Genomic DNA, 144,179 nt, shown 5'->3' on the forward strand with positions numbered 1-144,179 from the left:
GCAGAGAAACTGGGCCTCAGATGGATACTTATCAATAAACATATTTATCTATCCCTAAACAGGTGAAAACTAGGCATGTTATGCATTAGGTATCAAAATAAATTATACACATTGAGGAAAACATTTTAGGACATACTGGGGTAGATGTATTATAGCGGCACTTACCGTGCCGCTATAACGCTTTCCGCTTCGCCTCTTTACCGAGGCGAAGCAGGAAGCACTACCGATGAGATGTATAAACATCTCATCGGCCGGAGAGGCGGCCTCCGGCGCTACCCACTAGTGACTACAGCTCATCAGCCTAGTGCTGATGCCCTGTGTCTCTTCCCGGCTGGCTCCACTGAGCATGCGCGGGATCTCGCAAGTATCGCGAGATCCCCGCGTGCAGCCTGGAGCCGGCAGCCGCCACAACAGGGACAGCACTGTCCCTGCTGTGGGGATAGGGCAGCGCCAGGCTGTAGCTGTCGATAACGACAGCTACAGCCGGCCGAACGGTCATACGTTATGACCGTTCATACATAGCCCTGCCGTCGGCGCTGCTATCTTGTAGATAGCAGCGCCGATAATGACGGGCGCATAGCGCCCCTGTCATTTACCGCCCAGACCCCCGATCATACATCGGGGAGAAGCGGTATCAGCGCACATAACGTGCGCTGATGCCGCTTCTTGGCTTCGTACATCTACCCCACTGTGTTTTGGAGGTTTTTTTTTTTACTATTGTCTAGTTAGTCTACATCAATGGTTCTCAAACTCGGTCCTCAGGACCCCAAACAGTTCATGTTTTCCAGGTCACCTAGCTGGTGCCCAGTTGTATTCATTACTCACTGACATGTTTTAAAAGATCCATCGGTGGAGCTAATTATTCCAGTTGTGATTCTGTGAGGAGAACAGGATACAAGCATCTTCAATTTTACTGCAGACCTCAGGTTGCTTTAAAAAATGGCCGTATAAGGCTGACTGTTGTGTGACTAATGTAGATAGCTGGAAGATTATGGCATCCTATTTGCATGGGCAGAGATTATTCCAACAAGCCTGATAGTGATATATAGCTGTGAGTTCATTGTGCTACTTGTAGGGGTGTGCACCGGCCACTTTTCGTGTTTTGGATCTGGATCTTTCTTCGTGTTTTGGATCTGGATTGGTTTTGCCAAAACCACCCTTCCGTGTTTTGGGTTCTGGGTTTTGTGTTTTGGATCTGTATTTTTTTTTAAAAAAAGCATAAAAACAGCTAAAATCACAGAATTTGTGTGTTTTTCTGCTCCTATGCTATTATTAACCTCAATAACACCTCACACCTCACAATAGTGTTTTTATATCCAAAATGTTGCACCGAGGTAGCTGGATGACTATGCTAAGAGATACGAGTGGGCGGCACAAACACGTGGTCCATCTAGGAGTGACACTGCAGTGGCAGACAGGATGGCAGTTTGAAAAACTAGGCCCCAAACAGTACATAATTCAAAGAAAAAAAAGAGGTGCAAGATGGAATTGTCCTTGGGCCCTCCCACCCACCCTTATGTTGTATAAACAGGACATGCACACTTTAACAAACCAAACATTTCAGCGCCAGGGTCTGCCACACGACTGTGGCTGAAATGATTGGTTCGTTTGGGCCCCCACAAAACAAGCTGGCAATTAATCTGTCCCTGCACAAACTGGCTCTACGGAGGCAAGATGTCGTCCTCATCCTCCTCATCCACCGATTCCTCACCCTCTTCAGTGTTGTGTACATCCTCATCCTCACAGAGTATTAATTCGTCCCCGCTGGAATCCACAACCACAGGTCCCTCTGTACGTTCAGGAGGCTGGTCTCCCTGGAAGAGTTGATAATTCATTTTATGAACATCATCTTCTCCACATTTTGTGGAAGCAACCTCCTACGCCTTTCGCTGACAGGGTTCCCGGCTGCACTAAACACTCTTTCGGAGTACACACTGGAGGGGGCGCAACTCAGGTAAAATAGAGCCAGTTTATACAGGGACCTCCAAATTGCTTCTTTTTCCTGCCAGTACAGGTACGGACTGTCTGACATGCCTACTTGGATGTTGTCACCGATGTAATCCTTTAACAGACAGACGCACGCTTGTCGCTGCTGCTTTAAGGATGCAGGTGCGGCTACAGCCCACACATTTCACAAAGACAGAAAAAAAAGAAGAATATTTTTATTGTTTGTGGAGCGCACTTTGAGGGTTACACCACCCTCTAACAGACAGACGCATGCTTGTCGCTGCTGCTTTGAGGATGCAGGTGGAATCTAGACATGATTTGGAACCGGGGACACACTACCTCCATCAATTGTCTAAATCCCACTGCACTAATGGCGGCTACCGGACGCACGTCTAACACCAACATAGCAGTCAAGGCCTCAGTTATACGTTTTGCTTCAGGATGACTGCTGTCGTACTTCATCCTCATCGCTAGGGACTGTTGGAGGGTCAATTGTTTAGTAAAAGTAGTGGTGTTCCTACTTCCTCTCTGGGATGATGAACAACTCCCAGCAGCAGCAACAGCACTAGGAGGAAGTGGTTCTTGATCTTTCCCTATTTTATTTTTATTTGAGAAAGTTTGGTCCTCCATTTATGTTATATTGATATATACGTGCGGCTAAGGCGCACACAAACACAAAAAATATTTTTTTATTTTTGCTGGAGAGTAGTGCACTTTGTGGGTTACACCACCCTTTAAGAAATGAGCCAGCCGGCTCTTTACTTATGGGACACAGGCGCACGCTTGGCGCTGCTGCTTTGTTGATGCACGTGCAGCCACAGTGCAGACAATTCACAAACACAGAAAATATTTTTTTATTTGGTTTGGAGTGTACTTTGGGGGTTACAGCACCCTTTAATGGTCAAGGCAGCCGGCCCTTTACTTATGACACAGGCGCACGCTTGGCACTACTTTGTTGATGCATGTGCGGCTACTGCGCACACAATTCACAAACACAGAAAATATTTTTTTATTTGGTTTGGAGTGTACTTTGGGGGTTACAGCACCCTTTAACGGTCAAGCCAGCCGGCCCTTTTCTTATGACACAGGAGCACGCTTGGCACTACTTTGTTGATGCATGTGCGGCTACTGCGCACACAATTCACAAACACAGAAAATATTTTTTTTTTGGTTTGGACTGGAGTGTACTTTGGGGGTTACAGCACCCTTTAAAGGTCAAGCCAGCCGGCCCTTTACTTATGACACAGGCGCACGCTTGGCACTACTTTGTTGATGCACGTGCGGCTACTGCGCACACAATTCACAAACACAGAATATATTTTTTTATTTGGTTTAGAGTGTTCTATGGGGGTTACAGCACCCTTTAACGGTCAAGCCAGCCGGCCCTTTACTTATGACACAGGCGCACGCTTGGCACTACTTTGTTGATGCACGTTCAGCTACTGCGCACACAATTCACAAACACAGAAAAAATATATTTTTTTTTAGCACTTGGGGGGAGCACCCCTGACGGACAGAGCACCCCCTGGACAACACTACAGCACCCCTTTAGGACTGGGACACTGCACAGGACTTTGGAGTGGACACAGCCCCTATGGACAACTGACTGCACAACACAGTCCAGCCAGCCCCTATGGACTTTGAAGTAGTGGACACAGCCCCTATTAACAACAGCAGCACAGCACAACACAGCCAGCCCCTATGGACTTTGAAGTAGTGGACACAGCCCCTATGGACAACAGCAGCACAGCGCAGCACAGCACAGCACAACACTACTCTGCACTACACTACACTACACAGCCCAGCCAGCCCTAACTCCCACCCTCCCTCTTCACTGTCCACAGCCGCGTGAGAAAATGGCGCCAACGCGGGTACCTTATAGAGGATCCAAAACCCGCGAGACCCGGAAGGTGGGATGATGACGTTTTGCCTCGATTTCAGATCCGAGTCAGGCGGGAAAAGTCGAGCCTGACTCGGATCGGCCTCGGATCGGGGGGCCTCGGGGGGGTTCGGATTTCAGAAATCCGACGACGAGGAAGAGCATCGGTGCTGCTGCATTTGCACTACTATGGAACTAGCCAGCATTCCTTCCCTGCCCACCCCCCCCAGTCCAGCAAGCCTTCCCTGCACTACCTCCCCCTTCTAGTCCAGCCAACCAGCCTGTCTTCCCTGACCTAGTCCAGCCAGTCTTCCCTGCGGCAACCCTATGTCTAGCCAGCCTGCCAGCCTTCTCTGCCCTGCCTCTCCCCTAGACCAGCCGGCCTTCCCTGCCCTTTCCCCCACCAGACCAAATGATCCTTTCATGCCCTTTGCCAACCCAATCCACTTCCCTGCCCTGTGCCCCCCCATTAATATCCAGTCTTCTGTGCCCCCCCTCCACCATGTCTAGCCATCCCTGATTTAGACACCAATTGAGGCACCATCCCCGAAGTAGCTCCACCCACATTATCCACCCAAGTCTGCCCACCCCCCCAGTGCAGCCAGCCTTCCTTTCCTGCCCACCCCCCAGTGCAGCCAGCCTTTCTTTCCCTGCCCCACCCCAGTGCATCCAGCATTCCCTGCCCACCCCCCCAGTGCAGCCAGCCTTCCTTCCCTGCCCACCCCCCCGTGCAGCCAGCTTTCCTTCCCTGCCCACCCCCCCAGTGCAGCCATCCTTCCTTCCATGCCCCCCCACAGTCCAGCCAGCCATCCTTCCCTGCCTGCCCACCCAGTCCAGCCAGCCTTCCCTTCCTGCCCCCCCCCAGTCCAGCCAGCCATCCTTCCCTGCCTACCCCCCAGTCCAGCCAGCCGTCCTTCCCCGCCTACCCCCCAGTCCAGCCAGCCATCCTTCCCTGCCTACCCCCGCAGTGCAGCCAGCCATCCTTCCCTGCCTAACCTCCCCAGTCCAGCCAGCCATCCTTCCCTGCCTAACCTCCCCAGTCCAGCCAGCCATCCTTCCCTGCCTAACCTCCCCAATCCAGCCAGCCATCCTTCCCTGCCTACCCCCCCAGTCCAGCCAGCCATCCTTCCCTGCTTACCCCCCAGTCCAGCCAGCCATCCTTCCCCGCCTACCCCCCAAGTCCAGCCTTCCTTCCCTTCCCACTCCCCCAGTGCAGCCAGCCTTCCTTTCCTGCCCACCCCCCCAGTCCAGCCAGCATTCCTTCCCTGCCCACCACCCCAGTCCAGCAAGTCTTCCCTGCACTACCTCCCCCTTCTAGTCCAGCCAACCAGCCGTCTTCCCTGACCTAGTCCAGCCAGTCTTCCCTGTGGCAACCCTATGTCTAGCCAGCCTGCCAGCCTTCTCTGCCCTGCCTCTCCCCTAGTCCAGCCGGCCTTCCCTGCCCTTTCCCCCCCCACACCAAACCATCCTTTCATGCCCTTTGCCAACCCAATCCACTTCCCTGCCCTGTGCCCCCCCATTAATATCCAGTCTTCTCTACCCTGTGCCCCCCCTCCACCATGTCTAGCCATCCCTGATTTACACACCAATTGAGGCACCATCCCCGAAGTAGCTCCACCCACATTATCCACCCAAGTCTGCCCTATAACCCGGGGGGCCCTGCCTATTTTGTCAGTACCGGGCCCCAAAATTTCTGATAGCAGCCCTGCCTGTATTATACCCCTTTCAGACATCTCGAGAATCCCGGGAATTTGGCCGAGGCTGTCTGAAAGGTGCCTACCCGGGAACATGTTCCCGGGTAGCCGCCCCTGCAATCGACCAGGGTTTTTCCCGGGACTTAAGTCCCGGGAAATTACCCTGCTTCTGTCTGAATGGTGCTACCCGGGAATTTACTACTCCCGGGCAGCACCAAGCAGCTTTTGCATGTAGCTGACAGCGCAGAGCGTCCTATAGGACGCTCAGCGCTGCTGCTTTGAGCTGACAGCTCAGGGTGTCCTATAGGACGCTCAGCGCTGCTGCTTTGAGCTGACAGCGCAGGGCGTCCTATAGGACGCTCAGCGCTGCTGCTTTGAGCTGACAGCGCAGGGCGTCCTATAGGACGCTTAGCGCTGCTGCTTTGAGCTGACAGCACAGGGCGTCCTATAGGACGCTCAGCGCTGCTGCTTTGAGCTGACAGCGCAGGGCGTCCTATAGGACGCTCAGCGCTGCTGCTCACCACCCCAAGCACCGGCCGGCTGTGCCACAGCGGGCCGCACGCACTCCCGCTGGACCACCAGGGAATTAAAATATTTTTTTTTTAAATTATAATTAAAAAAAAAACTGCATTACGATTGGCTGGCTTTTGGCTGGGAGGAGCAGACGGCAGAGAAGAGGCAGGTAAGCAGGAAAACCCTGCTCTTGTCTGAAAGGGGTCTACCTGGGAATTTCCTGGGTAGACACTGTAGTGTGAAAGGGGGGTCTCGACCAAATACCCGGGAATTTGCACAGGAGAAATTCCCCGGTCTGAGCAGGAAATTTCCGGGTTGTATGTCTGAAAGGGGTATTAGTGATCTGGCAGCTCATTTGCAATCTGCAGGAAGGGGGTGTGAGTGGGGACGGCTTTACAGTCTTTGGCCGTCACAGATTCTAAATTGTTGAAATGTAAAAGTAAATCTTGAATCTCCAACAAGTTATATATACGAGATCATAAAATATGCAGACATCTGTGACAACCTTTGTTTTAAAAGGACAAATTTGTCATTTATTTAGAAATAGTCATCCACCACCATGTAATAACAAATATATAACATATATAATACAATCTGCCAAAAATATACCAAAACATACAATACATTCTTTTTAAAATATACATTTTACAGTGATTTATTTAAGATCATACTCTTAAATATTAGCAGCTGATCAGTTGCACATTGTTTTTACTGATCTTAATTAACAGTATATGACTTCTATAATTACTTTCCAAAAAAATACTATTACTCTTTATGACTATGAAGTGACTATTATATCTGAGTTTTTTTTATGTCATACAATATTATATTTGTTCTAAATATCCATCTTTTGTACTGAAGAGTATATAGGAATAAAAAAACCTCTGAAACATCAACTGCCTGCGAGGGGCGTTGCTAGCACCTAAACAGAAGTGCACCGTTTTATTTTTAAAGTAGATTTTTTAATTGTTATTTTTAAAAAATTTTTTTTTTAGAGATTTATAGAAAATTAAGGCCCTCATTCAGAGCCACTCGCTAGCGGCAGTACGCTCGTTCCGAGCGATGTTCGCACATCTGCGCATGCGTACGGTTTTTAGTACGCATGCGCGAACCAGTCAGTGCGGCTGAAAATCGTTGGTACGCAATATAGCGAGGGCCTGCTATTTTGAGTGACAGAATGAGGCGTATGTGGGTGGTAACAGGGGAAGGTGCTTGAAAACGGGGAGTGGAGATCCGAACGCAGGCGTGCTTAAAGGTCAAAACGGGCGTTTTAAGGGAGTGCATAATTAATACAGCAGCGTCATTGACCACGGTTTTTTTTTACTCAGAACTGCTCGCAAAATAGCGGTTGAAAAAACCAACCACAAGAATAGCGAGCAGTGCATACGCTGTACGATGTACTCGATTAATCTAATAAATAGCGGACATGACGTATGGTGCGTGCGGCCAGGGGGCGTTTTTATCAAATAAACGAGCGTATGTTTTGCTCGCTCGTTCAGACTTAGAGGTGTGAACAGACTGCAATTTGCGAACGGATCATTTGAATAGCCACCCCTTGTTTTTGAACGAACGACCGCAAATAGCGAACGGCTCTGAATCAGGCCCTAAATGTACTGAATCTAACACCAGTAAAACTATAACAGAATACTCACTTTTTATTGCGTCACTGGTAACATTCTAACATGGAAAAAAGCAACAACTATTTGCTGGCAGGTACTTTGAAGACTTAGGGGTCTATTTACTAAGCAGTGTTAGGAGACAGTGTGAAAAGTGATAAGGTGCCAGCCAATCAGCTCCCAACTGTCATCTCACAGGCTGTGTTTGAAAAATGACAGTTGGGAGCTGATTGGCTGGCACTTTATCACTTTTCACTCCTAACACTGCTTAGTAAATAGACCCCATAAAACCACCATAGCATCTGTTTGCACTTGCTGGCATTCCTATGTACTGTCTTCTATTTGGATACCTTCTAGCGATAGAAGTAAACAGTTTATGTAATTCAGCAGTTTATGCTAATGTGAAAATCCCCCTACTGTATGTATACAAAAGATCTCTGCCACTTCATGTGGAAGCCTATCCTGCCCACTGTTCTTACATCCGTATCAGAGCGTATTTATAATGGGTGCAGGTTGTACAATGCACACGGGTCCCTGGGTCCAGGAGGGCACCGCACTGCACACCCTGCACCCAATTTATACTCTCCTTATGCTGGCAACCGGGGCCCTCCTCCGCGGTGCCATCTTCCCGGAGACATTTGTGAGAAGATGGCGCCAGACAGTGGAAGCATAGACTGCGGCACTGTGCAAGAGCCTTTGCTCTCTTGTACGCATGCGCCATCTTCAAGAACGGGGTAGATGGCTCCACACAAACGATCTCCATTCATGCGGGGATTCTGATCCGGCACATGTGCAGAAGACCATTCCTTTCTTAGGTGGATGTGCAGTATGCTGAAATCCATCAGATCCGTGCCATTCACAATCAGCTTAATTGTCTATTCTTTCTACAATATTTCATTTACTTCTGTTAAGACACCGTCACTTTACCTCACGGTTCTGGTGAGCAGTGGTGCAGCATGCCACATGAAGTGTGTGAGCTTAGTCATATTCTATGGCAGTGTTGGCTAACCTTGACACTCCAGCTGTTGTGGAACTATATATCCCAGCATGCCCTGCCACAGTTTTAGCATGCCCTAATAGCAAAACTGTAACAGTGCATGCTGGGTTATGTAGTTCCATAACAGCTGGAGTGTCAAGGTTAGCCAACACTGTTCTACGGAATGCAAACCGCACTGAAAGGACCAAAGGCACGATGTATCAAGCTGCAGTTTCTCTTTTAAATGCAATGTTAAAGTCGGCATCATTCGGCATCAGCCCAAACTTAGGTATTTATTATTTTTTTTGCATAAAATGCAATCAATGTGTGGAGAATACCTGGGGTTTTCAACATGCTGCATGCGATTTGCAGCAAGCCCCCGGTTTGCAAACCAAAGATAATGCAACACCATTTTAACCCTTTGCAATGTGTACAGTTTTGACTAGCATGTATCTATAAGGATTCTTGGACGCTTAGGTCTGCTGCAAGTGACGAGCGCTGTCACATCTGTTCTGATTGTACCTGGTTGCTGTAAATTTATCATATGATTTGTGATAAACTTTTCTTGAAGCTAGTGCCAGTATTTGGGACATGAAGTGTCAATTGGGCACCTGCGTATAGGCATCCTGCTGAAACGGCATGCGATTTAACCAATCAGCGCCATGCTCAGTGCACAGATATATACTCAGCGCCAGCATATTCCTTTGCCAATACACGGAAGCTAGTGTCATTGCAATCCCAAGTTATGTGCCTGTCTATGTTCATGTTTCTCCCATAATGTCTATTTCTGATGGTCACATTTGTCGTTTTCTGATGCCTTATGCTGCGTACGCACGGTACGATTAAAATGCACGATATCGATCATATCGTTATCGTTCATATTGTGCATTTTTCGGTGCCTCCAACCCACCAAAGACCGGCGATGCGCGCGCACGTATGGACGATAACGATATCGTCCATCACCCGTGCAGGCCAACCTGGACGATATCGACCAGGTTACTATAGGGACTCGTGATCATTGATGGCGGGTCGTGGGCCATCGTTGGTGGGTTGGTGGTGTGCTGGATGACCGATATCGATCATCCAGTACACCCGGGAGATCGATCAACAATATCGTTACTGTTGACGATCGTCCCGTGTGTATGCACCATTAGAAAGTAAACTCTGCCCCTTTTATAAGTGATCTATTTTATACTCTTAAATAGTTGATTAAACATATTAAACAGAAAGCATTTGCATAATCTCAGTAACATTGTTTAAAACCGGTATCTATTATCCCTTTAAATAGCTTTTCAACTAGTGTAGAAATAGTTGTTCCCTTAATTTATAATGTTAGTCACATATAACATTATGGGGTCTAGTTACTAAGCAGTGTTAGGAGACAGAGTGAAAAGTGATAAGGTGCCAGCCAATCAGCTCCCAACTGTCACTTTTCAAACACTTTTCAGTTGGGAGCTGATTGGCTGGCACCTTATCACTGTCTTATCATTTTTGACTCTCGGCCTGATTCAAACCCGGTCGCAAGCGCTGAGCATTAGCAAACAGGTCGATGGTGGCCCAGAGTGCATGCGCACGACGGAGCCGGCTCCGTCGTGCGTATGCGTGAGACCCGGATAGCGACAGGCACTCCGTGTCTCGCAACAAAGGGGGCGAGCTGTCGATGTTGAGTGACAGCTCGCCCCCTTTGGTGGGCGGGTCAGGGGGTGGCTGCCCAAATGGAGGCGTTGCCATGAGAACGTCTGCCATTTGGGGGTGGCCCCACTGACATCACAAGTGATGTCCGTGGAGAGATTCTGGCTCTGTTAGAGACAGAAGCTCTCTGGGACTTAAGGCCACGAGACCCTATCACAAGGGATCAAGTGGATCGATGTTGGCCCAGTGCGCATAAGCACGACGGAGCCGGCTCCGTCGTGCGCATGCGCGAGACCCGGATAGCGACAGGCAAACCGTCGCTCCGGGTCTTGCACCAAAGGGGGCGTGCTGTCGATGTTGAGCTGCCCAGAGGCGGGAACGCCTACCGTCTGGGGCCGGCCCCACTGACATCACAAGTGATGTCAGTGGGAGTGCTTTCGGCTCTGTTTGAGCCGGAAGCACTCCAGGGCTTGCGGCAACGAGACCCTACCACAAGGGTCTCGTCGCAAGCCCGATGGTCGCGATGGTCTTGACCATCGCGACCATCTTCCTGGCCGCTCGCTATAGCTGTGGGTGGTCACCCACAGCTATACGAGCGGCCAGGAGGCCGCTCTAAATATCAGGAAGGACGGCCCTGATTCAGAGCGAGCGCTCTGTCAGAGCTTCCGGCTCTGAATCAGGACCTCTGTCTCTTAACACTGCTTAGCAAATAGACCCCTTAATCTCACTGTTTAATCGGAAGTATGCATACAGTATAGCAGTGTTGCTATTTAGAAGCTAAACATGCTTTTCCCTGAAGCACAGCAGCCCCTCTATCTGCGGTCAGTAAATATGGCTTCCTGCCGCCATTGTCCGCTCAGTGACTTTGTCAACCAGCTTCTTGCAAGTAAAAAAATTTATTGAGAGGCTACAAAATTATTTAAAAGTATTTGTGCAAATTTGTTTCCCAGTAGCCATAACCCAATATGCTGTTATACAGCTTGCGGAAGCCCAGCTATAAATTACTTACAAGTATTTGTGGATTGCTCTCATCTATGCCAGCGTCTTCCTCCATGTTGTACCACATCTTATACCAACATTATTTAACTCTAGAATATTGTAGCATGTTATTGGGTATGTGGAGGCTGGATTGAACCTATTTGTTCCAGTGACTCCATATCCCCCTGTGCCTGCAGTCAGGAGTGCGGCAGTCTATTGCATACTCCCTGCTGTAATTACCTGCGCTGGGGTCAGTGGAGCGCCCTCTACTGTCTCCCACCACTCAGACCGGAGCATTGTCGTTGGCCGTGAATAAGCCTAAAACTCCATGTGGCATGTCATGCTTTGCACAATTAAAATTAAAGTAGTTTTTAGTACTTTTGACTAAATTCTATCTGTTCCCCCAATTTGTCAATTTCCTCAATAATGTGTTACTGTAGATCATTTTCACAGTTTAATATAATGATGTGCGTGGACCCATGTGTTTTGGTTTTGGCAAAATCACTCTCAAAGTTTTGGTTTGATTTCGATTTTGGATCTTTAAAATTGATAAAAACAGCTAAAATCATGTAATTTGGAGCTGTATACATGCATTCAAAGCCTGATATCCAGTTTTTAGATCCGAGATCCAATCTTACAGGTAGACCTGAGCCGGGAGTCGGTTCTAACCCAGAACCCCAAAAGTGATTACAGCCAGGACTCGGTTTGACTGGGAACCCCAAAATTCGTGTGTTTTAATTTTTCAGCAAAACCGACCTCTCAACTCTAGTTTAATGCAAGTTACAACCTATACACACGGGGCTATTTTTCAGGCGGATCAGTCCGAAACGCCATTCATGAAGCTCTTTAGCAAAATCACGTCATCGGGAATGGTGTTACTGCACCCACCTGCATTGGGAATTGAGTGGCACTTGCAGCCACAAAGTGGGTGATTGGCGCCGGACTAGGGGGAAGGATTGGCACCGGATCGGCAGTCATCCAACAATGGCAATCATCAAACTTGAAGGGACAGCGGCGGCATTTCAAATAGTCCAGCCCTCCCTGCCCTGTGCCCCTTTGGTCCAGCCCTCCCTGCCCTGTGCCCCCTTGGTCCAGCCCTCCCTGCCCTGCATACCCACTTGGTTTAGTCCTTCCTGCCCTGCTTCCCCCAGGTCCAGTCTTCCCTGTACTGTGACCCTCAAGTTGCAGCCCTACCCTATCCAGACATCACTGGTCTCCCATATATTGCACCCACCTTTCCCCTGTGCTCCCAGCACCCACCTTTCCCCTGTACCCCCACCACCCACCTTTCCCCTGTGCCCATCTCAAAACACTTTTTCCCTTCCCGCCAACCCCTTTCATCTTCCACTTCTCCCTTCCTCATCCCTTACCATCCTCCTCTTCTGCTGAAGGCGATGGAGCCCTACTGGACGACCATCAGAAGCGACGTGGAGAAACCTGAGCATGGCAGGTAAGCACAATCTTCTGATATAAAATTCTCTCCCCTCTAACGCTGCCATAGCTGATGAAAATCCCGACAGCAGTAAAAATTTCCCAGTTTTTCGCCAGTGAAGGCTTCCCAACATGAACTGCACAAGTGTTATGGTGATAGTTTTATCGCCATTCGCCATAATACCTATTTTATGTGGAGCTGGCTTTTTCAAAGTATTTTGGGTGGATCTGGCTTTTTCAAAGTTATTTATGTGGATCTGACATTTTTCAATATTAATATGGATTCTGCTTTTTTTGTATACGTATTGTTGTGGCTTGATGTGGCTTTTCTTACATATTTAGTATGGATTCTGGTTTTCTGTGGTTGTACGTATGAATTTACACCAGTTTTCTTTCCTATATTTCTGTCTTTGTATAGTCATATGTACTTATATGACAGATTGACATGTTATAGTAACATCCATCCCCACAGCCCAAACTTTCACATTTTAAAAAAAAAATGGTTTTGCACTAATTGATGCATTGTAGCTCTGCCCACATTGCCCACAGCTCCGCCCACCTCTGCTCCCCCCCCAAGAGATCCTGAACCTGTTTTTCTGCAAATATAGCACTCTATACACATAAACATGAATTATTATTTAGAAATATTTACACCTACCCTTACTGTACAAAACATACTTGAATGCTTTTCTATTTTACCCCTTTGTTCCAATTCCTAAATGTGAATAAATCATTTCTGTTTTATATAGAATTTTGCTAATTTTTTTTTTATGCACCAGTAATCATGAATAACAGTTGACCACAGTTTGCTCTGTAGTAAGTGCTGAGATTTGTTCAATGCGTATATAAAAGTGGTTCTTCATTTACCAGAAAAAAAAACTCCAACAGATCACTTTTATGGGCGATCAAATATAACTCATTACAGTGTATCAGGGATTTCCTATGGATATTCCAGTCTACGGATAACATAAATTTGCTACCCAGAGATATGACACAGTACACAGTTTGATCGGCGCTGGATGATTGGCTTAGTACCATATGAGTTATTATGAGCGGCTCATTAGTGGTATGCGAGGAAGGAATGTACAATATTATTTTTAACTGGAGAACCACTGTTAGTGGCTATGCCAAAGTGTCCTCGAACACAGTAACGAAACCCTTAGAACCGTAAAAAGGATTCAGGTGCAAAATAAATGATATAGTCTTGCAGCTAGACACCAATACGGGGCCAAAGCTATATGTGCAGATTATTCATAAACAGTCATAACCATTTCCCAAAGTCATTTCAAACGGGAACATAGTTAACGGTATAATACACTGTCTGTAGTCATGGTCAAACATTGCTTTGCCTTAACGTGGCTGATTGATTTCTTCTCTCTTTTAGCTCTTGCTGTCTGTATTGTTCCTCCAATCTCTGCTTCTCAAAATTGGTTAAATATGTTATTTTTACCTCCACACTTTTCCTGATCATATCGAAATTACTGAAGTCTGCAACATACTTCCCATTCGAGGAGAGAGAGACAACAGGGACAAATTCATAACCCCAGTAAATCTCATCCGGAAGATACGATGTTCGGCTCTGGCAGACTGTGCTGGTAGACTCCACGGTGGCATTGAGAAGAACAACAAGTTCAAATTCTTTTGTCTTCATGTTTTCGGCTGTCAGATCCTTCAGTGGACTTTTCTCATCCAGGACGTGATAAAATGCTAGCGGCAAGATCAAAAAGGGGCTTTCTGAGGAGGAGTCTACATGGAAGCTCATGTTGGCTTGCTTAAGTAAGATCTTCTCCCCTTCTTTGGTCTCATACGTATGAAGGAGCATTCCGTAGAGTTGACATTGTATCAGCAAGCTCTTCCTCATGTTTGCTACCTGTACCACCAGACACATCTTTCCATTATGCTTCGTAATAACTGCCTTGTTGCTGAATTTGATTGTCTCAGCACGTTTCTTGGGCCTGGCAATTTTGGCCAAGAAGGTTCCAGTGATGAAGATTTCAATTAAAGTTGTAATGACCAGTTGTGCAACTAGCAAGAAGATGGCAACTGGGCACTCCTCAGTAATAAACCGGAACCCGTAGCCAATGGTGGTCTGTGACTCCAGAGAAAACAAGAAGGCACCAGTGAAGGAGTCCACGTTCATGACACAGGGGGTGTGGTTGGAAGACTGTTCACTTTGCACATCTCCATGGACAATTGCTATCACAAAATAAATGACCCCAAAGAAGCACCATGTCAGGAGGAACGTTGCAGCGAACAAGGTGAGCTTGTACCTCCATTTCATGTCAATTACAGTTGTCCATAAGTCTTGAAGGTAAAGCAGGAAGACTCCATCCACTTTGTCGATCTTCACATTGCTGTGTCCACTCTTGGAGATCACCCTTGGTCTCCCCAATTTCACTTCAGTGTGAATATTACTCTCTACTAATGGAAAACTGGATGTATCTATTTCAGTGAAATCCATCCTCCGTACTGGAACAGTCCTAAAATAATACAAAGAACATTGTAAGTGTGGGGAAAAAGAATCTTAATTTGCAATGTTTACATTACACTTCTTGTATTGTAGACACTGTATTTATCACATGTACCAAAGAGAAGAGGACAAAATGGACGCTGGAATGAAATAGCCAATGGTGAGGCCATGAGGCTGATTCAGGGGTGGATGCGGAAGTGGCCACGGCTGCGTCTAATGGCGGTCGTTCGGCTGCGACTTTATGCAAATGTTGCTACAAATTCTTTCCCTGGTGTCCATCCGTGCTTCCGAAATGTGCAAGGAATAAGACACCCACTATCCACATCCATAAACGCCGTGATATCGGTCGTACTATTGAAACTTGCATCAGCGCTATGGCAGGTGCGATTTCTCAATCCGAGTGTGGCCACATATGTGAGCGGTTGAGCGTTTGCGCACACCACCACTTTCACTGACATTCCTGTGACAGTCCCATAATATCCCCATGAGACGGACCATTTCCATGCGCTAAGACACCTCCCTGTCACCTCCCAGGAACACCTACCACATTTTCAATACACTTCTCTGTGCGTTCATAGCGGAGGGTGGGAGGCGGGCTCAGGCTGTGTGTTTACACACACATTGCCGCCAATGCGGCGGCGATGTGTGTGTTAATCAGCAGCCAATGAGAGTCATACAGACTCTCATTGGCTGCTGCTGCACACACATCACCGGGCGGCATGTGTGTTAATCAGCAGCCAATAAGAGCCAGACAGGCTCTCATTGGCTGCTGCTGCACACACATCGCCGCCGAGCGGCAGCGATGTGTGTGTTAATCAGCAGCCACTGAGAGTCAGACAGACTCTCATTGACTGCCGCGGCGCCCACTGCAAGAGGTGGGCTGGAGCTCACTCATGAGCTCCCGTCTTCCAGCTCCTGCAGTGGGTAATGGGAGAGACGTCATGATGTCTCTCCCATAATGCAGAGCACGCCAGCCTGGGAGGACTGACGTGCGGACGGTGGCTGGAGTCGGAACGTGGATTCAGGTAAGGGTATTTTTTCATTTTATTTACTTGTGTGTTTGTCGTGGACGGGACAGGAACTACTACTGGGGGGTACCTCTACTGAGGGCACTACTGGGGGGTACCTATACTGGGGCACTGCATAGGGGGTGTGGACTACTACTGGGGGCACTACTGGGGGGGAACTCTACTGTGGGCACTGCTAGGGGGTCCTCTACTAGGGGCACTACTGGGGGGCAGGGGACTACTACTGGGGGCATTGCTGGAGGGGACCTCTACTACGGAGACTACTACTGGGGGCCTGCAAAAGGGGGACCACTACTGGGGGCACTGTATAAGGGGCACTGCTGGGGGCCTGCATAAGGGGGACCACTATTGGGAGGCACTGTATAAGGAGAACTAATGGGGGGCTGCATAAGGGGGAGCATAACTGGGGGCCTGCATAAGAGGGACCACTACTGGGGACATTGCATATTTGGGGTACTGTATAAGGAGCACTACTAGGGCACTGTATAGGGGGGACTGTATAAGGGGCACTGCATTAAGGTGCATAAGGAGTGATGAGAAAGGGGTGTGTCATGTTGACACGCCCCATTTTTAAATGACCACGTCACTTGTGACCACGCTCATTTTTGGTCGCACACAGGGGGGGGGGGCGCTCCATTTTTACATTTGCCCTGGGCTCCAAATACCCTAGTTACGCAACTCATGGTGCCACTTAGATATATGCACAGAAAGAAATCATTCCCCTGTGGCCGACATTGGTAGTGCATCCACCCCTGAATCAGCCACTATGAATGTATTTACGTGTTCGTTACAATTGTTAAAGAAACACTCAAATTAACTGGGTAGGTTAAGTTCCCTTTGTTAAGAACTTATAAAGCAAGGTCATCTTGAGGGTCATTTGAGCAGATCAGCCATACAAGGGCATCACTCCACCCCCCCCCCCTTTTTTCTATTTGGTATGACCCCTCCCTTTCATGCACCTGAAGAGTACTGCCAGATTGCTTTGAGCAGCTGCCATTTTCTGTTTGTTGTTATGAGATGCATGAATGAGCCAGCATTAGGAGGGCATTCTGGTTCTAGTAGTGCTAGTTGGAGTTCCCAGGGGTGACTCCCAGGTAAGCTGGCTCTTGGATGGATTTATGTATGTGCCTTGATCATGAGGTCTTATAATTGGTAAATATATTACCTGTGGGGTGAGCGTTTGGGCGTAGAGCCCTTGGGGCTACTCTGGCTGGGCCTCCTCAGGGTATCACCACTTAATACACACAGTCACTTTTCATATAACCTTTTATGTTTATTTTTTATTCATTTAATTTTTTCACATATATTTTAACCCTTTTTCAACACTTTAATTATTCTCACACATCTATACTTTACACTTCACTTTCACCCTTTTTCCCTTTTCATATGATCGTGGTAACAGGGGAAGGTGCTTGAAAATGGGGAGTGGAAATCAGAACGCAGGCGTGCTTAAAGGTAGCAAACACCAACCCCAAGAATAGCGAGCAGTTCATACCCTTGTCGATGTACTCGATTAATCTAATAAATAGCGGACATGACGTAGGATGCGAGCGGCCAGGGGGCGTATTTTTCCAAAAAACGAACACAAGTTTTGTTCGCTCGTTCAGACATAGAGGCGTGAACAGACCGCAAACAGCGAACGGTTCATTTGAATAGCCACCCCTTGTTTTAGAACGAACGACCGCAAATAGCGAGTGGCTCTGAATGAGGGCCTAAGTTCTGGCCTTGGTAGCTCTGGGCTCATCTCCTGGGCGGCTCAGAAGTCACCCTTGTCGTGATCTTTAAACTGCGATGCAGTGGCATGACATCATAGATCACGCTACCGCACAGCTCACTGCAGTGGCTGGTAACTCGCTAAGACTGCCATGCGCTGCTTGTTTTTTTTACAGTGGGAACCAATGTGTGGGTTTTATTTAGGTAATATACTGTAAGAATGGGCAAGTGCTGCATCAAAATTGAAATGCATCATAATTTAAGAACATTTATGGACTTCACAAACCTGAAGTGAAGGAATCCAGGAATTGTAATTTTATGCGGAAGTACTATAACATAGCAGTGAGTAACGCTAGCAGTGTACTTGTTCCTAATCCCTGAAAAGTAATTAAAAAAATCATAAATACATAAAGAATAGGAAAATTACTTTAAATAAATAAACATAAAATATGTAAAATAAAATATAAAAAAATATATTTTCTAAAAATGTATTTTCTTCTGTTATTGCCATTATGAGAGGGTGGTCACAGAACAAGGATTTGCAGGGGAAGCTATCGTCTGCGAGACCCGGCTTATGACCCTTTAATGAATGGACTTTTTAATATAGAGGCCACAGATCAGCCTCACAAGCCGCGTAGAAGATAGTTAGAAGAACACAGAGACAGTGGCGATACCCCTTACCTTCCTTCAAAACCTTCAGAAATCAGTCAACCATTTCATCTGGAATGGTAAACCACCTCAGTTATCTTCGTCCATCCTTAAAAAACCTATTTCCAAAGGGGGATAGAGGTCTCCCAGATTTTAAGCTCTACTATTTAGTCTCACATTTTTCCCAAATAGTGTCCTCCTACTCTCCCCATGGAACGTCCTCCTGGCTTGATATTGAATCTAGCTATATCATTTCCCCAGACATTTCTTCCCTATGGGGCCTACAAAAGAAACACCGTCCTCCTCCCTCTAACCTTCCTCCAACACTCAAATTCCTCCTCCACATATGGGTCTCATACTCACTTAAATTTAATGTTACCACTCTTATATCTCCTCTTACCCCTATATGTTGTAACCCCAATTTCCCCCCAGGTTTACATGCGACCCACATGACATCGTGGAAAACAGCATCCCTCAAATTTCCTGCTGATTTTTGTTCACAAGGGCTCTGTCTCTCTCTCTCAGACCTACAACTGCAATGTCCAACTCAATCTTTAAATCCCTATGAATACCTACAAATACGACATTTTTTAGGCTCCCTACCACAGACCCCGCTTCTCCGTGACCTCACTCCCTTTGAACGGCTCTGTAAATATTACCCTATGTCCAAAGGGATGATCTCTCAAATATACGGTATCCTCATTGATGCTGCTCTGCCTACTAATAATCCCCATGAATCCTCATGGGAGATAGATCTTGGCCCTCCCCCTGTTGAAGAGGCTTTTGATGACATGAGACTGGCAATTTGCTAAAACCTCTATCTCTACCCGTCTTAAAGAAACTTCTAATAAATTGTATTACCGTTGGTACTATACCCCAGTACGGCTCTCCCATATGTTCCCTTCTGCTTCACCCCTCTGCTGGAAAAACTGTGGCCTCCGAGGTACCCTAATTCATATCTGGTGGACCTGCCCGGCTCTTGAACCTTTTTGGACCTCTGTTCATACTTTCCTAAATACGGTCTTTGGAGAACCGATTCCAAAAGACCCATGGACTTTCCTTTTAAATTACCCCTCTCCTAATCTCAGCAACTGCTCTGTTAAGCTACTAGAAGTTTGATTGCCCGTAATTGTAAAAACCCTCTTACACCGACTCTCTCTGCCCTAAAATCACAAATACGACATATAGCGGAAATGGAAAATATTGCCTATTATCTTCATGATAGAGGCCGTATATTTTCTCAAGTTTGGGCTCCATGGCTCTCATATGACAATACTTCACTACCTCTGCTCACTGCGCTCACTACCCATATGTGACTCATGAACGATGGTTGAGTTTGATCTCCCTACTCCGTCTTCCCTATGCAAACCTCCTTCACTGACAGAATATTCTTTTCTCCTGCTTTCCAACTGGCATGTTTTTCTTTCTATCTTTATAACACTTTTTGTCTAGTATTTATTTATTATAAAGGAGAGAGGGAAGGGAAAAGAAAGGAGGGAAAAAAAAAAGAAGAAATATTTTGTTTCTCTTGATAGTCCTGTTCCCAATCCCCCCCTCACTACCCTCCCACCCCTTCTGTTCACCCTCCCCCCACATGTTTATTGTTATTTACTTTATTGAAAAATGGCTCATGTATACTGTTTATTATATTTGTGGGTTTTTTTATGTTATCTTTTTTATGAGCTTTCTAAATAAAGTATTTTAAAAAAAAAAGAAGAACACAGAGAGAAAGCTAAGTCAGCAGCTGCAGAGCATTGTGCCACATTATAAATGATGACGATGATGTTCACAAAAATTATTGGCTCGATGGACTACTCTTTACATTTATTGTTTCATCTGTTTGCCCGGTAATGTGCTGTTTATACCATGAGTCTGCCACTGAATTAGTTTTGTTTGCTTTTCTTGTACCTTACTTTGACACTTTATTTCAGTCATCACATGTTTGGCTGTCTTTACTGTGCTGCCACTGTGTTACTCTGCATTGCTCCGCAGTTGTCCTGCCCTTTTTGCTTGACCCTCTCCTGCCCTCTGACCCCACACTCTCCTCCTGCTCACTCCCTGCATCTCTCCTTCCCCACACTTACTGCTCCTTCCCTTTTATCATTCTCCCTTCCATTCCTCATTCTGCCACCTCAACCCATTGGTGCTCTCCTCTCTCATCACCCTTCTTAATCTAATCCCCATTCTGCTCCCCCCTCCCATACCCCTCTCTCTCTCCCTCTACCACCCCCCACTCTCACACTCACTTGCTCTCTCAGATGTACTAAGCTCTGAAAAGTGATAAACTGGAAAGTGATAAACCACCAGCCAATCAGCTACCAACTGTCATTTTTCAAACACATTCTATAGCATGACAGTTGGGAGCTGATTGGCTGGTGGTTTATCACTCTCCAGTTTATCACTTTACAGAGCTTAGTACATCTCCCCCTCCCCATCTAAAAATAGAATTACTGTATCTAGCTATTATGTATCAAGTACATAAAAAAATCATAGCAGCTGATTGGTTGTTATGGGAAACTTCTCCACCTCGTTTGAATGTGTGATATATATCCCCCCCTCCCCCATACTAGCTCACTCCCTTTCCCTTCTGCTCCTGCCTCCTGCCCTTTCCCCACACTCTCTCCATGCCCCTGCTTCTCTTATACACCTGTGTGCACCATGAACACTGCCAAACTCATCCTGTCCCCCTTCTCACTCCCACACTCACTATTTGCACCATACCCTTTGCGTCCTCTCTCTCCTTCTATGCTGCAAGTCAGGTTTACTAGGCCATCCATGCACTCATTATCTCCCGTCAGGACTATTGTAACCTCCTTCTCTCTGGCCTCCCTCTCTCTTGTCTGTATCTGTTTAAACTATCCTTACCACTGCAGCTTGTCTCATTTTACTCTTCCTCCTCAATGTGAGTGTGATGATTTTTCCTCTTCTTCCTCAGTGTGAGTGTAATGAGTTTGCCTCTTCCTCCTCAATGTGAGTGTGATGAGTTTGCCTCTTCCTCCTCAATGTGAGTGTGATGAGATTGCCTCTTCCTCCTCAGTGTGAGTGTGATGAGTTTCCCTCTTCCTCCTCAGTGTGAGTGTGATGAGTTTCCCTCTTCCTCCTCAGTGTGAGTGTGATGAGTTTGCCTCTTCTTCCACAGTGTGAGTGTGATGAGTTTGCCTCTTCCTCCTCAGTGTGAGTGTGATGAGTTTTCCTCTTCCACAGTGTGAATGTGATGAGATTGCCTCTTCCTCCTCAGTGTGAGTGTGATGAGTTTTCCTCTTCTTCCTCAGTGTGAGTGTGATGAGATTTCCTCTTCTTCCTCAGTGTGAGTGTGATGAGTTTGCCTCTTCCTCGTCAGTGTGAGTGTGATGAGTTTGCCTCTTCCTCCTCAGTGTGAGTGTGATGAGTTTGCCTCTTCCTCCTCAGTGTGAGTGTGATGAGTTTGCCTCTTCTTCCTCAGTGTGAGTGTGATGAGTTTGCCTCTTCTTCCTCAGTGTGAGTGTGATGAGTTTGCCTCTTCCTCCTCAGTGTGAGTGTGATGAGATTGCCTATTCCTCCTCAGTGTGAGTGTGATGAGTTTCCCTCTTCCTCCTCAGTGTGAGTGTGATGAGTTTGCCTCTTCCTCCTCAGTGTGAGTGTGATGAGTTTGCCTCTTCCTCCTCAGTGTGAGTGTGATGAGTTTGCCTCTTCCTCCTCAGTGTGTGTGATGAGTTTGCCTCTTCCTCCTCAGTGTGAATGTGATGAGTTTGCCTCTTCCTCCTCAGTGTGAATGTGATGAGTTTGCCTCTTCCTCCTCAATGTGAGTGTGATGAGTTTGCCTTTTCCTCCTCAGTGTGAGTGTGATGAGTTTGCCTCTTCCTCCTCAGTGTGAGTGTGATGAGTTTGCCTCTTCCTCCTCAGTGTAAGTGTGATGAGTTTGCCTCTTCCTCCTCAGTGTGAGTGTGATGAGTTTTCCTCTTCTTCCTCAGTGTGAGTGTGATGAGTTTTCCTCTTCTTCCTCAGTGTGAGTGTGATGAGTTTGCCTCTTCCTCCTCAGTGTGAGTGTGATGAGTTTGCCTCTTCTTCCTCAGTGTGAGTGTGATGAGTTTGCCTCTTCTTCCTCAGTGTGAGTGTGATGAGTTTGCCTCTTCCTCCTCAGTGTGAGTGTGATGAGTTTGCCTCTTCCTCCTCAGTGTGAGTGTGATGAGTTTGCCTCTTCCTCCTCAGTGTGAGTGTGATGAGTTTGCCTCTTCCTCCTCAGTGTGAGTGTGATGAGTTTGCCTCTTCCTCCTCAGTGTGAGTGTGATGAGTTTGCCTCTTCCTCCTCAGTGTGAGTGTGATGAGTTTTCCTCTTCCTCCTCAGTGTGAGTGTGATGAGTTTCCCTCTTCTTCCACAGTGTGAATGTTATGAGTTTTTCTCTTCCTCCTAAGTGTGAGTGTGATGAGTTTGCCTCTTCCTCCACAGTGTGAGTGTGATGAGTTTGCCTCTTCCTCCTCAGTGTGAGTGTGATGAGTTTGCCTCTTCTTCCACAGTGTGAGTGTGATGAGTTTGCCTCTTCTTCCACAGTGTGAGTGTGATGAGTTTGCCTCTTCCTCCTCAGTGTGAGTGTGATGAGTTTGCCTCTTCCTCCTCAGTGTGTGTGATGAGTTTGCCTCTTCCACAGTGTGAGTGTGATGAGTTTGCCTCTTCCTCCTCAGTGTGAGTGTGATGAATTTGCCTCTTCCACAGTGTGAGTGTGATGAGTTTGCCTCTTCCTTCTCAGTGTGAGTGTGATGAGTTTGCCTCTTCCTCCTCAGTGTGAGTGTGATGAGTTTGCCTCTTCCTCCTCAGTATGAGTGTGATGATTTTGCCTCTTCCTCCTCAGTGTGAGTGTGATGAGTTTGCCTCTTCCTCCTCAATGTGAGTGTGATGATTTTGCCTCTTCCTCCTCAGTGTGAGTGTGATGAGTTTGCCTCTTCCTCCTCAATGTGAGTGTGATGAGTTTGCCTCATCACACTCACATATAAAGACCACTCCCCCTCCCTAAATATCAAACCTCTTAACAGTCCACACTCCTTTCTGTTCTCCCTGCTCCACCTCCGACCACTGCCTCCCCAATACCCCATCACAGACACACTGTCACATATGGCTGCATCATCATAGCCAAGTGCTACATTCCAGGCATAGCACTGATTATGAGGCTGCTGCAGACATCAGATTCATATGTAGGGGGGCGTCACAGGGGCGGGCGTCCGTGTTTAGGTGTACCATAACCATTGGCGTATAGATTCGCCTAATGGCAGATCTGGCCCTGCCCAGCAAAGCAGCTGGTCATTCTATATAAATTAGTAGACATGATGGCAATTTGATTTACAGAAGCAGACATTTGATCATATTGTACATTGAACTTTGTATCTTATTTATGCTCATTTACAATATGTATCAAGGGCATTAAAGACATGTAAAAAGTCACTTTGTCAACAGCTTTTGGTATGTCTGTACTAGATTGTGTCGGATAACAGCTGATTGGTAACATGTTCCCTACAATCATACAGGTATGACGTATTATCTCATATGACATCTATAACTCTGCTCTTGTTCTAGTACAAGCTGCCCTGAAACCAGTTCATTACAGAGTTAAGCAATAAACAGGAGGTTATGGCAATGTGAGATAAACCTTAGCAATAATGCCTGAGGGAGATTCTCAGCCTTAACACTTAAGCTATTACAATGATTTGTGTAAAATGCAAGTTAAGTTCAGACAAACGGATGTGACAATATAATTCATTGTATGTGATTGTGCCATTCAGATTTGTGTTTGTACTAGTGATGTGCAGGCTCGGATAGGTTCGAGTTTGCACGTTGAGTTCGGATTTTTCCCTCCCAAAAAAACGGAACTCAGAAAGAGGCTAAACGTCTTCTTACAAGGACGAACATCATCATTCCTGGACAAAAGTCCAGGAATGATTATGTTCGTCCATGTAAGATGACGTTTAGCCTCTTTCTGAGTTCCGTTTTTTTGGAGGGAAAAATCCGAACTCAACGTGCAAACTCGAACCTATCCGAGCCTGCACATCCCTAGTTTGTACTGTATGTGGCTTTAAGTGGCGTTGGTCTGCTGTGTAGTCTTTTGAACACTTCTTGTTCCATTTCGCCATGTTTGAGGCAGTTTAATAGCAGACAGTCAGGGCCTGGTGTCAGTGTGGTTGTAATGCTGATGTTTGTCGGTGGTCTGCGCATGTGTCTATGTCATAGTGCAGACGCGCCAACTTTCAGTACTGCTGGTGGTCACAGCGATTACTTGCCTACAAAGTATTTGGGTGAGGTATCGGTGAAATGGCAGCTCAAACGCAGGTGCGTCGTAAGTGTTTACGGACCGCGTCTCAGCTTGTGACTGCGATCCAGTACGCAGTAAAAATTGCTCCGGCGTCTCACTTCTTGCTGCTATTCTGCGCAACTATAGAGTTACTCAGAAGGTTGATCAGTGACTGATCGGCGACTGATGCCACGTCTTTGTATGAAGTGGCTGGCATTTGCCAAGCCACCGGTGGGCGTCTCAATACAAATCCCGAAGGCTGCGTCATTTGCACATTTTTGCACAGCTGCTTTATACAAATTCACACCAGCAGCTGCTGTCCCGGAGAGCTGGGCAAGCCCGCAGCGTGAAAACAACAGGGGGCATGACTCGAGGGTTACACCCCTGAAACGGGACATACCAGGGGTCATGGCTTCACGGGCACGAGACCACGTTCCCCCTTTGTGCGTGCCTTTGGCACATGACTGGTTGGAGGTGCCGCACTGGGTGTCACCTCTGACTAATGATGATGGCCGCAGATGGAAAAACAGTAGGCGGCCGTCCATCCACATGAAGACAGACAGATAAATTGGCATAGACTGGCAGAACCTCCCAATAGCGTAAGAGAGCCAGCAGGCTGCTGCGGCTGTAGACTCAGATTGAGGCCTTTGCAGTACAGCCACCTGTGTCTCTGTAGCCCAGGATAAGGAAGGAAACATGACAGATGTAATGCATGCCTATGATCTTGGCCGTAACTTGGGTAGTGCGACCTGTGCCATGCTGTTTGGACCTGTCAATTTTCCTGTTTATTATTATTATCATCCTCAGTTGTAGCTTCCTCTTCTTTTATCCCCATCATCAACACTACTCCCACATGTGCTCAAACTACGGCCACACTATTGAAGGCTATGCCACTTGCTGGATGTACAAATGGGCAGATTCCCACCCAAATAAGGAAGCTTGGGACATTCAATATGGGAGCGAAAAGTCAGTGCTGGACTTTTCGCTCCACATCGGAGCTTTTCCTGGGATAAAGTATCGGGCGGGCGCTCGCTTTATCCCCGTATTCAATTAAAAAGCTACGAAAACGGGAGCCGGCGAAATAGAATCGGCGAAAAAAACGGGATTTACCTGGAATAACTTGTAGGACCCCCCTAAAGCTGTGAAAACATGGGGGATCACTATGGGTACCCCCGATTTTGCCTGCAAATTAAATAGCCGCGGCAAGTGTTTTTTCCCGACATTGAAGAAGTGTTGCAGAAGAGCACTTAGGTTATTTTTTTCATTTTTTTAAGTGGTCCCATCAAATTTGGGGTACATAAAAATGGGTACTAGCATATTTTTATGTCCCTAAAGTGTTTTTCATTTAATTCTGCAAAAATGCACCTGCCACTAATAGCCTATTCTAGAAAACACCTGCCGCATACTTGCAGAATAACCATGAACCTATTTCCCTATTTTTAAATACTTTCTTTTTCTTTTTTTTTATTCACCCCAAAATTTTTAATTCATTTTTTGGGGTGTCCCTATTTTTTTTTTAAACTTTTTTGGACAGTTATTTTTTAAATGTCATTTAAATGCACCCCTAAACCCCAATTCTGCACTTTTTTTCGCCACCTATTCAGTGGTCCCTGTTTTTTTTTTCAAAGACTTTTCAAACCTGCGAAAAGTCTTTGAAATTGAATAAGGGGATAATTCAAATCAGCGAAAATGACGTCATGATTCCGAAATTTTCGCTCTAAATTGAATACCCCTGATAGAATTTGACGGCAGATAAGAACCACTTGGCCCATCTAGTCTGCCCCATTTCATTTATCCTTTTGGCAACTTCAACCCTATGTTGGAGTTTACATAGAATAGGATGCATCGAGCAGGGCCGTAACTAGGGTAGTGCGACCAGTGCCATGGCACAGGGCACCGCAGGACAGGGGGCGCTGTTTGGGCCTGGCAATTTTCCTGTTTACTATCATTCTCACTTGTAGCTTCCTCTTCTTTTATCTCCAGCATCTCCTGGCCTCCCCTATCTCTTCCCTGGCCCTTCCCCATGAGGCCATGGCCCTTTTTCAGGTGCACTATCTTATATCCGTATTTAAAAAATGGGAAGGGGGGGGCGCCAATGCTCTCTCTGGCACAGGGCACCGAAAAGTCTAGTTACGGCTCTGCCTATGATGATGTATAAAAGGCATTTTCATTATGTAACAAGCAATGTGCATCAAGTAATGTAAGGGAAAGTGATGTTAAGTTAGGGAACAGCTCATGCTTAGAACCCGGTTTTCACCAAAGTGTAGGCATTTTTGCCATTTAAGAACTTATTACCGCCTAGATCTGAATGGAACAGTTGCTGATTATTAAATATAATTTATGACATCCAGCTACTGTGTCACTTAATACATACATGTTCCATGTGGAGCATTGTAGGCTGACATATGTCTCTACATTCTTCAACATGACAGTGTAATAAATCTGTAATAAAATAATGTTCTCCCTTATCTCAGGGACCCTACCTATTTTTTCGCCACCTATTAAAATTTGCAGATCCAGCCGGAGCACCCGGGCGTTACGTGACAAACTCTATTTCCGATGAGGCTTTTCTGATGACACTACGGTCACTTGCATCCACTATAACAAATGTGAGCGTTACACTATGGACAGCAGATCCCTTTAAGGTTGCAGGTTGCACAGCTCTGTATTACTCTGTATTACACCGTTTGTATAGACAGCTGTAATATTCTTTGCCACAATAGATATTTGCAGAAACTATATCTCCAGCAGATGTTACATGATGTAACCTGCCAGGACTGAGCAGGGACCTTGAGTTCATCTGTCTGATCCGTCCCAAAATACACAACATATAAGTCTGCAGAGCTTTCCGTTGTGGAATCAGGATTTAGATACCACCTGCATCTATTCAATTATTATATAGCACTCTAGAATGAATTAAAAATACTTTTCCAACCATCTAACTTTATTCACAAGAAATTGTACTAGGTATTTGGACACTGTACAGTATATTCCCACCCACAAGTTCAATTAAATCTTATTTTCGACCAGCACTGCTATACTATTTGTGCTGGTACACCAATTCTGTTCTGCTCCTCTCATCGGCCTCTGCAAAGTTCTCCTTGAATAAATATTAAATACAACCGGTATCTATCGTGGCGCTAGTATGTCTACTTGCAGAAGTCCTAATTCAGTAGAGTTGCCATTGCTTCTCTTCTCTTCACATATCCTTTAGCATTTTCCAGAATTCTTTAGTCTTAGGGCCCCATTTATCAACGATGCATAACCCTTTTAGCGCTTGCTAAAAGGGGGTATATCATCCTTTCTTTATTCAACAAACAGCAGTAATCTAAGATTACCGCTGGTTGTTGCAGCATCGCCCTCACCATCTTTGCAAGCAATGGGGACCCAGCATTGCCTTTCCGGCTTCGGCAAAGCCTTCCAGGCACTGCTGGGTCCCCGCCGGGTAAAAGTGCCATGCACATGTGCAGACAGACCGTCACGTACATGTGCATTACACAGAAGCCCATCGCTGGCAGCATGAGGCTAAAACTCGTTGACAAATGAGGGCCTTACTGAGTAGTGATAATCCTCCCAGGATATAAGCATTTTTGAGTGTATGGTCTAAATTCCAAGAACTGATATCTCTGATACAACCCTTAGAATTTGCTCTACAGATGGATAATATAGAACTAAGGACGTGATTCAGTACGGATCGTAACTGCGATTGCAATAACGATTACTCACGCAGACTCACTGCGAAGGTGTGCTAATGTCTGTGGTCGCAATGCCATATGCAGCCTAACATAAGGACGCCCACCTTACCTTACACACATCCATCGGTAACATCGGTACCATCGCAGCCTCACGCACACTTGCATAAGCTCTGACCTTACTCAGAAATTGCTAACTTCATCGAACGCTATCAGGCCTAAGGCTGCGTAGGGCATGGCAGTGGCTAATTTATGCACGCCCCTGCAGCGGCGTTCAAATTCACTGACATGTCTGCGTTTTGCCAACCACCCCCTGTCACCTCCCCCCCCCCAAATGGTACTTGCTGTCAATCACTCTGCGATGGGTCTGCGTAGTCGCTGTGATCGAAATACCGATCGCAGTGGAGTGAGTCGCTGGCAGTTTATCACTTTCTAATTTATCACTTTCCAGAGCTTAGTACATCTGCCCCTGGGACTTGTAGTGCCACAGCCAGTTGAAGTGTTCTACTGTATGCTGTACCTACCCTCCGGATGAGTAGCCGTGTCATTCTTCAGATCTTAAATTTGGGGAGAGACCCATTTATGACAACTAACAGGTGTGATAGACATTGCTTTTATTAATCTATGATAAAAACAATGCTGCAACATACAGTTATACAGCAAGGGGTCCATCTGCACACACTGGCACAGCTGCAGCCCGGATTGCCACCATCTAAAACCCATATTTTACAGAGCGTTTCAGAGACATTTTAATTAGAATAAATGGCCCTTTGTTTATTCCAGAATCTTCTTTGAACACTGATATACATAGGACTGCAGGAATTATTTTTATTACTGGGTAGACTGTAAGATATTACAGATATAAAATTGTGGGATCACTGTCAGATTGTAATTGTTAGTAAGTAGCCAGTTGATCCATATTTGTGGTATAGTTAATAAGGTTATATTTAGTGTGAAGTTTTAGTTATCGAAATATTGTGTTATTGAATCCAGTACTCCTGTTGTATATAGATTGTGCAGGAGCACATTACTCATATTCTGACATACTGCATATTGTTGTACTGTATGTACTGCATATTACATTGCAGATCTTAGGTGCTGCTTCTGTTTAACCTGTTTATAGTTTGAATCCCAAAAAAACATTTTCAGTAACCCTTTAAGTAAAATTACCCATTCTAATGTACCTCTAGGGTCATTACTAATAAAAATATAAAAATACTTGCCTATGTTTTATCTCGCATTGTCTGTATTTGCTTGGGGAACCCTTGCCTCTCTGCTGCGGTGTGGTCTGAGCCTATAGTTGCTGCTGAAGGAAGAAGTGAGACTGTGGCTCCACTACAGAGGTAATGCCATCTTACACCAGCACCACACTATCTGCATCCTCACTTGTACGGGGTATCACACATGCTACAAAATGATAGCTAGATCTATACTGGCTGCTATGAGTAACACATGCACTTGTCCTCTTTTTGTTTGTTTGTTGAATCCCCCCCTTAGAATGATGAGTATTAGCTTTGCACCAATGTTAGCATTGCACACAACAATCAGAATCTTTAAGGCTTGGGGGAATATAATGAAGTTTCATGGCCACACGCAGCAGTACGTACAAAGCAAGGACAAAGTACAAGGTTGTTTTTTTTACACCTGTACAGACAAACACTAAGAATAAAATATCATAATTCACACTTACACAGAACAAGCACATATAATTGAAGGGAAACATGAGTCCAGGCTTATATTTCCTTAAATTGAGTATATTGTCCTCGTCACGTATAAGAGGCATTATTGAAGTTCTAATATCTAAATTCCCATTACAGTGTTTTCATAGAACAGAATGGAATGTAAATTACCAATATAGATTTTCAATACACAATGTATGTCAGAAATGATGAAACTCAATATATACATATTGTTTATTCCTTTAGAGCCAGACAATAAACAGGAATATAGTATATTAATTTCTGCTCTACTAGATTATATTTCAATAAATAAAAGCTTCACATTGAAATTAGATTATGAGCATAAATAAAGTCTGTAAAATGATTGCCTTAATTCCGTGTTTCAGGTTTCTTGTAAGGAAATACATAAACTCATATATGAGAGAATAATATCTGGGTTTGTTCTCCTTTAAAATGTTTTCCACCTTAAGACAATATCCATTTATACATGCCGTCCTTCAACTTTTCCTAAATATATTGCTTTTCCTATTTGGCTTCCTTCTGTTTTTTTTTTTTTTTAATTTAAACAAAATTGTTTATTTTTGTTGCCCTTGGAAACAATACAGAACTGCTCCAAGGATACAACAGCAGTGCACACGACAGAACTGAGCTACACAGTATCCAAGGGCAAAGGATATAAACAACTGTGGGCCTGATTCAGCAAGGAACGCTATATTGCAATCCATAGTGAATCAGGCCCTCTGTCTGAATGATACAAAAGTTTGGATGAAAGACTTAGAAGGGATAAGGGCCCTCATTCAGAGCCACTCGCTAGCGGCAGTACGCTCGTTCCGAGCGATGTTCGCACATCTGCGCATGCGTACGGTTTTTAGTACGCATGCGCGAACCAGTCAGTGCGGCCGAAAATCGTTGGTACGCAATATAGCGAGGGCCTGCTATTTTGAGTGACAGAATGAGGCGTATGTGGGTGGTAACAGGGGAAGGTGCTTGAAAACGGGGAGTGGAGATCCGAACGCAGGCGTGCTTAAAGGTCAAAACGGGCGTTTTAAGGGAGTGCATAATTAATACAGCAGCGTCATTGACCACGTCACTTGGTTTTTTTTAACTCAGAACTGCTCGCAAAATAGCGGTTGAAAACACCAACCACAAGAATAGCGAGCAGTTCATACGCTGTACGATGTACTCGATTAATCTAATAAATAGCGGACATGACGTATGGTGCGTGCGGCCAGGGGGCGTTTTTATCAAAAAAACGAGCGTATGTTTTGCTCGCTCGTTCAGACTTAGAGGTGTGAACAGACTGCAATTTGCGAACGGATCATTTGAATAGCCACCCCTTGTTTTTGAACGAACGACCACAAATAGCGAACGGCTCTGAATCAGGCCCAAAGATAGCAAAATTTTTAAAAACAGGCTAAAATAGTTGTAAAGTGAAAAGCCCATTTCATTCTACATAAGTTGCATAAGAAGAAATAGCATTGCACTTCGACATACATTTGGTTTGTTATGACATTCCTCACTTTATAACGGAGTTTGTCTATTTTTATAACCTGTAGGAGCCACTGTTGCTATTGCTATTTATGAATGTTTAACTGGGGCTGTAACCTCGTAACAGACAGCTCCTTACAACTAAGGGAAAACAGACCAAAATAATACATATAATCAACGTCAGGTTTTTTTTCCTAAAAAAAATAAATACATTGCTACATGTAAATGAATTTCAATGAAACAATATTTAAAAAATATGTATACCCCTGTAAATAGTTATGAATCATTGTGATAATATTTGATGATGTTATACTGAATAGGGGCACAATGGTTTAGTTTTATTGAATTGAGTGTCCCTGTAAATGTAAACTGGTCAGATGTGGGTTTTATAGGAGAACAATTTATGTATGACTCATTAAGTAAAAGCCAAAAGTTAATGAACAATTGTCTTTTAAATGACAGGAGCCAGAGGAGACAACTTACCGCCATAAACCAATAAACGTTTCCTTGCTCTACACTGTCATGCAAAGTCCAGTGCGCGGTATACTGTAAGTACACAACGATATCTGCTTGGTACTCTTATACTGCTGGTGCGAGTTGGGCTGTTTAGAGGCTGTTGTGTAAATTGTTTGAGCAAACACTTCTTACAACTGGAAAGCAAATAATATACAAAATACATGTTGCATTCATCAGAGCCCGTAACTAGACTTTTTGGTGCCTTGTGCCAGAGAGAGTATTGGCTCTTCCCAATTTTTAACTAGGGACATAAGATGTCACCTGAAAAAGGGCCATAGCTTCATGGGGAAGGGCCAGGGAAGATATAGGGGAGGCCAGGAGATGCTGGGGATAAAATAAGAGGAAGCTACAAGTGAGAATGATAATAAACAGGAAAATTGACAGGTCCAAACAGCGCCCCCTGACCTGTGGTGCCCTGTGCCATGGCACAGGTAGCACTACCGTAGTTATGGCCTTGGCTTTCATTGTAATCTGTTTTCCTGGTATTAATTTCTTCTTGTTAGTGTTTTCGGTATTCAGAATAAGGAACATTGATCTACGGTTACATTGCATGGAGAACCCCGCTTAGATTTTGGAGCTTCCATACTAGGCAGTGGAGCCCATCTTAGGTCCTGATTCACAGGCGCACGCAAACCGCAGGACAGGAGCATTTCATGAGAGGAGGGGGCCAGTGTGCAGTCTTCGTCACGGGCCCCCTCTTCTCAGTCTGGTGGCCATCAGCGCACTAAGCGTAGAATAGGCAGAACTAGAGTGCGCCCAGAGTCTATAGTGTATCATTTTCCCTGTACTGCGCAAAACGATGGGAAAATGGCCGCGGCGGCCATTTTCCAGGCATTTTTACAGCACTGACACGCCACTGACATGGGACTCCGGAGAGGTAAGTATAATATGGGTGCAAGGTGTGCGGTGCATGCCCCCTCTGGACCCAAGATAAATACGCCCCTGCCGCAGGCAGTGCCGATGTTCACGTAGTTAAGCGATTATTTGCTACTGCGCAGGCGTGAAAAGCTCTGGAAACCCTTACGGCGCATGTAAAGATGCTGTTGTGATGGGGACAGACGGTATCCTGGTGGTGACTGGGAAGTGGCCTGAAGGGTACGTGAATAAATATGTCTCACGGGCATGTTATGGTTGTGTCGCGGGCGCATAGGTGACATCAGCTGGGTTCTCAGACGCAGAGCCGCAGCCACAGAGGCCATGTACAGACGAAGACACTACATCTGCCATGCAAATATCGATGATGTGAGCGATGGTGCGCCGATGGTGGCGTGTGATGAATGACCAGCAGCGTTACAGCGCGCAGTGACGTTGACAGTGGACGTCTCAGGGCTGGCACACTCAGACGCAGGCGACTATGCCAGGGGAAGGCTGATACTAGTATTTGCATATTATCACAGCAACGACTCCGTCAACAGACGCAAGAGTGGAGGCCACAATCTTAAGAAAACAAATGGATAAATCTGCAATCTGTACGTTGCATGACGCCTGTGTTTTATTTAGGAATTATTCTTAAAATATTGGATTGTGATTTGTTTTCAGAAGACTGTCTATATGTGACATACTGTATGTATAACACATGCTGTACTTATACCTGTAAAATAACACCTTTGTGATTTAATGCTTATACTACAGGTCAAAATATAACGCTGTGTGACTGACAAGCCTATAACTGAGTTACTCAGGGGCTTTCTAAGTGACAGGATGACAAGTAAGATACAATAATGACTATAACTAGCTGGCAGGTAATCATTTTAACTATTGGATAGGGAATAAGGAAGGAGAAAATGAAAGGCAAAAAATAAACATTCTGTATCTTGTTTTTTTGTTATCCACAATATCCGTCCAGGGGCCGAATTGTGCTTCGTGGGGCCACATAGCAACACTTGGGAGGATGAGAAGATTTTAGCAGCCATTTTTTTTATCACAGTTATAAAATGAAAGCAAACTTCTGGCTAGTTGCTATGGGCAACGCCACCCTTTTTATACAATTACTTTACCTGTGGAACAGAGGGGGTCATTCAGACCCGCTCGCGAGCGCAGGATGCTCGCAAGCGGGTCGATGTTGCCCCACTGCGCAAGCGCACGACGGAGGGAGCTCCGTCGTGCGCATGCGCGAGACCCGGATAGCGACGGGCTCTCCGTCGCTCCGGGTCTCGCACCAAAGGGGGCGTGCTGTCGATGTTGATTGACAGCACGCCCCCTTTGGTGGGCTTGCCGGGGGCGTGGCTGCCAGACGGAGGCATTCCCATGGGAACGCCTACCGTCTGAAGCCGGCCCCACTGACATCACTAGTGATGTCAGTGGGAGTGACTTTGGCTCTGATAGAGCCAAAATCACTCCAGGGCTTGCGGCAACGAGACCCTACCGCAGGGTCTCCGTCGCAAGCCCGATGGACGCGATGGTCTTGACCATAGCGACCATCATCATGGACGCTCGCATAAGCTGTGGGTGGTGACCCACAGCTATGCGAGCGTCCATAAGGCCGCTCCATTTTCATGTAGGACTGCCCTGATTCAGAATGAGCGCTCTGGTCAGAGCGTCCGGCTCTGAATCAGGTCCAGATTTCATAAATGGCCACCCATGTCTGTTCTATTGCTAAGTGATGGATACACTGCTTGAGAACTAACTACAGATGTGTCCTCTGTTGCTATAGTTGCGTTAAACAGCCCTTCTAGTTGCACCTAGTGCCGTGCGCGGTTACTCATGCCGAGTGCCTTTTCGCGCATCTTTTTCACCGCAAATGTGTCTTATTTGCAATTTGTGGATAAAAACGCAGAAGAAGACTGCACTGATTAATATGATATGTGGCGTGCCTATATTCTGTGTGCGACTGCCGCTGTATCTGCATACATAATGCTACGTTAGTCTCAGCGGCTGTTTCACACATTACGTTGCGTTGTGATGATTTAAAGACTCGGCCGCACACAGGACATACACGTGCCGCATATCACAGCGCAGTCTGCTTGTGCGTCTTATATTTGCGTAGAAAAAGACGCCCGGCGCTGGCCAAGTCACACTGTGCAACGCGGCTCATAATGCACGATGGGTAGACGAGGAAGGACAGATCTTTATATACAGTTGTGATATAATTGTATCCTCAGAGCGCCATATCAATTAAGGATAATAATAATATTGTGTCGGTTACAATTACAATAATGTTTTTTCTTAAGTAATTGATATGATCTAATTCTAATTGTTATGAGTATTGATTCATTCTAAATAAAAAATAAGTCTGACTAGGTGATGTGTAGGCGACATGTTCACAAAACCTGTTTATCCCCCTGATCACTACTTCAACGATTTATCAAACCTTCTAAAGAGGACAAATAGAGAAGTTGCCCTTCAGCAACCAATCAGCTTCTAGCTATCATTTATCTAGTACAGTCCATAAAACGATAGCTAGACTCTGATTGGTTGCTTATGAGCGACACATCCACTTGTCCACTGTAGAAGGTTTGATAAATGTCCTCCATAGAGCACATTCTCATCATATATGGCTGCCTCTGTTTAGGGCCTCCATCAGGGGGGGGACTGCCGGGACACTCGGCAGATAGGGGGGGCTGCACGCTCCTACCGCCCGCCGCTCTACCCCCTTGAGGCCCGCTGCTACGACTTGCATTACCCCTTTGAGTGAAAGGAGGAGGGCCCGCTCCAACTGGCACGCCGTGCTATCTACCTGAGACTGATGAATGACAGGGCCAACCCCCCCCACACACACCCCCTATGGCGATGTTTACGCAGATGGAGCGATTTTTTTGCCACTGCGCATGCATTTGAGTTGCACTACGCATGCGTCAAGGTACATTACCGTAGTCACATGGTGCAAGCACACTTACCGACTTTCTTTCACTCATTCCCGGGAGCAGCCAGAGAAGACTCTCTGCTTCGGGGGGCGAGGCCAGCCTATAGCCGGCATTAGGTCCCGCCCCTTTACAGGAAACCTCCCGTGATTTGCGGGTCCGCATGGGGGGCGGGGCTAAATGACACGATTTGCGTCAATTAGCCCCGCCCCCTCCATACGGACCTGCAAATCAGAAAATCTCCCCATCCTGCCCACTTCACTAGGACAGTGGGCAAGATGCGGGAGATCTGCCTACTATTCCGGGGGTGCGGGGGGTCACCCAAAAAATCGTGAGCCTCCCGCGACTCCCAGGAGAGTAGGCAAGAATGGGTGCAAGTCTTTATTTGCAGTGTGATTGACAGACAGGGAGCATTTGGGGGTGGCAATGGGAAGTGTCGGCAAAAAATTCTGCCATGTCTCCACTGTTTAGGGGCGTCTGCGATCTTGTACGCGGTTAACATGGCTCTGGTGTCTGATGTTTGCCTGACATGCGTTCAATGCTGCATATGTACTGTGTATGCAGTTGCGGACAGGTACGATGGCTCAGGTGTGCGTCTCAGTACAAGGTCCGGCCACTGTTGCAGTAGCATATCTTCGCACAGCCACGAAAATCACAGCAGCGGGAGCGTTACCGTACAACTCTGATTTAGGCGCAATGTGCAGGACTAGTTGGCGAGCAATATGTGACCTGATGTGACCATTATGCTTTGCGCTGGAGGAGAAGAGTATGTTTTTTTCAAGTTATCCCATCTCTTATTTTATATACATTTTCATTCTGTTTGTATGAGATGGGCTGGCGCCCACCCTATCTGCACTGGCACCTGTAATCCATTCTACCACAACACACCTGTATTAAACACCTACGACCAGCTGGATTAGAGTGCATGTGGTGCACCGTACACCCTCACTGCAGACATTTGCACACAGTACCAGGGGGTTTATACATGCTTAGTAAGCAATGCCCGCCACTCATATAGACCTATACACCCCTGCACACATTTTGCACATATGAAACATTCTAACTGGAGAGGCAAAATGAAGGTGGGATGGGGCTTTCCCACATAGGCAAAACTCAGTAAGGTCGTGTTCTTGCAACTGCAGACCTGAAAGGAGGTGTATAATTTGCACCTGCTACAAGGCAAGTACCTACACACTGAAGGAGAGGACTTAGGGCCTGATTCAGAGCCGGACACTATTAGCCGGATACTTAAATTGAGCGCTCGCTCTTTGTGGTGTGTTGAAGCCTCTGTCTGAGCAAGCGTCCGAAAAATGCGCTCGCTATTTTGTACAGACGCCCCTTTGCCGTTCGCATCACACGTCATCTCCGGTATTTATTAGATTAATCAGGAACATCGAAAGGCATCAGAACTGCTCGCAGTGCTTGTGGTAGGTTTTTCTTTCCCCTAATACTGCGAGCAGTTCAGGCTAAAAGACAACCAAGTGACGTGGTCGATGACGCTCCTTTACTAATCATGCACTCCCATTAAACGCCCTTTTTATCGTTAGGCACGCCTGCGTTCAGATCTCCACTCCCCCGTTTTCAAGCACTTTCCCCTGTTACCACCCACATACGGTACATTCTGTCAATCAAATTAGAAGCCCCTCGCTGTTTTACGAGTGCACGATTTCCGACCGCAATTACTGTTTTGCGCATGCGCATTACGACCCATACGCATGCGCAGTTGTGCGAACATCGATCGGAGCGAACGAGCGGCAGCTTACGAGCGGCTCTGAATCAGGCCCTTATTCTGCTGATGGAGTGGCATCGCCAGGTCTGTATGACTATGGAGCAGCATATACACTATTTTTTTGGGCATTTACTCCCATTTTGCTACCAACCATCCTGCAGCCCCGAACTGCTTCTCGTACTGTGTACCCCTGATCACCACTTCCTAGTAACCTGATTTGCTGCATTATCATCAATATTTGTTCAGCCCACTAAGTGACCGGCTCCATTGTGTGCAGATGATAGGAACACATTAAAGGAATAAAATGGTGTGAATACTTCAGCATCTAAGATCAAACTCAGTAATTACACAGTTAAATACAGCTTCCCGCAAGCCTATCTGTTACTCACATACAGTCATGTTAGCCTCGGCTTTTCCCAGGTCCCACCCAAATTCCAAGGCATGGTTCACTGGTGGGCTGAGATCCCCCCTCATTCCTTTTGACTGAGATGAAAAAGAAAATGCATTTATTTTAATTTTTGGAGAGGGCTGAAAGACCATTGCCAGTCATACAACATGTGCACGTGCACACCTCAGTGCAAATGAAAGAATATGTATTTACCAGCTCACGTGAACCTTACATAGAGAAAATATGAGAATAGAATAAAATAATTGAGAATTTCACAGCAATTTAAGCTACGTGCAATATACAGTGTTATGGATTTGTCTATTGCAGTCATAAAAACAAAAAGGAAAAAAAAGTTTCTAAGTTGTAATCTAATATATCCTTATGGTCGGTGTCATATTCCTTAGTACATCTCACTTCCCGACAGAGCACTTGCTGCTACTGTATTTTCCTTTATGAACAGGTTTTGTTTTAGGAAACAAATAAATACAATCTGTACCTGTCTATCACTATTTATGAACCATGTAATTCCATGTTTCCCAAACTCTGTCCTCAAGACACACTAACAGTCCAAGTTTAATGGAAAGCCATACGTGTGCATGGGTGACTTAATTAGCAGAACTCTAACAAAGGCTCTGAGCACCCTGTGCTGGCTCCGCCCTCTTTGTGCATGACATCATGCATAGGGGGCGGGGCCGACCAGCACCTGGAACTGCAGCAGTGCCCACAGTGTCTTCTGTAATTACGACAGGGTGCCTGCCTGCCTGTTGCGTCCAAACGGCACTGCCACAGTGATCCCGGCTGCAGGGTGCCGTTCCAAACACCCTGCTAGCCAGAAGCTAGGGCCGTGGAGTGGCAACAGTGCCGCACACAGAGCCCTGCACTTTGTGTGGTCGCACACCCCTAGTTATTTTAATTTAATTAGCTGGGGATATCCTAAATCTGTTAGTTAGCCTTGAGAAACGAGTTTGGGAGACGCTACTATCATTGAACATAGGTAATATTTTCTATACCATGTATTCATCTTTAATGAATATATAATTACAGCTGCTCTGTCTTAGAGTGCCGATTGCTTTGAGAAGTACCATAGGACAAGTGAAACCAATATCCATTGCTCCATCCTTTGGAGTTTATGTATTAACAAAGGGCCAACTTGCAATGACCCATACTAACCATTTAGACAATTGCTTTTATGGTCTCATTTGCACTAGGTTAAGCAAAATGAAGTTGCTAATTTGCTACGTGTTACATTGTCAGTACATAATTCATTAAAACTAAGGGGTCTATTTATTAACCTAATTGCAGTTTCCGCATGATTTCAGTAACTAGAATATTTAACAATTTAGGAGATCCAGTATCAGTGATATCTCCTGCATTAGGGAAACTAACTCTGTGGACAGCAGTCCTATAGGGGATGTAGTTCGGAAGCCGACGGTCTAAATGCCGACCGCCGGCTTCCAGACTTTCTAATCCCGGCGTGGTACTAATGACAGACGCCGGAAGACCGACGCCCGGCATACCGAACAAAGGTGAGTCAGGCGCTGGGCGCGGGCAGCCGCGGGGGGGGAAGGGTTAGGTTTACTGCTCCTGGGGGGACTTAGGGTTAGGCACCCCCCCGGGAGGGTTAGGTTCAGGCTAGGGGAAGGGGGGGTTCGGGTTAGGTACCCCCGGGGGGAGGCTAGGGCTAGGCACACCCCCCGGGAGACTTTGGTTTAGGCTGCGGGGAAGGGGGGGGGTTAGGTTTAGGCACTTAGAGGGGGGATTAGGGTTAGGCACTTGGGGGGAGGTTAGGGGTAGCACCCCTAACGGAGGGTTAGGGTTAGCGATACTTACCTTAGGGACGATCGGGATTTTCACCCTTGCCGGGCTGCCGCTGTCGGGATTTGAACCGCCGGCCCTGCATCTGGCAGTAATACCTACTACATCCTCCTATAGGGACCCAATTTACCAAGATGAGAAAAGCTTATTAGCTTTTTGGAGCTTGGCTTCATTAGGTAATGACATCTTCAGTTAGTGTCAGCCGCTGTAACCTGTGGACTACAACTGCGGTAGGCAACCGGTGGCCTTAGTCCTTATTGTCACGGAAATAGCATGTTTATATAACTGCCACTGTTCAGGTCTCGGCATATTTCCATGTAAAAGAATAATTAATTACTGAGGTGCCGAAAACTCCAGAAATGTAGCAGAAAAATGTAATTAGTGTTTGTTTGTACCCACCTGGCCCCGGAAAGCACCTGAGGTTCTCACATTAAACAAGAATTTACAACATCTGCTAATAAAAGTAATTGCTGCCTTGTGACCATTATAAATGTCTGCTTGCGGCAGTACCTCTCACTGAATATACATGAACCTGTATAATGTCCAGGGGCTCTTCTGGGAGCAAAAATTTTTTCAAGTACATCATCTAACGCAGGTCCTATGCATCAATAACACTATGTGCACATTGTACTGCCTGAGGTGTCAATACCAGAAATAAGTGTGAAATTAATTGTCAATCAGTATTATTTTCTTTATTCAAAAGAACTTGCTATATATTTTTTTTTCTCCCTCAGTCTGTCTCTCAGCTTAGGAACTTTGCTATTCTTGTAATAAATGAGCATACCTCCAAACTGTCCCAACGTTGACTGCTGGGAATGCTGGGAGCAGAGCAGTGGTGACTAGGGTACCACGTCAATCAACTCCCCTATGCAGTGCCACATCTTAGCTTAAACCATGGTGTGGATAGAGGAGTTGTGGTTTACCCCTGTCTTTGGAGATAAGGAGCACTAAAGAGGACAATTGGAAAGGTTTCCCATAGCAACCAACCAGAATCTCAGTCTACCTATCAGTTATCTTGTACATTCTATGAAATGATAGGTAGAATTGGATACCTGCATTCTATAAAATTATACTGTAAGTAGATTCTGATTGGTTGCATTTTATAAAATGATAGGTAGAATCTGATTGGTTGATTCAGACAACTTCTAAATTTGTCTTTAGAACATTTGATATATCTATTCCACAGCTGGGCAGGAAAAGAGATTAGCGCCTATGAAACAGCTGACAGATCCGTCGGCGCCAGAGGTTGCTCGGGCGTCGGAATGATTTTATGTTGGGGGGAGGGTTCGCCTCACCGTCCTCCCCCACCTCCAACATCAAGCCCAAGTTTCCTGTTGCGCCTGATCTCCGTGGGAATGACACCCCGCCGTATCCATGGAATCGCACTTCCGCCCTCACGCGGTGTCACTTCCGGCCCGGAAAACAGGACTGGAGGAACATCTGCCATGGACAGTGAGGGGCTGTGCTCCCCTGCACCGCATGGAGGAGGAGTAGGTGTAATGTTTTTAACTTAAAGATGACACGTTACACCTCCTCCTCCTTTCATTTTGGGGGGGCTGTGCAGCCTATTGCTATAAAGCATAACTCCTGACCGTCTGCGGGCGGCCCGGCGAACTGCCCCCTTGCCCTCCCCCCCTGTTTCGGCACCTACGCTCCTCAATGTACGAACAGCACATTCACAAGTATATATCTGTTTTCATTTGGTTCCCACGATGGGTGTAGGACTTGTACTTTGGTAACAACTATCCTGTCTCGCAGAATGTTGCTACGTAAAGATATAAACACAAAGTGATACAGACGTGTCCCCATTAACCTAATGTTGGCGCTACTTAGATGCTCTGCCACGGGTAGCCATCCCCGAACTTTCCTAGTTTTCCCAGAACCTTATTCCTAATTCGCATTGTAGCAGCCTCCAAAGTCACTCACAATGTACCAGAAAAACCAGATTAGTACTTTTGTCGGAAAGGAATCAGCATAAAGTCGCAGATTAAGCATAACGATTTGTGGGGTGCGGTATGACATGGGTCAGTCGCATCGGATCGCGGTGTTTGCCTTTCACGAGATAAAACACCTAGGCCATGATTCACTGCCGACTGCAACCACGATTATGCACGCAATCAACCGATTGTTGCGTTTTGCGCATGCGTGTGCATCGCAGTGCGTGAACTGGCCACTGCAACCGCGTCTGCGATCGCAGTGACTACAAAGACCCATTGCAGAGTGATTGACAGGAAGTGCCATTTGTGGGTGGTGATGGGGGTGGTGGTGGTCTGCAAAACGCAGGCGTGCCACTGCGTTTGACCGCCGTTACAGGGGCGTGCATAAATTATCCACTGCGATACCCTACGCAGCCTGAGCACTCATAGCGTGAGTTAAAGTTAGCAATTCCTGAGTACGGTCAGAGCTTGTGCAAGTGTGCGTGAGGCTGCGATGGTACTCGATTGTACCGATGGTTTTGCAGTCTTGCTAAACATTACAGATGTGTGTAAGGTAAAGTGGGCGTCCTTGTGCTGTGCTGCGACAGCATAGCGAAAGCAGTGGCTTAGCATACTATCATTGTGAGACTGCGTGCTTAATCGCTATTGCAATCGCAGTTGCGATCGGAAGTGAATCAGGCCCTTAGTGCACAAAGCAGTACAGGAACGCCAGCGACAGTAGTCAAGGTACATTTGTTGCACTAGTGATGTGAATTAGAAGCATAGTATGTGAAAAGGACTCTGGCGGAACGCGTGAAGCCACTAAATCGAAAAATTCATGATGCGCCAAACGGGGGTTGTTTTGGTGGAATTTGAGGATAGGTGTATGTGGACACATCTGTATGTTTAATCTCTTCTTCTAAAATAAAGATTTGGCTACTGGACTGTAGTGGCAAGTGGCTGAATTTACAGACGTGTCCTCCTGATGTGGATTTAACTGCGAATTGGTTTTACACACGTACAAAGTCGCAGATTACGTACGAAGGAATTTGGTGTGAGGAAAGCTGCGGATATTCGTATCAGGGATGTTTTTGCACAGCTTCATAGTTCATACTCACACACGTGTACATATCTAATGTCGCAAATCACAGGTCTGGGTGCACAAGTAATACAGCTGTGTCGCCCTCCTGTAGCTTGTGCGAATAAGACACACATTCTGAACGAAAAGCCAATTGTCGCAGCCGAGTCGCCCGGGACCTGCTGCACCGAGAGGGTTATTTGGTGCGACTGAAGCCACATTAAATTTATTAATTATTTTTTTTTTATATTTATATATATATATATATTTATTTTTTTTAGAAATTTAGAATAATTTATTAAATTAAATTTCGAATGAAATTAATGGATTTCATTCTAAAATATCATCGTTGATATTTTAGAATGAAATCCATTAATTCATGATTACTGCACCTTTGCAACTTTCTTCAACATAGTTTTTATAATTTTTTTTTTTTTTAAGTGAGTTTGCATCATTAAGTTTTATCAAATCAGTAATATGAGGGGGAAAATAATAACAAACAAATTATTAATATTCTTTTTTGGAACCAAAGGGGCAATTAAGTCCCCACCCTCCTTAAATACTACATATAGAGAAACATCTGAAGCACGACGCATATACCTGCAGTTTAGAAATAATAATTATCAGAATCTCACAATCCAGCTCCACACACAGAATAATTGTGGCGCAATGCATTTGACTAATTATTGCGCACGTATGCAAAACATTCCGTCTATCAGTAACACATGTTCTCTCCTAAGCTCTACGGTAATTAATGGGTAACCTTTAGTAACTAGAGCTCAGCCAGGCTTGTCAACAATGTTAATTAATAATGTTTTGCTGTAAAATTTCTACCAAGTGTTTTTGATCATATACATGTTATCACTCCAGTCCTTCGACTGTACCTTCTCCAGTACATTCTAGTGGCATTATTGTTAGATAATAAAATATAACCAGCTACTATAATTATACATGTTGTTAATAATACAGTCATATAGGTATAAAGTGCACCTGACGCCAATCGACCCTAACCCTTAAACCATTAAGCAGCAAACTTTTTGACCCTGACACTGCCCCATGAAAGATTTGTGCTGCCTCCCCAAAATTTTGGGTTAATGATTACGCAACAGTGGAATGCAGACACAAACAATGGCGCTAGGTTTATAATGAAGGAAAGGTCACACGTGTAATTAGTAAGTAGCATGCATTGACAGACACTGGAAGTTTGCATGTGGCACATGCTGGTCTAAATGTAAATAAAGGCATTACCCTCTGAACCTTTCTATGTCACTATAGGAACTCTCACAGACACACAGCACATTACACTGATGACTGGACTGATAGTACATACTGTAAATAAATGTGAGCTAATGAGCTCACCGAGGGAAGAGGGGACCAAGGACAGAGCCTAGGGGAATGCTATCATGAAGAGGGAAAGCAGGAGAGGTGGAGGTAGATGTGGAGGCCAACGGAGTGGGGGGTTTATTATTTTTATTAATAATAATAATAATAATAATTAATGTTATTTATATAGGACTCAAAAGGAGGCGTTCAAAAAGCTGCATCACTTATCACAGGGTTTTAGCTCCCGGTTTAAGAGCCCATAGCTATATAATTACTGCACACAATAAGCTATGAGGGTGCACTTAACACATATTTCTGTGCATACCTAAGGAGGGCGCGAACAGAAATTCATGTTAAGTGCACCCCCGGAGTTAGTTGCGGGCTTATTACGCGCTGCAATTGCGCGCTCTGGTCACTTAACCCGGAATATAAGCCTTACCGTGCATTAGCTACAGGTCTTACTCTCGAATATAATTCATTAACTCTGGGCAGAAAGCCTGCAGTAAGTCGCGCAGATAATTGAAATACCTTCAAAGTGTAAAAAACAAATTATAAAAAATAAACTTAAGTACTGAAAGATTACAGAAAAGACAACTAAGCATTTGGGGGTTCTGTTGTTTTGTAGAAGAGGGCATTAGTTAAAGATGAAACAGAGAAGTCTTGAGTCTGTTCTAGAGTGGAGGTCTCTTGAACTGGACAAGGCAGTAAGTTCCAGAGTGTCGGGACCAATAAAAGCTTGACCCCCCCAAGTAAGTAAGCATATTCCAGGTACTGCTATAGTCCTTCTCCTGCAAATGGAAGTAAGCTAGCAGGGCAATAAGGAATCAGAAGCTACTTTAGGTACCTTGGACCCTGGTTAGGAAGGGTTTTGGAAATCAGTAAGCCAGTCTTGAAATAGAGTCGCCATCTTACAGGCAGCTAATGAAGGGTGTGGGGAATAAGGCCCTGATTCAGAGCCGGACGCTCTGACCAGAGCGCTCGCTCTGAATCAGGGCCCACCTCCATTAATATGGAGCGTCCTCCTGGACGCTCGTATAGCTGTGGGTCACCACCCACAGCATATACGAGCGTGCAAAATGATGGTCGCGATGGTCTTGACCATCGCGACCATCGAAACTGCGAGCAAAAGCCTGCGGTTGGGTTTTTCAACCGCAAGGCCAGGAGTGATTTTGGCTCTATCAGAGCCAAAATCACTCCCACTGACATCACTAGTGATGTCAGTGGGGCCGGCTTCAGACGGTAGGCGTTCCCTTGGGAACGCCTCCGTCTGGCAGGCACGCCCCCAGCACGCCCTCCAAAGGGGGCGTGCTGTCAGTCACCATCGACAGCACGCCCCCTTTGATGAGACACTCCGAGCGAAGGAAAGTCCTTCGCTCGCCGGGTCTCGCGCATGCGCACGACGGAGCTCCCTCCGTCGTGCGCATGCGCAGTGGGGACCATCGACCCACTTGCGAGCGGACAGCTGCTCGCGAGTGGGTCTGAATGAGGGCCTAAGTGTTATATGTCAGGAAAGGGGGTGGTCAGGTAACAGCTTGGCTACTGCATTTTGTACCAGCTGCAAGTGGCACAATTCTTTTGCTAGGAGACCCAGGTAAAAGGCATTGCAGTAGTCCAAGCATGTATGAGTGTAGGCAAATCTTCTGAGGGGATCAAGGGCTTGATTATGGCTATGTTCCTCATAGGGGTGTCTTTAAAGAGGAGCGGGCCTGTGTGCCTTTCCCATCTGGGGTCCCCGCCTCTCTGACGCGGCTGGCCGGCCACTGAAGCATTAGTAGACTCTGGGCACTAGAGTGTGCCCGGAGTCTACTGCGCATGCGCAAAATGCCGGAAAAATGGGGTGACTATTTTTCTGGCATTTTGTTCAGCGTGGACACCCGGCGTGGGACCTCGGAGAGGTAAGTTTTAAATACTATGGGTGCAGGGTGTGTGGTGTGGGCCCCCCTGGACCCGGAGGCCCGTGTACACAGCACTCCCTGCACCCATTATAGATACGCCCCTGGTTCCTCAGATGAAAGAATGAGGATTTGATCATGGCTGATCACTGATGTTTAAGAATCAAGCTAAAGTATAATCCAAAATAACAAGATTCTGCCCATGGTCAGTGTTTTCCAACTCCAAACCCCCAAGCCTAAGCTCATTTGTCTGGCAAAGCCCAGTCATGTCCTTTCCCAGTGAGCTTCTACCATGAGAATCTCTTTTTTTTATCAGAATCCAGTCCGCTAACACTCACCCACTCCTTTGTAGGAGGAGGGGTGGTCAATGGTGTCAAATGCTGTTGAACATAACTGTACATAGGTACATAGGCCATATACACTAAGTAACCAAATTATTATGACCACCAGGTTAGTAGTCTGTTGTGGGCCACCTTTTGCTCTTAATACTGATAGATTTATTCTAGGCATGGATTCTACTGTCGGCATGTTTCGTGGGGAATATTAGCCCAAATGCGATGGTCTGCATCTTCCAGTTCCTAAAGGTTTGATGGTAGCGGGTCAAGAAGGATCCATGCTTTCATGCTGCTGTCTCCATATCCTCACCCCACCATCTGCATAGTGTCATTGAAAACGTGATTCGTCAAAACATATGACCAGTTTCCAATCATTTACTGTCCAATTTCTGTGTTTCTGAGCAAATGGGAGGAGTTTCACACTATTTGCAGCAGACAAACAAGCCTTCTGCTTCTGTAACTCATACAATGTAGTGCACAGAGCACTGTTCATTGAGAGGCTCCCTGATTCAGGTTATCCCTAATTTAATGCACTGTTGCCCGCAGGGCCGGCTCCAGTGGTCGGAGCACCCTGTGCCATCTCTCTGTAGTGCGCCCCTACATCGACCGAAAATGGGGGCGTGACCTAATTACCATAGACCACGCCTTCTACATGACATTATTTGGCGGCGTGCCCACATGGTACGCCTCCAAACAACGTCAGGCTGGGGAGGAGCCTTACTAGTTGGGCTTCCCCCAGCCCTTTCCCGTTACTGAATGGATGGCGCGCACATGTGGCTGTGGGGGGTCTGGCACTGCTGCACAGCTGCGGCTGTGGGGGTCCCCAACCTCCCGATTTGACCACCCGCGGAACACTTCGGCCCACGGGTGGAACAGCGGGACAGTATTGTCCCGCTGAAATCGGGATGTTGGGGAGGGGTGCACCCTCTATGGGTGGTGCCCCTGTTTGACTGCACTGGTCGAACAACCCTAGAGCCGGCCCTGGTTGCCAGTCTGTGGGGCTGAACAAGTCTGCCCACTCTCTGTTCCACTCGATCATCCACTAGCCTTTTAAGTCAACAAGCCTTGCGCTCAGACCCAGCTTTTTGTCTGCAGTTCCACTCTGTGTACACTTTAACAGTTGCTGCCCTCAAACAATTCACCTGGCGGCCATTTTACTAAACCTCGCACCGCTGCTGCAATTGCCAACAATCATTCTATGTTTAAAAAACATCAGATTACGTTGTTTCCCCATTATTTCATTAGTGATAGACTTCAATAGCCCCTGCCAGGGGTGTATCTAGGGATCCAAGCGCCCCTGGCAATGTAATGTACTGGCGCCCCCCTACCCCCTTTTGCAGTGCCCCCAGTAGTAATCCCCCCTATGCTGCATTGCCCCCAGTAGTAGCCCCCCTATAGAGTGCCCACAGTAGTAATCCTCCCTATGCTGCATTGCCCCCAGTAGTAGTCCCCCCTATAGAGTGCCCCCAGTAGTAATCCCCCCTATGCTGCATTGCCTCCAGTAGTAGTCCCCCTATACAGTGCCCCCAGTAGTAGCCCCCCTATACATTGCCCCCAGTAGTAGCCCCCATATACAGTGCCCCCAGTAGTAGTCCCCTATACAGTGCCCCCAGCTGTAGACCCCCCTACACAGTGCCCCCAGTAGTGGCCACCCCAATACAGTGCCCCCAGTAGTAGTCCCCTATACAGTGCCCCCAGTTGTAGACCCCCCTATACAGTGCCCCCAGTAGTGGACACGCCTATACAGTGCTCCCAGTAGTGGCCACCCCAATACAGTAGCGGGCACCCTGCCCATAAAGTGCCCCAGTAGCGGACACCCCCTATTTCAGTGCCCCCCGTAGTGCCAGGCTTACAGACACGCACAAAGAACCCCCAAAAAATTCAACTTACCTGGTCCCCGCTCCTTAAGTGACCGCCGCTGCCCGAGTACCGGCCCGCTCTGCTCCTGGATGGGAGAGACGTCATGACGTATGAAAACTCTCCCATCACATGCTGCGGGGGGAGCCGGAACACGGAGCTCATGAGTGAGCTCCAGCCGGGTCCCTCCACGGACGACGCAGCAGTGAGAATCTGTATGACTCTCATTAGCTGGCTGCTATTACAAACACACAGCCGCCGCTGGCGGCTGTCTGTTTGTAAACTGTGTAGGGCAGACCGCTCTCACTGCGGTCTGCCCTACACTTGTGGGGGCCGAGGGACTTGTCCACCCCTTGGCTACTGGTGGCACTGCCGGGCGGCACCCCCCCTTTGGTCGGCGCCCCTGGCGAGTGCCATCCTGGCCAATGGGTAGATACGCCCCTGGCCCCTGCACATCTTCTCCTTTCTGTTCTTATACAGATACAGACATCCTACATCAGAATTATCTGCAGAATAGTTGCTACTTTGCATAAAATCTCCTGGTGGCCATAATAATTTGCCCAACCCTGTGTATGTACATAGGTACGTTTTGCAATTTAATCAATTGGTATCCAAATCAAAGCAAAAAAAGTGCGTGAAAAACACACCCAATAGAAACATACTGTATGAAGAATTGGAATTGCTACCGATGTCCCTCTGCTGTGTACCTCCTTCTGCATTTAAATGTCGGTTGCAATTGACAAGGACCTGAACAAGGTGAGTGGGACCCATGTAGATTGTGGTTCCATTGGCTGCTTTGTATACTCACTGCATCCGGAGAACAGGGGATATTAATACAGGTTGAGTCTCCCATATCCAAATATTCCGAAATACGGAATATTCCGAAATACAGAATTATTTTGGCATGACTGAGATAATGAAACCTTTCAATTTTGATGGTTCAAAGTACACAAACTTTGTCTAAGGCACAAATTATTAAAGATATTGTATTCAATTACCTTCAAGTTGTGTGTATTAGGTGTATATGAAACATAAATGAATTTCATGTATGTACACAAACTTTGCTTGAGCTACAAAATTCTTGAAAATATTGTATAAAGTTACCTGCAGGCTGTGTGTATAAGGTGTATATAACACATAAATGCATTCTGTGTGTATATTTGGGTCCCATTCCCAAGATTTTTCATTATGATATGCAATTATTCCAAAATACGGATTATTCCGTTATCCAAAATACCCCTGATCCCAAGCATTTTGGATATGGGAGACTCAACCTGTATAGTAAACGTCATACACTACTCGTTATTATTACATTTTGGGTAGAGCTCTTCCTTAACCCCTTGTTTGACCTTCTTATTTACTAACTTCCAGAGGCATTCCATTCCTATTGTAACAGATGTCCTACAGCTACAGAACTAGCTTAATGGCAGAATAGCATGCAAGAGAGGTTTTATTGCCGCTAAACGCTCTATCCATTTCCATAGATGTTGGTACATTCTTTCCAAGTCTGTCAAGGTCAGTCATAGGGTTTGCTCGCTGCCTGCATGTTAACATTTAAACAGCACTGTTGAGCAACATAAGTGGTGTTATTGTTACCTGAAGATGACAGGGGTTATTGAAGTAAAACCACTATTGTACATTGTAACTTGTAATATTACATTAACTCATTTAATTGGTCTGTAACCCTCCAAGGTCTGAGAATCATTACCTGAAACTTCCACGGATACAAAGGAATATTAAATGAGGAATACATTAATTTCTGCAATCTACACACACACCCGTACAGTACAATAGCAACTTATCGATTTGCTGTTTGGCATTGGGCAAATGCTCTACATTCCTCCTTGAGAAATGAGGTCGGGGATACAGTTTTTAAAGTATCTGAGGTCGATTTTGTTTTAACTACGTTAAAGGGAAATTATCGTAAAAATGGAAAACGCTGACTATAAATTTATTAGAGCTCAGTAGTAACACGTTTTAGAAATCATCATTATTTAATAACAAAACTACGAAGCGGACAACAAAACTATGAAGCAGACTTCTGATAAATACTCAGGGGTTATTTACTAAATGGCGGCTTTCCAAAGTCGACGATTGTCAGCGTTTTAAATTCTGCTGGCAAAAACGCTGATAATCGGATTCTTTTCATTTCAAATTCTGCACGGGCTGTATTCGCATGAACCTATATTTACTGAACTCTGAGAACGCCCCTTCTCTCCCCATCAGGAGAGAAGAGCAGAAGGTGTATCACTCTGCATTGCTCATAATTGTGTGTTCCCATTTTCGAAGCATGCACAATGCAAATTCATGTAATATTAGCTCCACAAATGGACATCAGTTCAATCCTTCGTCAGCCCCTAATGATCACAGGAAGGCCTCTATCTGTGGTTAGTCCTCGTGCACAGTGCAATAAAATCCGACACTCGTGTCCGAGTGGGATTATTAAAGCAGAGTATAGAAGAGTGTGCTGACTACAGGGGTTTATTGCAAAGTCTGATTTATATCCTTTTTACATTCTGTAACTGTATTAGTCCTGTAACAGGCTACATGTTCCATGTCTGCCAATTTCCTAAACATCTATGAAGAAAGGCATGAAGACATTCCTCCATTACTGACCATAATTACACGTATGAAGGACAGCCAGACTGCCCAACGAAAACACTCAAAAACAAAAGCTAAGGCAGTTGGTCGTTTTTTTTAGTACAAAATGTAATTTAATTATAGAAATGTAACCAACATTTCCAAAATGTTACTTTGCCGGGGGCAGGGGGTGTCTCTGGCAGCAAAGATGGTGTAATGGTTAGCATTACTGCCTCACAGCACTGAGGTCATGGGTTTGATTCCCACCATGGCCCTACTTGTGTGGAGTTTGTATAGTCTCCCTGTGCTTGCGTGGGTTTCCTCCAGGTACTCCGGTTTCCTCGCACACGCCAAAATTATACTGGTAGGATAATTGGCTCCCAACAAAAATTAACCCTAGTGTGTATGTGTGTGTACATATGATAGGGAACATAAATTGTAAGCTCCACTGGGGCAGGGACTGATGTGAGTGGTCAAATATTCTCTGTAAAGCGCTGCGGAATATGTGTGCGCTATATAAATAACTGGTAATAAATAAATAATAAATACATTTGTTGCATTTTCAGCAGGGCCCTTATAACTCCACACTCAGGCTGCCATCGCAAGCAAATACATAAGATCTATCTTTACCTGCAGCTAGACATGGTTACAGTATACTTGCCTAGTCTTCCTGAACGTCCGGTAGACTATCAAATTTAGGGGTGTTCTCCTGGACCCGATGGGCAGTGAATTGTGTCATCATGAGTCCCCCCTCCTCACTGGCTGCAGTTGCAAATTGTGTCATTGCAGGGATGGACATCGGAACCCTTCGCATCGAATGGTTGACGGGCTTCCGTCATCAATTCCAGCTATGGCTACATCGCAACCATTTATTATTATAACCATCGATGGTTTTACTGCGCGGATGAGCAGCAGCATTCAGAGTATTGTGCATGCACGTGTTAGCCGATGACTAGCCACTTATGTGTATCTGCGGGTACCCTGAAGTGGTGTCAGCAGCTGCAAAGAAGTAGATCACCCTCAAATGGGCATCGGAAAGCTGCATCTGATGCTTGGCAACCATCAAATACCCGCAATTCGATGGAAAAAGTATTTCCAATTGATCGGGAACATCGATGGTTGCTAACCATTGGATTCCAATGGCCATTCCAACGTCATTGTGTACCATGCCACTCCTGGGGCCAGATTAAGGGTTGTGGGGGCCCCCGGGGGAAGTAACCTGTGGGGAACCCTACTAATAAAATTGTCAAAAAGATATGCTGACAATGTTATTAAAAGGTATAATGTGTAAATGCTCTCAGCACCACAAATGTATTATACAGTATAAACTGTAGTGCCCCAGTTCACATTATGCCAGACAGAAACCCCAGTTCACATACGCCACAGTGCCCTGACGCTGGTGATGTAGCTATACTGTATGTGAGCAGCCTCCAGCCTGTGTGGGCCCCTCGGTGACCGCACAGGTGTTTAAAAGTACATAATGACTTTATGAGGAATGACAGAAATGTGTCATCTACTGTAGTTTTACTGCTTGTTAAGTAAGCTGTACATTTAGTACCTAAAAGTTCTATCTCCTCCCATGTGACTGCAGACTCTGCAATCTTACACCCATTGGCAATAGTTCTTGTTGCTGTAACTAGTTTTTCCACAAATTTAGAAATCTAACAATGGTTCATTACCTTGCATGCCTGTTTCTTTTGTTCCTTTGTAATTGATGGATATGAGTACCATGGAATGGGTATGAAATAATTCCCGTCAGCGGCAGCCCGACAAGAGCAGAGTTAGAAGCAGCGGAAGCCCGACAGCGCTGGAAATCCCGATCGTGGATAGGTAAGTATCCACTAACCTAACCCTCCTTAGGGGTGCCTAACCCTAACTTCCCCCCCAAGTGCCTAACCCTAATCCCCCCTCTAAGTGCCTAACCCTAACCACCCCCTTCCCCGCTGCCTAAACCTAAGTCCCCCTGGGGGGTGCCTAAACCTAAGTCCCCCCCGGGGGTGCCTAACCCTAACCCTCCCTCCCCCTAGCCTAACCCTAACCCTCCCGGGGGGGTGCCTAACTCTAAGTCCCCCCCGGGAACCCTAAACCTAACCCACCCCTCCCCCCCGCGGCTGTCCGCTCGCGGCGCCTGGCATCACTATGATCGGGATGCCGGGCGCTGGTCTCCCGGCGTCGGGGAAATGCGGGCGTGTACATCTAGACGCCCGGCATTTCACCCTTGCCGGGATATGACAGTCGGGAAGCCGGCTGCCGGTATTTAGGCAGTCGGCTTCCCGATTGCTTCCCGAGTACCATAGGTGTATCTACAAATGCTTCAGATATGCTACAAATATATAATAATAATAATAATAATAATTTTATTTATATAGCGCTTTTCTCCTAAAGGACTCAAAGTGCTTTACTGTTTTGACATTCTTTAAAGGGTGACTGATCCATGGAATAGCCCCACAGCTGATAGATGGGGAGAAACATGAAAAACAATGACTTGTATGTTCAATATTTAAATAATTAAAAAAAAAAATATATATATATACACTAGTGGCCAAAATAGTGGAAACCTTTTGTAAAATGTGTGTTTTTAGGGTTTAATTGTGTGTAACTGCATTATTTTTAAAGAAAATCCTATTAAGGTATATATCAATGCAATGATAATTTTATATACAATATAATGCAGTTCATACACAAAAATATAATTTTTATTACATAAAAAGTTATAGCTAAATAAAGATAGGGAGCGCATTTGTTGCTACCAGAATTGATAGTAAAACTTATTTAGTTTTTTGACTATCACTAAGTTGGTCGCTGTTTTTTATGCTTTTTTTTACTTTCATTCCTTGAAGTAAGCTGTGTAACTTATTTAGGTTGACAAGCAAAGTACAAAGAGTTGACTGGTCACCTAGAAAAAGATGCAAAATAATGACTTTACGTGAAGAAGGTAACCAAAGTAGGTACTTCGAAGCTGTGAAATAAGTATCAACAGCCTCTTTCGATTCAAAACCAAACTGGTAAAGGTAGGAAAAGATCCACAACACCATGCTGTGATAGAAGAATGAAAAAACTGTGCTTGACTGACAGAAGAAAATCATCTGAGGGCAATTCAAAATGATTTACGTGAATGTGGTGAAAACATCAGTGCCAGGACTGTTCCACGCAGACTTCAATATTTTAGATTAAACGCCAGAATTCCAAGGAAAAAAACGCTTTTATCTCTCAAACAAAGATAGAAGAGATTAGAATGGGCTAAAAAGCATATTAATTGGTCAGAAGAACAATGGAACAGTGTCATCTGGAGTGACAAAACCAGAATATCCATATTTGGTAGTAATGGAATGAAATATGTCCGCAGAAGAATGGGCAATATTTGCTACCTGAGTGCACAACATCTACTGTGAAGCATCCAGTTAGTGTTATGCTGTGGGGATGTATGACAGTAAAAGGTGTGAGACAAATTTGTGTGATCAATGACACTTTAAAAAGCAGCAAATACATCAGTGTCCCGCAGAATGTGTGTTTGTGTGGGGGGAGTTGGGGTGAGTACACATCTAGTTAAGGCCAAAAGGTTGCATCCAGCTAGCTGGCTGACTAAGCTAAGTGACACAGTGGGTGGCACTTTCATGCACACAGCATCTATTCACAGTGCAGAGAGAGCCTGGGGGCAGCCCAGCATCTCGGAGAGTGCTGTGCACACTGCCACAGTGACAGAAACGGGGGTGCTGCGAGGCTCTGACCCTTTTCCCTAGGCTCCAACCACTTTCCTGACATGGGCGAGCCTTAGACCTGCCAAGAGTCCCGACCCACTGGCCACCAATGTTGGGAGGTATGTAATTGCAGCAAAAGGCTTCCAAACTAAGTACTAATGGATATTGTGCAAAAATAAGAAATGTACTTTGTCACAGAACAGTACGTATAACTGTTTCAAAATGTAAAATTTTGTTAGAAAGTTCATTGTATTATGTTGTATCATGTTCTAAATGAAGTTGCCATTGTAATGATGTATGTTTTTGGTGTAATACTAAAGTATATTAGTGCTATAAGCTGTTACACTTCAAAAACGCACATTTTCCAAAAGTTTTCCACAATTTTGGCCACTACTGTATAAACATCCACATGCAGCGGCACTCAACGGATTTTCATCAATAATCATATACCAGATAGTGCTTCAATGTTTTGGGTTTATTTCAACCCGTCATGATGATCTGGTATATGATTTATTGAAGAAAATCCAATGAGTTGCTGCTTAAAGTTTTTGGCTGGCACCACAGTGTTTAAAACAACCAAAGGGAGTGCTGACCTGTTTGGAACTGTATATATATATAAAAACATCGGCACTATGAAAATACCAGCTAGACTTTTCGGTATGTCATCAAATTATATGATTTTGTGTTTCTACATTGTAATATTTTTTTTTATATATATGTTTTGCCATAGAATAAAAGCACTCACCAGGGGTGTATTAAGAGAGGAGTGGGCCTGTGTGTGCAATCTCCATGTGGGCTACCCCTCTCTAGCCGGCAGAAGAGGTGAGTAGAGTCTGGCATCACGAAAATGTCCGCCACTGCTGACGTGGATAACAAGCATGCAGATCCATGCCCCAGTAGTGCTTTGGTCTAAGGAAATTGTTTTCTGAAATTGTTATCCTTGGCTATATTTAATATAGAACGTCCAGGCATGCACATCAGCCCCATGGCCTTACTGTGTGTCAGATATCGTCCCCATGGCAGTACCTTGTGCCAGAAATCCAAATCTAAAGATATCATATCTATCCAGGTTTTCTTGCATGTATTTATTAATGCTTTTCACTATGCTGCAATATACTGGTATAAAATGTTTTTTACTTTATTAGATAATGATGTTATAGCACCTTGAATGTAATGTACAGTATCAGTTTGTCCCATTTGTGTTTAGCTATTGTCGCACTCTTATTGTTACCTGCTCTGTTTGCTATTGGAAGTTTATAAATTTTTCCTTGAACCCTTCTCCTTTATTCTCTTCTTATTTCATTCTCCTTTCGCTTTCTCTCTTGGGAATCCACACAAAATACTGTTTACGAAACTGTTTGGTAAATACTGTGGTTTCATTTGTTTAGCTAACTAATAGTGGTTTTACTTTACCTGCAAATCTATTTGCTGCCTTTGTATGCATAGACCAGGCTTGTTTTATTGTCTGTTCAGGTTAGTTTTACTGAGCAAAAGCTATACAATAGCTTAGTAACATTTACCCACACATAACAGTTGATCGCATCGGTGCTTTGATGGCCTAGATCTAAACAATTGTCCAGGCACTTCACACCCATCAAAAATGTTTCCAGGTTGTCTGAGGTCTGGCTGTGCGGATGGTCGACAACAGCCAAAGCCAAGCAGACCCCAACTTAATCCATATTAGATGACTACTTGTCTCTGTCAATATTGGATTTTTGTAGTAGCCAGCTTGGCATCTCTGACTTAGAAAGATCCCACCATACATGGGCTGCAGAAGGGTCAGATCTAATGCAAGTTTTCTGTACACTAACGTCAACTTCTTTCAACTCTTGTAAATCTCCTAAATCTTAATATATAATTTACCATTGTTCGTCTAAGTCAACCTCAGCCCTTGTAAAGACAACATCTTATGTTGTAACATCCCAGCTCCTTTCGAGCAAATCAAAGATCATCATAACACAAAAAATGTCTGATTTGGTTGAACTTGTGTAAGATTTGTTCACATGGCACCAAATCCTTTTTGCGCCATTTAGCTAGATGTAGAGTTTATACATTACCAGGGAGTATTATTTGTCTTAGGTCTGGCCATTGACGCTGCAATGCGTAACTTATCTGACATGACCCAAATTCAGTTTTGGGTGGTGATATTATTTAATGTTTTGTGCAATGCAGCTCAATTAGTACAAATTATTGATTTAAACAATACTGTAATCTAGGGCCTCATTTATCAACAAGATTTGTCATTCACAACTCAATGAGTGATAAAACTCATTGCGTATGATAAATGGTGCTCCAGCCAATCAGCTCCCAACTGTCATTTTTTCAAACAGATGACAGTTGGGAGCTGATTGGCTGGCACACCATTTATCATACACAATGGGTTTTATCACTCGTTGTGTATGATAAAACTCGTTGATAAATGAGGGCATTAGGCTCCGAAAATCTGCCTGTATTGAAGCATGCATTCCACAAGCTACAGGTAGGCACAAGTTGCATCTGCCCCCGGATTTACAATAGGCATACGCCACATACAGCAAAGTTTTTAATAATTTTGTTTTTTAGTGCAAAATACTAATTTGCTGTTAGGCATCAATAGAATTGCTAAAACCTCAGAACAACAGAAACAACTCTTAGATCCCGTGTACAAATGTAAAAAAGGTATGCATACAAAATTGTGATACCTCCAATTCTGGGAGTATCACTAATAAGATGCCTGGTTTATGTGGGATAGATGTGTCTAATATTTATTTGGGTGAGCATGATGCCCCAGGGCTGTGATGTGTATTATTTATGTACTGGACACTGGCATTTCTATGCCTTATATTATGCCCGCTGGACTGTCTCCATTCCCCTTTACCCCCCCCCCGGATTATGAACTGTCCCCAACAATGGACAGTCAATGGTGGGGTGGCGCAGGGTCTGGACTGCCCCACTGGACTTGAGGGGGAGCCCAGCTCACCCTCCTACAGTGATATATGGCCATTGTAACTGTAATGTAGAATGCTCACTTGGCGGGAACAGAGCCGGCACGTGTCAAGGACCCAGACAGAGCCTTTAAGAGGAGCTGCCCAGCTGACTGGCAGTGAGTCCTGAGGCAGCGTGATACAGTGCAGGGTCCGCGCACTCACTGGACAGCTATGAGATTGTCAGCGGGTGTCGCTTCCAGGTTGAGAGGCCGGACTGACCGGAGCATGGCTGTGAGGAGAAATGGCCATCAGGGAGGGAGCGGTGTCACCCGGAGCTTGTCAGGAAGCTGTTGCTGCTTGGGAGAGGAAGCAGCGTAGGTGGGACTGCCCCGAAGCCTTAACTCTCTGCGGTGACTGACAGCGGGGGCTGTATTGGAGGAAAGGACGCTGTCCCAGGAGCTGCAAGCGCTGATCATCTGGACTACAGTACAAGGAGCAGGTCTGTTAGATGCCCAATGTTTTGCACCACATGGAACTGACGTAAACTGCACACAGGTATAGACAAGTAAAGGGCTAATTACCTGTGAGTTCATAGTAGTGTCTGCAACACTAAGAGATTAACTACAATACAGCCATTCAATGAGGATAGAGCCTGATGGAGTTAATTTATTCCTCATCTACTTTATAGCAGCAGGATAATCCCTTCTCCTATACCCAGATATTCAGCTTGAATGAACAGTTATTAAGGAACTGTGTTGTTTACTCCAGACCAACTAAACTTAACTTATGTTGTATTATACGGGGTTAAACTTTCTCTGCTAACACCCGTGACTAGAACCACCAGAGTATACTCATTGTATGCAAAGGCAGCCTTCTTCAGGGACAGCTACAGGCTATCTTAAAGAGGTTCCAAGCCCGGGCTTGCAGCATTCAAGGGCCAGCAACAGTATTATCATCAGTGGCAGTGTAGCATGCACAGATAACTTCAGATATCCTAGCAACATAGCCTTAAGGCCTTGGTTATTGAAAAGTGCACCAACGCAAGGGGTTCTGGCCAGATATTCAGGGACTAAATGTTCACTAGGTTGCAAATATTGTTTTATACAAACGGTTAATGGTATTATTATATGTGGTGTAGGTAAAATAGTGTATTGTTAACCTCTACCTTGCAGCACAAAACCGAAGTGTTCCTGTTAAATAAAATTACCCAGGGACCCAAGTGTCTTTCCTGTAGTCTTATGCATGTATACATTGTTTTAATGTGAATTGTTGTTTCAACTTTGTCTTGCACCACTTTGCTCTTTTGTGAAATGGTTATGTGTGAATAAATTCAATTTATTGTTGATATTTGTATTGAATAATTTATAAGACTAACAGATGAACCAGGAACTGTATTTGGTAAGAAATCCACACCTTACTACACAAATCAATCCTAGTGGTCAGGGTATCACAAAATCATTATATGTACATGAGCAATGAATGAAGCACCGGTGTGCATCAGCGATGCATTGGCAAATAGCCGCTCTCAAGCAGTTCACTAAGGCTGGTGACCCTCATACTCATCTGCCCCTTACTTCTGGAAACAATATGGCTTCCTTAGGCATATATGTGTTAATGTCACTCTTAGCCACTTGCAGGGCCGCCATGACATTGGGCGTGGCCACTAGAGGGAGCATGGGTGCCCTGGCGTACAGTGCTATGGTGTGCTAAGCAATGGCGCACGCACCATGGGGCAGTGACTTCATAGCGGGGGGGGAGGGGAGTCGGGGGGATGGCATTGTCACACCACCACTGCACTCCTGGGGTTATATATTTATTAAGGTGCAAGTTTTTGGAAGTGGAGTTGTTACCCATAGCAACCACTCAGATTCTACTTATCGTTTATCTAGCACCTTCTAGAACAGTGTTGGCTTACCTTGACACTCCAGCTGTTATGGAACTACATAATCCAGCATGAACTGCTACAGTTTTGCTATTAGGGCATGCTAAAACTGTGGCAGGACATGCTGGGATAAATAGTTCCACAACAGCTGGAGTGTCAAGGTTAGCCAACACTGGTCTAGAATATAATAGCTAGAATCTGATTGGTTGCTATGGTCAACTACTACACTTTTATAAACTTGCACTTTAGTGTATAAACCCCCATGGCTCCAAAAAAACATTATGGGGGAGATGTATCAATCCTTGGAGATAGATAAAGTGGAGAGAGATAAAGTACAGTACCAACCAATCAGCTTCTACCTGTCATTTTTCAAGCACAGCCTGTAACATGGCAGTTAGAAGCTGATTGGTTGGTACTTTATCTCTCTCCACTTTCTCTCTCTCTCCAAGGGGTCTATTTACTAAGCAGTGTTAGTAGACAGAGTGAAAAGTGATAAGAAAGTGATACGGTGCCAGCCAATCAGCTCCTAACTGCCATCTCACAAGCTGTGTTTGAAAAATGACAGTTGGGAGCTGATTGGCTGGCACCTTATCACTTTTCACTCTGTCTCCTAAAACTGCGTAGTAAATAGACCCCCAAGTCTTGATACCTCGACCCCTATACCTGACAATCTGAGACTAGTCACCAGGGCAAATGACACTCATGACGAAAAAATGTGTAGCCATACTAAAAAAACTAAAAAAGTTACAAAATAAATGCCACCTACGAATGAGGTTGACAGTGTAGCTCTGTTTTTGCTTTTGCATAATGTATTACTTTGTATATGAAGTGAAGTATAGGAAAACACGGCTTTGTCTTTTGACTGTGTGTACTGCAAGCGGCCACAGTGATTCATACATTTGCATTTGCTCTCTTAGATATTAATAAACTATGAGCTTTTCAAAACAATATTGCTGTGTTCCGCAAAAGCTGCCTTTGGAATATTTGTTCAATGGAATTCAAACAAATTGATCTAAATGAACACAGCCGCTGGGAATATTAAGCATCTGTGATAGCATTTTTCAATATTGAGTTACAAAAAAAAAAAAATTTGTTAGGTTGGAAACAATAATAATCACTGTAACAATCACCAGTTCAGCAGGGGAAAAAAGTATAAATTTAGTTTATTCCGTAAATTGAATTGAAATTAAATTGAGCTTTTTCACCTCTAGAGAGTGCTAGCAGTATTGGTTGTATTATTTCATGAAACCACTTTTTCTGCATAGGAAATAAATCCAGCATCAATAACTTGTGCTGCTAGGGACCCTGCTTCTTCCTCTATATAAATCTCATACTTCTCAATAGACACCTCCAGCTCCCGATAATAAGGATTTATAGAGTATTTCTGTCTGCACGCCCCTGAAATCACACCTTGGCGTATACAGAGTATTCTGGAACAGGCTAAGGCAGAGGTTCCCAAACTTGGTCCTCAAGGCACCCTAACAGTCCAGGTTTTAAGGAGATCCATGCTTCACCACAGGTGACTTAGGCCGTCATTCAGACCCACTCGCGAGCGGCTGTCCGCTCGCAAGTGGGTCGATGGTCTGCACTGCGCATGCGCACGACGGAGGGAGCTCCGTTGTGCGCATGTGCGAGACGCGACGAGCGAAGGACTTTCCATCGCTCGTAGTGTCTCATCAAAGGGTGCGTGCTGTCAATGTTGACTGACAGAACGCCCCCTTTGGTGGGCGTGTCGGGGGCGTGCCTGCCAGACGGAGGCGTTCCCAAGGGAACGCCTACCGTCTGAAGCCGGCCCCACTGACATCACTAGTGATGTCAGTGGGAGTGATTTTGGCTCTGATAGAGCCAAAATCACTCCTGGCTTTGCGGTTGAAAACCTCAACCGCAGGCTATTGGTCGCAGTGGTGATGGTCGCGATGGTCAAGACCATCGCGACCATCATCTTGCACGCTCGTATATGCTGTGGGTGGTGACCCACAGCTATACGAGCGTCCAGGAGGACGCTCCATATTAATGGAGGTGGGCCCTGATTCAGAGCGAGCGCTCTGGTCAGAGCGTCCGGCTCTGAATCAGGGCCTTAATTAGTATCTCAGTCAATTTGATCTAACCACCTGTACTCAGCCATGGATATCTCTAAGACCTGGACTGTTGGAGTGCATTGAGGACCGGCTTTGGGAACCTCTGGGCTAAGGTTTGACCACATCACTGACTTGAACATCTTATCATGGTTTAGATCGGCCCACACGACCTTGATCTTCCATATGAGCCAATAGAAGAACCATAGATAACCAATGTGTGACAAAGTACCTGCCCTTATTAACTGCCTATTTTTCACCTACAGCTTAGTAATTAGTATAGGAATAATTATTCCTGGCTGCAGATTGCAGAATAATCAAAGTATTTTTGCTGATGCAGTAATTTTTAGGTGGAATTTATTGTCAGTATTTTCTCATTGGGACGTTACTGTTATGGGAATACTTGGACATATTATTGGTAGTGGGAAAACAAATAATAAAGGCTCAATGGAGATACCGCATGTTTTTAGTATCCAGGCTATGCAGGAATCGGTTAACGCAATTATCTTCTCCTTTAATACCCAACTCCTACAACATCGCACTTTAGAAAACAATTGCTCTTTACAGCGCTTACTGTTTTCTGCTGTTCAGGTGGCGGGAAAGCGTTGAAAATATCCTTAAAGGCTTATCTTATATATAACGCCATCTGAGAATAGCGCTATATGAGGAAAATCCTTATTTCTGCCAAAAGCGGGGACTGATGGCTCTCGTCCAATCAGTCCCTGCAGCCAGCTGAAGCTCCACCCACTCTCCTTCCATCATTCAGTAATTACACTGCCAGTGTTCCCAGCAGTGTAATTACATGGCTTTGTAGTTTGTACACGTATTCCAAATAGCCAGTAATGTGGCGGTTTCGAACACTTGGTAGGGATGCCCATGCACTTGCATTTCTGTGGAAACAACTAATATTTTGTCAGGACGACAATGGCACCTGTCATGTTTCCAGGGCGATGCTGCCCTGGTAAACAGATGGACTGGCCAGCTCAGAGTCCAGATCTTAACCCCATTGACAACCTCTGGGCCATACTGGAACGACGGGGGAGTTCTAGGCCGACTCAACCTTCTTCAGTGTCACAGTTGGTCGCTGTACTTAAGGCAGAATGGCAAAACATACCGCCAGCTGTTTATATGCTGTAAGGAGATGGGGCATGCACAGTGCAGGACAGTCTTTTTGGACAACCGCAAGGTCTGCGTCTTAACACAACCGCTGTCTCTGTAAAGTATGTTAGTAAATAGTGGGGAAAAGCAGTGAGAAAAAAAAAACATTGTGTCGATGTTATCTAAAAATATTCGGGACAACATCTACCCTAATGCTGAGAAGCAGTGGGACATATGTTGCAGAGATGGAATTTATAATGCAGATGAACTAAACTATATAGGGTGACAAATCCAGTCTAACAAGTTTTTCCAAAGTGCCTTGTGCACCATGTACAGAATTTAACATAACAACTATAATGGGATTATCACACTACATACAGCACTGTAGCTCTCTCAGCAAATAGCTCAATTCCGATAATGCTGTCTGCATCTTCCTGGGGAGGGTTCTGCTATATCTCACAGCTCTCTCTATAGTCAGGTACTGAGGCTGCCAGGTTGGGTTAGAGTAAAGTACATACAGGATCATGGACCTATCCCTATTTTTATACAGCAGAATAGAATTAGACGTCACTACCGATGGAATTGTACGTTCCACTGCCAAACTGAATTTGCACAAAATACCATTGTGACTCCTTACACAGAATTATCTAAAGTACACTGTGGTCTTATTGCAATATCCTGTGATATGCCATCTTGCGACTTAACTGCCAAGGGGGATTTTAAAATATTTTTAAAGATAACACTGTACAACAAATTAATACTTTTAATTTGTTTCCTTTCTAAAAATAGTCATAAATTACTAATTTGAGGTCAAGAAAAACTTAAATGATTTCAGAATGTTTTTACTAGCTCTATTTTTTGAGCTACACTACTTGCACTATACTGTATGTACATTAGTAATATAGTCATAGTGAAAAGCTATTTTAAAATAATCTGATATTTTCTTGATAGAAAATAAATAACAGTTGTTTTAATTCAATCAATCACAAATAAGAACACAAAACGAAACAAACATACAGCATAGGAAACAAACATACAGCATAGGAAACAAACATACAGCATACGAAACAAACATACAGCATAGGAAACAAACATACAGCATACGAAACAAACATACAGCATAGGAAACAAACATACAGCATAGGAAAGTACTATGTAATATAGTGGCCTATTCATGGGGGTGCTTTCTCTTTGCTTGTCGCTTGTACTCCTCTTCTGGGGCATCTCTTGTCACTGTCCAACAGTAGTGATCACCTATCCTGATATCTTTGTTCCATTGCTGAAATGTCTTGGTGGAATCGCTCACTATGCTTGTCACTCAGTGCACCACAGTTATCTTGTGTGGGTAATCCCGTGAATCGCATATATTTGAATAGGGGTGGGGACAAATAACTGATTCATTTAATTTTTTTCATTAGGCCCCGCCCCCTCTGCGCGGAACGCAGATTGCTGGTAAGATTCTCTCCATTCTGCCCACTTCACTAGGAATACCCCTACATTGTCATAAATGGGCTATATCTCGGAACTCAGAGCTAACTGACGATTTTAAACGTCATATTCATTCTTTGCATGCTGAGCTCAATTAGAAGTAACTATTTTTACATCGGAAACATTTTCATTGTTGTGCAGTGTAATTGAATGCATTCCACGCCTTCTGTTGTTAAAATAAAGATTATTAAAGTGTTGGTAACCTGCCTTGCTATTTCACAATAGATGTTATCAAAACAGTTTGAAAAGATTATAGTTTAACCTTTCCAATTCCCACCCCCTAATAACTACAATAGAGCTACACCGGCTGATGCTCCTCTGATAAAGATAAGATTTTGCTTTATGATACCGTAGTATAATAAATTACTTGCAGCTAATTATGCAGAGAAACTGATACTTTGATGTTGTACTTTAATATAAAGCCAAAGCTGCATTTACTTAGGTAGAACCTTCAGGCGACAAACCCTGGCACCCAATGACCCACCTCGCCCAATTCCTGCCCATTCATTACACGGAACATTTTGTAGTCCCATCACAGAAAAGAATGCAGTGACACAATTCTGCACGTTTGAACCCCAGATCATACAAGTCTTGGTCATTTCATCACCTGATATCAGTGGATTTTTCACATTCCTGCCAATAGTCTCAACCTGGAAACTGGGACGATTTGCCTGTACTTCTTAAACCACGCCCATTTCAGGTGAGGCTATGCCCCCGTTTCAGTTACTCACACCCCTCCCAGCCGCCAGAAATCAGGACTTTTAGGAAATTGCATTGATACCAGCTGGGCTCAGCGAGCACCAGTAACAGCCAGGGGCATTTTTATATCCAGATCAGCAGGTTCCATGCAGCATGTTATGTAAATCTCTTTGTGTAAAAACTTGATTATGTTTTCATTCTGTAAGCTCAGAACATGTTGAGCGATTGTTGAACTATCAGCGACTGCTTTCTCCTGTTGTCATTTTTACAGATAGTACTCACAGGTGCCAACTCTCCCTAATTCCTAGCAACAGTCCCAGTTATAAAAGATTATCCAACATTCCAAAAAGCGAAACCATGAAACAAGGACGCTCCTCCCAAAAGTGCAAAAACCACAGGCAGACCTGTCAACACTGCGCTCACATGTGCTCAAACTACGGCCACACTATTGCAAGGCTATGCCACTTGCTGGATGTACAAATGGGCAGATTCCCACCCAAATAGGAAGCTTGGGACGTATGTTATTCTGTAAACATTGCATAATATAACACAGAAACACAGAATTTGACGGCAGATAAGAACCACTTGGTCCATGTAGTCTGCTCGATTTCATTTATCCTTTTGGCAACTTCAACCCTATGCAGGGGGTTACATAGAACAGGATGCATCAAGCTTCACATTTTGGATGCAATGCATCCCCCCAATGATGGCATGTATGCCGGCGTTTAGGAACGCCGTATGTATGTAATTAGAGTCTCACTATGGCGCTGTCCACAACCAATAAAAGGAGTAGTTCAGGAAAATTGCATTGCACCCAAGGTCACGGTCTATTCTCTCTATTATTATCACCTCTCATTTCACCAGGCTTCTTCTTTACCACTCCCAAAAAGAAAAAGAACGGGGGGAAAAAGCAACAGTGTAATACTGTAGTGACACCGAAATAAATCGGACTCACAATGGGACACTCACATTTCATAAATCTGATCAGGCATCTCACATCATCTCACTGATGTACAGCAATGAACTTCTGTCAAGCCTTTAGCCTCCTTAACATTAAATTCCTCCAGTCAACTGAGAATCATAATAAATTGAAGGTGCGAGCTACATTTAAAATATACAGCATCAATATGCATTAAGATCAAAAGGAAGCAGAGGTGGCTGTTACAACAAGTCTCACTGAAGCATGCATGACCCGGCTACGGCTATGCTGTCCTCACCTCCCGGACCGGTGCACCGTCCCCTGTGCCAGTGATGGATGTGCGGGGGGGGGGGGTTCCCTCCGCCACTTCCACTACTCTTCCCGCAGAGACCCCTGAGTCTGGTCACCTCCCGCTCTTTGTGGCTGCTGCCTGGCTGCGGGAGGTGACCAGACTTAATACATATTGAGGCACGTGTGTACCCGATTTTAGGGTGGCTTCCGTCCCGGGAGAGTAGGCAAGTATGCTATGGGGCCTTTAAATACCTAGTTACGCCCAGGCCTGGTGACAGGGGGACGTAACTAGGCCCATACAAAGCGGGGCCGCAGACGGCAGACTTAGTGCTCCAGCCGCGGCCGCCAGTACCCATATCCGCCGCCCAACTCTTTTGAGTCTGGCCCGGGCAGCGCTGGGTTCGACTTGCCTAAAGCTCTGATCTGACGCGGGCCGGACATGACCTTTCCAGCAAGCAACGCGGCGGCGTGACATCATATGTCACGTTGCCGCACATCATCCCCGTCTGCCAGGCACACGGTGGACTGTCACTGCACTACAGTGGTAAGGGGCTGGGTACGGAGTAATTGGGCCAGGCTGGGGGCTGAGGCTGAAGAAGGTGAATGTGGCTTAGGGCTGGGGAAGGTGAAGGATTCTGGGGGAGGTGAAGGGGGCTGAGGGCTGGGAAAGGTGAAGGATGCTGGGGAAGGTGAAGGATGCTGAGGGCTGGGGAAGGTGATGGGACTAAGGGCTGAGGAAGGTGAAGGTGGTTGTGGGCTAAGGAAGGTGATGGTGGTATGAGTATGATAAGGGACTTTTGGGACTGAGAATGGTGATGAGGGGCTGAGGAAGGTGATGAGGGGCTGAGAACTAAGGAGTGTTGGCTACAGACACCATACTTCCTACCCCTGAGGCATCTACAGCACTGTGATGAAGACCTACCTGCATCATCAGTGACAGTGTGGTAAGTCATAGTGTAATTTTACTTTATTAATAGGCTGGCATATCTTTCAGTTAACATTATCATTCTTCACATATCACACATGCAGGGGAGGGATGTGTGGGTGCAAGGTCGGGGATGGTGGTGAGAAGGTGGGGCCCCCAGAGACATCAGTGTACCGGGCCCCAAGATTTCTGTTGCCAGCCCTGGTTACACCCCTGTGTACATGTGTTTTAAGTTATCCACGTGGAGACGTGTCATTTATATGACCAGTTTGTATACAGTAGCCACTTCTGTGTCAGAATTGAGGGGAAAACTAAAATGAAACGCTAGCATAAAAAGTATGTCTGAGGCCTAGCCTGCGGCCTAGTCTTGCAAACCACAACAGTGACGGCAAAGCAGGGAGGCAGATTTCAAATGCTTGACATTAAAGTTATTTTTTTAAATCTGACAGGAATACACTTGGCTTAAACTATTTAATTAACCTTTTTGGGGTGGAGTAGCAGCAAAATGAAACATATTAATTGGAACATCAAAGAAAAATCGAAAGCAGGAGGATTTTAGTGGGTGAATTAAAACGAAAAAAGTAAAAACAAGCTCATTTACTGTATGTAGTATGCGGTTGACATCTCCAGCGCTCCTTATGAAAATAATAGAGAATATGCTTTTATTGGCCTGGCTCAGATAGAAAAGTCTGGTACTTCAAAGAAATACTTTCTACCTGTTTCCAAGGAATACAGTCTGGAGATTATATTTACATGGGGAAGGAAAAAGCAACAGGAAATAGCACATTGTCGGTGGAAGCAATTTTCTTCCATCTGTCAGCACCTCCAGCTCAATTCAAGACACATTAAGACACTATTAAGACCCAGAAACCTGTGCATGCCCAGCTGCTTTCGAACTACAAGTACCAACAAGCCAAGACAGTCTGTAACTTGCACTCTAAGCAAGGCATCCTGGAAAGAGCTGACAGGTCATGCTGGGTCTTGCAGTTACACGGCACCACCGGTTCCTCAGACCTGGCATAAACGCTCATACACACAGATTTGTACTAGTTAGTAATCTGTGGTAATGTTATGAAAACTTTCCCATCTGACACAATAGACAACTGAACGGTGTATTTGTATACACAATCCCACAATGCAGCTGGGTTTCCTAGTCTGCAGGCAGTCTAATCTTTTTATAGCCATCCAATGTTTTTGTTGTGTAATATAAAGACCTTTTTTCAACTTATAAATTTCCCCTGAACGTGATATGTTCGGAGCTAGCCAGGCAGGCAGAACGCCGCACTCCTGACTAATTGTGCCATTCATGATTTTGGATATTTCATCGGTGTTACCACATAGAGCCCAGGAATGTGGGATCTGGAGCCTCATACTCATATGGATGATAATGAGAATAGGGCCTTTTTCAATTTCGTCCTTTAAATGAAAAGGTTAACGTCAGCTATACAAATCACTATATATATATATATATATATATATATATATCAATAGAAGAAAACAGCGCCAAATTTATCCACTCTGTTCAACGTAAAATATCTTACACCAGTGTATGTTATATATTATTACCAGTTATTTATATAGTGCACACATATTCCGCAGCACTTTACAGAGAATATTTGGCCATTCACATCAGTCCCTGCCCCAGTGGAACTTACAATCTATATTCCCTATCACATGCACACACACTTGCACACTAGGGTTATTTTTTTTTTTTTGGGAGCCAGTTAACCTACCAGTATATTTTTGGAGTGTGGGAGGAAACCGGAGCATCCGCAGGAAACCCACGTAAGCACAGGGAGAATATACAAACTCCACACAGGTAGAGCCTAGGTGGGAATTGAACCCATGACCTCAGTGCTGTGAGGCAGTAATGCTAACCATTACACCGTCTGTGTATATGTGTATATGTACATATACTATTGTGCATGTATCACTCCCTTTTTAAATATAAGGTGTCTGCTTGGTCAACAGAATGGTGGCCGTGGCTCAGCCACCTTGGTACAGGAAACAATCAAACAATACAGTTGACCACAAGCGCCTATTAGTGCATATATAAAGTGAACCAATGTACCTTGTGCAAAATTGTGGAACCTGTGCAAAATATGCTTATCCCTATTTAGGACAGTGATGAAAAAAGTGACTTAGTGCAATAAAATCATCTGTAGAAAATTGGGTATATAAATATATATAAGTATATACACAGGTATACTTTAAAACTTCATAAATTTACAAAATATTGTGCATTTAAAAACATTTTTTAATTAATTAAAACATTTCATAAAACAATACACACAAATATATAATACATAGATACTCAAAAGGGTAGATAAAAGCTGGTACTAAAAGACAGTGAATAGAGATTTTTAGTTAAAAAATATAAATATATTTTTTAAAAATCGGATGTTAGCTTATCTTTCTCAACTGGTATTTAGGAAGAGTTCATAAGGCACAAGGTCAGGGCCCCAACGCATTTCGTCCTCTCATCTGGACTTCTTCAAGGGGAATGTATCATATATTCCCCTTGATGAAGTCCAGATGAGAGGACGAAACGCGTTGGAACCCTGACCTTGTGCCTTATGAATTCTTACTAAATACCAGTTGAAAAAGATAAGCTAACATCCGATTTTTAAAAAATATATTTATATTTTTTAACTAAAAATTGCTATTCACTGTCTGTTAGTACCAGCTTTTATCTACCCTTTTGAGTATCTGTGTATTATATATTTTTGTGTATTGTTTTATGAAATGTTTTATTTAATTAAAAAAAAATTTAAATGCACAATATTTTGTAAATTTATGAAGTTTTAAAGTATACCTGTGTATATACTTATATATATTTATATACCCAATTTTCTACAGATTATTTTATTGCACTAAGTCACTTTTTCATCACTGTCCTAAATAGGGATAAGCATATTTTCCACAAGTTGTACAATTTTGCACAAGGTACATTGGTTCACTTTATATATGCACTAATAGGTACTTGTGGTCAACTATATTGTTTGATATATATATATATATATATATATATATACAGAGTACAGACCTATAGTGTCAGAGTATTGATTTATGTTACAATCCAAGTGCCGCATCTTCTGTTTGTTGTGCATGATTTCTCTGTGAGGACACCGAAAACCATGTGACATTGGTGCCAGATCCTTATATATATATATATATATATATATATATTTATATCACACAATCGATCATAAATAGAATATATGAATATGATTCTATGGGGTCTAGACTTATATGATCATTTGCATAACAGGAATAATTGTATATATGCATTGTGCTCGATTTGGCGCTGCTACGCCCTGGGGTCCTGCAGTATCAGGACCCAGCGATAGTTCTCCTAAAGTTATTGCAAAGGTACAAACATTTATATGTAGCATTCACAGTTTGTACATGAGGGATCAGACACACAGCAGGACAATGACGTGCGTTTCACTGTGGCTTTTACAAGGTTAGCCATGGCAGTGCCAAGGTAGGCACAGACGCTCATATACAATTATTCCTGATATGTTCATTTTGTTGCAGGGCTCCAGGTACGCTGCGTGACAACGGCTAGTAGGTCAGAGTCAGACAGAATCTCCGAGTTTCAGCCGGCTCTGCAGCAGCATATGCTGGTGAGCCGCTGTTTGTTGTGATGCAGAATCAGAGGATACCGGCGGGTGGCTCTCTGTACTGGTGGTCCCTGAGATAGGAGATCAGACAGGTGTCTCGTGTCCCAGCTCACTCTCTAGCAGCAGTGGCAAGTGCACAGTCGCTTGCTGCAGTGCAGGCTGAGGGGTATCCTTCCTGACCCTTATTGCAGGTGTTAGCGGGGCTCCCGGGACAGAGCAGATCAATGCTGTAGCATCAGCAGGTGCACCGCTGCAGTGGAAGATCAGCGGTCACATTTGTTTTCCTCTGTGAACCACACAAGTGCTGCTTTACATGTTATAGATGGTGGAGCCCCTTTAGGGCTTGGCGTCCGGAGGCAGGCGCCTCCATTCTCTCTGGGAGTTACGCCTCTACTTGAGATGAACTTCGGGAAAAGCCCGGAGAGAAGACGCATTTGGCCACTTTGGGTAGCAGGGGCCAGGCTCCATTGTCATCAGCGAATCACAGGACTGCACGGAGGGGGAGCGGCTGCATGATGCAGTTTACATAATTTAGCCCCGCCCCCTCCATACGGAGCTGCGATTCCTGGCAATTATCTCCCCATGTGGGGGTTCCGAATACTCTTCCGGGGGATGCGGGAGGCTATCTGAAAATTCGGTAAGCATGAATTAAACTGGTTGGTGCAATTTTGAGAAGACGGAAGGAGACAAGCTGCACACGTGTATTCTAGAAATGCTTCAGCGCATGAGAAAGTAACGTCAGATGTTTACAGTGCACAGAATTTATTGATCAGTGGGCATTCCATGTACAGTCACCTGCAACACTTAAAACAATTGAAGCATCATAAAAAATAGAAGAAAAAAAAGGTTTAACCTTTGGCCGCGTGTGTTGCAAAACCACAGTAAAAGTGGAATGACACAGGATTGTGGCAACAAAGAGTATATACATTATAATATAAAATAATATAAGCATTACAATGAAACAATTCACATAAAAAAATTTAAAGGCAAAATATGTCAATAGATTTTTGTCACTGTATATTACAGAATGTATTTGTACTTTATCTTTGGTGTATTGGTCAATAAGCTGCAGAAAGTAAACACTCAGACATATACAGTACAATGAGTCTATAATATCATGTATTTTAGGGTCCTATAATGAGGAGAAATGGAGCCTGGGGTTATAGGCTGACAAAAGAGGCAGCAGCCTTGGGTGCAATGAAGCTTGGGGCACAGATCCTACATAAATCATTTCTTCTGTACTGCAATGTTTTTCTTTTACATGTGCTCTAACATTTATTTCAACTTATTTATATTCATACGGTAAATCGCAATCACGCAGCTTGGTATGAGGTCAGAATAATAGTCCACTTAGGTGCTCCATAGAAGAAGCAGAACCTCATCTGACGTTACATGAATCTGTTGTCACTAAAGGAGTTCAGAGGATTCCAATAGGGAGACATTGTAATCAATTAAATAGATCATTTACTGTATAGTTTTGTTTTGTCTTTTTGCGTCCTAGTAAAATGAGCCAAAAAAATAAAATAAAATCCCACAATAGGACCAATTGATTATGCATTCTTGTATACATTGAGGGTCCCATTTATTAATGATCGCTTTTGCAATGCAATCAGGGTATGCCAGTAACGCCACTGATCGCATTGCAAAAAGCGATCCTATCGGCCAAAAGGAGCCCGTCCCTGCAATGTCTCCGGAGAGCTTCCGGCCAGGGCAGGGGGTGGTGCACATGCACAGTCCCGTGGACTGCACATGCACATCCACCATAGCCAGGGAGGGTTCCGGCAGATCCATCCACCAGCTAATAGTGTGCGGTGTAGCCCATAGGCTACAGCGGCTAATGTCATCTTCAGCTGGCGTTAGCTGCGGGGCCCAATATCTGAAATGTATCAAATTACGGTTATTGGTAAATTTGGCAGCATCGCATCCCCAATAGAAACCTGTGGAGGAGGCGGCTGCCAGCGGCAATGGAGGGCAATGGTCCCTCCTTCATACATATGGGGGTTACTTGGTATTTGAGGTAAATCCCCAAAAACACCCGTTTTCAGGGATTTACCTCAAATACTAAGTAACCACTTTGATAAATGGGCCCCTATGGGTGAAATGTATCAAACCTTGGAGAGAGATAAAGTGGATAGAGATAAAGTACCAACCAATCCGCTTCTGTCTGTTTGGAAAGTGACAGTTAGGAGCTGATTGGTTGGTACTTTATCTCTCTCTGCTTTATATCTCTCCACTGTTTCATACATCTCCCCCTATATCATTACTACCTGTGACTGGTGGGTCATATTGGGACTTCTAGTTACACATCAGCAGCAGTAATAAACGCTGCCTACAGAAAATCTACGCAACTTGGGTTGTCCTTAGATTGTTTTAGATGTATAACCGTCATTTTTCTACCTGTTATTACATATTTATGCAACAATTAGGCAACATACAGTATGTGAGTGACACAATATCAAGCTTGATAGCTGCTGTCTGTGTCAACATTTCTCAATACGCAGAGAAATACATTATTTGCAATACATTAGCTATGGTTCTTTAGACATGTACAGACTGTGCCTGATGTATAGTACCTATGCTTTGCTAACAGAACAATTGATACCAAACCCCACATTTTAAATACTATATAATGAGTAATGTACCATACGGTGTTAATGATGGTCCATTTCAATGTTTTGGGATTCCCCCAGCCAGCAAGACCTCTATTATATATTTTGCCAGATAACAGTGTCCAGCAGGTCGTCAACGCAAATATTTATGTTTAAATGTATATCCACTAATTGTTATCAACATGATTTGCAAACTGTTTCATTCATTTTCCATTGCTTTATGGTTGAAAACAAGATATAAAATGATTGTACCACACATTGTTGCAACCATGTAAGCAAGTTAACAGTAACCACTGACTGCCATGTTATATTATACAGGTTGAGTCTCCCATATCCCAAATGCTTGGGACCAGGGGTGTTTTGGATATCAGAATATTCCGTATTTTGGAATATTTGCATACTATAATGAAATATCTTGGGAATGGGACCCCAATATACACACAGCCTGCAGGTACTTTTATACAATATTTTTAATAATTTTGAGCATCAAAAAATGTTTGTGTACATACATGAAATTCATTTATGTTTCATATACACCTTATACACACAGCCTGAAGGTTATTGTATACTGTATTTGAATGATTTTGTGCTTTAAAAAAGTTTGTGTACATTGACCATCAGAAAGCAAAGGTTTCACTTTCTCAGTCATACTAAAAATATTCCGTAATTCGGAATATTCCGGATTTCGGAATATTTGGATATGGGAGACTCAACCTGTAATAAGAAAGGGGAGGGTGGAGGAGCGAGACTAAATACTTGTCAGACTGGATTGATACATGTCACCTGAATTCTAAAGGTCACAAGCAGCCTTTCTAGGAAAAACTTTCATCATTAACATCATCATCAATTATTTCTAAGGCCGGGGATACACTACAATGACGGATCCGGTCAGCAGACTGATCGGCCCGTCCGAGCAGCCAATTGGTAATCTATACACACTTACCAATCGGCTGCACGTTATGTAAGGCCCGTACACACATGCAGATGTGCCGATATATCTTTCAGATATATCGGCAGCGGCTGTGCTGCAGGGCCAGCCTGATATGTCTGCCAACAACGCTGTTCACCGTCATATCGGGTGTACACACCCGTCGATGCACTCGCGATATGTCGTTCGTCATTCAAATGAACGATATATCGACAATTGTGTACCCTGGATAAGGTGCCACAAAACTCTGCTATATCAGACAGCCAAAGTTACTAATCATACAAAAATCAAATTGCACGAGACTATAGAACAGGTTCATACGAGGCTTAATGAGGAAAGTGCTGACCTGAGACCAAGGATAGACAGGTCCATGGTCAGGAGACATCATCAGTGTACATTTTTTGTTTTTTTTATAGATTTCTCTATTTGTGAGACAGGTTTAGCGCATGCAAAAACAAACAAACAAACAAAAAAAGCAGCCAAGAAAGATGCAAAAGACAGTGCATACACATAGAGAGTAAGAAATAGAGCAACGATGCAATAGCCCCAACACACAATTATGGGATATGAACTTTTTGTGACAAATTGCTATATGGAGTAGCGAGTCAGCCGGGTCAGCAGGTACTGAAGTGCTGCCTAACAATAGAGTCATTGGGGGCTTAGGGGGTCATTCAGACCCGTTTGCGAGCAAAGGACGCTTGCAAATGGGTTGATGTTGCCCCACTGCGCATGCGCACGACGGAGGGAGCTCCGTCGTGCACATGCGCGAGACCCGGACTGCGACAGCAAAGCTGTCGCTCCGGGTCTCGCACCAAAGGGGGCGTGCTGTCGATGTTGCTCGCACCAAAGGGGGCGTGCTGTCGATGTTGATTGACAGCACGCCCCCTTTGGTGGGCGTCCCGGGGGTGTGCCTGCCAGACGGAGGCGTTCCCATGGGAACGCCTACCGTCTGAAGCCGGCCCCACTGACATCACTAGTGATGTCAGTGGGAGTGATTTTGGCTCTGATAGAGCTAAAATCACTCCAGGGCTTGCGGCAGCGAGACCCTACCGCAGGGTCTCCGTCGCAAGCCCGATGGTCGTGATGGTTACCACCCACAGCTATAGCGAGCGTCCATGAGGACGCTCCAAAAAAAGGTAGGAGGGCCCTGATTCAGAGCGAGCGCTCTGGTCAGAGCGTTCAGCTCTGAATCAGGCCCTTAGAGTGATTCTGTCCATGGGTACCATGCCTTGTGCTGTTTACATGTAATAAAAAGATCCTACCAAACAATGATAGTAAGGTGTAGTCATAGCAGCAATGACCAATAAAGGACACCCACACTCCCCAGGAGTTTAATTCTACCTTCCAGCCTCAACAGGACTTTTATCTAATAATGGAGTCTTTTGCTAATGGGGACTGGAGGTCTTCTTCTTAATGGACTGCATTGAAATTGCCTATTACGATCTTCACTCTTTGCACCCCAACAATATTGCAGGATGTGATGAGCAGAAAGTCTATGCATTTTTTGTGTATATGTGTTTATACTGTATATATACTACTAAACATTCCACCAAGCAATGGAGGATATTGATTTCCAATATCCTCCATTGCTTGGTAGGGGAAGAAGCCATGGACAGTCTCCAAACCATCATGATTACCTGCCTATCACCCATCTTCTACACTGCAGATCATTTCACTTTGAAGAACACAGACATCTTTAGAAAAAATTTAACCAAAATCCTGCATTAAATCCATGAATTGGGAAAGTTAGGGCCTAATGACTCTAGAACAGCTTCCCTTATCTCTTCCATAGTCCTAAGGCCTCAGGGGAACATGTATGAACCATGCATCCAATGTGGCACTGACTATTTCAAAATAATCACAAGACATCAAAGTCCACACACGTAAACTGGTTCCCTAGACAGCTGTGGATGCTGTGCTTGGCCTGCAGGCTTCTAGTCTCACCATCCTGGCTTATAGTGACATGCGTAGGGTGAGGGCTGTAAATGACATATTCTAATCGCCAGTCTACAGGCTCATGTCTTGGCTCTACCTGTAGAAAACTCATAGGGGTTCTAGATGGACAATATCCAACCACCTCTCAACTCATCCACAACTGTTTTGTACAACTGTGTTAACTTTAGGATCAGGGAATTAGTAGGGAATTAGCTGAGCTTTGTATAGCCCAAAAAGTATAACAGTACTGATAACAGTTCCTATCTTCAGTTAAAAGCGAAAAGACCTTATTTACTAAGCGTTGGGTTCTAAAAGCCGGCACTTACGTGTTTATGCCCGAAATTTAAATGGGCAATCCTTTTACTAGTTGTGTTTTGCTAGTATTTTGGGCATTAACACGATAAGAAGCGCCAGGTTTTACAACCGGCTGATTAGTAAATAAACCCCCTAATCCCATACTATACACTGCTCATTACGTATTACTAAAGACTTTGCTATAGTGTGAAATTGTGTGCACGTATCCAGCGAGTCACCTATAGGGGCATATGTATCAAAGCTTGATGTGAGATAAAATTGTGAGATATATATCACCAACCAATCAGCTTCTAATTTACATTTTGCAGGCTGTGTTTATAGTTAGAAGCTGATTGGTTGGTGATATATATTTCACAATTTTATCTCACATCAAGCTTTGATACATATGCCCCATAGTTTCTGATCTATTTAATAGCAAATAAAAATTATATTTAGATATTATGAGGCATATGTATCAAAGCTTGATGTGAGATAAAATTGTGAGATATATATCACCAACCAATCAACTTCTAACTTACATTTTGCAGGCTGTGTTTAAGAAATGATAGTTTGGAGCTGATTGGTTGGTGATATATATTTCACAATTTTATCTCACATCAAACTTTCATACATATGCCCCTTAGTGTCTGAGAGCAATCAGCTATAACTATAAGACAAAGTCGAAGACCTGAGGATGAGCTTAGGTTACCTGATTAGGATGTTTACTTCCTACCACACAACTCTCCAACCATCCCTACACAATATTTATTTTCCTCGCTTCCACAAGTCTGCTAATGAGTGAAACAACATAAAGGGACATTATTATCATTGTACTACAACGTTATGCTGGCTAAAGAGGAAGATTATCTGCACTTCTTACATTTCTTCACAAGAATTGCAACACTGATTTATTGCATGAATACTTATGTGAGGAAGTGTCAGGATGTGGCCGAATTGAGAAAAAACCTGAAGAAAAAACCCTTAACAGTTCTCCAGTATAATAGCACAAAGAATTGTGCAAAAAGTTGAGTCAATATGCGCACACACACATATATATATATAATTATATATGTATATACACATATCTATACATTTCTATATTATATATATATATATATATATACACATGTTTTTATTATATATATATATATATATATATATATATATAGTACAGTTGAGTTTGCTTCTGTAAGCTCTTCTTACAATGCAGTAAAAGGATTTCTTTTGTGCATGTTATTTTATATTTACTTATTTGCACCTGCGGGATTAAGGTCCCCGGTTGTGTAACGTTTATGTCTGTACTGTAAACATACTGTTAGTTTTACATTTCACGTCACTTTAAAAATTGTTTCACAACTTGCTTAGAAACAGGAGAAAAAATGCCAAAAAAAGGAGAGAACAGGTGAAGTGATGATCATGTAACAGGAATATGTTGTCCCTACAAACAGTGGTAATGAAATAGTTGTTTACACTTTGTGAGAATGTTGTGTGTCACTTGTGAGAGTATGGTGTTTGTGTTATGTATACAGTACTGTCAAACAGCTACAGTAACTTCTGATCATCTAAGCCACAACAAGCCAATATATAAATGTAAGTGCTCAGTTGGAAACTTGTGTAAAGTAATAATAACAATTCTTACCTGACCAAGAGCACTTAGCAGACCTTAAGCCATGACTGGCAGAACAGCCTTTCACCAAACACAGCAGAGGTGGCTCTGAGAATCTGCAGCTCCTCTGCTCACTCAGCCAGGGACAAGTCAGCTCAAGTCTGAGTAGTAAGTACCTGGCTCTTTGAACAGCAGTGCAGAAGGGCACAGGAATCTGAGAAGTCTTCCAGTGATGTCAGCAGCATGGCTCTCGAAAATCCCCAGCCCTGCAGATTTTATATTATGGCATAACGCACCACTGCAATCAACACCCAGCTAAACCCTACACACACATACAGACACACACACACACACATACAGACACACACACACACACATACAGACACACACACCTGCCTGGAAGGAAATAGTTGGACTCAGTAGGAATGTGAGTGATCTATCTTGGACTGTATTGTAGAGATTTGTACCGTAACTCTGTAAATACAGCACCGAGACAACTTCAGTGGTTTGCATATCAAAGAGACAGGTTGCTAAAGTTAATGAATGACTGAATTAAGATTTGGGGGGGGGGGAGATGTATCAATCCTTGGAGAGAGATAAAGTGAAGTTACGCACAGCAATCAATCACCTGGGGTGTACAGGTGTTCGGGAACCCCTTTTACATCACAGATACTGAATGAGATGTTTAAAAAAATGTAATAACCATTTCCAGCATTACAGAACACAGCTTACCCCTCGTTACAGAACTAGTTACAATCATCCAAGACAGGAAGAGTTGGTTTTCATATAAATCAATTAGTATGTTTTAATTTTAATTCTTAAATACAGCTCATATATGTATTATTATTATTATTATTATTATTATTATTATTAGGAATAAGGGGATATTGGGACTGTGTTCGTCTTCTGCTAATGGGCCGGATTGTTGCCTATAGCATTTATTGGTGCCCACCCATATTATGATAAGACTTCATTCAGTTCAACTTTTCCGTTTTCCTAGATTAAGGGGTCTATTTACTAAGCCAAGGAATTAAAGTGGATGGAGATAAAGTACCAACCAACCAGCTCCTAACTGTCATTTTTCAAACACAACCTGTGACATGGCAGTTAGAAGCTGATTGGCTGGTACTTTATCTCTGTTCAATTTATCTCCATCCAAGGCTAAAGCCGTGTATCCACTAGGTGATTAAAATGAGCGATTGAATGATAATGACAACGTTATCGTTGAAATGGCTCACTAATCGTTCGCAAATCGGGCATGAAAAAGTAAAAAACGACCAGCGATGCGCACTCCCGCGGGTCGTTTTTTGACATCAATCATCACCTGAACATGCCGGTCAATCTGCCGATAACGACAGATTGGGCATGTTCGGGGATGAGGGAGGGTGCCTGCACTGAACGACATATAGGCACTACGGGGAAAGAGGACCGACTGTACGATTAAAATGTCGTTCCACTATCTGCTAGTGGATACGCACCTTTAGTAAATAGACCCCTAGTTCATTTATTCTCATTTATGTCATAAATTAGTCATGAAATTGAGGGGACATTTGGGCTATTATTACTTGTGTCACTATTGTGTGCTATAATATATATATTTTTTACAAGGGTTGAAATACCCTAAAGTATGCGCCGTCACGAAAAGGCACAAACAAGTCCCATTGTTGACAATTCATTACCATAGAGCAGTGGTTCCCAAACTGTGTGCCACCCAAATCAAATTATTTATGGTCAATGTAATGTAAATACGAGGTATGTCTATAAAATAACGAGACTGTGATTCCACCTAGCAAACAAAGCATTCAGAACCGGATCTAACTGCATACGTAGTAACCTTGAACTTGTCTGAACCGGCATGACAAGCAGCAACACTCTATGACGTTCAGTTGATTGTAAGTCGCCATTTTATTTGGTTGTGTTCTCTGTAGAGTGACGAAAAAATGCTAAGTTTGATAGTTGAACAACGTGTCAATTTGAAATTTATAGTAAAATTTTTTCGATATCAAGGGTGTAATTTTGCAAGAATGGGTTCCAGAAGGCACAACAGTAACCAGCATTATTATAAGGAAGTTTTGAAAAAGCTGAGAGAGAGAGTCAGAAAGAAACGGCCGCAACTATGGAAAAATGGTTTCATTCTTCACCAGGACAATGCGTCTGCTCACAGAGCTCTTTCTGTGACCGACAATCACATTACTACACTAACATCCTCCATACTCGCCCGATTTAGCACCTTGCGACTTTTATCTTTTCCCAAAAGTTAAATCAGTGCTTAAAGAGCCACATTCTGAATCAGTTGATGCTGTAAAGAAGAAAACGGCAGATATGTTGAAACAACTAACAGAAATGGATTTGCTCCAGGCCTTCCACCAGTGGGGAACAAGACTACAGGGATGTATTAGTGCAAATGGGGAGTATATTGAAGGGGACAAACATTACATTTCTAATGCCAATAAATAAAGATGAGTTATTTAATCAGTCTCGTTATGTAATAGACATACAGTACCTCGTATATGGACAATCAGAAGTGGAAACCTGTCCTCCACCACATAACTGACCCTAAGGATGACACTTTACTACTTTTTACACTAATTATTTTTCTGAATTTCTCATTAACAAACGTGTGGCTTAGGGGTGCTGTGAAAACAATGCTGTTACTCTATGACGCTGTGATTCCAACAAATTTGGGAACCACTGCCGTAGAGCACCAGTTGTGCTGCCTTCCAACTTTCACACGTTGTACCAGCAAGTTATCATGTTAAAGATTTGTACTTTTGTATATAGTAATATAAAATGCTCAGATCAACCTAACGGTTTTCACAGGTGCATGAAAGGGAGAGATTTAATCTAAACAAGAAAAAAAGAAGCAAAAATGTTCCCCCAGGACACTGCAAAAGACCAGCAATACGATTTGAATATTACATGATAATAGAAATCCAGAGATCTTTCTGGCATATATTTGCAAAGATACGTTTAAGACATCCGGGCCGCGTCACGGCGTCTCTGTTCCGGTGGTCCATAACGATAGTGTGTGTCTTACACTGTCTCCCCACATGTGAGTGTCTATCATTTTGTATGTACACCATTGCTAGTTCCCCCTGCCCCCACTCTACGTTAGAGGTGTTTGTTCTCACTTTTGGTCCTATCTCCTTTACCCCTCTTATCAGATCTGTCCACCAACCTTCTTCTTCCATTTACCACTACCAACCACTTTCCCCTGTGCCCCGTATACCCCTTTCATACTGCCAGCAATAACCCGGGATATTGCATGTGAACGCGCAGCAACCCGTTAAAGGTGCGGTATTCAATTGGGAAACCGGCTGACGTAATCCCGACAGCCGGCTTCCCGATTGCTTTATCCCGGCGAGGGTTAAATGACAGGCGTCTAAATCTAGACGCCTGTCATTTTTCCGACGCCGGTAGACCGGTGCCTGGCATCCCAATCGAAGGGATGCCGGGTGCCACGAGCGGACAGCCGCAGGGGGGAGGGTTAGGTTTAGGGCTCCCGGGGGGGACTTAGGGTTAGGCACCCCCCCGGGAGGGTTAGGGTTACGCTAGGGGAAGGGGGAGTTAGGGTTAGGCATCCCCGGGGGGAGGTTAAGGTTAGGCAACCCCCTGGGGGACTTAGGTTTTAGGCAGCGGGGAAGGGGGGTTTAGGTTTAGGCACTTAGAGGGGGGATTAGGGTTAGGCACAGGGGGGGAGTTTAGGGTTAGGCACCCTTAAGGAGGGTTAGGGGGGTTAGGTTAGGTTAGGTTAGTTTGTACTTACCTAGGGACGACCGGGATATCCAGTGCTGTCGGGCTGCCGCTGCCGGGAATCGAACTGCCGGCCATGCGTCAGCCGGTATTTCATACTGATTCCTACTGTGCAGTGTGAAAGGGCCAGGTTGAAATAACCCGGCATTTCAACAATGGTAACGTGCAGGGTTGAACATGGCTTCAACCTGGCTTGCGATGCAGTGTCTATGGGTAACCCAGGTCGATGCGACCTAGATCCCATTCACAGCCTAGGAAGAGCCGCCACTTGTAGATGATCTCATCATGTGATGGTGGTGACGTTATCAAGCTGGCAATAAGCCGGGTCAGGCCGTTGGTCTGAAATGGGTCACAGCCGGGTCGCACCCGGAATGGACCTGTCTACAAAATCTCTGGTGCGACCTTTCTATGTGCCCTGCACCATCTCCAGCATCTCCATTCTGCTTCCTCCTCCCTACTCTTGGCCCCTTATCTCCTTACTCCGCTTTATCTGAAGTTTATGGTGTCCTGGTGGCTTCAATTCAGAAGCAATGAGGATGACCTGAGACACAAGTGTGCCCACTGTACCCTGTGAGACGAAACATGTTAGTGTTTAATTGGAGCAGCTACTGGGAGAGAGATATCTGCCATAATAAGAATAAAAAATTAAAAAGTAAAACCCGCAGTCAAGACCTGCTAATATAAGGTCCAGCTGCCAGATTCAATTAAGAAATACTTTTAACCATGTTATTGCTGCCATTTCATTGAATCTGGCAGCTGGACTTTATATTATCGGGTCTGGACTGCTTATTTGACTTTTTTTTTTTTTTTAAATGTTTTTTTGAAGAAATTAACACCGTACATCAAAATAATAAGAGATAAATGAAAAAAGTTTCCAGAACAAGTTCGAGAAAACAGTATATATGGTGTCTTAACATCTACAAATATTCCAGGACATTTTCATATGTTTGCGTACATATCTGTGTTCATTTTATCCAACATTTAACTTATTTTACTTTTTAATTGTTTTGTTCTTATTATTCATAATCGCTCCTCTGAAATTTTATCTCATTTATTTAGAGGTAAACTGTGGGATCTGTTATTCATGCATTGTGTTATATTTTAAACTTTTTGCCTTGCTAGTTTGTAAAAAAATATTTCTCCGTCATCCACTACGGGACACTTTTTATACCTCACAAATCTTGCAGTGGAGAACCGCTCGCAAGCGGGTCGATGTTGGCCCAGTGCGCATGTGCATGACGGAGCCGTCTCCGTCGTGCGCATGCGCGAGACCCGTATAGCGACGGGCAAACCGTCGCTCCGGGTCTCATTACCAAAGGAGGCATGCTGTCGATGTTGAGTGAAAGCACACCCCCTTTGGTGGGCGTGCCGGGGACGTGGCTGCCCAGATGGAGGCGTTCCCATGTAGGGGCCGGCCCCACTGACATCACAAGTGATGTCAGTGGGAGAGATTTCGGCTCTGTTTGAGCCGAAAGCACTCTAGGGTTTGCGGCAACGAGACCCTACCACAAGGGTCTCGTCGCAAGCCCGATGGTCGCGATGGTCTTTACCATCGCGACCATCTTCCTGGCTGCTCGCTATAGCTGTGGGTGGTTACAGCTATAGTGGGTGGCCGCTCTAAAAATCAAGAAGGACGGCCCTGATTCAGAGCGAGCGCTCTGTCAGAGCGTCCGGCTCTGAATCAAGGCCCATGTCCGAAAACCCAGGTCGGACCTGGGTTTTTGGTGGAAAAGGGGTATAAGTGTCCTGTACGTTAGGGTGATTGTCCGTCATTATAATAAAGTTTTAAGTTTTGTCTAAAAACTTCATTAGCCTTTTAATAATTGTATAATAATCCAGATAAAACCTCTATTTATAGCACTTGCTATTACTTCTAGAGTGATCAAGCAACTTCCATTAAGTCAGGGGCGGAACTAGCAGTGCATAAGGGGCCCTTGGGGACTAACTCATTGCAGCTGCCCAGACCGCAATGAGTTTGGTATGGTCGGCCCCCACTGCCATAGGGGATCTGCCTCTTACCTTAGGTAGGCGGGGTGACCTCTTAGCAGCCGTTCATTCCCCAGCCCTGTGCTGGGCCTGGTGAAAAAGAAACAGCGCTGGGAATCAGGTGGAATGTATCCAAATAAACTCAGTGAGCTAGGAACAGACAGTAATAACAGGATTTTGGTACTTACCGATAAATCCCTTTCTCCGTTTCCATAGGGGGGACACTGGAGGATTCTAGACAGTGGGGGTATAGATGGTGCTAAGTTTACATTTTAAGAAGTGTGACTAGCTACTCCCCTCTATACGCCCCTACAAGCCCAGTCTTAGTTTGTGCCCGAGGGGAGCTGGTTGTGTATGCACACTTCTCCTCAGGGTTTTTAATTAGAAACAGCGCTGCTGTGCTGAAGTAAAGAAGTTAATTGAAGACAGACAGGCAGCAGCTGCACTGCCTGTCTGCGTCGATGGAGCTGCCGGTGGGGATCCACTCGCAAGTGCACTCACTTCACCTGGGGTCCCCGACTACAGAGACCTCAGTCTCCACTTAGGGGGCTCCAGATGCCGCTGCTTGCAGCGTGCTTAAGGTCCCCCATCAGTTATTACCGCCACCGGCAGCGGGCAGCTCCGTGAGTATTCCCTGGCTCCCCGACTAGTGGTGTAGTCAGGTTAATATCTTCAAGGGCGGTATATTCAGCAAGAGCGGAGCAGCCAAACGGCAGACATTAATGTACCTTAAAAGCTCAAGCTAATACCTGGCACTCAAATAATGAGACAATCTGTCTTACTAAGGCTGAACATGTTGAGCACAATACAATAGCGCGCTTATAGGTAAATGAGGCGCCATAGCAGGGAGACGGAGCTTAGCTCCGGAGTTCTGCTCTTTTCTCCCAGCGGCCCCTGCGCTACTCTGGAAGTGTGCTGGCGGCCATTACATGAGGGACTCTGGGGGTCATTCAGACCCACTTGCGAGCGGCAGTACGCTCGCAAGTGGGTCGATGTTCCCCACTGCGCATGCGCACGACAGAGGGAGCTCCGTCGTGCGCATGCGCGAGACCCGGTGAGCGACGGGCTTCCCATCGCTCCGGGTCTCGTACCAAAGGGGGCGTGCTGTCGATGTTGATTGACAGCACGCCCCCTTTGGTGGGCATGCCGGGGGCGTGCCTGCCAGACGGAGGCGTTCCCATGGGAACGCCTACCGTCTGAAGCCGGCCCCACTGACATCACTAGTGATGTCAGTGGGAGTGATTTTGGCTCTGATAGAGCCAAAATCACTCCAGGGCTTATGGCTGGGAAACCCGACCGCAGGGTTTCCCTCGCAAGTCCGATGGTCGTGATGGTCAAGACCATCGCGACCATCTTCTTGGATGCTCGTATATGCTGTGGGTGGTGACCCACAGCTATACGAGCATCCAGGAGGACGCTCCATTTTAATGGAGGAGGGCCCTGATTCAGAGCGAGCGCTCTGGTCAGAGCGTCCGGCTCTGAATCAGGCCCTCTGTCTGCTGTATGAGAAAAACTATGCTGCATGAAACTGGTAGCCTAATCTGGACTGTAAGTACACAGTGGGGTTTAGGCTGGTCAGGAGAGCATTTCAGTATTGTGCGGATGCACAATCAAAGAAAGCTGTGAATACACTTCCATTCACGTATAGTGTATTACTTACAGTGGATCTAGATAAATGGATTTCTCAAGTTACTGGGGGTAAATCCTTTTATCTTCTGTCTGCAGCTTCTCCCCCTAGAAGTTTTTACTCAGGACCCTCGTTTCGGTCCTTTAGTGCTCCGGGTTGTTCACGTGGTCGTTTCACAGGTGAAAACTTTCCGTGGTTCCGGAAGTCAGGGCAGAGTCGCAACAACATCTACTCAACATGAAGCTTACACTGCTAAGCCTAGGCATGACAGGCTTTCTTCTCACCTGGGGGATCCCAGAGTGGGAGCGCGTTTTCAGGATTTCAGAGAAGTATGGACGGAATCTTGTACGTACACTTGGATCCGGGATCTCATCACTCGGGGATACAAGCTTGACTTTCAGTCTCCTACTCCACCTTGTTTTTCTAAGTACAGATTGGCCAGTTTCCAATGACAGAAGTATAATTTTACAGCAAACTATACAACTAGCTTCTATCCACAAGAGTGGTGGACCAGGTTCCCAGACATCAGACCGGACAAAGTTTTTACTCCAATCTCTTCATGGTTCGGAAGCCTAACGGCTTGGTCAGACTTACTCTGAACTTAAAGAATCTCAATCTCTACCTAAGGATTTGCAAGTTCAAGATGGAGTCCCTTCAGTCTGGAATTGAGGGACTAGAGGATGGCAAATTCATGATATCTCTGGATATCAAGGACGCCTTCCTTCACATCACTATCTAGCTACCTCACCAGGCATTTCTGAGATTCGTAGTTCGGAACTCTCATTTCCAGATTCAGGCCTTATCCTTTCGGCTTATCATCAGTCCCCAGGATTTTCACAAAGGTCATGGCTATGATGAGGACTATCCTTTGGTAACAGGGGATCACTATTATCCCTTAGCTGGATGATCTTCTGCTGAAGGCCCATTCAGGGACCAATTACTACAGAACATCACAGTAACTCACAGCCGTCTAATTCGTCATGGGTGGATTCTGAATTTATGGGAAGGATTGGCCAAGATTATGCTAAAAACCTCTATTGATTGCAAAATTTTATTGTATTTATAATTATATATTATTAACAATTTGGAGTTGTGCAACTGAGATTTGTCTTTCTTTGTGCCTGGATTCTGAATTTCTCAAGTCTCATCTGCAACCAACGCAGAGGCTACAGTTTCTGGGTATGCTCATGGACACCTTATGTCAGAGAGTATTCCTCCCTCAGGAAAAAGCAACTTCCATTCAGGAGATAGTGAGGATGGTCCTTCGACATTGTCTAGTATCGATGTATGTTTGCATTCGACTCCCGGGGAAGATGGTTACGGCATTAGAGGACTTTCCTTACAGATGATTTCAATCCAGGATGTTTCAGCTAGACCTCCTCTCTCGGTGGACAGGATCCCATCTTTTCCTTCACCTTCGGGTCTGGTTAAGTCCCAGAACTCAAATACCCCTTCTCTGGTGGTTCAACTCGATATACCTACTGGAGGGAAAGAGATTTGGAGTGTGGGATGGGACTCTTATCACCACAGACACGAGTCTGAGAGCATGTGGGGCTGTGATTCAGGAGCATCACATCCAAGGCCGCTGTACATCACAGGAAGCGTGTATGCTGATAAACATATTGGAATTGCGTGCAGTGTTCTACGCTCTTCAGACAACAGATCACCTGTTGCGGGGCCAAGCAGTCAGGGTCCAGTCGGACAACACCACGCCAGTGGCGTACATTAACCAAGGTGGCACTAGATGTCTGATGGCTATAAAGGAGGTAAGCCGGATTCCAACCTGGGCAGAAAAGTTTGCGGTGACAATCTCAGCAATCTTCATTCCAGGTTTATAAAATCGGGAGGCAGACTACCTCAGCTGCCAGGATGTGCAACATCCGCAGGTTTTTCAACTGCTGGTCCAATGCTGGGGTCTTCCATAGGTCGACCTTATTGCATCCAGGCAAAATCATCAACTGCTTCTCTACTGCTCTCGGTCGAGAGACCCAGAGGCAGTGGGAGTGGACACACTGTCAACACCGTGGCAGTTCCAGATTTGTCTATCTCTTTCCTCCGTTTCCTCTTCTCCCTCGGATTCTACAACGCATCAAAAAGGAGAAGGCCGAGGTTCTATTGGTATTTCTGGATTGGCCTCACAGAGCTTGGTATTCCAAACTTCAACTTCTGCTGATCGACGATCCGTGGCCCTTTTCTCTGAGAGAAGATCTCTTGCTACAGTCTATCCAGTTTTCTAAGACTGGGCTTGTAGGGGGGTATAGAGGGGGAGGAGCTAGTCAGACTTCTTAAAATTTAAAGTGCCAGCTCCTACTTAGCACTGTCTATACCCCCACTGTCTAGAATCCTCCAGTGTCCCCCCTATGGAATCGGAGAAAGGGATTTATCGGTAAGTATCAAAATCCTGTTATTACTGTCTGTTCCTAGCTCAGTGAGTTTATATTGATACATTCCACCTGATTCCCAGTGTTGTTTCTTTTTCACCGGGCCCGGCACAGGGCCGGGGAATGAATGGCTGCTAAGAGGTCACTCCGCCTCCCTAAGGTAAGAGGCAGGTCCCCTATGGCAGTGGGGTCGACCATACCAAACTCATTGCGGTCTGGGTAGCCACAATGAGTTAGTCCCCAAGGGCCCCTTATGCACTGCCATGGCTGCACCACTGCTAGTTCCGCCCCTGACTTATATATATACAGTTGGATGTGTTCTCCCTCCAGGGATGAAGGGCCTAATTCAGAGCCGCTCGTAAGCAGCCACTCGTTCGCTCCGAGCGATGTTCGCACAACTGCGCATGCGTATGGGTTGTAATACGCATGCGCGAACCAGTCATTGCGGTCGGAAATTGTTTGCTCGCAAAATAGCGAATGCCTGCTAATTTGAGTGACAGAATGAGGCGTTTGTGGCTGGTAACAGGGGAAGGTGCTTGAAAACGGGGAGTGGTGATCCGAACGCAGGCGTGCCAAACGGTCAAAACGGGCGTTTTAAGGGTGTGCATAATTAACAAAGCAGCGTCATCGACCACATCAATTGGTTGTTTCTTAGCCTGAACTGTTCGCATGATTGCGGTAGGAAAATGCTACCACAAGCACTGCGAGCAGTTCATACGCCTTTCGATGTACTTGATTAATCTAATAAATAGCGGAGATGACGTATGATGCGAGCGGCCAGGGGGCGTTTTTTTAAAAATAGCGAGCGCATGTTTCGTTCGCTTGTTCAGACATAGAGGCGTCAACAGACTGCAAAGAACGAGCGCTCTATTTAAATATCCGGCCCTTTTTTCTGAACGAGCGAGCGCAAATAGCGCCCGGCTCTGAATCAGGCCCAAAGACCACTGCACAGCACTACAGGTTTTTAGAAATAGTATTTATTGCCACAATGTTTCGAGATCCGTAACCTCGTCCAGTATGAAACCTTGGCGTCAAATTAACCAAAGAAATACATATCCTTTAATAGCATGTTTAAGCTCACCAATTATTAAACTAACACTGCGGGAGGAAGCGCTCGGGAAATGGAACGCACACGTGACCGACATTATTTCCGGTTTCACTTAGCGGTGAGCCGGAGAAGTCGCATGCTGGTAAGATACTATGCTGGAGTTAACTTTAGGTATTTGCACAGGTGAATGCACCGGATTGGTGGGTGTTGATTGGAAGGAGTGAAGACAGGTGACTGGACAGGTACTTGAATCCCGGGTGGATTCAGTATAGGAGTGCTGCCCTGGAGGTAGGTGCTCGTTAGCACCGAAACAGCTGTCGGGCTCTCTGCTGCCAGTCCTCAGATCTGCTGATCATGATAAGTCCTCTAATCAAGCACTTTCTTGCACTAAGGCACTTTACTTGTATATTTTTCTTGATCTGATGGCTTATGGCTAAACTTTTGGAGTATGTTGAATATTTAAATTGAAAAAAATTTGGATATACAATGAAGGTGTGCGGATTGTCTTTTTTGACCTGCAATTATTGTTAACCCATTTAATCAAGCACCCAATATATTTTGTAATGTTTGAGAGTGCAGACTTGTGACATTTATTTAAATATAAATATATATATATATATATATATATATATATAGACAAACACATTATAAATATATATATGACACACACATTATATATATATATATATATATATATATAGTCAGAAACACATACATATACATATATACAGTATATATATATATATATATATATATGACACACACACACAGTACACATATACATATATACTTACTGCTTCAGAGGCAGCAGCAGCAGAAGGGGGTGGAGCCAAATGATGGGGGCGGGGCTTAATCTAGAGCCGCGACAGGCTGCTCCGATGACAGTAAAAAAAACTAAAAAAACAGTTCATCTTGGGGATTGGGGCCAGAGACAGTGTGTGGGGGCCCCCCATGTGTGGGGGCCCCAGGACGATCGCCCCTGTTGCCCTCCATATAATCCGTCCCTGATAGGAAGTGCTATAAATAGAGGTTTTATCTGGGTTATTATACATTTATTAAAAGGCTTATGATGTTTTTAGACAAAACTTTAAAACTTTATTACAATCATGGACAATCACCCTGACGTACAGGACAGTTATACCCCTTTTCCACCAAAAACCCAGGTCCGACCTGGGTTTTTGGACATGGTTCCAGCCCAGGTCAGACCCCGTTTAAACTGAACGCGGTTCTGCACTGCAAGATTTGTGAGGTATAAAAAGTGGGAGTGACTGCTCCACAACCACCAGTCAGCTCATTTTAGGAATGACCCAGGTTGGATAACCCGGGTCGCACCGTTTACACGGTGCCATTACTCGGGTCCATCCTGGGTCCGACCCTGGTAGCTACACGGGTTAGGTTCCCAGGTCACATAACCCAGGTTGTGTTTCAAGGACTTTTTTTTACTGAGCTGTTACCCGGGTAGACCCAGCAAAAACCCGGGTTATTACAGCAGTGGAAAAGGAGTATGAATCTCAACATTCTGTTTGATTCATAGCAATGTTTCATCTCCTCGTTCATTGCTGTCCCAGCTTTTACTGCACATGAAGATGATCACATATATACTACAGCAATGTCCTCCGGGGCCCATTAATAAAAATTCTGATACACAAGAGTCAACAGAGATTTCAGGGATTGGACGGGATGTACTAAAGGAAAACATGTGGTAAAAACCCCGTTTTCGGGGTTTTTACTGCATTTCCATAAGTACTAAGCCCGCCCACCCTTTTTTCGGAGCGGAGGGTAACACCAGAAAAACCTGGCATTACTCTATAGAAGCCTATGTGCTTGTTGCCGGATCCCGCACCCGACGCTTCGCCGCTGCCGTGTCACCCCGCTGTCGCCCAGCGCTGGGCCCCACTAACCTGCTATCCATGGTCGCTGGCCCGCACTCCTCCTGGGTCACCATCTCCTCCTCCTCCTAATCTTCCGGGTGCAGGGAGGAGGAGGAGCCCAGGGCTTCCTGCACATGTGACCAGCAGGAAGCTCCCGGGGCTCGGAGGCGGGCGGTGGCTGGGTCATGCGTTTATTACCTGGGGACACACATTGGTGGACAGTGGGAGCTTAATGCATGACCCAGGCACTGCCCGCCTCATTCCAGCAGGCAGTGGCTGGGTCATGCATGTATTACCTGGGGGCACACATTGGTGGGCAGTGGGAGCTTAATGCATGACCCAGCCGCTGCCCGCCTCATTCCAGCAGGCGGTGGCTGAGTCATGCATGTATTACCTGGGAGCACACATTGGTGGGCAGTGGGGAGCACATATTGGTGGTCAGTGTGGTTGTATTTAAACTGTACAAATACTCACCAAAAATTGTCCAAAACAAGAATCCAGTGTGCAGGCTCCTCAATGTGCGACTGTCTTGCTACATACACGATGCTGCACAAGATGGCGATGGGGTGTGTCGAGGCTCCTGTCAGTCAAATTCCGCGTTGTGCGATGAATCGTACGATTCGTCGTGAGGGAAAAACCCCTCACGATGGGCTTCCATCGTGTTCATGGTTGGCTAATCTGCCCTACAGCACAGCAGATCAGAGGATGCGATGTACGATGAGCGGGGACGCGCATCGGCATCGTGCTCATGAGTATAAACTCACGATTTGTACTTTTTTTACCCGATTCGTCATCACGATTCGTCGAAATCAGCCTAATTGGATGAAAAGTCGATAGGTGTGTGGGCACCTTAAATATATATATCTGTTTTTTATCTATATAACAGATTTATAATGGGGGTAAGGTGAATTCAGGAAGATTGCTAGACTCTTCAGGGAGTCAGGGAGATTGCTACTATTTCAGGGAGTTTCCCTGACAAAGAGTTGTCAAGTATGACCTGGGTTACTCCTGGAGTGTACAGTAGTATATGTGCCTGGGTTACTCCTGGAGTGTACAGTAGTATATGTGCCTGGGTTATATGGGCTTAGGTTACTCCTGGAGTGCACCATAGTATATGCGCCTGGTTTATAGTTTCACAGTGGCAGTATTAGATGCTAAAAATGTTATGAAGACCTTATCCACAATTTGAAAGGAAATCAGACCAAGGGGTAAATACAAATTAGTTTTTATTAAGCTCCTATCAGTACACACAAGAGATTTGTCACATGGAAAAATGTTACATAATATTTATCTGCAGAACAATTGCTAATCTCACTGCAACATTGTTAATAATCTGCAGCATTAACACTACTATCGTATTCTATAATATTAGCTTAGGGTTACGGTTTCCAAGGCCACCCTGTGTAAACCCCCTAGAACTCAAGCTAATGAGGTCTTTCGCCAATAACAACCACCCATTGTTCCCTTAGAACTGATAATGTTCACTGGTACTTAGGTGGCCACCTGGACTTAAACTCGGAGTAGTAGTGGTTTACACAGATACCTAGGAAGACCAGAGTTTCATGTGAGAGAGTAGGTTCTTGATGGGAAACAGTGTGACTAACACAGCTGGAGATTTGGATGCAACTGGTATGTTGATGGTGTGGCAAAAGAGCCATTTCTTGCGGCTTTGAGAGCCTATGGTGCTGCTTCGAAAGCTGGCGTGGCTTGTGGGCCAGTGGTGTGGTTGGAGAGCTGGTGGTGCGGCTTGAGAACTAATGGAGTGGCTTGATGAGCAGATGATGCGGCTTTGAGAGCCGATACGGCTTGCGAGACAGTGATACAGCTTAAAAGCCGATATTGCGGCCTGAGAGCCAGTAGTGTGGCTTTGTGAGTAGGTGATGCGGCTTTGAGAGCTGGTGTGGCCTGAGAGCCGGAGATGTGGCTTGAGAGCCAATTCAGCTTGCAAGCCGATGGTGTGGTTTGAGAGGCGGTGGTGCGGCCTTGTGAGCAGGTGATATGGCTGTAAGAGCCAGTGCAGAGAGCCGATGATGCAGCCTTGTGAGCAGGTGATGCAGCTTGAGAGCCAGTGACGTGGCTTGAGAGCCAGTGGCGTGGCTTGAGAGCCAGTGCAGCGTGGAAGCTTGTAAATGAGAGTCCGCTTGAAATAAGGAACAATGGCGAACACAGATCATGCAGCAGAGCCGAGGGATCCAAAAAGAAATGCTATAGTTGGCAAGGCGACAAAAGACCAGCGTGTACAAATAAGGAAAGGATCCAGGCACACTGTGTTGTGGTTCACACGTGACATCCTGCAGCTTCTGGATCGCCTAGCAACCAACGGAATAATTGGCAGATGCAGGTATATTGCTGGAGGGAAACAAGCCGTGACCGTGACTTGTTACACATGGGAGAGGGGAATTCACATGCATTCATCCAATCAAAAGCTTTGTTACAATCATCAGTTTGTACTTTGCACCAGGGGTCAAGCACATGATCCGCCTTCAAGCAAGTATATCTGCTTCACTCTTGTGGGCTGCATGAGATGCGTTTTACTAGGATGAACGCACCCTTACTATGGTCATTGTTATTATTATTATTATTATTATTTATATGGCGCCACAAGTTTTCCCCAGCGCCTTACAAAGTATATAAACAAATAGGTGACCAAAGACTTACAGTACAATACAATACAATGCAGGACAAGGACATGGAAAATATACATTGCTACATTAGTGACCATAACGCCCACATAAGCAGCAGAACTTAAACAACTTAAACCACAAAGTGTTAGGTACCCTAATGCGGAGTAAGAAGTAGATGAAAGTAAGGTAGGGAGAAGCACAAGAGGGTAGAGGGCCCTGCTCGTAAGAGCTTACATTCTAAAAGGGAAGGGCAGACAAACGGGGGTGACACAGAAGGTGGTAGACGGGGAGGAAGGAGCATATAGCAGCAAGTTAGGATGAGAGCTGGAAGGGTTTAATGAAGTAGTGGGTCTTGAGAGCCTGTTTGAATGATTGTAGAGAGGTGGAGAGTCTGATGGGGAGAGGAAGATAGGTCCAAAGTTGCGGAGTAGCATGAGCAAATTCTTGGAGGCAAGAGTGAGAGGAAGTAATCAATTGGCATGAAAGGCGGCGTGCATTAGTTAAACGAAGAGGGTGAAGGGAGATTAGATCAGATATATAAATTGGAGAATATTGGGAGAGGGCTTTGTAAGTGAGGGTGAAAACCTTGAAGTGGGTTCTGAAAGGGAAAGGGAGCCAGTGGAGGGTTTGTAGGAGCGGGGTTGTAGATGTAGAGCATTTGGAGAGGAAGCTGAGCTGAGCAGCAGCATTGAGGACAGGCTGGAGAGGAGAGAGATGGGATTTGGAGATGCCAGATAGGAGGAAGTTACAGTAGTACAATCTTGAGATGACCAGTGAGTGTATGAGGGTTTTAGTAGCATCCCGGGTGAGATAGGGTCTGATCTTTTTTTTTTAGATGAAAACGACAGGACTGCAAGAGGTTCTGGATATGTGGTTTGAAGAAGAGAGATGAGTCCAGCATAACTCCAAGACAGCGCACTTTTGGGCTACATGAGATAGTTGTGCCATCGATAGATAAAGAAATAGTGGGTGAGGTTATGGTGGAGGGTGGGAAGACGATCAGCTCTGTCTTAGACATATTATGTTTAAGAAATCGCTGGGACATCCAGGAAGAGATAGCAGAGAGACAGTTGGAGATATGAGTCAGTAGAGAGGGGGAGAGATCAGGGGAGGAAAGGTAGTATTATCAGTATAGAGATGATAATGGAGGTCGAAAGATCTGATGAGTTCACCTAGAGAGGATGTATAGAGGGAGAATAGTAGAGGTCCAAGAACAGAATCTTGGGGTACACATACTGAAAAAGGCTGTGGGGGGGAAAGAGGAGTCATGAGAGGAGACAGTGAAGGATCAGTCAGAGAGGTAGGAGGACAGCCAGGAGAGGGCAGTGTCATGTAGACGAAGGGAGTGAAGGATTTGCAGCAGGAGAGGGTGGTCCACAGTGTGGAAAGCAGCAGAGAGGTCAAGGAGAATGAGCAGAGAGTAGTGGCCCTTGGATTTGGCAGCAAGGAGGTCATTGCTGAGTTTTGTGAGGGCAGTTTCAGTGGAGTGGAGAGAACGGAAGCCAGACTGAAAATGGTCAAGGAGGAAGTGTGACAAATGAAAGCTGGTAAGGTGGTTTTAAACAATACGGTCAAGGAGTTTGGAGTCTAAAGGGTGAAGAGAGATTGGTCGGTAGTTATACGGAATATTAGGATCATGGTTAGGTTTTTTTTAAGAATGGGGGAGACAAGGGCATACTTGAATGCAGAAGGGACAGTGCCTGATGAGAGGGAGAGATTAAGGAGGTGGGCAGGATGGGAGCAGGCAGAAGGAGAGAGGTAGCAGAGGAGGCGAGAGGGGATAGGTTCGAGGCCTCTTGTGCTTCTCCCTACTTTACTTTCATCTACTTCTTACTCCCCACTAGGGCTTATAACACTTGGTTGTTTTAGCTCTGCTGCTTATGTGGGTGTTATGGTCGCTAATATAATGTATATTATCCATGTTCTTGTCCTGCATTGTATTGTATTGTACTGTAAGTCTTTGGTCACCTATTTGTTTATATACTTTGTAAGGTGCTGTAGAAAACTTGTGGCATGCTTACATGCTCCCTTCAACCAGCGCCTCATCCCCCAGGGGCGTATCTATAATGGGTGCAGGGTGTGCGGGGCACACGGCCCCTGGGTCCAGGGGGGCCCCGCACTGCACACCCTGCACCCATAGAATTACTTACCTCTCCGGAGTCCCACGTCGGAGCGGGGGTTCGGCACTGTAAAAACTAGTGGAAAATGGCCACCGCGGCCATTTTCCCATCGTTTGCGCATGCGCAGTACAGGGAAAATGGCCACCACAGCCATTTTCCCGGTGACCTGCACATACTCTATAGACTCTGGCGCTAGTGCCCAGAGTCAATAACTCCGGCGCTGGCCGCGTACAGCTCAGTGCGCTGCCGACCTCCAGACAGAAAGGAGGGGGCCCACGTTGGAGACTGCACATGGGCCCCCTCCTCTCTAGAAACACCCCTGCCATCCCCCTTAGTGCTAGGAAATGATGTCAGTACAATCTGCGTCTCAGCGTGAGCACAGATGCGCACTAGTATATCGGTGCACGTCTGCAGCTGAAAAAGATGGAGTTTGCTGGAAAAAAAAGTAAAAATTCAATTTTTGTCCAGCTCAGTTTGAGCCCCACAATTGGAAACAATCCTATCAGGAGTGCTGAGTCTGCGGACATAGCAAGAGGGAGGATTCAATTAACGTTAGCAGGGCCACAAGAGAGTTATGCAGTACGATAGAGGCAGTCACTACTTCTCAGTGCACTGAGGACTAGGATATGGGCCTCTTGTAGCCGTGGGCCCCACAACAGCCGCACGGGCTGATACGTTGGATAGTTAGGCCACTGGTCAGACTGGAAGTCTGCATATTGTAGTAAAAACTGGATGTTGGTAAAGTTTATTACAGTGAGCTCTGCTATATTCCTGATGTTTATTGCTAAATATTTGGAATACTGTATGAGGCTTCCTGTGTTACAGTACACATGGGATGAGGGCTGTCTGTCTATCATTACTGTGGTCTGCTGTGTACAGTACAGATATGTCATCATACACTGTGTGTCCCGCGCACCCCGGCTCCGCCAATCGGGTGCGTCTTAAGTGGTAGCGACAGAACTTCTTTGCCGTATTACACTGATCACTTTCATGTGCGACATTTGTACATCTGTGTGTGACCGAGTCTGAATCTGTACACAAAGTGCTACAATGCGCCGGACGCAGCTTTTTTTTACGCTTCATCTGCGACTTTGTACATTTTTAAAATGAATTCCTGCGCAGTTAATTCGCGGCCCAGCGTCTCTGGTACACATTCAATTTTGTTTTGCTGCGTCTGCGATGCACATAAGATGCAAAACTGATTGAAAAAGACGATGCGCTGCGTCTCTCGGAGCGGCTCAGTCATGTCAGGCATCTCGGTCTGTATGGTGTATGAAGGCTGAGTGTATGAGAATAGTGACTGCAACACGAGAACAATATGGACACTGGGTCATTGTATAATAACGCCAGGGCACTTAGTAATTTAATCTGCCGCTGGTAATTGCTGCTATTAATTGTGGGAACCGCACTGCCGTATCATGGTACATGGGAGGTCAGGACAGTATACTAGAACCATATTTTCGCTATATGTGACGGAGATTTGCTTGATTAAAAAACAAACACATTTTTGACCTTATTTCCAGGACAATTAGCTGTTGGTGTTAGCGAATGATAGGTCTCCAATAAACGACAGTAAAAAGCAAGTTTGCAGTATTGCAGTATGCTTGGGTAACAAAAGCCACAGTATACTTTACTGCATCCATTCAGTGACGGGAGGGGGCTGGGGGAAGCCCAGCTAATGAGGCTCCCCCCAGCCTGATGTAATTTGGAGGCGTGCCATGCGGCATGCAGGGGGCATGGCTTATGGTAATTAGGTCACACCCCCACCCCTGGAGCCGGCCCTGGTGGGGGCGATATCATCACTTCGAGCACTCCTTGTGAGATTTTCTTAGCTGGCAGTTACATCAGTTCTGCTGATACATTTTTATTTTAAGAGGAAGGAGAGTCGAAACAAATGTGTATAGCCCATACTTCTCATGTGTTTAGATGTAATTGCAAAGTAATAGAATTGTTGAATACAATGAATACTTACATATGTGTATTTCTGCTCTCATGGGAAACTACTGTAGATGAGACTCCCCAAAATTAGCGAGTCTGCCAGCAATTCCTGACAGATACAGGGGAGCAAGTGTCCCAGCTCATGGGAAGTAAGCCAGTGCTGGCAGTCACATTGTTATTGGGATGATTTGTGCCAAATGGTCAGTTTATCTGGCAGAGCAGTGTTTTTAGAATGATTGCCTGATAGTGTATGCGATAGGTCTGTTTGTGTGACCTTGTGATACATTACACACCATGCACGGCCATATCTGCCTGTTTCCATACTGTACTCTGATTATTTGTTACAGGAAAACCACACAGCTATCTGTACCACATTTGCCTACTTTTGAAAAAGCATTTCAGGGAGATTGTGAAAGCAGCACCTATGAGCGCGATAGTAAAGTGGGCGTGTCCTGCTACATCTGAGGGGCGTGTCATAATACTGACTTATGCTGTGTACACACTGCATGATACGATGGATACTATTTTAAATTTATACATCTCTGCTATTTCTTATATAACAGCTTCATAATGTGGGTAAAGTGCGATCAGGGAGATTGCTAGGGGTACATTTACTAAGATTCGTGTTTGGTTGAGTTTTGCCGTTCTTGAACTCGATTTGACTCGCTAAAACTAGGGTGAGATTGGGCTTCTGAAACACTCAAATTACTGATCGAGTTTTTCCCCCGAGTTGCAAATTTAGGGCCTGATTCAGACCCGGTTGCAAGCGCTGAGCGCTCGCAATCGGGTCGATGCTGATGTCAGTGGGAGAGCTTTTGGCTCTGTTTGAGCTGAAAGCTCTCTGGGGCTTGCGGCCACGAGACCCTACCACAAGGGTCTCATCGTAAGCCCGATGGTCGCTATGGTCTTGACCATCGCGACCATCATCCTGGCCGCTTACATTAGCTGTGGGTGGCAACCCACAGCAATGCGAGCGGCCCGGAGGCCACTCCATAAAAAAAAAAGACGCCCTGATTCAGAGCGAGCGCTCTGTCATAACGAGATTACTCACCTGAGTTTGCAGTGTCTTCTCTCTGCCAAACTCTCCCGAACAAGCAGCCTGCATATATCAGTGAGATATGTGAAGGCTGTTTATGTGTTATATCTTTAAAAAAATTGTTTACTGTTGCATACACATGGTCAGATTTTCCTTCAGATCTGTACAATAACGATTTTAAAAATCGTTCAATATTCATATCTGAAGGAAAATCTGACATATCTGACATGTTTGTCAGATGAACAATGAACGATGCGCGTTCCCGTTTGTCAGATAACGATATCTGACATCTGATGTGTTTGCAGTCAGATTTGGACGATTCCATTCATTTTAATGCAGTCAGAAATCGTTCAATAGTTAAAAACGTTCATATCGTTGGTAAATCGTTCAAATCGTTCATCTGACATATCTGACCGTGTGTTTGCACCATTATGTTTAAAAAAAAGGATGTAGGGTCCCCCCTAAAAAAACATAACCAGTCCCGGGCTGCTCACATAGTCCTGGTTCCTAATACACCCATGATTGTAATCCCAATTCTTGGTAAATTCCCGAGTTGCATCTTTTTCAGTGAAAATACTTTAGAGTTTGGCCGATGGTGAGTTTAATAATGTTTGCAATCTCACCCGCGTTTTTCAGTGAAAAATGAAATATCTCTCCCAAACTCACCCGAGTTTGTCTTTAGTAAATTTGCGAGCTGAAAAAAATGCCTAAACTCACCCGAGATTGCAATCTCGACCAAACACGATTCTTAGTAAATTTACCCTGTAGACCAGTGGTTCCCAAACTGTGTGCCGTGGCACCCAGGAGTGCCTCGGGACACTTGCACGGGTGCCTCAGGTTGGTGGTCTAGCACAAAATCAAATTATTTAGTCAATGTAATGTAAATATGTGGACAAACAGAAGCACATACCGGTCCATCACCTCATAAATGAACCCTCAAATGACAGGTAAGCACAATTTACTTAATCATTTATTTTTTCAGAATTTCTCAATAACAAACTATTGGCTTAGGGGTGCCATGAAAACAATGCCGATACTCTAGGGCGCCGTGATTCGAAAAAGTTTGGGAACCACTGCCCTAGACTCTTCATGGAGTCAGGGAGATTGCTACTATCACAGGGAGATTCCCTGACAATCAAGGATAGTTGGCAGGTATGAATATCAGAACTGTAACTAGACTTTTTGGTGCCCTGTGCCAGAAAGAGCATTGGCACCCCCCCTATTTTTCAAATAGGGACATAAAGCACCCGAAAAAGGGGCATGACCTCATGGAGAAGGGCCAGGGAAGAGATAGGGGAGGCCAGGAGATACTGGGGATAAAAGAAGATGAAACTACAAGTGAGAATGATAATAAACAGAAAATTGACAGGCCCAAACAGCGCCCCCTGCCCTGCGGTGCCCTGTGCCATGGCACAGGTCGCACTACCCTAGTTACAGCCCTGATGAATACAGTATATGCTGACAAGCGAATAAGTCCAGACTCAACACTACACCAATTACATATACAATGTACTTATACCAGTAGCGGAACTAGAGAGTGGTGGGCCCAGGTGCAAGAATATGCAGTGCTCCCAGTAGTGGTCCCCCTATGCAGTGTCCCCAGTAGTGCCCCTTATACAGTGCATTCAGTAGTGCCCCTTATACAGTGCCCCCTGTAGTGCCCCATATGCAGTGCCCCCAGTAGTGTTCCCCCTATGCAGTGCCCCCAGTAGTGGTCCCCCCTATGCAGTGCTCCCAGTAGTGCCTCTTATACAGTGCCCCCAGTAGTGGTTCCCCCTATACAGTGCTCCCAGTAGTGCCTCTTATACAGTGCCCCCAGTAGTGGTTCCCCCTATGCAGTGCCCCCAGTAGTGCTCCTTATACAGTGCTCCCAGTAGTGCCCCTTATACAGTGCTCCCAGTAGTGCCCCTTATACAGTGCTCCCATACATATATAAGACAAAGACACACACAAAAATAAAAAAACACTTACCTAAATCCCCGCTCCTGCGTCCGCTGCCGTGTGCTACTCTGCCCTCCCGCTCTGTACGATGGGAGAGACATCATGACGTCTTTCCCATCACCCACTGTGGGAGCCAGAAGGCGGAGCTCATGAGTGAGCTCCAGCCCGACTCCCTCTGTGGACTCACCAGCCAATGAGAGTCTGTCTGACTCTCATTGGCTGCTATAACAAACACACTGCCGCTGCTGGCGGCGGTGTGTTTGTCACTGTGTAGTGTGGACCAATCTCACTGCGGTCCGTACTACACTTAATTACTGTGGGGCCCGGGGGACACTAGCGGCGGGTGCAGCGGCGCTGTTGGGTGCAGGCAGCTATGAGCCCCTGCACCAGAGCGGGCCCCGATGCGAGGCACCGGCTGCATCACTGCTAGTTCCGCCACTAACTTATACGCATTCACAGGTCCAGAGCATAATTCAGTATGTTCTGTCATCATAGAAGGGCATAAACACAAGTAACCTACCTTGGGTTGCAAACAGATTTCACTGGCAATTAAAAGAGAAAAATATGGAGACAGAGCTAAGATCTAGCTTTTATATACTGTACAAGTAAAAATTAAACATTACTACCATAAGAACTGCATATGTAATACACCGAATAAACTCCAATTACTGTGATACTGAAACAAATGTAAAAAGAACCCCCAAACAATAAGTGAATTAATACACTAGGCCAGTGATTCCCAACCTCGGTCCTCAAGGCACACTAACAGTCCTGGTTTTAGTGATATCTATGATTGTGCACAGATGGTTAAATCAAAATAACTGAGGTACTAATTAAGTCACCTGTGCTCAAGTATGGCTATCCCTAAAACCTGGACTGTTAGTGTGCCTTGAGGACCGTGGTTGGGAACCCCTGCACTAGGCAAATACATTTCTAGAATCATTTCATATTTCCTGGACCAGTAGACTCATGCAATGGCGGACTGGAGTATGAAGGTCCCACAGGGGACTGCAATAATAGTGGCCCACAAAGGGGTGTGGCCAGTCACTGGAGGGGTGTATCTATCTATGTAAATCTGTCCTTGGTCTGGAACCCCCAATAACAATGTTTAACTGCCAGTACCCTCACTGTAGTGTCCACACATTATGCCACACTATAGTGACCCCATATTATTACACACTGTAGTGCCCACACATTATGCCACCTGTAGAGCCCACACATTATACCACTGTAGTTTCCACACATTATGCCACCTGTAGTGCCCACACATTATGCCACCTGTAGTGCCCACACATTAAACCAATGTAGTGTCCACACATTATGCTGGACTATAGTGATGCCCCAAATAATTACTCACAGTAGTGCCCAGACATTATGCTACACTGTAGTGCTCACAAATTATGCCACCTGTAGTTTACCCCACATTATACCACACTGTTGTGCCCCCCAGATTGTGCCACACTGTAGTATCCACAGATTATGCCACCAGCAGTGCCCACAGTTTATGCCCAAATTTTTATGCCACACTGTAGTACCCACACAATATACCACTGTAGTGCCCACACATTATGCCACATTGTAGTACCCACACATTATACCACTGTAGTGCCCACACATTATGCTGCACTATAGTGACCCCATATTATTACACACTGTAGTGCCCACACATTATGCCCCTTGTAGTGCACACAAATATTATCAGAATCAGGTCCTTAGTGTGCAGCATTGACACTGTGTCCAGCTCAGAATCAGGCCTTTATCGTGTGGCATTGACACTGCATCCAGCTCAGAATCAGGCCCTTAGCAAGCGGCATTGACACTGTGTCCAGCTCAGAATCAGGTCTTTATCGTGTGGCGTTGACACTGTGTCCACCTTAGAATCAGGCCTTTAGTGTGCAGCATTGACACTGTGTCCAGCATAGAATCAGGCCCTTAGCGGCAGCATTGACACTGCGTCCAGCTAAGAATCAGGCTCTTAGCGTGTGGCATTGACACTGTGTCCAACTCATAATCAGGCCCTTAGCATGTGGCATTGACACTGTGACCAGCTCAGAATCAAACCCTCAATGTGCAGCATTGACACTGTGACAAGCTCAGAATCAGGCCCTTAGTGTGCTGCATTGACACTGAGTCCAGCTCAGAACCAGGCCCTTAGCATGCAGCATTGACACTGTGTCCAGCATAGAATCAGGCCTTTAGCAAGCAGCATTGACACTGTGTCCAGCTCAGAATCAGGCCCTTATTGCGCGGCATTGACACTGTGCCCAGATTAGAATCAGGCCCTTAGCATGCGGCATTGACACTGTGTCCAGCTCAAAATCAGACCCTTAGTGCGCGGAATTGACATTGCATCCAGCTCAGAATCAGGCCCTTAGCGTGCAGCATTGACACTATGTCTAGTTCAGAATCAGGCTCAGTGTGCGGCATTGACACTGCATCCAGCTCAGAATCAGGCCCTTAGTATGCGGTATTATCACTGCGTCCAGCTCATATTCAGGCCCTTAGTGTGTGGCATTGACACTGTGTTCAGCTCAGAATCAGGCCCTTAGTATGCGGTATTATCACTGTGTCCAGCTCATATTCAGGCCCTTAGTTTGCAGCATTGACACTGTGTTCAGCTCAGAATCATGCCCTTAGTGTGCAGCATTGACACTGTGTCCAGCTCAGAATCAGGTCCTTAGCATGCGGCATTGACACTGTGTTCAGCTCAGAATCAGGCCCTTAGTGTGCAGCATTGACACTGTGCCCAGCTAAGAATCAGGCCCTTAGCGTGCAGCATTGACACTGTGTCCAGCTCAGAATCAAACCCTTAGCTGGTGGCATTGACACTGCGTCCAGCTAAGAATCAGGCCCTTAGTGTGCAGCATTGAAACTGGGTCCAGCTAAGAATCAGGCCCTTAACATGCAGCATTGACACTGTGTCTAGCTCAGAATCAGGCCCATAGTGTGCAGCATTGACTCTGTGTCCAGCTCAGAATCAGTCCCTTAACATGCGGCATTGACTTTGCGTCCAGCTCAGAATCAGGCCCTTAGCGTGCGGCATTGACACTATGTCTAGTTCAGAATCAGGCTCAGTGTGCGGCATTGACACTGCATCCAGCTCAGAATCAGGCCCTTAGTATGCGGTATTATCACTGCGTCCAGCTCATATTCAGGCCCTTAGTGTGTTGCATTGACACTGTGTTCAGCTCAGAATCAGGCCCTTAGTATGCGGTATTATCACTGCGTCCAGCTCATATTCAGGCCCTTAGTTTGCAGCATTGACACTGTGTTCAGCTCAGAATCATGCCCTTAGTGTGCAGCATTGACACTGTGTCCAGCTCAGAATCAGGTCCTTAGCATGCGGCATAGACACTGTGTTCAGCTCAGAATCAGGCCCTTAGTGTGCAGCATTGACACTGTGCCCAGCTAAGAATCAGGCCATTAGCGTGCAGCATTGACACTGTGTCCAGCTGAGAATCAGGCCCTTAGTTTGCAGCATTGACACTGTGTCCAGCTCAGAATCAAACCCTTAGCTAGTGGCATTGACACTGCGTCCAGCTAAGAATCAGGCCCTTAGTGTGCAGCATTGAAACTGGGTCCAGCTAAGAATCAGGCCCTTAACATGCAGCATTGACACTGTGTCTAGCTCAGAATCAGGCCCATAGTGTGCAGCATTGACTCTGTGTCCAGCTCAGAATCAGTCCCTTAACATGCGGCATTGACTTTGCGTCCAGCTCAGAATCAGGCCCTTAGCATGCGGCATTGACACTGTATCCAGCTTAGAATCAGGCCCTTAGAATGCGGCATTGACACTGCATCCAGCTCAGACTCAGGCCCTTAGCGTGCGGCATTGACACTGAGGCCCTGATTCAGAGCTGGCCGCAAAAAGCGAGCACTCGCTCTGAATCAGGGCGGACGCTTTTTTTTGAACCGGCCACCTGGCCGCTTGGTAAGCTGTGGGTGACTACATTGACGCATTGACTCTGCGTCCAGCTCAGAATCAGGCCCTTAGCGTGCAGCATTGACACTGCATCCAGCTCACAATCAGGCCCTTAGCGTGCGGTATTGACACTGTGTCCAGCTCAAAATCAGACCCTTAGTGCGCGGAATTGACATTGCATCCAGCTCAGAATCAGGCCCTTAGTGTGCGGCATTGACACTATGTCTAGTTCAGAATCAGGCTCAGTGTGCGGCATTGACACTGCGTCCAGCTCAGAATCAGGCCCTTAGTATGCGGTATTATCACTGCGTCCAGCTCATATTCAGGCCCTTAGTGTGCGGCATTGACACTGTGTTCAGCTCAGAATCATGCCCTTAGTGTGCAGCATTGACACTGTGTCCAGCTCAGAATCAGGTCCTTAGCATGCGGCATTGACACTGTGTTCAGCTCAGAATCATGCCCTTAGTGTGCAGCATTGACACTGTGTCCAGCTCAGAATCAGGTCCTTAGCATGCGGCATTGACACTGTGTTCAGCTCAGAATCAGGCCCTTAGTGTGCAGCATTGACACTGTGTCCAGCTGAGAATTAGGCCCTTAGCGTGCAGCATTGACACTGTGTCCAGCTGAGAATCAGGCCCTTAGCGTGCAGCATTGACACTGTGTCCAGCTGAGAATCAGGCCCTTAGCATGCAGCATTGACACTGTGTCAAGCTCAGAATCAAACCCTTAGCTGGTGGCATTGACACTGCGTCCAGCTAAGAATCAGGCCCTTAGTGTGCAGCATTGAAACTGGGTCCAGCTAAGAATCAGGCCCTTAGCATGCAGCATTGACACTGTGTCTAGCTCAGAATCAGGCCCATAGTGTGCAGCATTGACTCTGTGTCCAGCTCAGAATCAGTCCCTTAACATGCGGCATTGACTTTGCGTCCAGCTCAGAATCAGGCCCTTAGCATGCGGCATTGACACTGCGTCCAGCTCAGAATCAGGCCCTTAGCATGCGGCATTGACACTGTATCCAGCTTAGAATCAGGCCCTTAGCATGCGGCATTGACACTGCATCCAGCTCAGACTCAGGCCCTTAGCGTGCGGCATTGACACTGAGGCCCTGATCCAGAGCTGCTCGCAAAAAGCGAGCACTCGCTCTGAATCAGGGCGGCCGCTTTTTTTTTGAACCGGCCACCTGGCCGCTTGGTAAGCTGTGGGTGACTACATTGACGCATTGACTCTGCGTCCAGCTCAGAATCAGGCCCTTAGCGTGCAGCATTGACACTGCATCCAGCTCACAATCAGGCCCTTAGCGTGCGGTATTGACACTGTGTCCAGCTCAAAATCAGACCCTTAGTGCGCGGAATTGACATTGCATCCAGCTCAGAATCAGGCCCTTAGTGTGCGGCATTGACACTATGTCTAGTTCAGAATCAGGCTCAGTGTGCGGCATTGACACTGCGTCCAGCTCAGAATCAGGCCCTTAGTATGCGGTATTATCACTGCGTCCAGCTCATATTCAGGCCCTTAGTGTGTGGCATTGACACTGTGTTCAGCTCAGAATCAGGCCCTTAGTATGCGGTATTATCACTGCGTCCAGCTCATATTCAGGCCCTTAGTGTGCGGCATTGACACTGTGTTCAGCTCAGAATCATGCCCTTAGTGTGCAGCATTGACACTGTGTCCAGCTCAGAATCAGGTCCTTAGCATGCGGCATTGACACTGTGTTCAGCTCAGAATCATGCCCTTAGTGTGCAGCATTGACACTGTGTCCAGCTCAGAATCAGGTCCTTAGCATGCGGCATTGACACTGTGTTCAGCTCAGAATCAGGCCCTTAGTGTGCAGCATTGACACTGTGTCCAGCTGAGAATTAGGCCCTTAGCGTGCAGCATTGACACTGTGTCCAGCTGAGAATCAGGCCCTTAGCGTGCAGCATTGACACTGTGTCCAGCTGAGAATCAGGCCCTTAGCATGCAGCATTGACACTGTGTCAAGCTCAGAATCAAACCCTTAGCTGGTGGCATTGACACTGCGTCCAGCTAAGAATCAGGCCCTTAGTGTGCAGCATTGAAACTGGGTCCAGCTAAGAATCAGGCCCTTAGCATGCAGCATTGACACTGTGTCTAGCTCAGAATCAGGCCCATAGTGTGCAGCATTGACTCTGTGTCCAGCTCAGAATCAGTCCCTTAACATGCGGCATTGACTTTGCGTCCAGCTCAGAATCAGGCCCTTAGCATGCGGCATTGACACTGCGTCCAGCTCAGAATCAGGCCCTTAGCATGCGGCATTGACACTGTATCCAGCTTAGAATCAGGCCCTTAGCATGCGGCATTAACACTGCATCCAGCTCAGACTCAGGCCCTTAGCGTGCGGCATTGACACTGAGGCCCTGATTCAGAGCTGCTCGCAAAAAGCGAGCACTCGCTCTGAATCAGGGCGGCCGCTTTTTTTTTGAACCGGCCACCTGGCCGCTTGGTAAGCTGTGGGTGACTACATTGACGCATTGACTCTGCGTCCAGCTCAGAATCAGGCCCTTAGCGTGCAGCATTGACACTGCATCCAGCTCACAATCAGGCCCTTAGCGTGCGGTATTGACACTGTGTCTAGCTCAGAATCAGGCCCTTAGTGTGCAGCTGTAAGAGGTGGGAGGAGGGGGTCCCCCTGAACTGGCTGAGTGGAGCCTCGGCTGCGGTGCCGGTGGACTCGGGCACTTACCTCCTGACTCCCAGACTCTCACCTTCAGGCCGCTCCCGTCGACGGTCCTGGAACACAGGTCGGACGCGGACAGTCGCGAACTGGGTTTCCACTCCTGGCCCTGGAAAAGAACAAGGTGCTGAGGCGGGGTGACCTCCACTGGGATCAGTGGATGGTCATCATTGGCACTTGTGGCCTCAGACTGGCTACACCTACGTGCCAAGCACAAGGGTGTACCCCGAACGAAAACACCCGACAGGGAAAAGGAAAGTTGGGTGACACACAACACAAACAGCAAACAAAACAATTACGCTCACCAACAATAATCTTGTCCCTTTGCTGGACGAGTCCTGATCTCAGCACCTGTAGATGAACACAACAGCAAGAGCCCCGCACAGGACCCGATACAATAACAGATACCTTACCACTGCCTACCTTTAATGGGGGCCTGACTGTGGGAGATACAGCGACTTACCAACAGCCTACCTTTAATGGGGGCCTGACTGAGGGGGAGAACGTCCTGGTCCCAGCCCGGTCTATCTTTGATGGGGGCCTAACCGCCTGACCAATTTTCACGATGCTTCTAGGGCCTTCTGCCCTTGCGTACCTGTGGCCTAGCCTGACTGTCCCTTGTCCAAGGCCTAGCGCCAAACTACAAAGATCACGGCCTAACGCCGACAGCAGCAACTCCTATGGCCTAACACAGACTCACAGTGACCACGGCCTGGTGCCGAATTAACATACCCCACGGCCTAGCGCCGACTTACCAAGAGACACGGCCTAGCACCGAATTACCATGCGACACGGCCTAGCGCCGAATTACAATGCGACACGGCCTAGCGCCGAATTACCATGCGACACGGCCTAGCGCCGAATTACCATGAGACACGGCCTACCGCCGAATTACCATGACCAACGGCCTAGCGCCAAATTACCATGAGACACGGCCTACCGCCGATTTACAATGACCCACGGCCTAGCGCCGAACTACCATGAGACACGGCCTACCGCCGAATTACAATGACCCACGGCCTAGCGCCGAACTACAATGACACACGGCCTACCGCCGAATTACAATGACCCACGGCCTAGCGCCAAACTACAATGACACACGGCCTAGCGCCGAATTACCATGAGACACGGCCTACCGCCGAATTACAATGACCCACGGCCTAGCGCCGAACTATCATGAGACACGGCCTACCGCCGAATTACAATGACCCACGGCCTAGCGCCGAACTACAATGACACACGGCCTAGCGCCGAACTACAATGGGGCACGGCCTAGCGCCGAGTTACAATGACCCACGGCCTAGCGCCGAACTACAATGGGGCACGGCCTAGCGCCGAACTCTGGTGGTCTAGGGAGGTGTGAGAGACTTACCAGTTCCGGGGCCTCCGGTGCCTTCTCCGTCTTCACTCCTGGGGGGCGCTGGTCTGCAGCTCTTCGCCCGGCTGGCGACAGCCTGGGGGAGCTCTTTCTCGATGGCCGCCGCCCGGCGGGACTTCCGTCGTCTTCCTTCTAGTATCTTCGGGAGCTCTTCACCGCTCCGTTCCGGCCGTCGCACTTCCCGTCCTCTCCTCGCGCCAGCTAATTCAAGCCGACGCCAGGGGGCGGGGTGATGACGCGGCGAGCTACGATTGGCTCGCTGTGGCCATCCCCTGCTGGCTGCCGATCTGTGAGCCCTGATTGGTTCACAGTCGGCGCCACATTCAAAGGGGCACGTGCTGATTGGCTGAGTCTGAATCCACCAGGATTCAGACTTGCCATCATGCCCGTGGAGTAGCGGCGGCAATCCGCCGCTACCTCCACGCCCGCTGCGCCGGATGGGGGGTGGGATCACGACCGATCCTGACCCGCCGGCCAGCTTGCGGATGGGCCCCGCCACACGCTCGAACGGGGCTGGGATCTCTCCGGATCCCACCCCACTCTGATGCCCGGGCTCCCGCTGCCCCAAGGCACCCCCACCATCCAGGCGTGGAGGGTGAGGATGCCTAGTAGCAGGGTGAGTGACCGCACTGGTACACTCAGCCCTGCTACACAGCATTGACACTGTGTCCAGAAAAGAGTCAGGCCCATAGTGTGCAGCATTGACACTGCGTCCAGCTCAGAATTAGGCCCTTAGTGTGCGGCAATGACACTGTGTCCAGCTCAGAATCAGGCCCTTAGTGTGCAGCATTGACACTGTGTCCAGAAAATAGTCAGGCCCATAGTGTGCAGCATTGACACTGCGTCCAGCTCAGAATTAGGCCCTTAGTGTGCGGCAATGACACTGTGTCCAGCTCAGAAGTAGGCCCTTAGTGTGCGGCAATGACACTGTGTCCAGCTCAGAATCAGGCCCTTAGTGAGTGGCAGATACAAATGCAAAATGTGACGTGTCGTTGGTGCCAAATTAATATTATTATCCTTTATTTATATGGCGCCACAAAGGGTCCGCAGCGCCTTACAGATCCCCCTTCCTATTTAAGGAAGGCTCTGGGTACTGTTCAAGTGCCATAGTATTAGGACACATCATCTTGCTCCAGCATTTGCTAGTCTGCCTGCTGATTCCTGTATACAAACTCTTGCTTATCCTGACTCCAATACAGTTAACTGCTTGTGCCCTTTGACTTGTCTTATGGTTCTGTTACCTGCTTGTGCCACTTGACCTCAGCTTGTCTACAATGATAATACCTTGTCTGAGACCCTGACCTTGCACCATCTGACTACGTTATTGTCTGCTGATATTGTACTTCGCTTCTGCTACGCTCCCACACCGTCACCTCCAGGGGGGAACTGAAGGGCCATGAACTGTGGACTCCTGGCAGTGAACCCCATCCAGCATTGCGGTGGTTCTTGGTGAAGACTTGGGTTCCTATTAGAATTTGCACCTTGAAACCCCCAACGCAAACCGCTGTTTTACTTATTCGCCCTCAACATGATACTGTACATTGTGTTTGCCTGGAATGGGATGGAAATACCGACGGCTGTTTAGCTGCCAATTCAAATCCCGACTACGGCATCCCGATGCCGGCTGGTAAGTACCCTAACCCTCCCTTCTCCCCCCGCTAACCCTCCCTTAGTAGCGCCTAACCCTAAAACTCCCTGGAGGGTGCCTAAACCTAACCCCCCCCTTCCCAAACCCTAAACCTAACCCTCCTGGGGGTGTGCCTAACCCTAACCTCCCCCTAGTGGCACCTAACCCCCCCTTCCCCTAGCCTAACTCTAACCTTCCCCAGGTGGTGTCTAACCTCGTCCCCACGGGGGGTCCTTAAACCTAACCCCCGGGCTAAGTAGTATACTTACCTGACTCTTGACTCTCGTCGTTGGTATTTCGACGCCTATCTTAAGTCCCATGTTGGACATGTATAGTCGGGATTTAGACCAGCGGCATCGCGTCCACCGGTCTATTAACTACATCCCCTCTGCCTGTTCATTAACTTCAGCTTCCTCACTCATGACCAGTCTTCTGAGGATCAACATGTTTTATCATTCACAACGAGTGATAAAACTTGTTGCTTATGGTGATGGTGCTCCAGCCAGTCAGCTCCTAACTGTCATCTGTATGAAATGACAGTTGATAGATGATTGGCTTGAGCACCATTTATCATACGCAACGAGTTTTATCACTTGTTGCGAATGAGAGAACTCGTTGCTAAATAATGGCCATAGTGGCTTGGTGGCTCATGGTCTGTCTCTCCCGGTAACAACTGCTATAGTCATGATACTGCTTTTGCCAATTTATCTGTGTACAAGTTATATATATATGTCCAGCCCCTGTATATACAGTATATTATAACCAAGAGGCCGTCTGGGCACTAGACAATCTAAGCAGAGAGGTCCCCTCTCATTATTAATGTGGTATGTTCCAGATACGGGTCGTCAGGAGTGATAAGTTATCCATTTAGTGAATCTGAAAGAATAAAAAGAAAAACTTTAGTGCATTAGTCCTACACCTGCTGATTACATGGCATCACATCAATTCAACTACTCTTCACTACTACAGTGTTCCTAAGATAATTCTCTTCCATCCCATTATTTAAGCATTGTGGTCACATAATCTAATCACAACTCTTCTAATTTCCTTTTGAGGACTCTGATATATTTGGCATGGGTACTGTATGGGGACAGATTCTCCTCTCAGCCGCTGCCCCCTCTGGGCATAGACCTACAGTAGGAGGTGTGCCAACTATGAGAAGGTACCCATGGACCAAGATACAGGAGTGCACCGGGGCACTCTAATGAAATATTCTAAAGCTGGGTACACACTGACAGATACATTGGCCTATCAATTGGTTGGCCAATGCATCTGCTGCCCGTCGGGCAGTGTGTACCCACGATATGTTGGTGAATGTCGGCGTTCACCGACATATCGCATTGGCTGTGTTGCACAGCCGATGGACAGATATGTCTGCAGACATATCTGTCCATCGGCAGGTGTGTACGGGCGGTCTGCAGACCGCCCGTAGACACACAACGGCAGCCGCGAAGAGGGGGCTGGTCCGGGACCTGCGGGCAGGCACAGATGATGGTTGTTCAGTGTGTACGAACAACCACTCGATCTGCAGATATATCTGTATAGTGTGTACCCACCTAAAAGGGCTTAATGCTTAAAATAGAGCAGGCAGGACTCGTGCTGCAAATAACCAATAGCTTATAGTCAGCTTTTATTATCCTGACAAAACACTAAAAGCTGATCTCTGATTGGTTGATATGGCTGCCGACACAACAATGCCCTTTAGGCAATGTTAATAAATAAACCCCTAAGTGAGGTTTAACTAAACATTTGTACAGCTGAATCATGACTTCTCTCCTGTGACTGCAGAGAGATAATCCTGCTGACCTTACTTATTTCCAGGCTGTATAACATGAGAAAGTGCTTACATGAAATGAGCTTTACATTCTCCTTATCTCCTCTTATCAAATGACATAAATCAGGTTGTAGTTATCAGCAGAATACACTTTGATACCCAGGATCTATAGAGATAATGCACAAAAATTTCGTATTGACTTTTGTAGAGCCTAAAATTGCCTCTCTAATAGCGCGTGGATCACTTTTATACTCTCTGTACATGGTACCGTACCTTATACAATAAAGACTATGTGATATTGCACAGGCCGCACCAACAAACATGATGTTTTCGTGATGTAGAGTCTCCCTTATATTATAGCAAATATTTTCATGGTGTGCGGAAGATAAAGAATTTAACAATAAAAATAAATTATTAAAATGAACATTGGTCGGCTTTTCATAAAGGTTTGGTATGTTGAAAAATACTTTTTAGCTATAGTACAGTAAATGTTGTTGAGTGTTTTAATGCTAATTACAAGACCACAGAGGTACATGACTTAACTGGTGCCTCGTGCCTCATCAATGTTACTAGTATTCATAAAATAATAGGCTGAATATTGTTTCAACAAGATCGGTGTTTGACCCGCGCCATAGGGGATATGTCTGCTGCCCAGATCCAGGGATTCTTTCAGCTGAATTCCCATAAAAGGACTAATATGGAAAAAGGAGAAGAGTAGAATAGAAAAGGGGGATGAAAAAAGTAGAGCAGAGGCCCCCCTAAAGTGCCTTAGGGGGGGCTATATTACACACACCCCACCCTCCATCCTACTCTTCTTCCATTCTACTCTTCTCATTCACCTTTTCTGTTCTTTAAACATTTTATTATTTTAAGTCATTTTATTTATTGTTTATGTTTTAAACTTGTTGCCTTTTTGCTCTTTCCTTATAGTCATTTTAGCCTTTATGATTGGAATACTTTCTCATAATAAAATATTCTATTTTGCACCCTACTTATCTCTGTTTTATATATATGGTTGCACGCAGGAAAAGAAACCAGTATACTTGCTCTGGTGCCCTCTTTACATGGAACAACGTCCCCGATACATACAGCACACAGAGGCGGCACTCAGAGAACTTCGTAGAGTATAAACGTGGCAAAAAAAATTTATGCAAGAGCATCAACGTTTCGGGACTACACGTCCCTTCCTCAGGATGCACAGTACTGTACACCCTGAGGAAGGGACGTGTAGTCCTGAAACGTTGATGCTTTTGCATTAAATTTTTTGCCACGTTTATACTCTACGAAGTTCTCTAAAGATATAATTGTCCACTATGTCCAAGTAATCATTCAAAAATAAAAGAGAATTAACAATATTTCCAACAGCCAATAGTAGTTACCAAAAAAAAGGAAAAGGATTGTCTCTTTGTTAGGTGCACTGTATAAGTTGATATGTAAAATGTAACCTTTATTTTATCAATTAAAATTGTGTACCGTACCCAGGGCCAACTCTTTCATTGGGCTTGTTGGGCAGTTGCCCAAGGGCCTGATGCTTGTAGGGGCCCGCCAACCCGCCCCCCTGCAGCCACGGCAGTTGGTAAATTTGTGATATTTTTATAAGACGGCCGCCAGTGCCCTGTATTCTGATCTAACCTCCCCCACCCCATCCCTCCCGGTGACAGGTATTCACCTCAGTCCCAGTTTCACTTCATCTGCCGGCTTCAGACCAGTCAGACAGAGGACCTCATTCAGAGTCGGTCGAAGCGGCCGCACGGTCGTATGCTACCGATGTTCGCTATACTGCGCATGCGTAAAGTTTGCAAAGTGCGTGCGCAAACTAGCCGCTACGATCAGAAATTTCTCTCTCCTTGAACACAGCCAGGTCGGTAGTTTGAGTGACAGATTGAGGCGTTTGTGGGTGGTAACAGGGGAAGGTGCTTGAAAACGGGGGAGTGGAGATCCGAACGCAGGCGTGCCTAATTATGCGAACAGCGTTTTATGGGAGTGCATACGGTTTATGGGAGTGCATAATTAACAAAGTAGTGTCATGGCACATGTGACATGGGAGGTTATTACACTGACATGATCGTAGAGCTTAAGAGAGGGTATGGTCAACCTTAAGCTCTACGACCAGTTCCGATGGTTCCCGATGGTCTCGATTAATCCTTATATGCCCGGAGATGACGTGCAATGCGTACGAGACGAGGGCGTATTTTTTTGAATTCCGGCCGCTTCCTCCCCTTGGTCGGCCATCTACCGATCCGAACTTAGGGACTCAACTTGCGAGGGAATCATTTGCATATACGGCCGTGCGGGCGCTTCGACTGACTCTGAATGAGGTCCAGAGTCTCTCTGCATGTGTGGGAGGTCTGATGGGCATGCAGGAGGGTTTAATTTTATTGACCATTTACATTTTTTTCCTGTAAATGGTTGGGTAGGGGCCCAAGTGCATTGAATTGCCCAGGGCCCACACTGCTGTTAAGATAACCCTGACCGTACCAGTAAAATATTAAAAGCAATAATTAATATTAAAGATACCATGTAATGTAAGTAATACAATTTGCTAAGTTGTGAAATAAACAGATTTTAATTTCTAGTGTCGTCTTGCTCTCAGTTGTATATGCTATAATAATGTAGGTAAATATTGCCTCTTATTGATGAATGCACTTGCACACAGTTAAAGGGGTTTGTATCAATTAATTGTTACCACAATTGTATCTCAGGGCCTGATTCAGAGCCGGACGCTATTTGCGCTCGCTCGTTCAGAAAAAGGGTCCGGCTATTTAAATTGAGCGCTCGCTCTGTGCGGTCTGTTGACGCCTCTATGTCTGAACGAGCGAACGAAATATGCGCTCGCTATTTTTAAAAAAACGCCCCCCTGGCTGCTCGCATCCTACGTCATCTCCGCTATTTATTTGATTAATCGAGTACATCGAAAGGCGTATGAACTGCTCGCAGTGCTTGTGGTAGCATTTTCCTACCGCAATCATGCGAGCAGTTCAGGCTAAGAGACAACCAAGTGACGTGGTCGATGACGCTGCTTTGTTAATTATGCACACCCTTAAAACGCCCGTTTTGACCGTTTGGCACGCCTGCGTTCAGATCACCACTCCCCGTTTTCAAGCACCTTCCCCTGTTACCACCCACAAACGCCTCATCCTGTCACTCAAATTAGAAGACACTCGCTATTTTGCGAGCACACGATTTCCGACCGCAATGACTGGTTCGCTCATGCGTATTACAACCCATACGCATGCGCAGTTGTGCGAACATCGCTCGGAGCGAACGAGCGGCCGCTTAGGAGCGGCTCTGAATCAGGCCCTCAGTTCAGTAACTACTTACATTATTAGCAGTATACTGAACAAACTATCATGTTACAAACATATGAATACGATATTGAGAATAAAAGTAACTGACCCTGTATATTATGGTCCAAGGCAATTGCCACTTATTTATAACATTTAGATTATTCTGGTTTATCATGCAACCTTATTCTTAAATAATGTTCTTTTAGATATTAGGATTACAATCATTTGTTTATTAGCAGTATTAATTGCCTTATGGTGCATACACACGGTCAGATCAGACAACGATAACGATATCGTTGTCTGATCGTCCTGCATGTGTTGGATGATCGATATCGATCATCCAGCACACCGCCAAACCACTATAATGACCCGCGATCAACGATCACGGGTCTCTATAGTAACCTGGTCAATATCGACCAGGTTGGACTGTATGCACGGGCGATGGTCGTTATCGACCATCCGTGCCCGCGCCTCGTCCGTCGTTTGGGGGTGGAAGGGGCCAAAAAATGGACGATATGAACGATAAACGATAAACTATATCGTTATCGTTCATATCGTCCTACAAAGTCTGACCGTGCGTATGCACCATTACACTGTAGAGATTGGTATTTACAAACGTTAAGTATGTACTTGTGTCCGCTTAGTGCCACTGTGTTTTTCATTAGCCTCAAAGGTCTGAGGAAAATTAGCAGAAAGCTGTGAGTTATTATTAGTACAGGTATATTAAGCAGACAATAAGTGAACATGTCCGCTCAGAACTCAAATATTTTCCATATGTGGTATTGGGTAGATGCAAAGATATTTTATATTTATAAATAGTTATAGTAAAAAGCAATTGTGGTTGATGTACTAAGTTAATTTAAGACTCATTTGTCAAAGAGACACAATGTATGTTTGTAGTGAATTAGCTTAAATTCACAAATTCTCCACACTACGGACCTCATTCAGACCCGGTCGCAAGCGCTGAGCGCTCGCAAACCAGGTCGATGTTTTGGTCCTGCACACGTGCAGCGGCCGCACTGCGTGTGCAAAAGCCTCGGAGCAAGAGAGAAATTCTCTCGCTCCGGAGCTCACTACAAAAGGGCCGGCCGTCGATGTTGATCGACAGCTCGGCCCGTTTTGTAGGCGGGGCGGGTTTTTTTTTTTCACAAACGGAGGCGTTCCTTAAGGAACGCTTAGCGTTTTGTTGGCGGCCACTCTGACATCAGCAGTGATGTCGGTGGGGAGCTTCCTGCTCGATCAGAGCAGGAAGCTCCCTGGGGCTTGCGGTTGCCGAGACCCAACCTTAGGGTCTCTTCGCACGCCCCGATGGTCTTGACCATCGCGACCATCAACCTGGTCGGTCGCTAAGCTGTGGGTGGTAACCCACAGCTTAGCTAGCGACCAGGAGGCCGCACTAGAAAAAGCAAGCGGCCGCACTCATTCAGAGCGAAAGCGAGCGCCTCTGAGTGAGGGCCAACATGCCTTGTTTTCTGGAAAGTGGATTGTGCAATTTTAGCTAATTTCTCAATTACACCTCACCAACACAATCAGTATAATGTGGATGTACATGAAAATTGCTGATGGGTGTATTCACTAGGAATATGCCCTTTCATATAGCTTAGTTAAAAAATCAATTTGTGTGGATATTATTTAATAAGCTGCAGGCTAACAATTGTTCCACCAAATTCTAACAAGCAGGCTGCATATTTCGCTAATCCTCAGAGCCTAAGGGGTCTATTTACTAAGCAGTGTTAGGAGACAGAGGGAAAAGTGATAAGGTGCCAGCCAATCAGCTCCCAACTGTCATTTTTCATACACAGCCTGTGAGATGACAGTTGGGAGCTGATTGGCTGGCACCTTATCACAGACTTATCACTTTTCACTCTGTCTCCTAACACTGCTTAGTAAATAGACCCCTTAGTCATGCTTGCCGAGATTCTGGCAGCACCTTCGGGAGGGGGCAGCCAGGTCGGCCAAGCAGAGGGGCGTGGCACTGCATAATGGGGGCGGAGAAGGGGAGTGACCATGGAATTGTGTAATTTTGGCCCCGGCCCCACTGCACAATGCCGAGATTATGAGGCTGTTGCAGGCACGGACTGGGCCTGAAGATCATCTCTGGCAGTAGCAGATTTTCTGTCAGAGAACAGTCTCCTATGTGAGCGATTAAGCTTCTGTGTAAACAAATACTTCAGCAATATACCCACGACACAACCCATAACGCGCCCATCAGACGGTCCATCTCAGTGCATTGGTTTGGCCACCTCCAGTCACTGCCCAGACACTTCAAGACATTTCTGATATCGTATGTCTCAATTGCTATAGTGCCATTGTGCATACGCACTGTGGGTCTCATTCAGACCCGGTCGCAAGCGCTGAGCGCTCGCATCCGAGTCAATGGTTAGGCCCTGCGCACGAGCAGCGGGGCGCACTGCGTGTGTGCAAGCCCCGGAGCGAGAGAGAAACTCTCTCGCTCCAGAGCTCACTACAAAAGGGCCGGCTTTCGATGTTGATCGACAGCTCGGCCCATTTTGTAGGTGGGGCGGGGGGTGGTTTCACAAACGGAGGCGTCCTTAAGGACAGTGGGGAGCTTCCTGCTTGATCAGAGCAGGAAGCTCCCTGGGGCTTACAGTTGCCGAGACCCAACGTTAGGGTCTCGTCGCAAGCCACGATGGTCGCGATGGAATTGACCATCGCGACCATCACCCTGGTCGGTCGCTAAGCTGTGGGTGGTAACCCACAGCTTAGCTAGCGACCAGGAGGCTGCACTTAAAAAAAAAGCGGCCGCCCTCATTCAGAGAGAGCGATCGCTTCTTGCGACCGCCTCTGAATGAGAGCCTGTGTACAGTAACACCTGTGCCGTAGGGAGTAGCACAAATTCCTCCACCCAGTGAACATTGGCATCGCAGCAGCTCTAAGTCAGGCCCAAGATATTCATATTTCAAGAATTTGATGAGTGGATTATATCCCTGTGACCCTCACCCATTTTAAACAATATACATTATGTAGAGCAGAGATGTGCGCTGACTCCCCCTGTGTTTTGGTTTTGGATCTGGACTCTGAGTCACCTTCGTAAGTTTGGTTTTGGCTCTGTATTTAAAAAAAAAAAAAACAGCTAAAATCATGTCATTTTGTATGTGGTTACATGCAATCCAAAACCCGAGCACGGTTTTAAAACTTTTTGGCAGGGGGAGCAACATTTATAGTTACGCCACTGGTACACAGGGACTAGCCCATTTTGCGTGAATGCAGGCTATCAATATAATAATAATAGTGACATCTATGACGTAACAGCCTGAAACGGTGCTCTCTTTGCCCCTTACACAGGTTACTATAACCTTCGTGTTCAGAGCCTGATTCAGGGGTCTATTCATGAAGCAGTGAAAAGAGTGAAGTGTGCCAGTGGAGCAGTTGCCCATGGCAACCAATCTGCTTTGAGGTTTCATTTATCAAGTACATTCTGTAAAATAATAGGTAGGAGCTGATTGGCTGCTATGGGCAACTTCTCTACTGGCACACTTCTCCACTCTTTTCACTGCTTCATGAATAGACCCCTTAGTAGTGAACGCAAATGCAATCGCAGGTGTGAATTCGCACGGAGTGCAGCTGCTAAAATATGCTACTTGCCAAAGCCCAGCCACCATAGAGACGCTCACTACTGCTTTCTCATATCCGTCCAATGTCGCTCTTCTGTGTAGACATTGGTACCAGTAAAGCACATCGGGAGGTCACACAGCATTTATAACAGGTCTGACCAGCCGCAGACACTGAAAGTCTCCTGGCACGCAGAGAGCTCACATGCTGCTTATGCCATCACAGTGGTTAATTTATGCACATCCAGGAAACGGCGTTCAAACGGACAGGCACACCCCGTCACCATCCCCAAACACTGACAGCCTGTCACTTTGCGATGGATTCCTGATTCCTCTTTGCGTCCGTAATCACGCTATCACAGCGCACGTGCTGTGCTGTTTATGCAAATTGCGTTCACTACTGAATCCGTCCCTCAGACAACCATAAAGAAAAGTATTGTCACGATTTTTCTCACAGTTGCTTTAAAAGGCTGACACGTATTTAACTTAAAGAAATAACATAATCCCGTATGCATTTCATTTTGCAGAATCAAAGCCAAAGTGTATTAGAAAATAAGATTGGTATTATAGTATAGTTTTTAATGCATTATCTTTGGTTTATAGCAGATTATATAATCTCTCTGAGACACCTGCAAGTGATGTCATTCTATATCCACTCTCTTTATCATACTAATTGCACCATTTATGATGTGTACAATGCCTTAACATGCAGTTATTATTTGTACAATAAATGAATGGTAAACTTTTGACATGTAAGTTTATTATCTTAAATTATCTAAACATACTGGAACATCTAATAAGCTTGTAACTACAGTACTTATAAACGCTGTTCCTGTCATCTAAAGGCTTTTGCATTCTTACAAAACCATCCAGCTCAGACTAAACTTGTCCTGCAATTTCTTTATAATTTGTGGTATGGAATAAATAAATCTAACCATAGGGGATTTCATAAAAAAAATTAAAACCATTACATATTTTACAGTTTATTTTGTCTAGTGACTGGGAGAAGGGACAGTCAAAAAGTGATAGGACCACCGAAAATGGGGCCTGATTCAGAGCCGCCCGCGCTGTGCGTTCACAAGCAGTCTGATGTTCTGTGTACGCGCATGCACTCACTTCGTTTTGCGCGTGCGCGAACTACGCACTGCGATCGCAACCCTCTTACTCGCCCAGCAAAGGCAGCCCAGGGTGATGAGTGACAGGAGAGGCCGTTTGTGGGTGGTAACATGGCAGGACACTAATAACGGGGGAGTGGAGATGCGAACGCAGGCGTGCCTGAGTGTTTCAACGCCATTTTAGAGGCGTGCATAATTAACAGACAGTGTCATAGTACACGTCACTTGCCTTTTTTTTACACTGATTTCCTCGCAATGCTTGCGGTAGGGTAAAGCGACCACAAGCACTGCGCTCACATCCGATGGTGCTCGATGTACCAATGTTTTAATACACTTCCTGGAGATGACGTGTTGCTGGTGGGCGGATCTGCCTGTGCGATTGGGTGTACGCATACACAAAGTGGCCGCTCGCTAAGATATGGTGGGTGTGCATATGCCTTGGCGAGCGATCGCTTCCCGTGGCGTCACTTTGACAAATTTGCATACGCATCTAGCGAGCTTACGCAGATAGAAAATGGGTCTGAATCAGAGTTTGCCCAAATAGCTTTGTGTCCCTCCCGGTATGGTGGCCGGCGCAAACTATTGTAAGTACTCATACCCCATTAGTAAGCCAACAAATATTACTGTCCCAATATTAATACAATTATAAGTAGTGTCCTGCATGATAACTAATAATGTAATATAATATAATTAATAGTACCCCATGGAAATAAAATAATGAGGATTACCCTGTAGCAATCAAATGAGTGCTCACGTTATTCAACAGTACAGTAAATGCATTTTTACTCTTACATAAAACCCCACTGAGTGGCTAATTTAATTTTTGATGCCCTAGGCAAGATTTTGGCTGGTGCCCCTTAGCACCGCCTTTAGTTCCGCCTCAGACACAGCACCCTTATTCCAGCACAGCACCCATCATTCAGCAGCACAGATCACGGCAGCAGCCAGCAACACCCATTAACCCTCTCACACAGCAATCCTCATCCACAGAGCTGTAACCAGTGGCGTCACCAGGTTCAGCAAAGCCGGCATTGCAGGGAGGTGCCAGGCTAGAGAGGCACTCTCCTGTCTGCTGCGGCTGAGCTGATTCCATTCATTGTTGCTGTCGCCGTCTGCCTCTGTGCCCCCTGGCCGGGTCCCTCCCCTCTCTTCTCCTCCCCTCAGAGGTTGACAGAGCAACACAACCAACTAGTACCGGCCCGCCTGTTGCGCCGGATACGCGGCTGCGCTGCCACCGCCTATCTATCTTCACCGCCGACAGTCTCCCGCTGTGCAGGAATTAGCAGGCAAGTTTGCTACTAGCGGGGAGAGGACGGGGCTGTGCTGTGGCTCTGTGCTGTCTGACCCTGTAATGGCCAGGAAGCAGTGGACTGCCGTGCAGGGGCGGGCTGGGCTGGGGGGCAGGGTGTTATGTGCTTCCCAGGTTGCACCTGCTTTGAAGTTTTTGGCTGGCATTAAACCAGCCCTATCGAACTTAATGCAGCTATGCCAGGGCCGCCATGAGAGGGGAGCAGATACTGAGGCCGATCAGGAGCATTGCTCAGCAGATAGAAGTGGAGGCAGAGCCTCAGGACAGCCAAAGCACTGATTTCATACCAGCTCTGCCGCTGTGTCTTGCTGGCTCCGCCCCATTCTTAGGGCCAATGCTTCTATTAGTTCTTAAACATCCCCAGCACTTGTTTCCAACTTGTGTGGGCTCTGGCTCTGCTCCTCCTCAGCAGATCTCTGGTCCATAAATAAGCTGCTCATCTATGCTGCGGAGCTTCATGCTCGGTGTCCTTCCTTCCTCCCGGCCTGCCTCCTCTCCTTGTTGCCTGCCTCCTCTCATGGTCATACAATAAGCTCATACAGGGAGAGGAAGTGGGCGATCTGAGCTGAACTTAGGGAGTGTCACCCACTCCCTCTCACTGTCATCTTCTCTACCTCTCCCAGTATCACCCACTGCCTCTCCCCAGAGTCACCCACTGCCTTTCACCTATTGACTGACACCCACTGCCTCTCCCCAGCGTCACCCACTGACTTTCACCTATTGACTGTCACCCTCTGCCTCGCCCCAGTGTCACCCATTTCCTCTCCCTGTCTTCCTCTCTGTCAACCTCTACCTCTCCCCAGCATTACCCATTGCCTTTCTCCTATTGACTTGTCACCCACTGCCTCCCTCCAGCATCACCTGTCACATTTGTAGGAGGGTGCAAATTTATAGTTTGCAGGGGGGCACCGAACACCCTAGCACCGGCCCTGGGCATCACAAGGGGGGTGCAGGGGGTGCGAGTCTCACCCATGTGTCACCCGCCGAGGGGTGACACCAGGGCCGGTTCTAGACATTGTGGAGCTCAGGGCGAAAGATCACAGTTGCGCCCCCCGCCCCCCCACAAAAAACAAAAAAACAACAACTTTTTGTAGATGACGTTCCTCTGTACGCGCTGAAAGCACACGTGCTTCCGGAAAGGGGGCGTGTCCTTGCGGAACACCCCCAATTCATCAAACTGTGGGCGTGCCCAGCACTTATGAAGGTGCTGGGCTTCCCCCAAGCTCTCCCCTCGTGGCGAATAATTGCCATGTGCAGTAATGCGTCTTACACAGTAATGCCCTTTAGAAATACATTATGCCACATGCAGTAATGCCCTTTATAAACAAATTATGCCACACGCAGTAATGCCCTGTATAACACATGCCACATGCAGTAATGACCTTTATAACACATTATGCCACACGCAGTAATGCCCTGTATAACACATTATGCCCCACGCAGTAATGCCCTGTATAACACATTATGCCACACGCAGTAATGCCCTGTATAGCACATTATGCCACAAACAGTAATGACCTTTATAACACATTATGCCACATGCAGTAATGGCCTGTATAACACATTATGCCACATGCAGTAATGCCCTGTATAACACATTATGCCACATGCAGTAATGCCCTGTATAACACATTATGCCACATGCAGTAATGCCCTGTATAACACATTATGCCACACGCAGTAATGCCCTGTATAACATATGCCACACGCAGTAATGACCTTTATAACACATTATGCCACATGCAGTAATGCCCTGTATAACACATTATGCCACATGCAGTAATGCCCTGTATAGCACATTATGCCACACACAGTAATGACCTTTATAACACATTATGCCACATGCAGTAATGCCCTGTATAACACATTATGCTACATGCAGTAATGCCCTGTATAACACATTATGCCACACACAGTAATGACCTTTATAACACATTATGCCCCACGCAGTAATGCCCTGTATAACACATTATGCCACATGCAGTAATGCCCGGTATAACACATTATGCCACACACAGTAATGACCTTTATAACACATTATGCCACATGCAGTAATACCCTGTATAACACATTATGTCACATGCAGTAATGCCATGTATAACACATTATGCACATTCAGTAATGCCCGGTATAACACATTATGCCACATTCAGTAATGGCCTATATAACACATTATGCCACACGCAGTAATGGCCTTTATAACACATTATGCCACACACAGTAATGGCTTTTATAACACATTATGCCACATGCAGTAATGTCCTGTATAACACATTATGCCACATGCAGTAATGCCCTGTATAGCACATTATGCCACACACAGTAATGACCTTTATAACACATTATGCCACACACAGTAATGGCTTTTATAACACATTATGCCACATGCAGTAATGTCCTGTATAACACATTATGCCACATGCAGTAATGCCCTATATAACACATTATGCCACACACAGTAATGACCTTTATAACACATTATGCCACATGCAGTAATACCCTGTATAACACATTATGCCACATGCAGTAATGCCCTGTATAACACATTATGCCACATGCAGTAATGGCTTTTATAACACATTATGCCACATGCAGTAATGCCCTGTATAACACATTATGCCACATGCAGTAATGCCCTGTATAGCACATTATGCCACATGCAGTTATTCCCTTTATAATACAGTATCCCCAGTAGCCCCTTTTACACAATGCCCAAATTAGTGCCCCTTATACACAAGGCCCACAGTACTGAGTAGTAGTGCCCCTAATACAATGCCCACAGTAGTAGTGCCCCCTATAGTAGTACCCACATTAGTAGTCCCCCAGTAATAATGCCCCCTATAGTAGTGCCCACAGAAGGAATGCCCCCTATAGTTGTGCCCAAAGTTGGAATGCCCCCATTAGTGCCCCCTATAGTAGTGCCCCCAGTAGGAATGCCCCCTTATAGACATGCCCCCAGTAGTAATGCCCCTTTATAGACATGCCCCCAGTAGAAATGCCCCCTATAGACATGCTCCCAGTAGTAATGCCCCTTATAGACATGCCCCCAGTAGTAATGCCCCCTTATAGACATGCCCCCTTATAGACATGCCCCCAGTAGCAATGCCTCCTGTAGTAATGCCCCTTGTAGACATGCCCCCAGTATTAATGCCCCCTTATAGACATGCCCCAGTAGTAATGCCCTTTATAGACATGCTTCCAGTAGTAATGCCCCCCTATAGACATGTCCCCAGTTGTAATGCCCCTTATAGACATGCCCCCAGTAGTAATGCCCCCTTATAGACATGCCCCTAGTAGTAATGCCCCCATGCCTCCCTTCTGAAAAAAAAAATACAAACACAATACTTACCTTAGGCCCAGCTCCTGCGTCCGCTGCCGTCCGGTCTGCCCTGGGCGACTGCCCTGTTAGCCCACCCCTAGAACCGCCACTGGATGACACCAAGATGCAGACTCCCCCTCAGTGACAGGAGCCAGGTGCTGAACTGTATAATTAAGTGCAGCACTCAGCTCCTGCCACTGAGGGAGCCGGCTGGCACTGCACACAGGGCAGTGCACACCTCCGGCATGCCCCCCTGCCCACCCAGTAATAAGCACAGTGACGGGACCATGGGGGTTTGGCCACACCCCTGCCCACGAGGTCACACCCCCTTTTCAAAGCCGCGTGAACAGCATCCCTGTGTGGGGGTATTATTGTGGCCACACAATAATACCCCCACACAGTAGTGCAACCTTATTCACATCATATTATAGTTATGCCACACAGTAGTACCCCTTTACCTTATACACTTTACTTTATACTGCACAGTAGTGCCCTTTACACCACACCGTATTGCTCCTTTTGCACATTACACCACACAGTAGTGCCCTTTATACACGTTCCGCCACGCAATAGTGCACCTTGTACACATAATGCCACACAGTAGTAGTGCCCCTTATACACATAATGCCACACAATGATGCCCCTTACACATTATGCCACATTAGTAATTTCATATGCAATATCCTATGCATATTGCCATACAGTAATGCCCCTTACACATCATGTCCCACATTTGTAATGTCCTTATACACATAATGCCAAACAGTAATGCCCCTTACACATTATTCCACAAATTATTATGAGAAACCCTAGGGGGCAGCCCAGCATCTCCAGGAGTGCTGGACATGCCCCTAGAGCAATGGTTACCAAACTTTTTGGAATCACGGCACCATGGTGCATCAGAGTTGTTTTCACGGCACCTATAGGCCAAAAGTTTGTTATTGAGAAATTCAGAAAAAAATGTAGTGAAGTGGTAAAGTGAAGTAAATTGTGCTGGCCTGTTATCCTTATGTTCATTTATGTAGTGGGTGACAGGTTTGTGCTTCTGTTTGTGACACATATTTACATAATATTGACTATAAATAATTTGATTTGGTGTTGGACCACCATCCTTAGGCACCCCTGTAAGTGTCCTGAGGCACCCCAGGGTACCGCAGTGCACAGTTTGGGAACCACTGCCCTAGAGTGATGATTAACCAGAATGTGCCATGAGGCCATGCCCCCTTTATGGGCGTGCGTATCCAGCATTATTCCCGAATATTACCTACACTATGTTGGGAGGTATGTGAATTGGCCTCTGATTTAGATTATCCGTAACAGACGGGCACTGTTGTCCATCTGTGAGACTGAACAAGTCGGTCCACTCTCAGTTCTGCTCGAGCATCCAGTAGCCATTTACCACCACAGGCCTTGGGCTTAAACTCAGGGATTTTTTTGCCGGTTCACTCTGTGAGGTAAAATTCATCTACAGTCTTCCAAATGGGGGTAGTATTCCAACAAACTTCCATCTTCAGACTAAATTTAACCATCCAATTCGAAATTCCATCAATATAGAACCTTATATTATATATAAACATTAGGTTTAGGCACCGGGGAGGGAGTGTTAGGTTTAGGGTTCAGGGAGGGGGAGGTTAGGTTTAGGCACTAGGGGGCAAGGTTAGGGTTAGGCACCTGGGAGGAAGGGTTAGGGGTAAGGGGTCTATTTACTAAGCAGTGTGAAAAGTGATAATAAACTGATAGTGCCAGCCAATCAGCTCCCAACTGTCATCTCAAAGACTGTGTTTGAAAAATGACAGTTGGGAGCTGATTGGCTGACACCTTATCACTTTCTTATCACTTTTCGCTCTGTCTCCTAACACTGCTTAGTAAATAGACCCCTTAGTCTTACCTTCTGTCCTTATGGGTGTCGGAATGCCACTATTGGTAATCTGACCAGTGACATCCTGCCCACCGAGGTCTCATACTCAACCCCTCTGTGTTGTGTGGACTTATAGCAGGTGACTATTTTGCAGTCATGCTGTAGGTAACTGCACCGTGAGGGCTTGCGCCTCCTCCTAAATAATCCACATTAAGCAGTTGTAGACCAATCTGCAGTCCCACATCTACTGCATTACACATTTACTAGTTTCTATTAAAGACTTGGTATTCAGCACAGGTTTCAGGGTCTATTCGGTTTCCCGTTCACACAGAACCAGCTGCACCTGGAAATCCAGATGTTTTACAGCAAAGTAAGCAAGTACATTAAACATTATTTTACATAGTGTATAACTGGGATTTGATTACCAGACAGACATATCATCATCCCTGAAATTCACATTACAGGTTGTGTTTTATTTTTTTTTAATTATTATTATTATTATAAAAAATTTTTTGGTGTGTATCAAATCACACAGAGACTTAAAAGAAAGAGCGTGAGGCTAAGACACAACAAAGGAAAAATTCAGTGCATTTCCCTTGTGGCTATTTTCCGCACGGAAGGTTAATTTAGTGCTGGACACTTCGGTTCTCCTGGTAGGACAAGCTGGGAAGCTGCGTCTATGTTATCAGCAGATCTGGGTGTTTTCGCTGTAAAAAATGAAATAATTAAAAAATAAATTCTTCTCGGATTCTTGGCGTGTTCCAGCTGCATAAAGGCTCATGTTTAAAAGGAAAGTCACAGGGCGATACATTGTGCAGGCAGGTCAGAGGGTCAGTGAAAAAAGAAATGATAATTTCTGTCTTTTATAGTTAGGCTGGTAAATAAAGGATTCTGCTTCCCATAGTAAAGTTTTTAGTGTGTGGACAGGTGGTTTCTGTACTGTTTTATAGAACACAGGCTACAGAGTAACACATGATGTCATAGGACTGCATATGGCATCACAGCACAATATATAGAGTGGAACAAAGGGCCTGATTCAGACCCGCTCGCGAGCGCATAGCGCATGCAAGCGGGTCGATGGTGGGGTACTGCGCACATGCATGCGCAAGCCCCGGAGCGAGAGAAAAATTCTCTCGCTCCGGGACTCACTACAAAAGGGGTGGCTGACGATGTTGATCGCCTGCCGTATGTGGGAGGCACCACTGACATCACCAGTGATGTCAGTGGAGAGCTTCCGGCTCTATTAGAGCAGGAAGCTCTCTGGGGCTTGCGACGGACGAGACCGTACCACAAGGTTCTCGTCGCAAGCCCTGATGGTCGCGACCATCGTGACCATCACATGGCCGCCCACAAAAGCTGTGGGTGACAAGCGAGCGACCAGGAGGCCGGAACAAAAAAAAAAAAAACGCCCTGATTCAGAGTGAGCGCTCTTAAGGAGCGTCCGGCTCTGAATCAGGCCCAAAGTGCAATAGAGCAACTCAGATTTGAGTATTCCAGCAAAAGGCAGAACGTGTCCTGGCCACCATAAAGCAAAGCAGTGCTGTAGCCACGTCACAATAATTACACAGCTGGAGTGCAAGATGATTTGTATCATGCAAAATGTCATTAATCCCTACTCTGCTGATCTCTGATTTAATCATTTCAGTACTTTCGAACCTGACCCAGCTTCGCACGGGAGCAATTTTGAATTAAGAAAATAGTCTTGTTTAACCAAGGTCTTGTAAGATTGCCTTGTTTTCCCTCCTGACGTCAACACAAAAAGATTTAGGGCCTGATTCAGACCCGCTCGCAAGCGCTACGGGTCTCACTACAAGACGGGGCGGCTGTCCATGTTGATTGACAGCTCACCCTGCTTTGTAGGCAGGGAGGGAGGTTTGCTGCACAAATGCAGGCGTTCCCTTAGGAACGCCTGGCGTTTGTGGCGGCCCTACTGACATCACTCGTGATGTCAGTAGTGGACTTCCTGCTCTAATAGAGTCCACTCGGGCTTGCGAGAGCTGAGACCCTACCACAGGGTCTCCTTGCAAGCCCGATGGTTGCGATAATCGCGATGGGCTCCAGGCCGCTCGCAAGAGCAAGCGACCTGAAGAAAATTAAAAAAAAAATAATCCCCGTCCTGATTCAGATCGAGCGCTGGCTAGCAGCGAGCGGCTCTGAATGAGGCCCTTAGTTTTAACTTATACAGTACTTGCTATCCTGGAATGGCCGGCAGGCTCCCGAAATCAGGTGGGGATCCCGGACTCCCGGAAAACCAGGCAAGCCTTCTGGATGATCGCCTACCACACGGACCCCTCCGCACCCCCACCACAAACCCCGCAGCGGGGGAGGGGGCGATTCTGGAGAAACCGGATAATATGAATCAATCTTTACATGGTATAAAATAAAGTCCATCGTTGTGATATATCTTTAATGATCTAGGCAGCGTAAGCCAAGAAAGCGCTCAGACGTCCGTTTTTTTCATTGGGCTCAAGTCTATGCGAATTAAATAGCGCCAGGAAGAAGCTATTCAATTCAGCGCACTGTTAAGCCTGACTGAAGGATTTCTTCTAGGGGTGCGAGCAGAAATCCGACAAAACTGCTGGCACGATGGCGTTTTCTGCCCTTAGCGTGGCGGAAACAGCATCACGCCAGGCAATTAAGTCAGAGAATGCTGTTTTTCGCCACTAGGTAACATGTTTAAGGCACGAGAACAGGCATTCTCCGACATAACAGCGCGCCGAATTTAATAGTTCCGGGAGCTCCTTCCTGGGGCTATTCAATTCGCGTTGAATTGAATTGAGCCCATTGACTTGCTTCTCTAAAATCGTCACTGCTCGGCTCCCTTTTGTTATACATTACTGTATCATACACCTAAACCTTCATTGACAAATGCTCTATAGAATGGTGAAAACTGCATCAAAATCCATCCAGTGGTTCTTGAGATTAGCCCGAACAGGCAGTATTTTGTACTATGTACTAGTGACCCGCCTCGGCTTCGCACGGGAGAAATTTAATCTCCCCCCTCGCCCCCTGCATCTCATAACAATCTATACCATGTCACCACAGTACCCTGCATCTCACCACAGCCCCTGCATCTCACAACAATCTATACCATGTCACCACAGCCCCTGCATCTCACCACAGCCCCTGCATCTCACAACAGCCTCGTGCTACTCACTACTGCCACCTGCATTTCACCACAGCCCCTGCTTCTTACTCCTGCTTCTTACCACAGCCCCCTGGATCACACCACAACCCCCTGCTTCTCACTCCCACCCCCTACATCTTACCAGTGTCACAAACCCCATTGCTGCCCTGCAGCTGGCTGGGAACCGGCCACTGGGAGGTGCTGGCAAGGGCAGGAGGTTCATGGATGAGGTTTGTATTGCAGCTACTGTAAGCATTATCAGCAGCATGGCCCAATGCACATTTCCGCAGCCTCCATGCACACTCCTCACCAGCTGCTGAACATGGCGATTTTCAGTGTACCCTGTATTTTCACAATGTACCCTGTATTTTTTGGGCTTCCTTACCATGGTGCCACTGTTTGAGAACAGCCCTGGCCTCCTGTTCATCGAGGGCATGTGGCTAACATCACGCTGGAGAGGGAGAACTTCAAGGTGGAGAAGTGGTGGCTGGACTCTGCCTTTTTGTGCTGATGGTAGTTATTTTACCATTGGTGGCGGTGTGATGTTTGCTACCATTGAATGGAAAATATTCAATGGTGTTCCAATGTTTGCTTTTATTTATTAAATTCCTGATAGCTATGCCTCCCCTGGCTCCTTCCTGAGGCTGTCTCTCACTTTGTCTGCCTCAGACGTGACTCTGTTCAGTCCCTGAATCCCTCCCCTCTCTAGCCTGCTGTTAGGCAATAGGGTACAATGCTATCTCTGATTTGCAAAGTTTCAGATGCACTCTTGCTGTTTCAGCAACATGGCTAGCTCCTATACAGCAGCTTGGTGTAATAATTTTTCTGTGACTTGCTCGGCTGCTTTGCACCTTTTTGTCACAGATGATTGGTACATACACCTAAACCTTCCTCGACCAATCCTGTATAGTGGTTCAAAGTTTTAGCCTGAATAAACAGGCAGACCCCTAAACTGTGGACTTTATTTCATATATATATATATATAGAGAGAGAGATAGAAGATTAGATTATAGAATTTTTAAACTTCACATGTAGCCGTGTAAGTCATTGAGGTTACTCCCCACTTATATAATTCAAGAACTGTAGAATGCTCTCTTACTACTGTATCTAAATATATATATGTGGAAACTCTATTATACCTCTCTGGTGCCCATTGCTCTCTCCTGTTGCAGTCAGGTGCACAGTTTCTTCCCAGAGATTTACCCCAATTCCTTGATATCTATGTTTCTGTCCCCATCATTATGTATTCAGTCTCCATGGCAAAGCTAGGGTTTCTAGAGAGGGGTTTCCAAAAGCGTAATATTAGAGTCAGTGTGGCCAGTCCATGAAGAGGATATTAATTAATTAGCATGTAACAAGCTATATACAGCCATGACCAAAACTTTTGAGAATGACACAAGTGTTGGTTTTTACAAAGTTTGCTGCTTCAGTATTTTTAGACCTTTTTGTCAGATGTCAATATTTGCAGTGTTGACCCTTCTTTTTCAAGACCTCTGCAATTCGCCCTGGCATACTGTCAGTCAACTTCTGGGCCACATACTGACTGATAGCCGCCCATTCTTATCAATGCTTGGAGTTTTTCAGTGGATTTTAAAAACTTTGGCGGTTAGTTAAAGGTCAAATTCCAGATAATAGTAGCGCTTGGTCACTATAGATTAACCCCTTTGACGCGTTTCGCTCCTCTCTGGGAGCTTTTTCAAGGTGTGTGCGTGCCCTGCAAACAGCCACAACCTTGTCCTGCTCTCACACAAGCCCAAACCAGCTGATACTCTGGCCGCGAGTCCAAGCTGTATCATCCGCATTACTAGCGAGGACACGAGATCGCTGCCAGACCACGGTGCCGGTCAGGTACGTGCCCTGCTCACAGACACCACTCTGCATTGCTTTTCAAAGGTGACTGCTGTTAAACAAGTTATCATTGTGTGGACACCATCCCAGTGACATTATATTAAGTGCTACACATCCAGTTGTAACAGCATCATTGGCGCACCACAGATCCCAGCCAGACACAGATTCACGTGTATAGCTGGCCATTCTATGAAGGGAGAGTGACATTGTGTATGTTATTGTGGGAAGAGTCGCCTCAGCGGATTTATGGTGGCACACTTTTAAAAGTTTTTATTCAAATATAAGGAGCTTTTACTATTGGATACTTAATCTTGTTGCAATATTGAGCGGTGAGCAAACTAATTCAATTGTACCTTAACATTGATACACATATTCCAGTTATATGAAGTTGTCACAATATTTGTAACAATATTGTTGGAATTTATTCTCTGGAGATATTTTACTTATCAATTTGTTAATTTTATTATGTGAAATAAATGTTTTGTGATTCAGAGACGTTTGATACGCGGATCAATCAAGCATTATTGTCTAGCAGCAGCGCAACCTATTCTCTTTCTTTGTAGTTCTTGCCGTGTGTGTCAGACTAGCAACTGACCACAAGGTATGCAGCGCTGTTGGTAGCATAGGAGATTTATTACTATTGCAATTTATATTATCACACTCCTAATTTTTGCAATTTTGCAATAATATTATTTGCGATTTAAGGAGCGCTGGGTAAGAACTGAGATCTTCAGTTTATCTGTTAAGACCTCGGTTCTATTTTCAAATATATAATATTTCTCACATCTATAAAAAACTATTAGCAATAATTGCTAGATTAAAATATAACTGAATGCTCCTATAAAAAGTTATATTTATTCTAGAAAAAGTTCTATTCACATATCTTACCGTAATTATTAGTTTTATATTTCTCTGCGGAAATATCAGGACAAAAATAGGAAAGAGAAAAATGATTATCATATTGGAGAAAAGATATTAGTAGGAACAATTAGGAAAGGATTAAAGAAAAAAGAAATTAGAGAAGGGAGGGGTATAGCTCAATTAGGTTCTATTTTATCTCTCTATAGAACAACATTCAGTTCTACAGATTCATTCAAATCATTAGGATGTAATTAATCCAATTTGAAAATCCAAAAAAATCTCCTGGATGCATAATCACTTAAACCTATCTCCTCTTCTCTTTGTTGATGGAATACGTTCTAATCCAACTAATTTTAAGCAACTTGGATCTCCTTTGTGATGCTCATTATAGTGTCTGTACACACTATGGGCCTCATTCAGAGGTGGTTGGAGGATGCAAGCGGTCGCTCAGAAACTGGGCGGCCACTTGCATCCTGACCGCCCGTATCTGTTGCGGTCGTTAGGCTGTGGGTTAACACCCACAGCTCTAACGACCGCTCTGGTGATGGTCGCGATGGTCAGAGACCATCGCGACCATCGGGGCTTACGACGAGACCCTAGGGTAGGGTCTCCCTTGTCGTAAGCCCCGGAGAGCTTCTGGCTCTGTCAGAGCCGGAAGCTCTCCACTGACATCACTAGTGATGTCAGTGGGGCTGCCCCCAAATGGTAGGCATTCCCATGGGAATGCCTCCGTTTGGGCTGCCAGCCCCGCAGCCCGCTTTCCAAACGGGGCGAGCTGTCAATCAACATTGACAGCTCGCCCCCTTTTGATCGAGAACCGCTACGACCGGCGCTGTCGGTCGTAGCGGGTCTCACGCATGCGCACGACGGCGCCAGCGCAGTCGTGCGCATGCACTGTGGGGGGCCATAGACCCAGTCCCAGCGCATCTGCGCTAACGACCGGGTCTGAATGACCCCCTATGTGTGAGATTCTTATTTACGATGTTCCTACGGTGTTCCATAAATCTCATCTTTATCTTGCGGGTAGTCCTCCCCACATACTGTAGGTTACATTCGCTGATGAGGAGATACACCTCCAAGCTGCTGGCATGCCCAATGACACATACTAGTTCTGCATATCAATTTCCAACTTTTCTATAGCTTTCTTGTTTCTTTGAATATGACATCTTTAGACTTGACAAGCTTTTGGTTCTTGGATTCCATAATATGTATCCTTTAATCTGATGGCAGTAGCCAAGTATGATGCACTTTAATTATTATGAATCAAGCTTGCATCTTCTTTCTATTGGTATGTGTACATAGGCATTAATTCCAAAAGTTCTGAGATGTTTTACACTTGTTTTTTTTCTCAATAGGTGTTTTATATATATATATATATATATATATATATATATATATATATATAAAACTGCTGTGTACATGGCCTCTGCCCAAAACGGGTTCTCTTGGCCTGTGTCCTTTAGCATGCATCTTGCTTTCTCCACAAGTGTATGGTTTGCTCATTCACGTACACTGGTTTGCTCAGGAGTATAGGCAATGGTCAAGTGATGCTCTATTCCATATTTTCTCAAGAGTTCCACCTATCTGTTTAGGAATGTTCCACCATTATCAGATCTCTGGGTCTTGAGTCTATGACTGGTTTGATTCTCCAAAAGTCCTCACAGTCTGCAATCTTCTTCGCTACTTCATATTTCTCTATTATGAAGTACAGGCTTCCATCTATTGTACTTTAACAACAGAATACTTTGAGTTTCAACACTTCAGTTAGTGTTAGGAGAAATGCCATATAGCTACCAGTGTTGCTGGATATGCCTGTAAACTGAAAGTGTCTGAGAAGAGTGAAATAACAATTATAAACATAGCATACAACCATTGGAGGAACAGGAGTTCCATAAGGAGTAACAAGGGAAAACCTCCTAGGAAGTTTGCTGGACTTGTTTGCTGTATACCTCTGATTCTTCATGATCCAAAACCAACCGATGATTGGCAGGAATGGAAGTCTACTATTGATTTCCAAGACAAATGCCTTAAAACCATGAATGTATTGTGTAAGGGAAGGAAGTGGAAGAATCCCTGCAGTTGCTTTTCTTGTTTCTGGGACTAAATGTGATTTAGATCTGTTGGGTTTAGAAAGGGACATTGCTGCTGAAGGCCACTCCATCAGGGATCTGATGAAGAATGCTTTGGTAAGTGCAGTTTATGTTTCCAGTGAAATATTGAACAAATGTCTGATTTCTCATATTAATTTTTAGCATGTGGACTGGAACAGACTGTATTTGAAATGTCAATGCTTTGTTTTGCCATATGTCTGTGCCTAACTCTCCATGTCTTCCATTGCAGGAAGAGGAAATCAAATGTGATATGATACTCTTGTTGTGTCCTTTGATGGATGGCAGTCTTGAGCAAGGATGGGTGTTAGAAGGAATGCACTCCAGCTCTGCCACCCTCCAGCACTACCCAGATAGCAGAGAGCCGGAAGTCACTAGGACCTGCCAGGATTCAGCAAAGAGAGTTCTGACCTCTTACATGCACAAGTGCGCATGCACTGTGTTTCCACGTGTCTCTAATCCCCAGCGCCCATGAGGACAGGCCGGACTAGGAGACTCTCATCGTCAAAAAGCCCTACAGTGCCCTGCTGTGTGCCTGCAAGTACACTATACCACCACCATTGCACACTAGACCGCCAGTGCTACTATCTGCCAGTGTCAGAGCCGCAATCACAAACAGTGCTATTACACCTGTGTGATTCCCTGTGTCACAGACTACCTGTTGTTCTACCTGATATATAATAAATCTAAGAACTGGTTAAGCTGTACTATGTGTGGATTGGGATGCGGTGAAGATGCCGGTGGACAGGATCCCGGATGTCAATATACCGAAGCCGGAATCCCGACATCTGTCAGAATGCCGCCGCCGCCGCCATCCTCAAGACATCAGGATATCGTCGTCGGCATCCCGACCGCCGACATCCCGAAGATAAATATCCGGGTAAGTATGAGGGATAGCCCAGGGATGCGGGAACCCATCCCTAGGTTTAGGAGCCTCCCGTGGTGGGTTGGTGTTAGGCAACTCCGGGGGGAGGTTAGGGTTAGGCACCACTGGTGGAGGGTTAGGGGGGGAGAGAGGGAGGGTTAGTCTACTTACCAGCCCCTGTCATTATGTTGAACATCGGGATGCCGCTGTCAGTCTTCTGACCGCCGGGAAACCATACCGATTCCGTGTGGATTAACCACCACCAGCACCAATTACTGCATTATACATCTAATCTGGCCAGTTATATTATACTCTGGTGTATCATTTCATCTGGAGAACTACTACTCCCAGCAAATTCTGTATCCGCATCATTATAGTTGTCTTTACTAAATCCCTTGGTTTGTAACCTACCCAATAAAATGCTGAAAAGCGGTGCTTTTATCAAATTATTGCTTAATAACTAAACCATTTGTACTTTAAATTTTTATTGAAGGACCTATACAGCCATTAAAATAAGCTTATTGTTTAACTTTATGAAGAATGCAATGTGATCTGTATTAATCGGCATCAGTTAGAAACTTTAAGGGGTTTAAATTTAAATGATCTGAACATGATCCCATAAGCAAACAGAATGAAAACTCATTTCTGAGAAGTGAAAGTTTTATAAAATAATAAATTATTTCCCATAACGAATATATTTACTAATCTATGTTGCTAAATGTTGGCATAACACACACAGTAACATTGACTTAAGTATATTTCAAAGAAAGTAACACCCCAAACTCGTATTTATCTGGCTGCTGGTCCTTTGTAATCACCTTTATAATAGTTGTATCAACAATTACATGGAATTTCCTGGTAACTGCTGTAATCATTTTCATGTGCCAAACTGATTATTTGGCAAGCAAGTGCTTGCGACAATGGTAATGTATTATTATTATTATTATTATTATTATTATTATTATTATTATTACCTGTTATTTTTCAAGGTGTCAGCATATCACAGAGCACTTTCTGGAGGGCACACTGACCTCCTCCATTGTTCAAGGTTTTGAACATTTTCAGCCTGTAAACTTGGGGCCTGATTGAGTCCCGCTCGCGAGCGCTGAGCGCTCGCAAGCGGGTCCATAGTGGCCCAGTACGCATGCGCATGACAGAGCCGGCTCCATCGTGCACATGCGCGAGACCCGGATAGCGACGGGCAAGCCGTCGCTCCGTGTCTCGTACCAAAGGGGGCGTGCTGTCGATGTTGAGTGACAGCACGCCCCCTTTGGTGGGCGTGCCGGGGGCGTGGCTGGCCAGACGGAGGTGTTCCCATGGGAACGCCTACCGTCTGGGGCTGGCCCCACTGACATCACAAGTGATGTCAGTGGGAGTGCTTTCGGCTCTGTTAGAGCCAAAAGCACTCTAGGGCTTGCAGCAACGAGACCCTATCATAATGGTCTCATCGCAAGCCCGATGGTCGCGATGGTCTTGACCATCGCGACCATCTTCCTGACCGCTCGCTATAGCTGTGGGTGGTCACCCTCAGCTATGCGAGCAGCCAGTAGGTCGCTCAAAAAAAACAGAAGGCCGGCCCTGATTCCGAGCGAGCGCTCTGTCAGAGCGTCCGGCTCTGAATCAGGCCCTTGGTTTGAAAAGTTGCATTTGCACATACTATAGACCGGATATTGTTTCTGTTACAATAGAGATTGTTAACTTTAGGTTGTGATTAAAGTTTCTAATGCTCTCACTGGCTATGGTGGTGTAAATATTTGACTGCAGTAATGCTTTGACTGGCTGATCAAACAAGCCCTATGAACAAAATAATGTTCTAAAGTTGTTCACAACAATCATAATGATGATGTCGGATTTGTATGCAGTCTGGTCCAAATCTGTGAATGTTTCAAGGCTCTGGTTGGCTACAAGTTGATCTGGCCCCGTGACTATCCCATTGGTATAAGAGGTTGGTATAACTCTATGAGCGTTCTAATGCCTTCACAGGCTACAAGTTGGTTTAGTCTTGTAAATGCATTAGTGTCAGTTGCCTACATGCTGGTTTCAAACCTGCCCACTTAAAAGGTATTTTAATTCTAAAAAAGATATCGGAGGAGCTGGAGGGTTGGAGAAATATCCCCCTATCATATTTAGGTAGACTGCAATTAATTAAAATGGTATCTTTTCCAAGACTCCTTTATTTTCTTCAAGCTCTCCCTTTATTCTAAACAGTCAAAGATCTGCAAGATATTAATAAGATGTTCAGACGATTTATTTGGAATGGAATAAGGTCAAAAAATCACTTTACTTAGACTGCAACAAACTAGCACTAATGGGGGAATGGGATTCCCAGACGTAAAACAATATAACTGGGCAGCCATGTGCAGATATTTAACCGATTGGTTCCACGATTGTGATATTTATACAAACACCTCAATAGAAAGAGAATTCTTACCCAACAAAAACCTTATTGCCTTTTTACATCTACAAGATCAAAAAATACCTCCAGACTTAAGGAAAAACCCATTGTTATGGAATACAAGAAGGCATTGGCATATGATTAGACATAGAGCCAAGTTAAATCCTTATAACACACTACTTCCACTTTTGCATAACCCAAATTTTCAAGAAGGGCAGATAACGATTGGGAAAATCCGGTGGATACACTTTTTGTGCGTGATCCTATTGTTAGGAAAGCTATTTCATACTACTACATAGCCTTAACAGATAGTATAGAGCATTCTGCGTCAACTACAGGTATGGTAAAGTGGTTGTCTCATTTCCCTTCATTAACCATCAATGACTTGTTGAAGGCACTTGAAACTTCCCGTAAATTATTTCCATCAGCCATGTATGTGGAGATGTTTTTAAATGTTTTTCATCAAGCATATTTGTCCCCAAAGAGAAGCTTTAAAATGGCCGTTCAACCTCACATACGTGTTACAGATGAGGAGAAGAAAACGCTAATTTATTTCATTGCTTCTGGCTTTGCCCATTTGTCAGAATTTTCTGGCTTCAAATAAAGCAATATGCAGAAACCAAATTAATAAATTATTTACCTTTGACGGCTGAGTGGGCTGTGTTGGGCATTTTACCACCAAACATTAAGATAAGTAGGGGAGGAAAGAGACTATTAATGGCTATAAGTGCAGCAGGCCGCAAAACTATTCTACAAGAATGGATATCAACACTCACTCCATCCATATCATTATTCAAATCTAAACTTTTTCATTTATTCCGAATGGAATGGGTGGAGGTTGTCTTGGAGAAAGAATATAAATCAGAGAAATTTTTTAATGTCTGGGAAAGCTACATATATACACTATCCATTGATATGCGATGTCAAATTCACCAAAGTTTGCATACCACTTCATGGTATTTAATGCGGATGGTCGATAATGATCCCCCAATCATTTTGGATACATCCCATGACTAGATGGATGGTCGGGGGGAGGGGGAGGGGGAGAGAGAACTTTTTCTTTCTTTTCTTTTCTTTTAATTTCATTTAGTTTGTTATATATTATTTATTTTAATGTCAATGTATATGTTAAATGTAAATGCGGAGGAAGTTATATTATAACACTGAAACATACGAGGTTACCTCAATTTATGGAAATATACAATTGTATTTTTCTACAGCTTGATTCATTGTGATTGTATTATATTTTCTGTCTGTGGAAACTCTGTTATGCATGATGCTTCATTAAATAAAAAGAATTAAAAAAAATAAAGTTATTTCAAAGTCGGAGATTGGGCAAATAAAATGAACATATTGGTGGACAGTCACCACCTCCTCTTCCAGATTGGAGTTAATGTCACTGTTGGCAATTCCAGACTCATTGAATATTGCACAGATTGCCATGTTCTCAGAGGCAGCAATAAGGAAACCTGCATGCAGGGGATCAGCTCCTAGTTGGAATTTAAACAAAGAGGTTTGGACATATAAAAAGAGCCGTCTTCCACTCTAATGACATAAGCTGCCCCAGAGTAAGGACATTGTAGACACAGTATAAAACAACACAAGGTCGGGAACCACTCACCATCTAGAACCACCACATGTTATGCCAGCAATTAACAATGCTATGGTGAACTTAGGCAACACAGAGCCAGAAGCAACAGTAAGTGACAAGGAGTTGCCTGGCTCAGGGTTCATGACAGTGAAGGGGACTTGATAGCAAGTGGGTCACATCAGTCAAATTGAAGGCATGTGGGGGGTACACCTGATAGGATGGCTGGTATGTGGAAGCACTTGACCAATTGATGGCATGTGGTGGGGCATCTGACAAAGTGGGTGCTGTTATGAAACACCTGCATAATAATAATATAAGACCCTTTGAATTGCGCTACAAAGATCTTCTGTCTATAACAGCCACCCTTTTCCCATATAGAGTGATGATCACTTTGGTACTGAGATGCCACCAGGTCTTAAGATCAGGATAATAAGAGAGTATGGACTGGAGTAAATGTGGATGTACTCTAAAATTCCAATAGAGCAAGAATGAACTTTGGTGATTTGCAGGAGGTAATTCATCAGCTGTGACAGGTACTGAACCAGAGTACCAGTACAAAGTAAGAGGGGTCCCAGGAAAGTCTGATAATGCAGGAAACAGCAGGCACGGCTAGAGGACACACAGCATAGATAACCCAGGACTACAGGGAGAAAAGGCTATCACCAGGATACAGGAACAGAACCGGTTAGCAGGACACTAGGGCATAAAGCTATAACTGGCAAAGAAGTGGAAGGCTGACTGCCTTTTAACAGGAACATGAGCCAATCATGAGCCTCCACAGAGACCAGCCCTCAATGAATAAAACTGATGCCGCTGAGCGGCTGAACATACAGAGGCAGCGTCCTGGCTGCTAGGCAAAAGCCGGAACCAAGAGCCACCGCGGCCACCTGGAGTACCAGTTGCCTTGCAACCATCAGTACCATCGCCCCAGGTGGCCAGTGTGAAGCAGCGTCCCAGGCGCCTGGCAATGGCTGGAACCCGAGGGGGGAATGAGCAGCATCCATTCACTCTCCGGGGTCCGGCACCGCCACACAGCTGCGGCGGTGGGGGTCCTCCCCAGCCTCTCGATTTGACCACCTGTGGGCCACTTCGGCCCACGGGTGGAACAGCGGGACACTACTGTCCCACTGAAATTGGGATGCTGGGGAGGGTTGCCGCCCTCTACGGGTGGCGCCCTTGTGCGACAGCACTGGTCGAACACCCCTAGAGCCGGCCCTGTATAGAGTACTGCAGTGACAAGTCCCGATCACCTGTCTGCAACAGCCAATCAAGTGATAGCCTGAGTCTCACCGTAACACCTGTCTCTGCTCAGCCTATCCCAGGTACCCAGGGGTATATAATCCAGCTGCTGACTACCTAATTACCAGTACAATATTTAATCTCAGTTCCTACTGAGTGAGCTATACTAATCTCCTGTTGCTTACTTGTATCCTGTTTGCGCAGTTTTGCTTCCTTCTGCTACACGGACTCCTGCAAGTGATCTACACCTGGTGCAGATATTCCACTGGCTGCAGATAGAATCTCTGCCTGTTCCTGATATCCAAACCTGCCACTCGCCTGTATATACCATTTTCATTGCATGGTGAGCATTCCTGGTTCCCGCACTATTGAAGCCTTCCCTGGTATCATCATCCATGCATTCGGTTCTGTCTATGCCTGAAGCAGCTATCCCACTAGTTGCACAGAGAATACCTACTTGTTCCTGTTATCCGAACCAACAACTCCCCTGTGTATACCATTCTCACTACTTGGTGAGTGTTCCTGGTCCCTGCTCCATTTGATTCCTTTCCTGGTATCATCACCTACTACACATTCTGGTGTTTTGTCTGCATCCGATCCTGCTACCATCTGAGTGCTTCTGGATCCTGGACTACAGCAACAACCCAGTTTCAGCCTGGTGAATACCTTGCCAAGATCTACCACTCCAGCATTTCGGTTAAAGTAAGAAAAATGTTTTATTATATATCTACTGTACTAATCCAGTATCATCCTGGTCAACCTACTGCCACACTCTCCTCTGATTGCACATAACAACGTCTTCAACACTGACGTCCCTGGTGGTCTAGTGGGTGCGATCTGGCATCTCTCAACCGAGACCCGGGTTCGATTCCCGGTCAAGGAAGTGTTCTTCACTACATCAAGTAAAAAGGAAGCGCTTAGGTGATCCAATGTAACATGTATGTGTGACCAATTTACTGGACTAAATTACTAAATTAGTAAATTGGTCACACATACATGTTACATTGGATCACCTAAGCACTTCCTTTTTACTTGATATTACCTTCTCAGGAGAGGGCTGAGGGAAGCCCAGCCAGTGACGGAGTGCTGGGCTTTACCCCCAGCCTGACGTTATTTGAAGGCGTGCCATGTGGGCACACCTCCAAATAACATCACATAGGGGGCATGGTCTATGTTAATTAGGCCACGCCCCCAAATTAGGTCACGCGCGGCAAAGCCATGCACCATCTCAGGGCACTCTCTCAGGGTCCGGCACAGGGTGCTCAGAACCCTGGAGCCAGCCCTCACTCTATAGCAGGCTTAGATCTTGCTTGAGGCCTAGCAGGCCGAGAAACACTGAAGCCTGTGCATCTGGGATGTGATAGAGAACGCTGGCAGAATCGGTAAGTGATCCGGGGGCAGGGGAAACAGACCCGGGTTGTGACAACCATACTGTAGGAGACAATAATTCTGAAGTCCTGGAAATTCCTAGGTGGCCGGAGACTTTACTGGAATTAAACTCTGTCAACACAGAACCCCTAAGCAGTTTTTGGCCAAACAAAAGACCAAGAGGAGTGAGTCCACAACCAAACTGTCTATCATACTGTACCTGCAGCTTCCATTCTTGTTGAATTAGCACAAGATCTCTCATCACAGCTTAAAGATCTGTAGGGATAATGCTTATGAAGGAAGCTACGTAACAAGACGTCAGCTTTAATATTTTGGAACCAGGTCTGAAAGTAATGATGAAATTGAAACAGGTAAAGAATAATGCCCAACATGTCTAGAATTAAGCCTTTTAGCCGATTCTATTTAGAGTAAATTTGCATGGTCTGTAATGATAGGTGATAGTATGCTTTGCTCTTTCCAACCAATGCCTCCAGTTTTCAAAAGCCCTCTTGATTGCTAGTAGTGCACAATGTTCTACGTCAGTGGTTCCCAAACTGTGCGCCGTAGCACCCAGGGGACACCTGCAGGGGTGTCTCATGTTGGTGGTCCAGCACCAAATCAAATTCTTTATGGTCAATGTAATTTAAATATGTGCACAAAAAAAGCACAAACCAGTCCACCACTATATAACCAAGCCTAAGGATGACAGGTGAGCACAAGTTATTTCATTGTACTACTTTACTAAAAAAAATTCAGAATTTCTCAATAACAAACTTTTGGCTTAGGGGTGCTGTGAAACAATGCTGATGCACTAGGGCACCGTGATTCAAAGAAGTTTGGGAACCACTGGTCTACATCATAGTTAGACTCTGCAGCAGAAATTTTCTTAGACAGGAAGACACATGGGTGCCACTTGTTGTTAAGCTGATCTTTCTGAGAGAGAAATCCTCCAACTCCCTTTTCAGAAGCATCTACGTCATCAATAAAAGGCAACTCAGGGTTGCGATGATGAAGGACTGGAGCAGAGCCAAAAGCTTGTTTTAAAGCTTGAAATGCTTGAATGGCCTGTGGAAACCAGTTCGCAGTATCAGCCACCTTTTTAGTAGAGATCAGCGGGTCCGGTTCTCTGAGAACTGGACCCACCCGAACTTCCAGATCCGAGACGAAAACCGAGCTAGGGCCGGGTTTTACAGCGTGACACAGATCTCAAAAAGAGGCAAAACGTCATCCTCCTGCTGTCGGATTCTCGCGGGTTTTGGATTATATAAAGGTCCCGGCGATCGGCGCCATTTTCACTCCGGCTGTAGAGAGAGAAACTAGCAGATCTAGTCAGTCACTCAGTGTGTGTGTCCAGTCGGGGTCTTGGCCTGAAGTCTGCTGCTGTGTTGTCCATAAAGGGGATTAGGCTGCAGTATATAAAGGGTGGCTTCCTTCTGTGGGTGCTGCAGCTGCTGTGTCACTTGTCCTGTCAATTAACTGTGGCTGCCGCTGTATTGTTGTCCGGTTCATCAGGCTAGGGCTGCAGTCCATATAGGGGTGCTGTGTTGTCCAGGGTGGATGCTCTGTCAATTATGGGTGCTCTTCCCCAGTTTAAAAAAAAAAGTGCTTTTTTGTGTGTGTGCATTAGCATCTTAGCTTCACTATTATTGTACGGTGACACTGCCTAAGTTTATCGTTAACGTATTTGCGACTCTGCAAGTGGTCTGTCCGCACTCGGCAGGGGTGCTTTGTTGTCCATCAAAAGGGGTGCTGTCTGTGTTGTTCATCAAGGGGCTGCTGCCTCATTCATGGGAGGTCTTCCTCAGTGTGAAAAAAATAAAAGTGAAATTAAATTAATAATATCAATATCAATCTACAAAAAATATATATATTTTTTTTTGTGTGTGTGCATTAGCAACTTAGCTGCGCTATTATTGTTTGGTGATACTGCCGGCCAGACCGCAGTTTATCGCCCCTGTATTGTGACAAAATAAGTCGTACTGCAGTCTGTTATTCTTATTCATAAATAATTAATCTTGTGACACTGTAAGTGGTAGCGCAGTGTGTTATTTTTATTCATAAATAATTAATCTTGTGACACTGTAAGTGGTAGCACAGTCTAATATTCAACTTTTCACTTCTTTCCTCAATTGTGAATAAATAGTTACTCTACACTCCGACTACAAGACCACAACAAAGTGCTAAATAATAAAACGTAATGACATCACTGTAAGTGTTAGTGCAGTGTGTTATTCTTCTTCATAAATAATTAATCTTGTGACACTAAGTGGTAGTGCAGTATGTTAGTCTTCATAAATAATCTTGTGACACTGTAAGTGGCAGTGCAGTGTGTTATTTTCTTATTCATAAAAAATCTTGTGACACTGTAAGTGGCAGTGCAGTGTGTTATTCTTTTCTTATTCATAAAAAATCTTGTGACACTGTAAATGGTAGTGCAGTGTGTTATTCTTTTCTTATTCATAAAAAATCTTGTGACACTATAGGTCATTGATACCGCAGTGTAATATTTAAAATTGGTACAAATTGATGTGTGTGCTCTACCCCACTTCATTCTTGTTTGTTGATATAGAGAACGATCAGTTGAGACTTGAGAGGAGAGCAGGAACCACATACTAGTGCCAGCAGTCATGACGATACTAGTCCATCTACATCATCTACTAAAGCTGATGCCCAAGGGCATACGGGGCTTAGGTCAGGGTGTCTAAAATCAAGAACCAATCTTTTACATGAAGTGGCAAGGAAGGGCTAAG

The 144,179-nt window shown here is 45.5% G+C and overlaps 1 protein-coding gene across 2 annotated transcripts; it reads right to left on the minus strand.

Moving 5' to 3' along the window:
- Positions 1–12,532: 12,532 nt before the first annotated feature.
- On the minus strand, positions 12,533–78,109 carry KCNJ15 (potassium inwardly rectifying channel subfamily J member 15). 2 transcript variants are annotated; one of them, XM_088443122.1, is made up of 3 exons: positions 77,883–78,109; positions 18,164–18,254; positions 12,533–15,146 (listed from the first exon to the last, which is right to left on the minus strand). In XM_088443122.1, the coding sequence occupies exon 3, from the start codon at positions 15,125–15,127 to the stop codon at positions 14,000–14,002; it is 1,128 nt and encodes a 375-aa protein (XP_088299248.1). In that variant the 5' UTR covers positions 15,128–15,146; positions 18,164–18,254; positions 77,883–78,109; the 3' UTR covers positions 12,533–13,999. The 2 variants fall into 2 exon arrangements, with proteins under 2 accessions (XP_088299248.1, XP_088299247.1); XM_088443121.1 differs by lacking the exon at positions 18,164–18,254.
- Positions 78,110–144,179: the final 66,070 nt, after the last annotated feature.

The sequence above is a fragment of the Taudactylus pleione genome, unplaced genomic scaffold (genome assembly GCF_031769625.1).
Source record: "Taudactylus pleione unplaced genomic scaffold, aTauple2 ptg000327l, whole genome shotgun sequence".
NCBI lineage: Eukaryota > Metazoa > Chordata > Amphibia > Anura > Myobatrachidae > Taudactylus > Taudactylus pleione.

Excerpts from the sequence above, each read along its gene's own strand:
- KCNJ15 (XM_088443121.1), bottom strand. The coding sequence starts at position 15,127 with ATGGATTTCACTGAAATAGATACATCCAGTTTTCCATTAGTAGAGAGT.